Genomic DNA, 144,179 nt, shown 5'->3' on the forward strand with positions numbered 1-144,179 from the left:
GGGACACTTTCTCTCCTAAATAACTGTGATTGGCAGAGGGAGAATTAGAGTTTTAAGGTTGTGGTTACTGCAAACTTTAAAGTCACTGAGGTTTAAAAGCCCTGAATTCACAAGAGCAGTTCGGACAAAGACATCCCTTTTGATCTGTTTGATGATTTTTTTTCGTTTTCAGTTTTCTTCATCACTTCTCTGTCTGAAAGACAAGCAGGCTCTTGCACTCTCAATTTTGACTTGGTAGAACCATGCTTAAATTTTATATTAATACTAATAATAAACCTTGCATTTGATATGGCACCTTTCACATAGGGAGGACGTTTCAAAGCGCTTCACAGAATTTACTGCAAAGTGAAGGGACAGTATTTTGTAATCGGCAGTCGATTTACGCGTCTCACAAATAACCAGGAAATCAATAACTAATTTTATCTGGGCCTTGTTGGCCAGAACACCAGGAGAAAAAACTCCTTTTGATTAGTCCTGTGGGATTCTTAATGTCCAACAACAACAACAATAACATTTGTATAGCGCCATTCGTCAGTTCTGACGATAGGTCATTGACCTGAAACATTAACTCACATTCCTCTCTCCATAGATGCTGCCTGACCTGCAGAATGTTCCCAGCAACTTCTGGTTTTATTTCAGATTTCCAGCATCTGCAGTATTTTGTTTTTTGTTTCAGATTAGTAGCTCGATGTGTGTTACAATACAAAATTATGTTTCAACAGTGAGTTTATCCCACCACTCTATGGTGCATTGTTTCTTAATATATTGGTCCACCTGGAGATTGTGAAGGTGCCACTGTTTTGTGTGAGCCAAGTTTGGGTCAGCTTTGCTATGAACTGACTTTGGATTGTCATCAGCCAGCATTCAGAAAAAAGAACACTGAGCAAATAGCCTTGATCTGTGATAAACTCAGCACAAATATGATTGCAGGATTTGAGATCATGTACTATTATGCTCTGGCTTTCTTTGCGACTGACTGTGCCGCACTATTTGTTATGTACCATTCTCTGGGGTTTTTTTTTGAAGATCAATTTCAAAACCAGTTTGGATTGAAATTGTTACTTGTTTCACTTAGTAGGCAGAGCAACAAGTGGAGGGAAGTCAATTTTGTTGCGTCTGCCTGCATTCAATTCGATTCAAAACTGCTTGGGAGGTGAAAGTACAGCACTGATCTATGCTGTTAATTCCCTGGAGACACACAGACTTCACTTGACACAGATGTGGGACATGTCACATCACTTGACACAGATGTGGGACATGTCACATCACTTGAGCTCAGTTGCTGCTCTTTGGAGCAAGGTTTGGCTTGGGGCTGATGATTCTCGCCAATTCAAGCTGAAGATACAAAGAGTGACCTGATTTCCTCTGCTATTTTTCTTGTGGCCAGCCAGGTGTCCAACTTGCATGGAAACCCATCGCCATGCTCAAGGGTATTCAAACCAAGTTCTACTGAGACTGAGTTCCGCATGTGTATGCTTTCCGTTTGACTGGTATGGATTGCGGGCTCTCTCTGTCCTCAGTGGAACGCACCCTGCTCCCTTCATTCCTTGTCACCTCCCCACCTCTCCGACCTCCTCACTTCCCAATCCACCATACGGTGCCTCTGCTCGACTGGCACCAGCCTCCTGTTCATCCCTCGCACCCTCCACTCCACCATTAGAGGTTGCGCATTCAGCCACCACGTCCCGAAATTCTGGAACACTCCCTCTCAATACCTCCACCTTGCCCCCTCTCTCCCCCTTTTTCAAGTCTTGCCTGAAAACCTTCCTTTTCGACCGTGCTTATGGTCACCTTGCCCCTCCCCGCAGCTCGGAGTCAGACTCTGCCACTCTGAGACGCTGCCCTGCATGGAGGACGCTATATAAGTGTAAGTTGTTGTTGTTACTTACTTACCTAATCCCAGGGAGTTTAGGCACAGGTTAGCAAGAGCCAAGGCTTGAGTGTGCTGTAAGTACATTTCCTGTAAGTTAACTCTAGATCATTGATGAATGTCTTGGAGATTTAACAAAACAAAGTGCTGACCTTATGCCTGAGGAAAGTTGTACATTTATTGAAGAGCTTTTTTTATGGAATTAATGAATAACTAATAAAAGCAGCATATGTCTAGCAGATCTTTCAAAATGCACCACTTGCACAGTGTTGCCCATTTTCCAGATGCTTGCTTAATCCTGAAGCAGACAGGAAACCGAGTTAAGGAGTCTTCCTGACCTTGAATCAAAGTGATTCATAAAGAAGGCGTATCAAAGAGCAGTGGACAAACCAGCTAAGTTTGTCTCGAAGAGCCAAGTACAGTACTTTAATGTGGTTGCTTGGTTCTCTTGTTTTTATTTAAAGTTTCCAAACCAGAAGTATCAGGGCCGAAGTTCCACTGTTCAGTCAAAAGCCACATAAAGGTGAGTAAACAAGATCGGAATTTCAGGAGTTTGTATCATGATCAGCCATGATCTAATAGAATGGCCGAACAGGTTTGAGGGGCTGAATGGTCTACTCGTGTTCCTCGGTTTCTTTGGTGTAGCAAATAATTGCCTAGTGCTTATTCAGGAAATTCTGACTCTGAGACAAGCAGCTTAAAAATAATCATTTGGGGATTTATCACAAAATTACGAGTTGAGATCTTTACATGCTTTTTTAGTAAAGGCTGTCGGGTGTGGGGGTGCGCGAGTGGGACGGGGGGTGGGAATTGTGTACAAAATTCTGCAGATAAGTAAATGCCCTGGAAAATAAGCGATTGATTCAGAGAGTTTAACAATAGGCGAGATGATCAAAACAGCATCACAGCAGTGACTGAAGTGAATAACTCACAGGAGGTTTTTAACGCAACCACATGATGTTGGCAGGTTCTGCTAAATGGTGCTGAACAACTTTATCTTCCCTGACTTTTTCACCAAACAGCGTCACATTTTAATAATAGTCCTTGCATTTGATAGAAGGCCTTTTCATGTCTTCGAGACGTCTCAAAGAGTTTCACAAAATATACTGTAAAATGAATTGACTGTATATTTTGTGGGCACAACATGGAAGCCCAATTGCGCACAGCAGTGTCCCACAAACAGTCGTGAATTGAGTGACCAAATTTTTATTTTATTTTTGAAGCAATTATTACCCATGGAAAAGTGATCCAACAATTGACTAACAATTGGGTTCCTACTGACTACTAGGTAATAGAGGTGTGTGAGAGTAAGAAAACTTATCTAAGGTTTTGCCCTGCCAGGGAATTGAACCCAGGTCCTCTCGCTTGCGCGGGGAGTGCTCTAACCAGTACGCTACAGACTCCCCGAGTCCATTTTGCGCGTCTTTCACAGTGAAAAGGACAAACAAACATCTCTCCTTATCTCACGCATGTAAATCCGGAGAGCTTTACATTCCTTCTATTTTCATCATATAAATACGTTCACGTAAATCAGAAAGCCTGGTTTAAAAAAGATCTCCTTCAAATGTTGTGCCTCTTAAGTTTTATTGCATGAACCCTCCTCTCTCCAGAGGGCATTGCTTTTCTCTCTGAAATATAATCTGATGTGACGGGGCTTAATCGTGTGTGCTACTAGAAAGTTGGATCAGCTTCAGCGTCTGATTTCATGCTTTGAAAATTTTACAGTGTGAAATCCGAGCTGTTTAGCAATACATAAATAAGCACCAGAATTAGGCTGCAATATGTCCGTTGCTTCTAGAGCAAGTTTTACTTCAGACGATCGAACAAAAGGACATAGGCTTAAGAGTAACAAATGGCAAATTCAGGACAGATACCAGGAATTTTTTTATATACAAAGGGTAATTAATTAACCACTGTAAGAGGTCGCCAGGAAGGGTGGTTGAGGCCAGGACACTCAACTCATTTAAAAAGCAGCTTGATGCTGTGATAGAGGTTGGTCGGGTGCCTACCCAGGAGAGATGAGATCGGATGTTCCAAAGGGCCTTCTTCATCTGCACTGATCTTATGATCGTGTGAAGCTGAACCCGTAGACCTTCATATTCAGCGCTTAACAGGCAATGTCAATGTGAATCGCTTCAAGGTGCATCCTACGTGAAGGGCGCTGTTGAAATGCAAGTTGTTGTTGTAATAACTAAAATTAACATGCAAAGAAAAGTGGCGGCTTAAAAGAACCATAGACATTTACAGCACAGGAGAAGGCAATATGACCCATTGTGTCTGTGCTGGCTCTTTTAAGAGCAATCACTTCAGTTCCACTTACCTGCCTTTTCCCCACAGCCCCTATAGTTCACTTCTTTTTATAGAACCATATTTTACCAAATAAAAAAAAGTTTGTAAAAACGCCCAGAGGGATGAATATGAAAATATGATTTGTATAATTACTCCCCCTGCGAGCCAACCTGCCTTCTTCTTGCCCTTCATGAAAAAGTATTCCGAAAACTCCATTCCAAGCCTTTGAGGACATTAATTACACTTTCCTATTAAATGCTAATGGGACCTGTTAACTACAGATTGTAATATTTAAGTGAATTAATTCTAATTTCTAGTTCGTAATGTAGAGTGGCCCATTTGTTACACTGAACATGCCTCATTGCTATTTTATTACTTCCCTTCCAGAACAGGTAGCCTGCACCATTTCCATGCCCATAAACATTCCAAAACCAGAGGCAGGTTGCTGCAAGATAGGAGCTAAATTCTCTGATAAGATACTTGTATGCGTGGATTACACGTTTGCCCTGGGTTCTGTACCTGTCACTTGATAACGTATACAAACCTACCTCATTGACCCAAATGCAGAAAGCAGAAATAATATGGATTCAAATCTATAATTGTGTGATTCTCGGCGCTTAAAGTGAGAACCTGTTTGGCCGAGCTGGCCAGAAAGAGAGGGAGATCCTTTCTTAACAGGATTCCTTAATAAGATATCTGTGGGTGTGCAAGTTGGAGGCTCCTTCTGGTAACCATAATAGTAATAATAATCCTTGCATTTGATATAGCGCCTTATCACGCCATTGAGTTGTCTCAAAGTGCTTCAAAGAATATACTGTAAAGTTAATTGACTGTATATTTAGTGGGCGAAATGCAACAGCCAATTATGCACAGCAGTGTCCCAAAATAGTCGTGCACCAAATTATTATTATTTTTATTTATTGAAGGGATATTATCCCCGGAAAGCGATCTGCCAATCGACCAACAACCAGACAGGTCACCAGGATTTCTAATGAGCTTCCTATTTAGGAATCCTGATGAGGAATGCTGTAAATTATTCCTCCAGGATGGCATCTTAAAACATAGCTGTCAGGCAAATATTTTTATTTCAATTTGCATCAAAATTACTGGCTATGATTAAGACCAGGTTGCATTTGCAGAACGGCGGTTGTGTAAATAATACAACAGGTTGACTTGGATCTGTCAAGGAGGCTGCATTATGTTATTAATTGAAATTAGCCTATTGCGCCTCTTCACTGCGTGGTTTCTGTACGTGAGCATTGTTTAAGCTGCCACTCAGAGGACCTGCAACAAAGCACAAATGGGTAAAGGTCGATGAAGTAAATATTTAATAATATGCACAATTAACATTGAGTGCAATTTTTATGGGGGCAAGGTCTTGGCACTGCTTAATAAAACACTGTTCACTCAATGGGGGTTTGAATAATTCAGAGAATGAACTTTAGATCCTCCGTCTACCGTTTTTGAACTCGCAGAAAATCCATGATTTTAGAAGTGGTTTCTGATTTGAAATAATTCTTCTGCAGATAAATTTTCGGATTGTCCTTTTGACACAAATGATCATGTATCAATGGCTCGGAACCTTTTAAAGCAAGACGTGAGTGCTTTCATTAGCATGATGAAGGTTGAGAGCATTTAAATGGCTGCATTTAGTTCATGATCTTCATTATGTGAATTCGGATTCATAAAATAATAATCTTTGCATCTATCTGATATAACCAGAGTGTGCACTGAGATAACTGCTGGCGTCTAACCGTGAAGTCCTGCAACGCCGTGGTTAGTGTACTCACCTCGCAAGCGAGAGGACCCAGGTTCGATTCCCGGGTGGGACAAAACCCTAGGCAAGTTTCCTTATTTCACACATCTCCAGGGTTAACTAACCCTAACCCTAGCAGTAAGTAGGAAACCTCCCCACCCCAATATTTTGGGGGGGGACTCTGTTTGCGCGATTGGCTGCCTTATACTGTGCCTTCCACATTGGGGGCAAGTCTCAAAGCTACAGTCAAATGGAGATGCGAATCTTTGAAAAATGCAAATAGACTTGCATTAACCCGAGTGGATTTACACCCAGTCCTGCGGCCATAAATTGCAGTCATAAAACAATGGCTTATTTAGCTCCTTAAAGGTCACTAGCTTTATTCTCACATCCAAGTGGTTGAGAATTACAGAACAGTATAACATACTGACCATTATAGTATCGAAAGCAGGATACTCCCTGGATTGTTCACTGCAGAGGTCTAACCAATGTAAACTTCAGTAGGTTCCAGTACTGTAAACTTCAGCTTCTATTTACACAGCGCCCCTCACGCAGGGTAGCGTTCCAGAGCGCTTGACCGTGGTGGAGCACGACGCCGAGCCTGGGAGGTGACTGTAGACACCGTCGAAGAGGAAGGTTTCAGGCGCGATCTAAAGACGAGGAAGGAATATGGTGGTGGGATAGAGGAAGAGTGTTCCAGAGTTTCGGGGCGTAGTGGCTGAAAGCAATGCACAAAGAAATGTGCGTCAATTCTGCTGTGAAAGTTCTATTCACACCCCCAACAAAAACATCCAAGTACACATACATGCTAAAGGCCAAGAAGGAACCAGTTGCTCAAAATTCTATCATTTTTTGGCAACACATGGACATCAATCTGCTGATGTATGTCAGCCTAACGCGATGGAGCCAGAGCCAAGGAACTAGTGTGATATTATCTGCAAAAACCCCAAAATCTTCCCCAAGCTTTCGCCATTAATCATCAACTTCTTTTTGCTAATTTCCAAAGTAATTAACTAATGTACTATTACTTCCTTACGATGTACTTTTTTTGAAAAATGACCTGCTTGTGGAACTTTATCAAATGCCTTCTAAATATTCATGGCCTGTTGGACGTTGGACATCGCTGTGCACAAATTGGCTGCTGACTTTGCTACAAAATACGTACAACACATAACACAAATTTTGGAAAATTATTAAATTTGGTTTTGTTTTCAGATTTCCAGCATCTGCAGCATTTTGTGTTTTCCTTAAAGTTGGAAGCTGGCTTTCGGCAGTCATCACAAAGGACGAGACTTCCAAATGAAGTAATTCTGCTCAATCTTAAACTCTGAAACAAAATGGCATTGAGGCTTTTTTTTTGGTCAGCCCGGTGTCTGTCACATGCGGAAACCCATCACCAACCATTCAAACCAAGCTGAGAATTTGATGCATCCTACCCACACATTGAAATCCCAAAGGCAGACTGTTGGAATAAGACTAAGTTCAGTTTTGAATCTACATTGCTTTAAACGTGGGTAGTAATTCAGGGCAATTCAACTTAATATAACAAGTTTGCATCATGCAGAAGAGAGTGAGAATAACATTTCCATCATTAATGCAAAACAGCATAATGCAATTTTTTGGTGTCAGTTGTTTTGTTTTGGATCCCAGCACCTTTAAATAGTTTAATTTAGCCTGAGTTAAGCACTGTTGCCATGGCTGCATCTCCTGCTACATGTAGCTGAGGTTAAATTTCAGGGTGAGACAGACAGGGTGAACCATTTAAATGATGTTTGTGTGGGACACTCGCAATCAGATAGTGGTTATAACTTACTAATAATAGGCTTTTAGAATTATTGCCTGGGTGTGTTGGGAGGGGAGAGGCTGGAGAAGAGTAGTCTTTGGGGGGTGGGGTGGGGAGAACACAACTAAATACCAAAAATGTCACATTTTTTACACAAACACAAATAAGCACAAATAAATAATGTATCGAGCTAGCAAATAAATAACTCAGCCTGCACATCTGATATGCAGGGAAACCTGATACTCCAGCAGGGTTTATGTAAGACGCCGATGGGGTAAAAAACAGAAGGTAATAGACACAGAATGAATAACTGAATGCCAATAATGTTTTTGTGTATTAGAGCTTTATGCAGGTTAGAGGGAGCGGGAGAGTTCCGAGAGGTTTTGAAGTGATTTAAATGAGATTTTTTGGTGTGATTTAATGCACCTCACAGAGTTTGCTGAAGCAATGCTTTCGAGCTGGTGAATTGACAGAATAAATGCTTGATGAGAAGGAAAGAGAATGCTTCTCCAGTTCCCCCACCACCCCCCCTTCCCCAGAGAGGTATTGGCTTTGCAGCAGTTGTAAGATAGAGGCTGAGTGTTCAACATCTTCAATATAGGGGACTTTGTGATTTTTATTCCTTTCATTCACTCCTTCACACTCTCTCTATTCCCTGAGATGATAATAATAATCCTTGCATTTGATATAGTGCTTTATCACATTGTTGAGAAGCCTCAAAGTGCTTCACAGAGTACATCTTAAAGTGAATGGATTACATATTTTGTGGGCGAAACGCAGCAGACAACTACGCACGGCAATATCTCACAAACAGTCGTGGATTGAATGACTACCAATTTTTTTTGAAGGATTATTAACCCTGGAAAGTGATCCATCAATCGACTAACAATCGGGCTCCTTTTTACTGCCAGGGAAACAGAGGCGTGTGGAGTAAGGAAACATGCCTAAGGTTTTGCCCCTCATTAGCATCAGCACTGTACAACTTCATCGGCGGCAGGGACAGACTGTGAAGTTGTACAAATCAGTGTATCATGTGGAATGCCTTCCGGTGACTCCCCTGTGCAGAGTATTAAATTATTGTGCAACTTTGTGTGGTAATTTCAGTTGTTAAACGCTTATCGGATCCTATTTCATAAGGGTTAGGGTCAATTGCTAGGGATGACCAGCACCCAGTCACTAGTGATGTCTTTTTAATCCAAATAAAGGATTGAATTATTGCGCTGGTGGGGGAAGAGAGAAATAAAATAATTAGTTGCATCACATAATATACCGTATATCAAAAAAATAACATCATATTCTTATTTGTTGTGTGGCAATGCAATGTTTCCTTGTAAGCGCCTTGGGACATCCTCCTGACGTGAAAGGCGCTGTATAAATGTAAATCTATATGGTGTTGTACTGTACTATAAGCCGACAGTGACTCAGTCAAGTGATCTTACGCCCTCTGCTGAGCAGAGACTGATAGTGACTGTCTGGTGTGGAACCTCATTGCACCAATGCACCGTACCTGTGCGTCCAGGGATGTTGTGCACTGCGTGGTGTGTTTTTGTATCCTTTTACTGTTACTCTTTCAACCGTCGAGGTAAAGGGCACCACAGATTGATACGATATGGATGTTAGACAACAACAACAAGATTCCATTTATAGAGCACCTTTCACGTCGGGAGGACGTTCCAAGGTGCTGTACAGACCCGAGCAGGGGGGAAATGGTCAGGGTGAGGGGAGGGAAGGGAGGGAGGGAGCGAGGAGAGGGTAGAGAGTCGAGAGGGGAGCTGAAGGCACGGTCAAAGAGAAAGGTCTTGAGACCGGCCTTGAAGGAGGAAAGGGAGGAAGTGGCGAAGGCACTGGGGGATGGAGTTCCAGAGCCTTGGGGCTGAGAGGCTGAAGGCCCGGCCACCGATGGTAGGGCGGTTGGGGCGGGGGATGTGGAGCAGACCGGAGCCAGAGGAACGGAGGGTACGGGCAGGTAGGTAGGGGGATAGTAGGTCGGAGAGGTAGGAGGGAGCGAGGCCGTGAATGGCCTTGTAGGTGAGGATGAGGATCTTGAATTCGATCCTCTGGGGGATGGGGAGCCAGTGGAGGCGAGCGAGGGCGAGGGTGGGAGTGATGTGGTCGCGAAGCCTGGTGCGGGACAGTACACGAGCTGCAGAGTTCTGAATGACCTGCAGCTTGTGGAGGGAGGTGGCGGGAAGGCCGGCGAGGAGAGAGTTCCCATAGTCCAGCCTTGAGGTGATAAAGGCGTGGACCAGAGTTTCAGCAGCGTGAGGGGTGAGGTAGTGCCGTAGTCTGGCGATGTTCCGGAGGTGATGGAAGGCGGTGCCAGTTGTGGCGCGGATGTGAGGGAGAAAGGACAGCTCAGGGTCGAACAGAACGCCGAGGTTCCTGACTGGCTTTGAGAGGTGGAGAGTGCAGCCTTGGATGCTGATGGTGTCAGCGCCTGAGGTGCGGAGGCGCTGACGTGAGCCAATCAGGAGGGCCTCAGTTTTGCGCACGTTGAGCTGAAGAAAGTTGTCTCTCGTCCAGGACTCGATGTCGGACAGGCAGCTGTCAGGACATCGGGGGTCGTGGAGTTGAGGGTAGAGGAGGAAAGGTAGAGTTGGGTGTCATCCGCATACATGTGGAAGTTAACCCCATGTCTGCGGATGATGTCACCGAGGGGGAGCATATAGAGGGTGAAGAGGAGGGGACCGAGGACAGAGCCCTGAGGGACACCGCACGAGACAGTGCGGGGGCGGAGGAAAAGCCATTCGTGGAAACAAAGTGAAGACGGTGGGAGAGGTACGACCTAAACCACTCAAGGACAGGGCCTTGAAGGTTGAGGTGGGAGGACAAGCGGTGGAGGAGGATAGCGTGGTCGACCGTATCGAATGCTGCCGATAGGTCGAGGAGGACGAGGAGGCAGAGGGAGCCCTGGTCACAGATGGTCAGGATGTCATTGGTGACCTTGACCAGGGCAGTTTCTGTGCTATGGGCAGCACGGAAACCCGACTGAAGGGGTTCAAATAATGAATGGGTGGAGAGGAAAGAGCGCAGCTGGGAGGCGACAACTCGTTCCAGGACCTTGGACAGGAAGGGGAGGTTGGAGATGGGCCGGTAGCTTGATAGCTGCGACGCATCAAGGGAGGGTTTTTTTAAGGTGGGAGTGATGATGGCAGTTTTTAAGGGAATGGGGACAGAGCCAGAGGAGAGGGACAGGTTGACGATGTCTGTGATATGTGGGGCAAGGAGGTGGAGCTGGGAGATAAGGAGTGGGGATGGGGTCAAGGGAGCAGGTGGTGGGTTTCAGGGATAGGATGAGTTTGGTGACAGAGGGTGGGGAAACGGGTACGAAAGTGTGTAGGGGAGGATGGGTAGGAGTCGGAGTGTGGGAGGGAGGGGGTTGGGGGTGGGTGGATGTTGGAGGGGAAGTGACCGCGGAGCGAATTCCCTTGATTTTGGATTCAAGGAAATCCAGCATCTCCTCGCAGTGAAGGTTGGAGGAGATGACCTGCGCGGGGTGGCGGGGGGGACGGAGGAGTCGGGATGTGGTAGAAAACAGTAGCCTGGGGTTGTTCTTCGCCTCCAGGATTATCCTGGAGTAGAAGGACGACTTGGCCGAGGCTAGAGTGGAGCGGTAGATTTTGAGGAGGTCCAGCCAGATTTGTCGGTGGACCGTTAGGCCAGATTTGACGCAGGTGCGTTCAGCGGCCCGCACCTGGCTCTTCAGTGAGCGGAGGTGGGTGGTGAACCAGGGGGAGGAGCGAGAGTAGGAGACAGTACGGGAGGTGATGGGGGCAAGAGTGTCGAGTGTGGAGGAGAGGGTGTTGTGGAGGAGGGTGAGAGGAGAAGAGGGGTCAGTGAGGGTTGAAGGCCAGAGGGAGAGGAGTTCAGAGGACTCCAAGGCAGCGGTTAGGGATTGTGGGGGTAACTTCTTCCAGGGCGGTAGAAGATGGTGGTGGGTCTGGTGGAGGTGGGAGGGGGGTGGAGGTGGTGAAGGAGATGAAGTGGTGGTCGGAGATGGCCTTGTCGGTGATAGTGACATCCGAGACACTGAGGCCCCGGGTGATCACCAAGTCGAGTGGGTGGCCGTGACTGTGAGTGGGGGAGTTGATGTGGAGGGAGAGGTTGAGCGAGGAGAGCAGGGAAGAGAAGTCTGAGGAGATGGAGCAGGAGGGGGTGAAGTGCAGGTTGAAGTCGCCCAGGATGATGAGGCGATCAGAGCAGAGGCAGAGAGATGTAAGAAGTGTTGAAATATCAGAGATGAAGGTGGGAGAGGTTTTAGGGGGCCGGTAGAGGAGGAGGATTTTAAGTGAGAGGAAGGAGGGGTGGGAGAGGGTGAGGTGCTCAAAGAGGGGAAAGAGCCAGAGGAGTAGGGGGATAGGGCAAGTGGTGTCCTTGAGATAAGGGCTACACCACCGCCACGGCGGTTGGGGCGGGGATGTGGTGGGAGGTGTAGCCGGGTGGTGTGGCCTCCGTGAGGGGGAAGGTGTCGCCTGGGGTGAGCCAGGTTTCCGTTAAGGCCATGATGTCAACACTCTCATCAAGGATGAGATCGTTGATGACCAGGGCCTTGTTACAGAGGGAGCGGACGTTTTGTAGTCCGATGTGGAGGGAGCGGTTGACAGAAGGGTGTGTGGGAGGGGAGGGGGGTCCAGGTTGTGAGGCAGGGGTGGGGGAATGGGGATGAGGGAGGAGAGGTTGGCTCCCCGGGTCTGTGTCCGGGGTGGCTGGCGAGTGTGGTGGGGAATGGGGCAGTCGGTGTGGCTGCTGCTGGACAGCCAACGCCGAGTGCCACGGTGAGCCCGGCGGAGGATTCCCAGGCTGGAGCAGAGGGAGGTTGTGGGAGGGTCAAGTGGGGATAGAAGACGAGAGGGACGGAGAGAGAGGAGGAGAGAGCGGGAGAGATGCAGAGGGGGAGGGTTTGGGGGAGAGAGGAGGGGGGGGGGAGGGAGGGGTGAGGGGTGAGGGGGCTCGGGTCAAAGCGGCAGCCATAGTGCGCACGCGGGGACCGGGAGCGAGCGGTCAGGTGGATGGCATTATCCCATAGGCTGGGGCTGGGGCAGCCAACCCAACAGGACCATGGTGGGCTCTGATGTGAGCCCTGGGGGGGTGGGGGGGCGGCGCAGAGGTTTTTTTTTTTTTTTTGCGCGCGCACACTCCTGAAAACTAAACTATGACAGTCACTTCAATCAAAGTAATAACAACAGGAATACTGAACGTAGATAGCTGAGGCCAATTTAATCAATGTTTGTTCTTTGTTGTGCTGATAAACAGTAAAGACAGCATGTGTTCCACCTGGGTATTTTAGGCTGTTAGTCATTTCAAACCTGATCAATCTGCGGGACTCCTGACCATGACAAATACCAGGCTGCGGAATGCACAATCCGATAGCCAAAGGTATCAGCCTGGCTCAGTTGGTAGCGCTCTCACCTCTGAGCTCAGAACCTCTCTTCACTTCTCTAATTGGGCCCTGGGATCTTTAATGTCTACCTGAATCAACATAGATGGGTTTAACTTCTTCACAGCCCAATTAGAAGAGTATGTGCGTCTCTTGAGACTGGGTTCAAGCCCCCACATTGGGGACTTTGAATTTACACAGTCTAAGCTGACACTGCAATGATGTGATTGGGAGGGCGCTGTACTTCGAGTGAGACATTAAACCCATCTTTCCTTGTCCAGGTGGACACTAAAGATCTCAAGGGCCCAATTAGAAAAAACGAGAGTTTCTCGCTCAGATATAATTGGTCATCTGCTCCAATCCTGCTTGTTGGATCGTGCTATTTGCAAATCGGTTGCCAGGTTTGCCTACAAAAATACACACTCATTCCACTTTACAGCAAAATCGTGTGAAACACTTTGAGAAGTCCTCCCAATATGAAAGACACCATACTTAGATGTAAGGATTATTATTTTATCTCATTCTTATCAGAAGAACTGGTTGGGTGCCACATCCGTCGAAAGAGAATTGTAATAATTAGCAGTAAGTAAGAACCCGGTTGTTAGGCATTTGGTGGATAGCTTTTCATGGGATATTAATCCCTTCAAAAAAAAAAAAAATTTGGTCACTCAATCCATGATTGTTTGTGGGACACTGCTGTGTGCAATTGGCTGCCGGGTTTCGCTCACAAATATATACAGTCAATTCACTTTACAGTATATTCTGTGAAGTGCTTTGAGACGTCTCGAAGACATGATAAAGCGCTATATCAAATGCAATTATTATTGTTCAAGGGATAATGTGCGCAACAAAAAAATGCTCTAAGCGGGGTCTTGTTGTTTAGGATTATTTTCAAAGGGAAATGAATAATTTTTCACACAAAGACCCGCAGATGAACCCATTTGCTTTCCTGATGCCGAACAAAGACAGCACAGCCTGGGAGAGGCTGAGAAACCATTAAGGAAGTGCCGTGTCTTTGTCAAAGAGCGCTCAATTTTGTACAGTTGGAGAGATTTTTTTTACGAGAGCTTTAATCAAAATGCTTAGGTGTTTCTTTCCATTAATCCAGTCTTCATCGAGGAGGTTTTGAACCTGCGATTGCACAGTTCCAAACCAATTTGAAACCAGACAAATCACTCTTGAAGTATGTCTGTGGAAATCTATTCGACCCCAGTCCCACTCTTGAAATCTGTCTGTGGAAATCTTTTCGACCCCAGCCGTCAAACCACAAACTGTACTGACAACTCTCTTTTTTACCCCTCTTCTCTTTACCCATTAACATTGCCCGTTCAATTGGGTCCGTGCAAACATTCCACTACCGCTGGGCACTACATCTCCGCTCTCTGGAAACTCCCCCCTCCACCCTCAAATCCTTCCGCCTTTTGCCCTCTCCTCCCTCCGTGCTCAAAACCTTCTTTTAAAAAAAAACCCAACACCTACGTCTTTCGCTTTGCTTGTCATCAGCGTCCTCGTAACCGTGTGGCAGCTTGGCTCAGTGGTGGCACGCTCGCCTCCGAGTCAGGAGGTCATGGGTTCAAATCCCACATCGGTTGCTCGAGGAGCAAATCGGCTGCTGCATTCGCCTGTAAAACACACATTCACTACACTTCACAGTAAATCCAATGGCTTCGAGACATCCTCCTAATGTAACAAGGCACTTTTCAAATGCAATGCATGAAAGTTGCTATAAATTTACAAATTGTTGTTGCTGTTGTTGGCTTTTTTTTAAAAAAGAGAAAAAGCACATTGCTCTTGCTTGGAATATGATCAGGCACCTCAAGCCCTGGGTGTGTCATCGTCCACTTTTCGGCACTTGGCCATTGACTGTGAAGAAGAGAAGTGATTATTTTCTTAAAGTGAGAAACCGTGGTGAGTGCCTGCAGGCAGATTAATCCCATTAGCTTCTCCTTTGGCAGCCAAAGCGACGTGCACAGCAGTGTCATTGACTTGTTTCGCCTCGCATTAGTAAATCTACACCAGTCGGAGTAATTCTTTCCCCACGTCAAAGCATGGGTGCATCCGGCTCTGCCACAACGCTCCCAATCCCACATTCTTCATTGTGCCCCCGTTGAGGGAAGCAGAGCTTTGAGAGAGCTTTGAGTTGCAGACACTGAATCCATAACACTGGTGCCTGAAAACTGATTAAAATCGACTCCAACTCATCAAGTCGGCAGCTGATCATCCAGGAACTTCCGATCAGTGTCCGTCCAGCCTAAATTACTGGCTCTGCCTAGTGGTTATACCCCCTCCTTTCAGTCTCTTGACCCAGTTCCACAGGAGCACGACATAAGCTTTGTGGTTCACGTGTTTAGCTGTTATTCATTGCCATTGCTATTTTCAGTTTCAGCCCAGGGTCCTGGTTGACAATCCCTCGCCTGTTTGTTGGACGCTACTGTGCGCAGAATTGGCTGCTGCGTTCGCCTACAAAATGCACAGTCACTCCACTTTACAGTAAATCCCGTGAAGCGACTTGAGGCATTGTCTTTCTTTCTCTTGTTTTTATACGTCCGCTATTGATTCTCCAGTACAGTGCTGGGGGGGGCGGGGGCTGCATTGTCAGTTGCTGTCCGGGACGCTGCCTGCGTGAACGGCGCTAAATAAATGCAAGTTGTTGTTGTTGCTGTTCTCCGGGTGAGATGTTGAACCGATGTCCCACAGTGGCTGTTCAGGTGGGCATTGGAGATCCCACGACACAATTTAACTGCTGCGTTTGCCTTCAAAATACATAGTCGCCGCACTTGACAGCAGTTGCCTGTGAAATGCTTTGAAACCTTTTGACATTATATCAAATACAGTAATTATGATGCTCTCCATTGTTGTGTTGTTTTTACTTGCTAGGATTTATTGGAAGCAAGCCAAGAGACTGACCATCTGTTGTAACATCGGGGATTCTGAGAGCAGGATTCCGTTCCAAATTCTCATTGGGAGTGCAATGTCCTGTTGATGGTATCAGCGTAGAAAAAGAGTTGGCACTTTGCGGTGAAAATGTTATCTGGAGAATCATTGAAACTGCAACACCAAAGGAGACCATTTGGCCCATTGCTACCTCCCAGCTGCAGCTATTAATCCTCTCTCTCCCCCCCAGCCCCGCTTTGAGATGTCTCCATGACGTGATAAGGTGCTATATCAAATGCAAGAATTATCATCATCATTATTATTATTCCTCTCTGCAGCCGATTTACGCACAGCAAAGTCCCACGAAACAGGGATTTGGGATCCAGGTGTCAGTTCTCATCCTCCCTCCGTCCTTTGCTCTGCCTAACAACCCGTCTGAATCCTGACATGAGAAAAACAGCGTTTGCCTGGCTATTCGAGGATAGAATTCAAGCTCACAACCGCTGCTGTTTGTTCTCTAAAGGTTAATGCGACCTTGCCTTGTTGGTATCCATGAATGGTTGTAGTGGGTGTCGAAGGCAGCGTTTCTGAACTAATCATATTCTGACACTCTTCGATGAAGCGCGGTGATATGCTGTGTGAACCACTAACCCCCCCCCCAAAAAGAAATGTTCTTTGATGCAATATTATTTTATAATCATTTTTGGGGGGATTATCTTTCAAGCCTGATGTGTAGGGGAGGGGGAAGGTGTGGTCGGAGGAGGAGGAGGAGAGAAAGCTTTATATCAGCATAGCGGAGCAGTTTAGAAAATAAAAGGATCAGGATACAATTTGTATTGATACCCAACTCTCTTTTAACAAACTAAAAAGGTTTCTTTTCTGTAAAGTTTTCTTCAATGATCCGGAGCAGCAAACAATGCCTTATTGATGTATTTTTTTTCTTCTTCTTCCAACGCTGGAATGCTGTTAATACACCAGGGTTTGTACAATGGAGTCAAGCTTGACATTGTTGCACACAGCTAGGGGCTCACCCACTTTTTGTACAATAGCTTATTGTTCGAGAGAGAGATGGTTACTTTGCATCAGCACTGAATAAATGATAGGTTCAGCACTCTTCATTGCCCATCGCGCTCTGTGTCACTGAAATTAAAGTGGAATTTTCCTCGGGCTCAATCACAGAAGGTTTACAGCCTGTTAAGGAGGTCACGTAGCTCTATGTGTCTGTGCTGGTGCTTACTTCCCCTACTACAGTTAAACTTTTTTTCAACCCCATTCCTCAAAAATTTCCCTGTTCCCTTTAATATTAATATTTTCAAGAACAAATCAGATAGATTTCTGTTACGAAATAATACCTCGGGATACAATATATAATTTGGGACACGACATTTGTGCATACAACTGCCAGGATGGTGGAAGGCAAACTGGATGGACCTTGGTCTTCTTTTGCCTAGAAATTCTTGTGTTCTTGATCTGTGTTCCTAATCTTCCTGAAGTGTTTGTCCTATGAAATGGGAAATCTCCGGAACATCGCCAGACTACGGCATTACCTCACCCCTCACGCTGCTGAAACCCTGGTTCACGCCTTTGTCACCTCAAGGCTGGACTATGGGAACTCTCTCCTCGCGGCCTTCCCGCCACCTCCCTCCACACTGCAGGTCATTCAGAACTCTGCAGCTCGTGTACTGTCCCGCACCAGGCTTCGCGACCACATCACTCCCACCCTCGCTCGCCTCCACTGGCTCCCCATCCCCCAGAGGATTGATTTCAAGATCCTCATCCTCACCTACAAGGCCATTCACGGCCTTGCTCCCTCCTACCTCTCCAACCTACTATCCCCCTATCTACCTGCCCGTACCCTCCGTTCCTCTGGCTCCGGTCTGCTCCACGTCCCCGCCCCAACCGCCCTACCATCGGTGGTCGGGCCTTCAGCCTCTCAGCCCCCAGGCTCTCGAACTCCATCCCCCAGTGCCTTCGCCGCTTCCTCCCTTTCCTCCTTCAAGGCCCGTCTCAAAACCTTTCTCTTTGACCGTGCCTTCAGCTCCCCTCTCGACTCTCTTCCCCCTCCTCGCTCCCTCCCTTCCCTCCCCTCACCCTGACCATTTCCCCCCTCCTCTCTCCCTCCCTTCCCTCACCCTGACCATTTCCCCCCTGCTCGGGTCATGACCCAACTGTGCAGCGCCTTGGGACGTCCTCCTGACGTGAAAGGCGCTTTATAAATGGAATCTTGTTGTTAAAGTTTCTCAACTGATCGTCCAATTACCTTTTGAATGCAGTTAGGGCCTTTCCTTCAACAGTTATTTGTGGTAAGGCATCCCATGTCTTCACCACTCTCTATCAAACATTTCAATGATGTTATAAGGCGCTATATCAATACAAGCCATTATTTGATATAATAATAATCTTCAAGATGTCCCAAAGCACTTCACAGAATCTATTATAACGTTAATTGACTGTATATTTTGTGGGCGAAACTCAGCAGCCAATTGCATACAGCAGTGTCCCACAAACAGTCATGGATTGAGTGACCAAATATCTTTTTTTCTTTTTTATTGTTATTTATGCCAGAGATTAAATATAAAACTGGCCCCACGTTACAGTGGAGTTTATTACTATGGTCACGCTACATGGTATTTCTTCACTATGAACCGCTTTATTCTAAAATATGTTTTTATCGCTGTCTGCTAAACTAGAAAGTCACCTTGTGCCTCTGTTCCTGCAGAAATTAATTGCAAATAAATAAAAAATAAATAATAATTTGGTCACTTAGTCCAGGCTAAACATTTTTTGAAGGGATTATTACCCCCGGAAAAGTGATCCACCAATTGGCTAACATGCAGATCCCTACTTATTGCTGGTAAACAGAGACGTATGGTGTAAGGAAACTTGCCCAATGTTTCACCCTGACCCTGCCTGGGAATCGAACCCGGGTCCTCTCACTTGTGAGGCGAGTGCTCTAACCACTGAACTACAGGACTCCGTGAGATGTGAGTGTTGCCTCCCAAGAGGCAGAGGGAAAGGGATTGGTGGAAGGTAGCCGTGAAGATAGACAAATAAATGTAAGTTCTGATCCACAAGCTGCAGTATTCCACCACAATACTGTTGTCTAAATATTGCACAGGAAACAATGACAGTTCTATCATCTACAGACTGTTTTGCTGACTGACTGACGCACAAATCCAATTGCTTTTACATGACCTGAATATGATATAAACAAGAAGAGGCTGGCTGCCTTCTCTGCCCACCATCGGTTTACACAGGAGGAACACACATCGTATTTGATTTGATGCAAAGCTAATTGTATGAGTGGGAAAAAGCACAAAAACCATAAATATTGCGAAATTTGATTAACAAATAAAAAATTTATGCAAACGTATGATGAGCATTTTCCATGTAAGAGGTTTTGGATTATGTTGTTAAATTCGACCTAGTCATTAGGACTTGTGTTTTTTGCTCAAATGAGTGATTGACTCCTGCCTATGAGTATCCAAACCAAAGTAGTGAGAGTTCCACATAGGCATGGAAATTTCTGTTTCTGGTAGTCCAGTTCTTGAGTCATTATGACACAGTGGCATACAGTCATGGATCAAGTCATTTTATTACTCCTCTAGGCAACTGAAGCTCCAAGACCTGTTCAACTACTTGGGTTAGTTCAGCCTGGCTCGGTCGGTAGCACTCTCGACTCTTGAGTCAGAAGGTTGTGGTTCAAGCCCCATGTCAGGATTTTGAGGGCTGACCCTCCAATACAATGTGAGGAAAATACCTCATTATCAGAGATGCCATTCTTTGAATTAAACCGGAGACCTGTCTGCCTGTTCGAGTGGGCGTTAACGATCCTTTGGAAAGGAGAAGGGTGTTGAACTTAGTTCCTGGCCAATGATCCTCCAGATAAAATCAGTCTTCAGTCATTCACCTCCTGGTTGTTTGTGGACATTGTGCTGCATTCGCCTGCAAAATATACAGTCAATACACTTTTTTCTAATAAATCCTGCTTTGAAACGCTTGTAAGTGAAGTCTGAATGGAAACTGGGTCAAGTTTGAGTCTGAATGAAGACACTGCTTTGGAGAGACGACATTTTCTGAATGACATTGTCAAAGAAATGATTTCAAAGAAGTAGCTTTTTCACATTCGACTTGCAGCAACATGCAAATCCGTTGTAATTTGAACAAAAACATAATAAGTATCACGTCGCAAATACAAGTGCATTCATTGTTCATCATAGCCTTAAACTGACAGATTGTTCCAAATATGAAACCCAATCCCTCTCCCCAAATGACTCTTTTCTGGCACAGCAGTGATTTTCCTAGTTTGAAGTGTATCACAGATCGCCTCTGTTATTATCCATTGTCAATCATCAATGGCTCTGGGCTTCTGATCGAATTTTAAGACCTTTTAAAGCCAAACTTCAAAACAAATGAAGGCCTGACTCGTTGAAAGTCGCTCCTAATCTGTTTTGGTACACTGGTGCTCCCCCTTCTGCCCATCTTCGGGTCACGCCTGAAGACCTTCCTCTTCGACCGTGCCTACAGTCACCTCCCCCCTCCACCCGCCTCGATGTTGTGCTACGCCACTGGGACCCTACTCTGCGTGAGGGACACTATATACACAGTACATGTGAGAAGTTGTTGTTGCTTAAGTTGAAGCCTTAAGAAACTTGACCAGCCCAGAGAGACTAGAAATTCCCTCTCACTGGTGAGGAGATGAGCACAAGTCATGGGTGGTCTTGCAAGCTGCTGATGTGTCTCAAGGCCATTAATAACTCAGCTTTGAGTCTTTGCCAACCAAAAAGGAAAAGTTGGCCAAACACTTTCTCATGCAGATGATATTCCTTTGCAGCTTTTGGCGAGAAGATGAAGTAAAAAGACTTTGAAACCACAATATCCCCTTTTTAACAAACATCAGCTAAAATGCTTACTTTTAACTTTTAGCACTAATCAAAGGCCTCTGAGCAACTTTTGTGAAGTAGAGAGCGCGTGCGAGAGAAAGAAAGAGGAAACTAATCAGGGAGGGACAGGAGGAGTGAAATAAAGGAATGGAAATAACAATAATCCTTATAATAATCCTTGCATTTGATATAACACCTTATCACATCATTGTTGAGACACTCAAAGCACTTCACAGACTATATTGTAAAGTGAATTGACTGAAATCCTTTCATTTGATAGAGCTCCTTTCACAAAGTGCAGTGACTGAGCATTTAATAGGCAAATGTGGCAGCCAATTTACACATAGAAATGTCACGCAAGCAGCCATGAAGTGAGTGACCAATTTTCATCTGGGGGGATTGTTGCTCAGGAAACTGGGAGAGAAAAATTCCCTTCTCTTTTCAAATAGCGCCACGGCATCTTTAACATCCACCTAAACGTGCAGACGGGAGCTCAATTTAACATTACATCCAAAGGACGGCACTTCTGTTAGCGCAGGGTCCCCCAGCACTGCACTGAGGAATCAGCCTAGATTGCGAGGGCATTTCCCATCGATGGGACGTTTAATAAATCAATTCCTCGGTAACGACAGAAGATGTCCTTATTTAGACTGAATAACAACAAAGGTCACGATGATCAACAAAAAGTGTGACCTATTGGCACAGGTAATGCATACGCCTATACAAATCTTTTTTAATTTCATGTTTGAGTTATGCAGTTCATTTATGTTAAATGTAAATTTCAGTACCGTGATACATAACAATCCTAATAGGTATTGATGTTTGGAAACTCTACCAGTTTGTGTCATTCTGAAATCTTGTTACATTGATTTAGTGTTTTGTTTTTAAAAGAAAAAACCCCAAATGTTTGCAATTGTATTTCAGAAAATTAAATTTCACAACTGGGATTGCGCAAAAGTAAACAAAATGCAAAAAACTGCAGATGCTGGAAATCTGAAACAAAAACTGAAGTCGCTGGGAACACACAGCAGGTCAGGCAGCATCTATGGAGAAAGGAAAGAGTGAGGTGGTTTGTGTGAAATATAAATTTACATGGAATTATGACGCCAAAGCTGTCCGCTATATAACTGCTTCGAAAGTTAGATTTTATACCAAAACTAGTGGGATTTGTTTGATCTCTTATGACAAAAACAACAACAAATTACACTTGTTGTAATAGGAAGAAAAGCCCTCAAGTCAACACTTTATTTTGAGGTGAATGGAAAAATGTATTTTTACTTCTTGCGTGCTGCTGGATTCTGCTTCCCTTGTGACCACGAGGATGGGGAAGTTTGGCGTTGAGTGAGGGGCTGGTTAAAAATAATTCAACAGGAACTGGTTAAGATTGGCCAACAGGATGAATGTGACCCTATTTGGTTATGGCTGGCTGGTGAGCTGGCTGACACAGGCTCCTGGATCTGTTCACACAGGCCATTAAATAATACTAACAATAATAATAATCCTGAGTGACCAATTTCTTTTTGGGTGGGGGAGGACAGATTTTTTCCCCCGGACAACGATCCGCCACTCGACTAACGACTGGGTTCCTACTTGCTGCCAGGTAAACGGAGGCATGTGTGTGAAGTAAAGAAACTTGCCTAAGGTTTCGCCCTGCCCGGGAATTGAACCCGGGTCCTCTCGCTTGCGAGGCGAGCACTCTAACCACTACGCTACGTGACTCCAGGTAATGAATGAATTCGATTGTTCTGAGAAACACGTATCCTTGTCCAGTGGGAGCAGGAGAATGGACTTCCGAATATTGAGCCTTGATATAGGAGGAACATCGCCTTTCATCATCAGGTCACCCCCCACCCAGTGCTCAGAGAAGACATCGATGATTTTCTAGTAATGTGTCCTCGGGTTGAAAACATTTTCTTTAACTTTTCCCTGCTCTAACAGTGGGGGGGTGAAGAGCCGGAAGCTCTTGCTTCAAACAGAGCGACTTTAATGGTTATTGATGTGTCAGAGCAAAGCAAGCAGTCAACAGTTAGTTCTGCAGCTCAGCACTCCCCAGGTTCCTTTGTACTGCACTCACACCTTGCTTTCAGCCTTTAGGCATCCTTTATCAGAAAAACATTGTGGTCCCCAGAGCGTAGTGCAAACTAATCTCATCCCACCCCCATCTCACACACACACACACACACACACACACACACAACATACACAAAACCATCATACAGCTCCCATAAAAATAAATGACAATAATCCTGACATTTGATACAACACCTTTTCACGTCTCAAAAGCGCCTCAAAGAAGTTCCTGCACAGCACAGTGACCATGTATTTTGCAGGCGAACACAACAGCGATGAACTGAGTGACTGATTTATAACTGTGAGGGTTTGCTGGCCGGGGACACTGGGAGAGAATTTCCCTTCTCTTTACAAATAGTGTCTCGGAATCTTTCACTCTGCAATTAAACGGACACAAGCTGGTTCAACGACTCACCCAGAGATCGGCACCTCCAACAATGCAACCCTCACCCACCCCCACATTCCCTCCGCATCGTCACTGGCTGTCAGCCAAGACTGCGTGAGCTCAATGTCCCGACATGAAACTTCTCAAATTTTCCAAAAAAAACTTACCCACTATACACTGTGGTTTTGGGTGGGTGGGAGCAGATGATGCCTTAGAGCAGCCAGTTACTTGATGTGTGTTCTCTTTTATTAGGGGTGGCGTTCACAACACTTGGTGGCTGAGGCAGAGCTGAGATTCATTTAACAAGTGATTTCAGAAGCTTTATCAACACCTGGGGGTCGGTTCCTATCAAGAACCTATCCAATAATGCTGATGTCAGATTGGATAATGCATGCTTTGCTTCCATGCGCTCTGCCGATGTCACAAAATTGTGGTTGCATTTTGTTTGAAGCATCTCCGTGCGAGATGGTGTCTGGGACCTTTCTGCCCAAGTTAATTCTGTCTCGCCGGCTTTTACGTATCTCACTGATGGGTGAAAATTACTTTGAATGCTGCGTCCTGCCTGCTGGCAGGAGTTAGTTCAAGGGCCGGATACACAGCCACAGGGTCCCTGCTCCCGATAGCTCTTCAGTGAGATGTTGCTTCATGTGAAGGGCACCGTATAAAAGCAGGTTCAACCCACAACTGTTTGTAGGAAGCTGCTGTGCGCAATTGGCTGCCGCTTTTCACCCGCAAATCGTACAGGCAATTCACTTTACAATCTGTTCTGTGAAGCGCTTTAAGACGTCTCCAAGACGTAATAAAGGCACTGTATCAAATACAAGGATTATTACTATTTAAGTTGTGTCTGTGAGCAATGGAATCTGTGCGTCAGCCTGGCTCAGTTCACAATGAGCACTCTGGCTTCTCAATTCTCCCCACAAAATGGGGGCTTCCCTGTGTCTTATGGTTTCACAGCTGTGGTTTTTCAGAAATGTTCCCCTTTTCTTTACAGAGCTTTACAGTTTTGGGGGCGGGGAGAAACCTTAGGCAGCATTCCTTACTCCAAAAGGCAAAATGCTGGAAATCTGAAACAAAAACAGAAGTCGCTGGGAACACTCAGCAGGTCAGGCAGCATCTATGGAGAGAGGAAAGTGAGTCAACGTTTCGGGTCCACGACCCTTGTTCAGAACTCGGGCATGTTGGGAGGGAGAGGTTTTTAAGGGCTGACAGAGAGCAGGGAGGTAGGGCAAGGAAGACAACGGAGAAAATGGGCTGGAGGACAGGGGATGATGGGTTATAGAGGTGTTAATAATGCAAAACTAAGAGTTAGGGAAAATTGCAACAAAATAGGAAGACCAGAGAGAGTAAAGGTGTGTCTGTGACTCAGATGATGTGGTAATGCTTCACAGAAGAGGGGGAGGGGGAAGGTGAGCTGTTACTGTCTGAAATTGTTGAAATCAGTATTAAGGCCCGAGGGCTGTAAGATCCCGAGCAAATAAATGAGTTGCTGTTCCTTGAGCTTGCGCTGTGGCTCATTGGAACAGCGTAGGAGACTATGGATAGAGAGGAAGTTCTTCATGGATGAAATTCCTTACTCCACATGCCTCTGTTTGCTTAGTAGTAAGTAGGAACCCGGTTGTTAGTGGATTGGTAGATCTCTTTCGGGGACAATAATCCCTCAAATAAAACAACAACAAAACAATTTGGTCACACTTGGTCACACAAGACATGACTATTTGTTGGACACTGCTGTGTGCAACTGGCTGCCACGTTTCACCCACAAAGTAGACAGTCAATCCACTTTACAGTGTATTCTGTGAAGCGCTTTGGGACGTCCTCCCGACGTGAAAAGCACTATATCAAATGCAAGGATTATTATTATTATCTCGTGAAGCACTTTGAGATGTCTCCAGGACGTGATAAGGGGGTGTATCAAGTGCAAGGATTATTATTATTATTAGGATTATTAATGATGAATCCTGGCATTTGGTCGTATCCTTACAATCCTTATGATTTGTGAGCTTACCCCACGTGCCGAGTGGCTTTCCCTTACAAACTGCAGTGTCAGCAATGTTTCGGACATTAGACAAGACAATAGAATGGGAAATACAAATTACTCTCTCGCCTGTCATTAATCCCATCCATCCAAAATCAGAAGATGCACAAGTTGCTCCAGAGAGATGCTCTAGAGTGTGCGTTGGGTTACTGATTTTTGAGTTGGTTAGACTCCAGCAGTTACCCCAATGCACACTCTGGGTTCCTCCAAGCCTGGGCTCTTGCCAATCTACGCCTAATACTCTCTGGAATTAGATAAGCAGGAAGCGTCCCTCCAGGGAGAGAACGCAATCCATTCCAACAGTCTATCTCTGGGATTTCCATGTGTAGGTGGGATGCATGGAATTCTCAGTTTGGTTTGCTCTTAAGCACGGTGATGAGTTTCCGCATGTGTCAGACACCCGGCTGACCAAAATAAATCAAATGCAAGGATTTATTATTTTTATTATCATTATTATTATTATTATTATTATACCAGCTAACATATCTTGGATGAGTATAGATGATTTATATAAGATGCGATCTTTCAAGGGTTTCAGGATCATTGAGGGCCGATCTGTCAGTAATTATTTTATTGTCACTGAGCAAGCATTTTGGCTTCTGTCTGCTGTATCTGCACTGCAACACTCACGTGTGTTGTGCTACTTTCTCAGTCGCACCAGTTTCTGTCTCTGTTGCTCTATCTCTCTCTGATTGTCTATACCACTTCCTGCTGCTGCCTTTGCTGCAGTTATCACGACCAATAGTTCTGCTCTGCCCTTGCCCTCCCTGGATATTTGAACTTCAGAGACTTAGAACCCGGGACAGAAATTTGCACGATTTGGAAGGGATCTTGCCTTGTCAGGTTGGGTGTGTGTTGCTCAGTTCCATCCGATGCAGCGATACAGTCAATCCACTTTACTTTATATTCTTTGAAGCGCTTTGAGACGTCTCAACAAAGACGTGATAAGGTTTATTATTATTATTATAAACCACTTTGGACTTTGCAATTTCACGATACGCCTGTCTCTGTACGGTCGAGTCAGGACATCTGAAAGCATTCAACTTCATAATAAAAAAAATATAAAAGTTGTTTTTTTGCCCAGAACTAAGTAGTCGGTGCAATTGAACTGATGAAATCTGTGCCTGACGGCCAAGTTGAACACGCACCAGGCAAGCAGATGTTCGAGAGCAAAAGTGAAGTGAAATTCTCCTGTTCCGCAGCCCGAGAGAAAATTTAAGAGTCTAGTCGCTAAAAGCTTGACCACTGATGGTGAGGTGGGAGGGGGAGAGAGGGGGGAACTGGCTAATCGTGAGAGGTTCTGGACCTTCACATTCTTGACCTTCACTAAGCAAAAGCACTATCAATAAATAAGTAATAAAGGTAATCAATAATAACCCTTACATTTGATACAGAGGCTTATCACATCGTCGACACATCTAGAAACATCTTTAGTGATAAAGCTTCCACTTAACATAAGCGCCCAACACATCAAACCATCTCATAACGCTTCACATGTAATTTCTGGCAGGTGTAGTGACTGAGTACAAGTGCTGCAGCTCATTTGTGCACACCAAGATCTCCTCAAGAGCCACAAAGTGAACGAATGATTTATCTGGTGGGGGGTGGAGAGGGTGATTGTCGATTGTCGGCCAGTACATCAAGAGAAATTTTGCTTTCCTTCTTTGTTTCAGACCATGTGTCAAAGGTGCTCCCACTGTCTATTCAATAATAATCCTTGCATTTGCTGTAGTGCCTTATCATGTCTTTGAGACGTCTCAAAGTGCTTCACAGGATGTACTGTAAAATGAATTGACTGTATATTTTGTGGGCGAAACACGGCAGCCAATTGCGCACAGCGGTGTCCCACAAACAGTCGTGGATTCAGTGACCACATTTATAATTTTTTTAAGAAATAAACGCTATCAAGAAGTTTGAGATGTGATCCCAGACTTATAATTGATGACAGACTAGTATTAGCTCAGCTTCCCCTAATTACTCACAAAAAAGTTGGCCCTAACTGATCTGGCCTGGTTGGCTGGTTGAGCAAGATTTTCTGTTAGCTCCACCGGATCCTGAACACATTATGACTGTTTCTTCCCCTTTGTTTAAATGCTTGAATTTCCCCAAAATGACATCGGACCTTGTTTTTTTGGTGTTATGCAATTTTAATTGATGGTCATGAAATCCCATAGCTTTACCATTGAGAGCCCCGCGTGGCAAACATCCGCTGTTTTTTGCCCAGCTAGGTGCGCTCCACCTGCTCAGGGTTTGTCTTGCGGGGTTAACGTGGGCCGATTGGGTAGAAACCCTGCACCTCCTCCCTTCCCACCTAGTCTACTCCCTCCAAGCCCTGCCAATGAACCTGCTCTCTCCACAGCAATGCGGAGAGAGCAGGTTCCCCATCTCCTTCTCCATCTTCTGGTCGGGCCTGAACACATTCCCTGTCTCCTCCATCTTCTGGTCGGGCCTGAAGACCTTCCTCCTCGACCTGCCCCCAATCTTCCCCAAGCTCAGCATCATGCTCCACCACTGGCAAGCGCTCTGGGACTCTACATTACACTGGTGGTGCTATCTAAATGCAAGTTGGAGCTGTTGTTGTTGTTGTTGTTGCTCAGCACTGGAGCCATTGTGTTCCACAAGGTCAAGACTGATCTGTGCGAATTTCAATTGCATTCCCGACCAGCTCTGTGTTGTTCCGACCCTGCTAACCCAACTATCCTCTTGTGAACAACGGACTGACTTGTGTTACATGAGAATCCTGATCATGGGATCCAGCAGCTTTGCACACAAGAGAAGTCTCACTTTACATGGGTTCCTCTACAGTATGTGGTTTGACAACTCCGCCCACCCGCAACCCTCGCTGGAGCTCAGAAGCAATGTGAGTTTCTTTTTTATCAAACGCCTGCACCTGCACTCCCCCGATCAAGCTGAAAACATTTGAGACAGACCAGCGAGACGGGCCTTTTTCTCTCTCTCTCTCTCTCTCTTTCTTCTTACTCCGAACTGCGACAAAATATGAATCGCAGGGCAAGCAGCTGAACAACAGACCGGGCAAAAGATCACTGAAGATGAGCGTGCAAGGTAAGAAGACTGCAATTCGTAGCTTGAGTATCAGCCACTGATGTGGATAGCGTTGAAGTTGAACTAACACAAACAATTGTGGATTTCTTCTGAAACACAACAACTTTCCAATTTTCTTCACTTCTGCAAACGTCCCCATAAAAAAACCGTGTACGCTGTAGATTGCTGGAGGTGCTGAGCTGCTGCTTGAAGCGGAATTGATGGCTTCACTTCAGAGGCAGATGAGAAAGCCAGATAAGCTTTACACATCTCAAGAGGAACGGTAATGCTAAAGGCACAGGCTGGGCTTTATCGGACATTTTTTTGGTGTTATGAACTATTAATTGATGGTCATGAAATCCCACAGTTTTACCATTGAGAGCCCCTGCGCAAGGTTTATTTCGGTGGGCCCATGTTTTCTATGTAAGAGAATCAGGGAAAGAATTAGTAACCGATCTCGTGAGATTGAAAGTTTCTGAACAAACAAGTTTGTTCTAATGTGTCAGGGGGTGGGGGGAGGGGGTCTCAAAACTTTAATATTACTGTATTTTATTATTGTGTAAATAGCAGGTTTTGCAAAGCATCTGAGCTTCATATTCGTAAAATTTTCAAGAGTGCCAAAATACTTGCTTTTAGCAACGCTAGAACTTTTAATCATAATTTGTTTTGTGTGTCTGTGTGTGTGTCTGTGTATGTGTGTGTGTGTGTGCGTGAGAACTGGGAAATCCAGTAATTGGTGGGAGAGAAGCTTACCATTAGAAATGCTTGGCAACGTTGCAAAGTGCTTCACGGGATTTCACTGTAAAGTGTATTTTGTGGGCGAAATGTGGCAGCCAGTTTGTGCGCAGCAGCATCTCACAAACAGCCGTGAAGCGAGTGACCAATTTTATCTGGGGGATTGTCGGCCAGGACACCGGGAGGGAGAGAGAAACTCCTGTCTCTTTTCTAATAGCACCACTGGATCTTTAACGCCTGGACAGACGCAGATGTGACCTCGGTTGAATGTCTCATCCGAAAGACAATGCAGGGCTCCCCCCCAGTGCTTCACTGGAATGTCAGTTGGCCCTCGGCTGTGAACTCAAATTCTCCTTGTGGGGCTTGAACCCCCCAACTTTCTAGCTCACAAGCAAAAGTGCAACCAACTGAATGAGGGCTGGTGCCTGACATAGAGCATTTTCTGGCATCTGTTCCCAAGTCAGTTTTCGCTGTGGGATTGGTGCAATAAATATACATCTGTGGGATTCGTTAAAGCCAATTAATCATCGTAAAGTGATTTTAAGCTCTGGAGACCAGCATTAAAATTTCAACTGAAATAAGAGCAAACTCTTCTCTTGTCTACGTTGCAGTAATCGTTGTCTAACTAGGTCGTCTTATTTTAATATTTATTTGTTGGCGGTTAGGGTTAGCATTAGGGTTAGGGTAATAAGTCATCCGGCAATCCGTTTATCGATGGATCCATTTGCAAGAGTAACAGTTTGGGTTCAATTGTTTCAGTGCAGATTAAGCGCTGCGAAGATACTGACTGATTGACTGACTGGATTTATTTACAATGAGACGGTTTCGCTTTCCGGATCAATTGCAAAGCGTTTGGTCTCAGTCGATGCACAGTTTTGCTGCTGCTCCATTGACCACCTCCCAACGGCAGCAAGTGGACTGACTCCAGGAGTCTCCTTGACTGCGGCTCACTGTCCCCCAGCTCATCGCCTTCAAGGACCTTGTCCCCATCTTCAAATGCCTCCACCTTTCCGACCACCTTCATAACCCTCCTAAAAATCTGATTGTGTCAACAGTTAACGTACGTGCCTTCCCCCCGCGCTCTTCCCACTCTTGCTCAGTGATCCACCAACTTCACTGTAAAGCGCTTCGAGATGTTATCCTATATGAAAGGTGCCATGTCAGTACAAATCGCTGTTGACGCTATTGCACTGTTTGAGCAAATGGAAAACTAATAGGGCCGTGGGTTGTGGTGAAGGCTGTTCAATGGCATTCATTCCTTTGATAAGACTTGCATTGGGGGTTGAAAAATATGGCGTGCAATGTGGTTTTTATCACAACATACTGCCCGATATTCACCCAGTTGGACATATTTAGGGGGGGAAAAATGGATTTAGAGCAAGCTGAGTGTTTGAAGGTGCAATATAGCTACTTATGTTTTATCCATGATTAATTTTTCGCGTGAGTAAATCTGCTTGTGCATTAAAAGATACTTCTTCAACAGTGAATTTGGTCAACTCACTTCAACATCTCCCACCCCCACCCACCCACTCCATTTCCCACCCTTCTCGGATTACCACTCCATCTGTGTAAAATGCTTCAAGTTGTTACCCCATGTGAAGGGTGCTATCTAAGTGTAAATTGTAGTTGCAAATGTTGAGTATTATTTTAAAGAAATGTACACTTGCTTGGAGTTGCAGTTAAAGTGCACCTTTATTTGGGTTTTTATACCTCTGGTCCACTTTATCTCGCAACGGTTTACGACCGTAACTTTGCACACTGTTGCCCTGAATGAGAGATTAAGGCTAACAGTAAACTGAAATCGCCCCTGAACATCAAAACATTGAACAGTAATTCCTGTTAAGTGTAACGACTGTATGTTTGTGGACAAACACGGCAACCAGTTTGCACACAGCCCAGTCCCATAAACCAGCCAGGAGGTGAATGGTTTATTTAGTTTGGAGGATTGTTGGCCAGGACACCAGGAGAAACTTATTTTCAAATAGGCTGGTGAGGTTTCTTCCACATTGCGGGCGAGTCTGGTTTAATGCCTTGTTCTGAAGGCCAATGGACCATTTTCCCCAACACTGCGCTGGAAAGTCAACTTCGACTGTGAGCTCAGTGGCCCAGTCATGTTGACCACTTTCAATCACTTGGTGGTAAAAGTATGACCAACTGACTGGCAACTAAATTTCTCCCCCAAATTCAGTTTGCCCCAAAAATACACAATCACTGCACTTCTCAGTAAATCCTATGAAGCGCTTTGAGATGTCTCGATGACATGATAACTTGTACGTTTCTGAATTTTGGATGACATCTGTTGTGAAGCAGGATTGGGAGGTTGGTGAGCGCGGAAGCGAGAAACGTTTATTAATTTATTATGTTCTTAAGAAGAAACGGAACAAAATAAGTTTATGTTGTGCATTTGCTTTGAGCGCAGAGATACTCTCAAAGATTAAGCAGCTTCCTGTGTGTCAGGTGTAACCCATCAGGGAATCCACTACTGGATAAATGTCTTTTTGTAATTCCGTTGATAAACAAGCACAGATGGAACGAGTTCACTTGTACAAAGCAGGCTCAGGAAGAAGGAGGTTCGAACTCTTGTCTTTATTTGCGTGAATATTAGATCTTATTATATTCCCTTGACTGAAATGTTGACCCAGAACTAAGGAGTGCGCTAATGTTTCTGCAGCAAAATAACTAAACAATACATAATTTATCTTGTTACTCAGTAAACAGATTGAGATGGTTTGCAAACATGTTTTCAATCAATATTGGGTGAAGAACAAATAAATCGTTTGTCTTTTTTTGGAAAATATATAGTATTTATAATTTATAAATTATAATTTATAATAATAATAATCCTTACATTTGAGACAGAGTCTCTCATGTCAGGAAGACGTCCCAAAGCGCTTCACAGGATACGCTGTAAAGTGGAATGGCTCCGGCCTGCTTCACGTCCCCCGCGTTGCTCGCCCCACTTGCTCGCCCCACCATTGACGGGTGGGCCTTCAGCCTCTCTGCCCACACCCTCTGGAACTCCATCCCACAGTCTTTCCGTCTCGTTCCCTCCCTTGCTTCCTTCAAGATCTGTCTCAAGACCCTCCTCTTCGACCGTGCCTTCAGACACCCTCTTACCCCTACCCTCCCCACCCTCCTACCCCTACCCTCCCCACCCACCACCCCTTCCTGATCCCACCCACCAGCTCAGGTGTGGATCCCTGACTGTCCAGCACCTTGGGATGTCCTCCTGTCATGAAAGGCGCTTTACAAATGTAATGTGTTGCTTTTGTTTTGTGGGTGAGCGCAAACACAACAGCCATTTTGCACACAGCAATGTCCCACTAATAGTCACCAATTTTATTTGGGGGTTGTTGACAATGCAACCCTCCCCTCCTCACAGCACTGCAGGACAGTGTCAGCCCGTGTAAATATAGCCTCTGAGTTCATAGTCCCAAAGTGGAGCTTGAATCTACAACCTTCTGACTCAGATGTGAGAGTGTTACCAGCAAAAGCCAGACACCCAATGCAATTCGAAGCCACGAGTGAAGTGAATGTGCTCTCTCTCGGGAGTAGCTTTGGTGAGTTGGCCTTCTGCCATTTCCTCTTCTTCCTCAGGATTAATTTCTTCTCTGCTTATTAAGCAGTGGAAACCTGGCGAGGTTGTTCTTCAGGAGAGGATGCAGTGGTGCCCCATGTCCGTGGGTGAGGGGCATGGTGCAATTATCATCCAACACATTGTGTGATGTTTCCTGATGTGACCTTATCAAGTTTGATTGTAGCAGAAGATATTACAAGTTTACTGTAAGTAATGTAAAGAAAGACATGTAGGCGTAGACACCATTTGCCCTGTGAGAAGAGGTAATGGAGGGTTGATGCCAGTCCTCGTGGCTGTTCCAATTACAGTCCCACTCCAACTAGGAAGTGCTGGGTAGGACACGGCCAAATCCAGTGGGAATTGAGACGTGTCTGTGTTTGCTATCGTTAGATGACGTAAAGTGTTGAGCATAAAGTCAGTGTTTTATTCACCAAAACACCTATATCCGTCACCAAACATAATACTTTGTTTAAACACATAGGAAAAACAATAAGTTTGTCTTTAACTGCACAAATGAATATTTCTCCTTCATCCTCTTTATTGTTCCCTCCCTCCCTCCCTCCCTCCCTGCTTCCTTCCTTTTCTCTTTCCTTTTCTTTCCTTAAGACTATTTGGACCAAGTAATAATAATAATCCTTGCATTTGATATAATGCCTTATCACGCCGTTTGAGACGGAAAATGCTTCATAGAGTTCACTGTAAAGTGAACTGGCTGTATATTTTGCGTTAAACATGGGAAATCACATCTGAAATAGTAACCTCACATTTGCTTTCAAATCCTGAGTTTACCTACTGCACGTTCCTGGGACAATCAGATCTTATTTCAGGTTTCCAGGGGCCTCTGTTTTTTTCCCCCCCATCTTATCTCAGATAAAAGTATCAGCTGGTTCTCCGCAATCAGCAACACAATGTGAAACTCCTGCTAAGATTATCCTTTCAAAGCATCGTTTGGAAAACAATTTTTGTTTTAACGTTCACAGGATCCACAGAAAGCCTAGTCTGGCACCCAGCAACCTATTAATTTTGCAGAATGCCTCTATAGTTTGCATTGGGCTATAGTTAGGGATTCAGTCTGGTTCTCTTCACTGAGGTTGATGTCCATCTCACTCCGAAGATGGGGCTAAATCATGACATTCTTGACAGCCTCAAAGAGTGACTCCTGCTGGCAATCAGAAGTGGGTCCCACCAACCAGTGGGGCCTCAGGTTGCGATGGAGAGGAATTAAAAGACACAGTCTGTATCCACTGTATCCATCTCAACGTCTCAATGACATGATAAGACGCTATATCAAATGCAAGGATTATTATTATTAATAATTCCCGCTAGTCTTGGAAGGATTTCCTATTTGTGACTAAGATGTGCAATTGCTGTATGTTTCGCCCACAAAACGCACAGTCAATTCACTTGACAGTATATTCTGTGAAGCGCTTTGAGACATCTCGATGACGTGATAAGGCGCTACATCAAATGCAAGGATTATTATTAATAATAATTCTTGCAAAACACCTTATGACTTTTGTTGAGACTTGCTTCAAAAGGTTTACTGTAAGGGGTAGCAACTGTGTATTTATCGGCAAATATGGAGTCAATTTGCACAAATAGCCGTGAATGTAGCTCATCTGGATTCTTGACATTCTGCTTTGCACCAGATTTTAGCCCAGGAAATTCTTAATCACAGTAAGGCTGTCTCACCAGAATAGGGCTGGGTGAGCTCGACATTGCTATAACACCTGTGTCCCTGTTCAGGTGGACAGCGTTGCAAAAAGAGGGAGTTTCTCCTGGTGTCGTGGCTAACCATCTACCCGATAAAATCAGGGCAAAACGTTGGGCAAGTTTCCTTACTCCACACGCCTTTGTTTACCTAGCAGTAAGTAGAACCCGGTTGTTAGTCGATTGGCGAATCACTTTTCTGGGGGTAATAATTCCTTCAAAATAAATAAAAGTAATTTGGTCACTCAATCCACTACTGTTTGTGGGGACACTGCTGTGCGTGACTGGCTGCCGCGTTTCGCCCACAAAATATCCAGTCAATTCTGTGAAGCGCTTTGAGACGTCTCAAAGACGTGATGAGGCGCTATATCAAATGCAAGGATTTAAGGATTATAACACGGTCACTTACATCATGGCTGTTTGTGGGATTTTGTTGTATGGAAATTGTCCGCCAGGCTCTGCACTTGACAGCAATTACCTGCGCAACATTTTCAACGGTTCAGATGTTATATCGAATACCAGCATTATCCTTGCATAGTTAAGATTAATCAGAACCGCTGTGATACTGTAATACGCCTTCAGTCCTGTGAATCAGCGAGAGAAAAACCTTTCCTATTTCTGTGACCGAAAGATTAAAACTTTTTATATTGCTGGGAAATGAGACATTGCAGTCAGTGATCACTCATGCACTCGGCACAGCACAAATCAGGTGCAGCTGCTTCTCAGTTGCATCTCAACCACATTCTCAGAGGCATGCTTCCCACTGCCCCTGTCACACTCTCGCCTGGCTTTTCTCTCTATCTCTCTCTCTCTTCCTGTGTGCGTTGAATGGTACTTGCTCTCAGACCTTGGGTTGCACCACAGACTGGAGGCTCTTAATAATAATAATCCTTGCATTTTGATATAGCGCCTTATCACGTCTTGAAGACGTCTTGATGTGTTTCACTGAATATACTGTGAAGTGAATTGACTGTATATTTTGTGGGCGAAACATGCGCACAGCAGTGTCCCCCACAAACAGTGGACAAATAACAACAACAACAACAACCAAACTGAAATTATAGACAACCGAAAAATGAAGTGAAGCCATTGAGCTGCAGTGAGTTGATGTTAGATTGGGGCCCGAGTTGAGATTTGCACTCACCCTCTGACAAATACTGGTAATAATCACATCATTCCCCAAAGCAGCTGCACACAACAACAACAACAACAACAACAAAATTACATTTGTTTAGTGTCCTTAGGCGCTGGACAATCAGTGTTTCGGACCCGAGCTGGGGGGCTGGTGAGTCGGGATCGATGGAGGGTGGAGGGCAGGGCAGGGGGGCTGGAAAAGAGGGTGACACAAGCATTCAATGGTCTAACAAAAAGTTGTTTCAATTTACAGTTGGCTGCGACCACCTTTCTTTCCTGAAAACCTGTTCAAGTCATTAATTGGCAAAAATATAAATATTTCTTGGGGGTCCCTGCGAGCGTTCACCTCTCTTCGTGCATTTGTGTCTGTTTTACTGGAAATCCCCCAAATAAACAAACAAAAAACACAAATAAGAGATTCTTACACCTCAAAGCTGTTATCGGCACATCTGGCCGAGGTGCAAGTGAGCAGAACCGTTCAGAACAATAAGTGTCCCTCCCTCCTCCTCCTCCCCCTCCGAATTTCAGCGACGTTCATGCCATTTCATGACTATCAACGATTTACAGCGCCTTTCGCGCCCAGAGGACGTCTCAGAGCGCTTCACATAACTGGCTGAGCTATGGAAGTTGAGGGCTGTTTGGCTGCTTGTCTGTGGGCAGTTCCAGTGTCCTGGTCTCTACCACCTTTTTCCGGACCGAATGCAAGGGTTGTGAAGAAGGGTTTCAGAAGTCACTCGAAGTTATTACCTCCCCAGTTATATATAACCCAGCTGAAAAAGAGAAGTGAAGAGACCTCCTCCTCGACCCCCTCTAATCTGGTTTCCGCCTGCCCACAGCACAGAAACGGTGCTTGTAAAGGTCACAAACGATGTCCTCTCTCTCTCTCTCTCTCCCTCTCTCTGCCTCCTCGCCCTCCTGGATCTCTTCGCCGTGTTCAACACAGTCGACCATGCCATCCTCATCCCCTGCCTCTTGTCCCTCATCCACCTTAGTGGGACCGCACTAGCCTGGTTCGAGTCTTACCTCCCTCTCCGACCTATTTACCTTCCAACCCCACAACCCGCTGCCTCCGCTCGACTGGCTCCAGCCTCCTGCATGTCCCTCGTGCCCTCTGTTCCACTATTGGCGGCTGGACTTTCAGTCACTACGCCTCAAAACCCTGGAACACTCTTCCTCAATCCCCATCCTTCCCCATCTTTGGGTCGTGCCTGACGACCTTCTTCTTCGACCGTGCCTACGGTCACCTCCACCCTTTCCCAGGCTCGGCTTCGTGCTCCGCCACTGACAAGCGCGCTGGGATGCTACCCTGCACGAGGGGCGCTGTATAAGTACAAATCGTTGTTGTTGTAACAGTGTGACTGAGGGACATGAGTGGGCTCATTCCCTTGAGTTGTGGCTCCACCAAAGTAAAGCTACAGAGAGCAGAGATTCTTATCAGCCCGATAACCCGCTCAGGCCTAGACAAGTTGACTATTTTTGGTGTGTAGTGTAGAGTGACATGTGAATTACCTTCCAAATAGCGTAGGCTTCTGCTGAAAGATAGAGCACAGGCCAATGCAGCCATTCTCCCCCACCCCTCCTCTCCTCCCTCACCCAACTTGGCGCAGTTGAGTTGCAAGAGGCTCGTCACTCGAACTCTTAACTCAGCGCTGACAAGAGAATGGCAACGGAGGGGAGAGAAAGGGGAGAGGAGAAGGAAGGAAGTTTGGCTGCCGTGGCAAAGGCCCCCGACGGTCGGGCAGGTGAAAGTGACCCGTCCTTTCATGGTTGCCAGTCTCAGACGAGGGGAAAGGTGGGTGGAGAGGCGACAAAACAAAGCAACAGAAAAGGTTAAAATGTCAGATGGCTCAGCCCGTCTCTGAAGAAAAAGAGAAAATCTCTTGTGATCTTACATGCTGTAAGCTGTGTGGTGGTTTTTGTGGTTTTGCTATTAACAGAATATACAGCCAGAGCATGTGGCAGGCAGCTTCCGTTCTGACACAGAGAGATAAGAGCTAGCCATAATCCATGCAAACCAGGTGTGAGTACAGACTGCTCTGACTAGTTTGGTTTCGGCTTCTCCACCCTCCTTATCCAGCCACGTACACTTGTTCCATCCTGGGCACTTGGCTTGCTTTGTTTTTCTACAGAAACACACAGTCACCACACTTCATAGAATCCTAGAATTATACAGCCCATCATGTCTGTGCCGACTCTTTGAAAAGAGCTATCCAATTCAATCCCGCTCTCCCCACAGCCCTGCAAACTTGTCCTCCCCAAATAATTATCTACTTCTCTCTTAAAAGTTGTTATCGAATCGGCTTCTACCAGCCTTTCAGGCAATGCATTCCAGATCCCAACAACTTGGCAGTAAATCCTGTGAAGCACTTTGAGACATATCCCCAATGTGAGAGGCCCAGCATCAAATGCAAGTCATATTATTATTATAAGGCAAAAATGATCATAAATCACATCGATATAATAATAATCCTTGCATTTGATCAAGCCAATTGGGCACAGCAGTGTCCCACGAGCAGTCGTGGATTACCAGGAGTATTGCATTTTCCTTGATTAAAATTAAATTATCTGCAATAAAACCTGACTTGCTTTGTCACAAGTCATTTATCACGTTGTCATATGCCCCCACATTATCGCTGCAGCTCTGAACAGTTAAAGTCCCTTGATCTGCTGTTACAATTCTGTGCCACTATATAAACAACGCACTAAAAAACACCTTCCAATTCATACAGCAACTTTCACGTCTGGAAGACATCTCAAACTGCTTCACAGGATTTGTGTATTTAATTGTGTAATTTAAAGGTGAATGTAGTAGCTAATTTGCACACAGCAACGTCCTGACAAACAGCCATGAAGTGAATGGGCCGGTTTTATCTGGGAGATTTGGGGATCTTAACAATTTTTCTTAACCCTCCCCCCCAGAGGGTAATTAACGAATCAAATAGGGTTGCCAGGAAGGGTGATCGAGGCCAGGACACTGTGACTCTTTAAGAAACAGCTTGACATTGTGATTTAAAGTCGGTAGGGTGTGTGTGCTGGGAAATTGAGATCAAATGCGCTAAAGGGCCAAACCAGTTCTTGTGATTTTCTAATTGCTAGCCCAGACACAAAAATGAGGGAAGTGGGATTAAAAGTGTTTTTTTTTGGTCAGCCGGGTGTCTGACACATGCAGACACCCATCACCGTGCTTAAGAGTATCCAAACCAAACTGAGAGTTAGATGCATCCCACCTGCATGGAAATCTCAGTTTGGTTTGGATACTCTTAAGCAACGGTGATCCAGAGATGGATTGTTGGCAATGGAATGTGCACTCTCTCTCTCCCTGGAGGGACACATCCTGCTTACTTAATTCTAGAAAGTATTAGGCGCAGGTTGGCAAGAGCCAAGGCTTGGGGATTAAAAGATATTGATAGAATGGGCTCCATGTTGGGCCAGTCCAGTTGCTGTTTGCGGAGACTGAATTGATGGAGTTCAAGGCCATTAGATTCCTTGGAGGGTTATAATAATAATAATAATGATAATAATAATAATCCTTGCATTTTGATATAGCACCTTATCACGTCTTAGAGACATCTTAAAGCGCTTCACAGAATATATTGTAAAGTGAATTGACTGTATATTTTGTGGGCGAAATGCGGCAGCCAATTGCACACAGCAGCGTCCCACAAACAGTTGTGTATTGAAGTGACCAATTTATTATTTTTTTTGAAGGAATTATTATCCCCCAAAAGTGATCTGCCAATCGACTAACAACCGGGTTCCTACTTACTGCTAACAGAGGTTTGTGGAGTATGAAACTTGCCCAACCAGCTGGGAATCAAACCCAGGACTCTCGCTTGCGAGGCGAGTGCTCTAACCCCTGAGCTACAGGATTCCAGGAGTTGGGTGAATGAGTTGCTTGGAATTGCATAAACGTGGCATTTGGCAGCATCTCCCTTGTCCTCACCCTTGTCTTCAAATCCTCCACGCCTCTGCACCCCCTCGACCTCTCTGACCTCTCTCCTCACAACAGTGCCCGTTGCCTTCGTTCCACCGGGTCTGGCTTCCTCCTTGTCCCCCGAGTCCTCCGCTCCACCATCGGCGGCTGTGCCTTCAGCCACTACGCCCCGTGGCTCTGGAACTCCCTTCCTCCCTCCATCCCTCCCTTCGCCTTGCCCCCTCTCTTCCCACTTTCAGGTCTCGGCTGAAGACCTTTCTTTTCAACCCTGTGTTTGGTCACCTTCCTGCCCCCCCCTCACCCCCCCTCCGCGGCTCAACCACAGGATCCATTACCGTGAAGCGCTCCGAGACGCTGCCCAGCGTGGAGGGCGTTATGTAAATCCAAGTTGCTGTTGTTGTTATCTCAGGCCACGGCTGGCATGTAATGACTGGAATGTCTGCGGCTGAATCCAAGCAACTCCTTAAATCCGAGTTCTCGTCTGGAGATCCGTCAGCATTGTGCACTTGCACAATGTAAAAGGTTTCAATTATTGCTGACCTTTCACTCCAGACAGTTTTGTCTCTGGTTGATAGTTCAGATTTGCTTGTTGTACAGTATTTAGGTGGATTAACTTGGTCACCAATCCTGACTAGCACGGATACCAGGGATTCCAATCAATGCCAGCAGTAAAAAGAGAGTAGTGGCTGCTGAATGCTATAATCTGTGACTTGCCATGTTGCATTACTGTAAGTGCCAGGTCTGCTCGGTTGGTAGCGCTCTCTCCTCCATGTCAGAAGCAATGTTGCCAGCTTTGTTTCACTGCACCCGGAAAAAAAAACAGCTTTGAGCGGGTGCAGAATTTTTGTAATTTGAATTTAAACCTGCAAAACAATTCCCCCCCTCCCTCTCCACCTCCTTGATGACCTTCCCGGCACCTCCCTCCACAAGCTGCAGGTCATTCAGAACTCTGCAGCTCGTGTACTGTCCCGCACCAGACACCGCGCCCACATCACTCCCACCCTCGCTCGCCTCCACTGGCTCCCCATCCCCCAGAGGATCGAATTCAAGATCCTCATCCTCACCTACAAGGCCATTCACGGCCTTGCTCCCTCCTACCTCTCCGACCTACTATCCCCCTACCTACCTGCCCGTACCCTCCGTTCCTCTGGCTCCGGTCTGCTCCACATCCCCGCCCCAACCGCCCTACCATCGGTGGCCGGGCCTTCAGCCTCTCAGCCCCGAGGCTCTGGAACTCCATCCCCCAGTGCCTTCGCCGCTTCCTCCCTTTCCTCCTTCAAGGCCGGTCTCAAGACCTTTCTCTTTGACCGTGCCTTCAGCTCCCCTCTCGACTCTCTACCCCCTCCTCGCTCCCTCCCTTCCCTCCCCTCACCCTGACCATTTCCCCCTCCTCGCTCCCTCCCTTCCCTCCCCTCACCCTGACCATTTCCCCCCTGCTCGGGTCCTGACCCAACTGTACATACAGCGCCTTGGGACGTCCTCCCGACGTGAAAGGCGCTCTATAAATGGAATCTTGTTGTCGTTGTTGTTGTTTTCGTACATGGTTTGAAAAGCACAGATCCTAACCGGTACCGTTCTGCATCCCATACAGTAGGTAACGCATGATATCGGGCTACTTTGGGATAGTATTTGGTTGACTTAGGGCTAGGAACATATGTTCATTTCTGACCACCCTGGTCAGAAGGCTTTGGGTTTCAGGTTTACACTCGCTCCAGTGCAGTGCTGGGGGAGTGCTGCACTGTCAGGCATGCCGTCCTTTGGATGAGACTTTAAACCAAGGTAGCATCTTCCTGTTCAACAACAGCAGCAGCAACAACTTGCATTTATATAGTGCCCTTCACGCAGGGTAGCATCCCGGATCACTTGATGTTTATGGGGTGATTCAAACCAAGAAGGGAGAGTCTCCTTATGTGCGGGTCGGGTTCCGAGTTTGGGAGAAGGTTTAGGGGAAGAGGGGAGAGTGGAAGGGGGAGTGGGTGGGGGGATGTGGGGGAGAGCGCCAAGGTTAAAATGTTTGCTGGAGTCTGACGTCGATGTTTCAATTATTAATTGCTGTTTTAACACTGCCTGGGCTTCGGAGAGACGCAGAAAGAAGCTCACACTCTGCTGACTGCTGAGGCAAAGAGATGTCTAGCAGCTCGAGTGAAAGTTGTATCTCATTATTTTGTTCCAGACGCGCTGTGCGAGGCTAAGTGTTGCAGCATTTCTAATTAACGAACCGTAAAGTGTTGAAGACAGGGGGTTTCTGCATAAATTATCACCTGTCGCCTAAAGCTGACTGTCTGAATTAAACACAGTCAACAGAAGTTTCCTTGCTCACTGCTAGCTTTGTGGTAGGACAGCAGTTCAGATTTCCCTTTCATTTGTGAGTCACGGTGGTCAGTGAACTTCGAAATACACGCAGGCGACAAGATAAGTCTGTCGATATCTCTGTCCGTGTCTTTGAAGCAAAATGCTAAGGGAATCAACAAGCCTGTCATCTGTGGCTGATCTGCCTCTGCTTAAAACCAGACCGAGCTCAGGTCTCAACGGAAGCAATGAGATGGATTGTAGCTTGAGAGAACCATATCGTGGGACGTTGGCATATGTGTTCCTACGATGTAACATTTATCAGGCTTTCTTTATATATATCTATATATAGCATCAATAGACATCTCAGTTGGTTTTCAGCTTTGCAACACAGTCCTATGTTTTTCTTTGCCCACAAAATACAGTCAATCCACTTCACAGTATATCCTGTGAAGCGCTTTGTGACGTTTCGACGACGTGATAAGGCGCTGTATCAAATGCAAGTATTATTATTATTAAAATTACAAATCTCTTCACTCCCCAGGACCTTCCTAAATCTCCAACCTGCTTGTAACCCCACTTCCAAGCAATACCCATCCCCCACCCAAAACCAGCTTAAAAATTAACTAAACGTGACTAAATTTGCCAACTCCTGGATGCTCAAAAATGCTGCATTAAATAGAGCGAATCTTGAGCCGGGTGGAACTTCTCCCCAGAGGCTATGTGGAGGAGAGCATTGAGGCAGACAGAGGGGTTCAGTGCTGGCCTTTGGCCACCCTCCCTGCCCTCCCTGATACCTCCCTGCCCTCCCCACTCCCAACGTGAAAGGCTGTATACAAATTTAGATCGTATTTTGTATTGTATTGTATCCTTGTCCAAAAAACCTGGTTGCATTGGTTTCTGCGATAGAAGTTAGAATACAACACGCACGGAATGACAAAGGTACCTGATGCTCTTGTTGATTAAGAAGACTGTGAGTCACTTACACCCCTGAGCAATTGCGCATTTCTGGGTGAAAGGTTGAAATCTATCATTGTAAAATGGTTTAATTGTTCTCTTTCACCTCTCGACTAAGTGAGCTTCTTTGTTACAATGAGCTGTGCAAATAACAGTGCTCATTTCAGACTGTGAAAGTCTGCTCTGTGCTGCATTATCAGCCTTCATATAAAGCCTTGGCGAGACAACATGCACTTACAATACAATACAAAATTACAGGGCCTTTCACGTCGGGAGGACATCCCATGCGACACGCTCTAACATGAACTTACACTCTCTCACACGCAAACAGGTCTGTTAGGTTGTCCACATATCAAGCTTTCTGTAAGAACAGAATGACAATATGGAGATTGTTAATAATACTTTATTAATATAATAAATTTTTACTACATTTGCTATAGTGCATTTCACGTCAGGAGAACATCTCGAAGGGCTTCATGGGACACTGTAAAATGTACAGAACTCTATTTTGTGGTTGAAGGCAGCACGCAATTTGCCCATAGCAATGTCCCACAGACATCCATGAAGTAAATGGCCAATTTTATTTGAAGGTTCACTGTCCAGGACTCCAGACGAAAGTCCCCTCTATTTTTAAATGGTTACAATGGGATCTTTAACAGGCACAGATGGGTTTAATATCTCACCTGAAAGATGACACCTTCGACAAAGGTAGTGCTCACCCCCAGTACTGCACTGGAGTGTCAGCCTAGACTTGGGCTCAAAGTCCATCAACATGGCGGGGTTGTTTGAACATGCACCCTTTCTGGCTCAGAGGCAAGAGTGCTACAGATTGAGCCAGACTGACACCGAACTGTGGTATAATAACCTTAAATCCCATTTCCTAAACATATATACACTCAGTACTTTTCTTTGAAGGAACGATTTAAGACAACAATAGCCTTTTTTTAAAACTGGGAACACATTCCACATTTCCATTCTTATATCCTCGCTCTCTCGCTCTCTCTCTCTCTCTCTCTCTCTGTCTCTATCTCCCCCTCTCTCTCTCGGGGCTCGTTCATTTGAAATCTGTGTGCTCTCATTCCCAAGCTCGCAGTCTCTGAAGCTAAGCAGCCAGTTCACATCTACATCACATATGCCTCTTAGCATTAATATATATATATATATATATGCGTATGTATAAAACTTGGATCGTGCCCTGGTGTGGTTGTCAAAGAGTCTGTTTGTCTGAAAGATGCAGAACAATATCATGCAGAACACGTCCTCAGTAAATGACTCCCCTGCATCTGCCTAGTAGATGCCATATTGCAGGGTGTTTGACAGGAGTAGTGATTTATGCCAGATAGCTCACTGAGTGGAGCTGATTCTTTGCCATCACGGTGACAGGATTTGCTGCCGGGAATCGCCCCTGTCCGTGTTGCTCCTGTGCGATTGTGCTGGTATTGATTTTTCGGGAAGAGATCCCTCCCAAGCTTCACAAGCGGATTTAAAAAGCTCAGGAGGTCGGGCGGGTGAAATAGTGATGGGCCTTGATGTGTGGTGCTGGAGCGCTGGGCGTTTATTAAGCCTCATTTGCTGTCAGAAGGAGTCCTTATCATTTGGAAGCTAAAGAATTGGTTCCCGAGGGTGTTGGCTGGTCTGAGTTGTCATCCGGACTCGTAGCAAACTTCCCCGAAGGTTCTGGTAACTTAAAGTGCTGCTGTTGCTATGGTACAAATGCCCTGATAAGACGCCTTTGCGCACTTAAACAATAATAATAATGATAATCCTTGCATTTGATATAGTGCCTTATCTGTTTTTATCAGACTTATCACAGTCTGCTTTTCTCATACTCTGCAATATTGTCTGACTCCGCCATTATCTCACCCTCGATAAATCCCAAACCTTCACCACTGCCTCTGCCACCTCCAGACTCAACATTTCCAAAGTTCCTGTCTCTGACTGCATCTCTCTCCTCCCATCTCATCAGAGTCCTGTAGCTCAGTGGTGAGAGCACTCACTCGCCTTGCAAGCGAGACACCCGGGTTCAATTCCCGGTAGGGCGAAACCTTGGGCAAGTTTCCTTACTCCACACGCCTAATAATAATCTCTTCAAAACAAAACAATAATAAATTGGTCATTTTCAATCTTCGACTGTTTGTGGGACATTGCTGTGCGCAATTGGCTGCCGCGTTCGCCCACAAATATACAGTCAATTCACTTTACAGTCTATTCTGTGAAGTGGTTTGAGACGTCTAGAAGACGTGGAAAGCGCTATATCAAATGCAAGGATTATTATTATTATTATCATGTCGTTCAGACATCTCAAAGCGCTTCGCAGGATAATCTGTAAAGTGTAGTGACTGTGTATTTTGTGGGCGAAACATGCCAGCCAGTTTGTGCACAATAATGTCCCACAAACAGCCATGGGATAAATGGCCAATTTTTTTTATTTGGGGGGGCGATTGTTGGCCAGGGCACAGGGAGAGAGAAACTGCCTTTTCTTTTCAAATAGCGCCATGGGATTTACATCCACCTGAACAGGCAGACGAGACCTCGTCTCATCTGAAGGGCGGCAACTCCGACAACGCAAGACACCCCCCCACCCCTCCCCGCCCCCAGGGTCAGCTTAGACTGTGTGATTCCAAGTCCCGACGTGTGAAGAGAGCCCTCAATTTCTTCCTATTCTCAGGCTTGAGACAATTGTCTGCCCCACAGAGCAAGAGCTGAGCAGGTCTGAGAACACAGTTACTATAACACGGTCTTCCTCTGAGCTCTTGAGCGGCTCCCACCCCCCACCCCCATTCACCTCCCCAGTACGACACTGAAATGTCAGCCTAGACCAGCTGTGCGTTCAAAGTCCCAATACAGGGTATGAACCCACAGCCTTGTGACCCGGAAGTGAGGCCGGCTGAGCTGAACTGACATATATCTTTTCACTTTTCACCTTGTAGTATTTTTCTCTCTCTCTCTCTCTCTCTCTGACGGTGAGGATGGACTGCGCTGCCTTTGTGTCCTCACTGCCAGCAGATCTGCGGTCTCGGTATTGTTTCATGAGTTCAAAGAATCCAGCTGTGAAGTCGATGTTTAATTTCCTGTTGAGTCACTGTTCCTGCCTCCTTCATGCTTGTCAGAAATGCAAAGTGTTTTGCTCGTGTCTAATTTATTCCACGTTAAAGATCAGTTAGCACTTCCCATCAGCGTTTCTGACAGAAGTCGTCACAGCTCTCGCTCTCTTGTGGATTATCAGAGTGTGAATGAAGCGATCAGCTGGATTTGCGGGAGCCACTTTTAGGTGTACGTTTGACAAGGAGCAGGTGTGTGGGGTGTGGTGATCGGGAAGCAGCTGTGTGTGTGTGTGTGTGTGTGTGTGGAAGACGACAATGTGACATCCTCTCCTTCAAATGATATCCTTTAAGGTTTTTCCTTGTGCCTTTGATACTGTGTAGGTGCCCTGCTTGACAACTCAGCCTCCGTTCCACCATCGGCGGCCGTGCTTTCAGCCACTACGTCCCAAAACTCTCGAACGGTCTCCCCCCCAATCCTTCAGCCTTGCCCCCATCCTTCCCCGCCTTCAGGTCGCACCTGAAGACCTCTTTGACCGTGAGAAGGTGCCACCTCCTGGCTTGGCGACGCCACTATCAAGCGCTCTGGGACACTCTCCTGTGTGAGGTGCACTATATAAATGCAAGTTGTTGAAGGAGTTTGCGACGGTGGTGCAATGGGTTTGGATTCAGAGGCCCCGAAATTCCATCTAGCCTTAGCTTGCGAGGCCCATCTGCAGAAATGTGGAAAATGCGACAATTCAAATTATTCTTTTCCACAGTCCTCAAACACACCGCCCCTCAGTTAACTTTCCTCAGTTAAATTTTAAGGCTAAATGGTCGCACGCACAGCTAAGAGGACCTCAGTTGGTACAGTGCAGTACAGTGTTTGACAGTTAAGCATCCTGTGTTTGAGCCCTAGGTGCTCTGCAAAAAAAAATGCACTGTTTCCTAGTAAAACCTCTTTTTCCTGTCAACTGACCCCAAACACAACTCAAGGCTTGCACCATGTTGTTAACTCTTAACTCTTCCTCCAGATCATCATAGAGCTCCACAGTCTTGCAAGGAGACATTTTAGAGGGGACCTTACAGAGGTGATTTAAACAACAGCAACAAATTACATTTGTACAGCGCCTTTCACATCGGGAGCACAAAAGGGGTTTGGACCGGAAGTGGGGTTGGGATCAGGTGGGGTGGGGAGCAGGAAGGTGAACGAAGGCGTGGTTGAAGAGAGGGACTTTGAAGGAGACAAGGAAGCAAGCGAGGCAAAGGGACTGTGGGATGGAGTTCCAGATGGGATTAATTGAAAGGTTTTAAATGGGGTTGAAGAAGGTAAACTCCAGAACCATTCTCTCGGAGTCACCAACACAGGTTCACTGCTGCAAAGGGACAATTTCAGGGCAGACATCAGGAATCATTTCTTTACCCAGATGGCAATTAACGACGGGAGCAGAGTTGAGCAGAAAGGGTGGATGAGGCCACAGTGCTGGGGCTCATTGTAGAGTCCCGTGGTTAGATCACTTGCCTCGCAAGTGAGAGGACCTGGGTGTGATTCCCAGCAGGGCAAAACCTTAGGCAACTTTCCTTACTCCACACTCCTCGGTTTACCTAGCAGTAAGTAGGAACCCAGTCGTTAGTCGATTGGCGGATAGCTTTGCGGGAGTAATAATCCCTCAAAAAAAAGTTTGGACATTCAATCCATGACTGTTTGTGGGACACTGCTGTGTGTAATTGGCTGCCGTGTTTTGGATTTAAAATTCATTTTACAATATAGCCTGTGAATCGCTTTGAAACGTCTCAACTATGTGGTAAGGCGCTGTATTGATGGGAGGGATTGCAAGGTGAGTGTTGTGGAAGGATGAGATCAAATGGGCCAAAGGGCCTTCTTCATCCGAATCGACCTTGCGATCTTGTCGTAGGAAAGATCTGCAGCGGCTACAAAGCAAGTTATCGGCAGCTCGTAAACTGCAAGTCGAAACCTTCCTGCCTGCAAAATAGACCATCGCTGTACTTTACAGTGAAGCCTTGAGACTCCTCCCAACGTGATACATTGAATATAAGGATCATTATTATTATTATTATTATTATTACTGTTTGTTATATAGGAATAGTACTGGACATTGATTAGGCTTAACATCACCTCCCCCCTCCCTCTCGCCCTGGTTCGTTATCAAACTCCGCCACTGTGAAGCGCTCCGGGACACCAGCCTGTGTGGAGGGAGTGAAAGTTGTTGTTGTTGTGAGGCTGCAATTGGTATATTGGGTTTTGTTTTGGGCTCAGCACCACAACAACAACTTGCATTTATATAACTTCCTCAGGGCTCTGTCCTTGGTGCCCTCCTCTTCAATATCTACATGCTCCCTCTTGGTGACATCATCCGCAGATATGGGGTCAACTTCCATATGTATGTGGATGACACCAACTCTATCTCTCTGCCTCCACCCTTGACTCCAGAACCACTGTTGTCCTGACAGAATGTCTGTCAGACATCAAGTCCTGGGTGAGAGCCAACTTTCCACAGTTGAACGTCAACAAGACCGAGGCTCTCCTGATTGGCTTCTGTCAGTGCCTCCTCACCTCAGGTGCTGACAGCATCACCATCCATGGTTGCACACTCCACCTTGCTAAGCCAGTCCAGAACCTGGGGTCTTGTTTGACCCTCAACTATCCTTTCTACCCCACATCTGCGCCATGACCCACTCTGCCTTCCCCCACCTCTGCAATGTCTCCCGACTCTGACACTGTCTCTCACTGCAGGCCACCGAAACCCTCATACACGCTTTCATTACATGAAGGCTCAACTACTCAAACTCACTGCTTGTTGGCTTCCCCAACTCCTCCAGCCATAGGCTACAGATCATTCAGAGCTCGGCAGCCCGTGTCCTCTCCCGCGCTAGGCTCTGTGACACCTCCATCCTTGTCCAACTCCACTGCCTTTCCATCACACAGAGGATACAGTTCAAGATCCTGGTCCTCACATTCAAAGCCATCCACAGTCTTGCTCCCACACCTACCTCTGCTACCTCCTAAACCCCTACCATCCAATTCGCTTCCTCCACTCAGCGGGCTCCGGCCTGCTTCATATCCCCTGCCTTGCTCGCCCCACTATTGGCAGGCAGGCCTTCCGCCACTCTGCACCCACCCTCTGGGACTCCATCCCACAATCCCTCCATCTTGCCCCCTCCCTCACCACCTTCAAGACCCATCTCAAGATCCTCTTCTTCAACTGTGCTTTCTATCTCCCTGCTTCCCCCCCTGCCCTCCACCCTCCCCCACCCCGACCTCCAGCTCAGGTCCATAACTATGTCTGTCCAGCGCCTTGGGACGTCCTCACAATGTGAAAGGCGCTATACAAGTGTCATTTTGTTGTTGCTGTTATAGAATGGCTTTCTGGCAGGATAGGGTCTCGAAGCGTTGATACGAAAGTATGGGTTGGAGCTGGAGTGAATGCAGGGGACACATTCACTGAGACAATGTGCAGGGCGACTCTGTTGTAATGGACCCTGTTATAATTTTATAACATGGAAGTCCGTGACCAGGGGCAAAAGCCTCCTCCATCGCTGGGTCCTCGGTTATCCCTCTGGGTGGAGAGTGAGTGTCTCAGTGATGTGAGATGAGGTAGCGCTGTGACTTTGGGGCAGGAGGAAGGGATGGAGAGAAAGAGGATTGAAGAGCAAGACACCAGATTTAATGATTTTCCAAACAACAACGTTTTAATAAATCACGTGAGCAAAGGCCGAGTGCAGAGATGTTGGCTTGTTCAGCAGATTAGCTCAGTGACCTTTCACCATTAGGAAATGACTTCATGTCTGGCACAGACTGATGGGATGAATGCCGTCTCGCTCTCTCTGCCTCTGACTATAGTATAAGGGGCTCAGTGTGTTATAAACTCCAATAGTCTTGACCCAGTTGCTACAAGCACATCGAGAACATTGCTTGAGCTCAGTGAAGCCCAGTATCATCATGGAATCCTTGAGCTGGGAGGTCCTCAACACTGACAGTGGGTGTTGGAGACGAAGGCAAAAGACCGTCACTGATGCAGGGAAACAACAACAACAACAGATTACATTTGTATAGCGCCAAATGTAATTCCCCAAGCCGTGGCTCTCACCAACCTGGCCAAATACTCTTCGGATATAGTTAACCAGGGTGCATCTCTCCAGGGAGGAGAGAGAGGCCATTCCAATCCAGACATGGAAATGTTGAAATAAAAACAGAAGTGGCTGGGAACACTCAGCAGGTCAGGCAGCATCTATGGAGAGAGGAAAGTGAGTCAACGTTTCAGGTCAATGACCTTTCGTCAGATCTCACGAAAGAACTCTTGAGTTCTGACGAAAGGTCATCGACCTGAAACGTGAACTCACTTTCCTCTCTCCATAGATGCTGCCTGACCTGCTGAGTGTTCCCAGTCACTTCGGTTTTTATTTCCGATTTCCAGCGTCTGCAGTATTTTGCCTTTTGTTTATGGAAATGTTGATGGGAGACGGCATACATATGCAGAACTCCAGACAGTGGGAGATTTCCTTCTGTTAGGTTGAATCCACATGTGAAACTCACTGTCTGGTTTTGCGGGGTGATGGAGTTTCACATTTGTCAGACACCCGGCTGACCAAACCAAAAGTGTAATGGGAAGTCTGGATGCTCTTAATAATAATAATCCTTGCACTCGATATAGTGCCTTTCCACGTCGTTGAGACTTCTCAAAGTGTTTCACAGAAATGCGGCAGCCAATTGCGCACGGCAGTATCAAAAACAGTCATGGATTAAATAACCAAATCGTTATATATTTTTTAAGGGATTATTACCGCCGGAAAGCAATCTGCCAATCGACTAACAACAACAACAACAAGATTCCATTTATTGAGTGCCTTTCACGTCGGTAGGACGTCACAAGGCGCTGTACAGTTGGGTCAGGACCCGAGCAGGGGGGAAATGGTCAGGGTGAGGGGAGGGAAGGGAGGGAGCGAGGAGGGGGTAGAGAGTCGAGAGGGGAGCTGAAGGCACGGTCAAAGAGAAAGGTCTTGAGACCGGCCTTGAAGGAGGAAAGGGAGGAGGCAAGGTGAAGGCACTGGGGGATAGAGTTCCAGAGCCAGGTTCCTACTTACTGCTAGTTAAACAGAGGTGTTGGAGTAAGGAAACTTGCCTATGGTTTTGCCCTGCCTGGGAATCGAACCCGGGTCCTCTCGCTTGTGAGGCAGCGTGCTAACACTATACGACAGCATTCCACAAAGTCTTCTGGATGGATTGAGGGCTGGAAGTGTTTCCTTCGATCAAGCCTCTCTCGTGAGCCTGCGGTCCTGGGAAAGACTGAGTTGGAGTATGAGATGGTGGTGCTTGTAATGCACGCAGGGGGAAATGTGTATGAAGCATAATTTGGGATGAGAGAGGTTCTGTCTGCCTGAGTGTTTGGGCTGGCCAGGTGGGTGTGGGTGACATGTGTCTGTAAAAAGACATTTCTATGGAAATGATTTCTTTGGTATTTGCAGTTCCAGTAATCATTTTTTTATTTTATTGTGAGTCATTGTTTATGTTCCAACTGGTCTGGCTCTCCCTGACATCGAGCCAGTCTAGCGTCTAATCCGATTCAGGGCATCAGCATCGAACTCTGTTGAGTCTGACTGCCTGACACCCGAAGGGTTCACAGGGCTGGGATTTCCTAACCTGATTTTCTGGGATGTTACAACCCGTAGAGTATTGGTTAGAGCGCTTGCCTCGCAAGCGAGAGGACCCACGTTCTGCCTGCTTGATCGGGTGGATCCCATGGCAGTACTTAAAAAGAGAAGCGAGTTTCTCTCTCCCCGTGTCCTGGCCAACAATCTCCCAAATAAAATTGGTCACTCACTTCATGGCTGGGATGTTGCTTTGCACAACTGGCTGCCACGTTCAGCCACAAAATACACAGTCACTACACTTTACAGTAAACTTTGTGAAGCGCATTGAGGTTTCCTCCCAACTGTATCAAATGCAAGGATTATTATTATTCTAATCATTCATAATGGCAATTAGTGACTCACTGTGGCAAAATGATCTCTCTCCTAGCCGAGCAATGCTTCAGTTACATAGAATTGTGCAGCACAGAAACAGACCATTCAGACCCATGTTTGTGTGTGTTGCCGTTATTTAGATGGAAAGGCTGTTTGCTTTCAGTGTTTCTGCGAGTAGAATTGTTAGTACAATACACCCCGAGCACTGACATGCTTTTCCTGCTGTCTGTGTGAATCAGGTAGAGGTTTGGAACTTAACGTGTACGCCTGCTGATGTATGGCTTGATTGCTCCCAGCGTCTCTCTTCTCCTCTGGCTTCTGTCTATGGTGAGTGTCTGGCGCTGACTGAATGAATGGCCTTCCCGTAACATACATGCACACTGACACGTGCATGCACACTGTTAATGCTGCACTAAAAGGGGTCCCGACTCGTTGGAGCAGCCATGGCCCTATCTGCGAGATTTCTGAACAGATTTCTTAATTTTATTTTTATCCCCACCATCGGTGGTCGGGCCTTCAGCTTCTCTGCCCCCACCCTTTGGAACTCCATTCCACAATCACTTCGCCTCGCACCCCCACCCCCCCCTCCCCCACCCTCTTCGACCGGACCTTCCCACCCCTACCCAATTGGCAAAACAAGGCAGCCAGTTGCACGAAGCAGTGTCCCGCAAATAGCCATGGAGTGAACGCCCAATTATTTTTTAGTTGGGGGCCAGGACGCTGGGAGTGAGAAATTCCCTTCTATTTTCAAATAGCGCCATGGGATCTTCAACATCCACCTGAACAGGCTTCCTTCAGATGAAGGAAGCCACGTTATCGTTGAGCAGCAGCTTTGCTGGTTAGTGGCTCTCTCCGCCTTTCCCTGTGTCCTGTACCTGGTGAGGAGACACTGCACCTGCAACACTTTGCCTGTTTTTCCTGTAGCAAGATTGGGTCGTTTGTTAAAGCCCACAACTCATTATGCAATAAAATCTGCAAACGTCAGCAACTATGGGGGCAGAATGAGAACACTGAGATTTATCTCTCGCTTTGACTATGTAAATTTCTGCTGTGTGCTCTGTATTGTAGCACTGGCGATTCAATACACAATTACAGAGACTGTTTTATCTTGAGTTAGTGCGAGGTGTAATTCAATTTCCAATCTCAGTCTTAGCCTGAAAACCTGCAGTTAAGATGGTATTGGTAGAGAAAAGGACTCCAGAGAAAGTGAAATTTCCATTAGCATGTGGGACTCTCAGTAGCTCAGTTTGGGTACTCCGAATCACGGTGATGTATGTACCAGACACTCGGCTGACGAAACGAAAAATCGTGTAGCCTTTGGGAAAATTCTTTAATTTGCTCTAAAATGTTGAGGCGGCGTCTCATTGTGAGGGACTAGGAAACTACGGACATCTCCCCTCCCTCCTCTCCCTCCCTCCTGCTTCTTCACCCCTCTAACTTGCTCGGTGTCCAACCCAATCCCATTGAGGCGCTCCAAGACTCCCTATGTGAAGGGCGCTGTATAAATGCAAGGTGGTGGTGTTGTTATTGAACCAATTCTAGTGATCTTCAGGCTCCTGACCTACCTTTTTTAGTTTGCCAACAAAATAATCATAGCATTAGCAAAATAGCATAGATGTATGCCATCAACCAAGAAACATTCAATCAAGATGCATTTGTTTTGTTGGCCAACCAAAGAGGGGATACAGAGCTTTGAACACCCGGCCTCCTGCTTTGGTTTCCAGGTCACGAGATGGACAATGGCCATTTGGAGTCCGACAATCTGTCGGTGGTGAAGGACGAGGAGGAGGTGGTGTGGGAGAACGTGGAGTGCAACCGTCATGTGCTGAGCAGATACATCAACCCCGCCAAGCTGACTCCATACCTCCGGCAGTGCAAAGTCATCGATGAGCAGGATGAGGATGAAGTACTCAATTCCCACATGCTGCTGTCCAAAATCAACCGAGCAAGTAAGTGGGCACCATCACCCAAGGCACCATCTCTCCCTTGCTCTCGCTGTAAATCCTGTGAAGCGCTTTGAAAAAGGAGTACTTTTTTTCCTTTTCTTTTGTAAAATGTTATATAAAGGGTTTTCTTTCCCCTTTCGGCAGGTCGGTTGCTGGACATTCTGCACACTAAGGGCCAGAGAGGCTATGTGGTGTTTCTGGAAAGCCTGGAGTTCTACTATCCGCAACTGTACAAGCTGATCACGGGCAAGGAACCCACCAGGAGGTTCTCCACCATCGTAGGTAAAGGAACCGACATTCGTTTTACCCCTTCGGACGTTCGGCATCTCTGCTCCCCACACCATGGAACTCTATCCCTCAATCCCTCTGCCTCAGCCCCTCTTTTGCCTCCTTCAAGTCCCATCTAAAGGCTTTCTTCTTCGACCGTGCCTTCCGTACCCTCCTACCACCAACTCCACCTGCCCTCCACCTCTCCTGATCCCAACTCCCAGCTCGGATCCAAAAAACCCTGATAATCGAGGTTCTTTCCAACGTGAAGGGTGTTATATAAGTGTGATTCACTACGCCCAGTAAGCGCGGGAATACTGGAGGAGAAGGGAGCGGTGTTCCGAGTTAGGAGACACTTGGCTTATAAAATATGACCAGCCCAAAGAAAATCTAAGTGGTTTTGATAGGAACCCAAATGAGACTCGGGTGCAGGGACGACTTAGGTGGTTGTACGATTTATAAAGCTGAGGCTTGTGAGAGTTTTACTGTCTCTGTATATATAAAATCATCCTTTTTCTGATGAATTGTGTTGGCGACACTAAGTTGCTGAGCTGGACAGTGCTGGTGAGAAGCCCTGGCTTTGGTTTTGTTCACACACTGAACCACTCACTGGAGCCACATCGCACCGTCAGCCTCGACCACAGCTCCAAGCAACAAACAAAAAAAAGCTGAGACACCAGATCGATGGAAACAGAAGAGACAAATGATGATCATTAATTTCCGCTGTTTGATTCCAAAACGTCCCTCTCTCATAGCCATTTGATGGGACTCGACGATGGGGGAAAGTGCTGAGTTCAGCAGCTATGCTCCTGCTTATCCCTGCGTTGTTCCGCTTATGTCAGCAACACAGACACAGGAGCTCTCCATGAGACTCTGAGCGGCAGTAAGTGAGTCTCGGAAGGAGTGATTAATCCAGGTTTGCTCCAGATGTAGCCAAGTCAGTCAGGGGCCTAATGGAACTGTCTCATTTTTTAACTACATTTTTTTTCATTAATAATATAATAATAATCCTCGCATTTGATATAATGCCTCAACAAGTCTTCGAGAATTCTTTGAGACGTCTCGAAACGATTCACAGAATCTACCGTAAAGTGAATTGACCGTGTATTTTCTAGGCGAAATGCGGCAGCCAATTGCGCACGGCAGTGTCCCATAGGCAGTCGTGGATCGAGTGACCACACATTTTTTCTTCTTTTTGGAGGGATTAATGCAAAAAAAAGAGAGACCGAGATTGTAAGGAATTATTGACTAATTCGAAGCAGTCGGAAGTTCAGCTCACAATCAGACAGGGAAGGATTTTAGTCGACCTGAGCACATTTCAAAGAGCTTCATGAGTAATTCACTGTCAGGTTTGGTAACAAGTGGGCAAGCATGGCAAGCATTTATACCAAAAGTGTTCGAGCATGCCTTCGGTCACCTGCCTACCCCTGCCCTCCCTAATCTCCCTGCCCTCCATGCACTCCCTACCTCCTTTCCTTGCTCCCTCCTCCCTTCCTTGCTTCCTGTTGTCCATCCGTCCGTCCCTCCCTTCTTCCCTCCCCATCCTCCCCCCTCTCTGGTATTCCTGTGGGAAGCTGGTTGAGTTGTGTGTGGGGTGGTTTGGACTGCCCTGTGTGTATATGTGAGTGTGTAGGAGCAGGCTAGATGGGCTGGATGATCCGTCTCCTGCCCATGCCTGCCCTGAACACGACCGGCCTCTCCTGCGTTGCAGTGGAGGAAGGGCACGAGGGGCTGACGCAGTTCCTGATGAACGAGGTGATCAAGCTGCAGCAGCAAGCCAAGGCCAAGGAAGCCCAGCGCTGCGACATGCACATCCGCAACAAGCAGCTGGAGGATGAGAAGAAGCAGCTGAAGCTGAAGAACATGGAGATGCACACCTTCCAGGAGCGCTACAACAAGATGAAGGAGGAGAGGAACAACTACAACGACGAGCTCATGAAGGTCAAGGACGAGAACTATAACTTGGCCATGAGGTACGCCCAGTTGAGCGAGGAGAAGAACATGGCCGTCATGAGGAGCCGCGACCTACAGCTTCAGGTGAGAAAGCGCCCGACTTTGGGGGGGATTGCGAAGAAATTGATAGTAATAATTATAATAATTCTTGCATTTGATACAGCTCCTTATCACGTCTTCGAAACATCTCAAAGCGCTTCGCGGGATATACCGTAACGTGAGCTGGCTGTGTATTTTGTGGGCGAAGCACGGCAGCCAATTGAGTGACCAAGTTATTATTATTATTTTTTGAAGAGATTATCACTGAGTATACTGTAAAGTATGTATTTTGTGGGCAAAACACATTACTACGACTTATGTTTTCATGCGCCTAGTGTAAGAATTATTATAAAAGAATTAAGAATCATTATAATAGGAACATAGAAACATAGGAACAGGAGGAGGCCATTCAGCCCCTCGAGCCGGTTCCACCATTCTATTAGATCATGACTGATCTGTACTTCAATTCCATTTCCCCATCTTAGCCCCATATCCTTGATAGCCTTACCTTTTAGGCAATTTTGCTTTAGCTGATTACCCAGAGCTTTGCGAAAAGACATTCCAAATTTGTAGCTTTCGAAAGGCAGATTGGTGGCTAATTTGCGGTATTCCTCAATAAGAAATAACCGAGATACGTGCAAATGGGGAAGTTCCTTTCAGTAGTTGGATGTTCATCACGTCCGTTTTAACACAATCAAATTACACCATTGCTACCCTTCACAGTTAAGCGCTTTGAGATGGCCTCCCGAGTTGAAAGGTGCTGTGTGTGTGTGTGTGTGTGTGTGAATGTGAACAAGACTAAGGCCCTCTGATTGGCTCACGACAGCGCCTCAGGTTCTGGCAACATCAACCTCCATGGTCGCACGCTACAACTCACCAGCCAGTCAGGAACCTCGGTGTCTTGTTCGACCCTCAACTGTCTTTTCTTCCCCACATCCAAGCCATGACCCGCTCTGCCTTCCCTAACCTCCGTAACATCGCCCGACTCTGCCACTACCTCACCCCTCAGGCTCTTGTTCATGCCTTCATCACCTCCAGGCTCGACTATGCAAACGCCCCTCTTGTCGGCCTTCCCAACTCCTCCCACCACAGGCTACAGATAATCCAGAACTCTGCAGCCCATGTCCTCTCCCGCACCAAACTCCATGACCCCATCTACCCCACTCTCGCCCGACTCCATTGGCTTCCTATCCTTCAGAGGATCCAGTTCAAGATCCTGGTCCTCACATACAAAGCCCTCCATGGCCTCGCCCTACCCTCCCTCTGCAACCTCTTAACCTCCTACCAACCCGCCCGCTCCCTCCGCTCAGCAGGCTCTGGCCTGCTCCACGCCCCTCGACCCACCCGCCCCACCATTGGCAGGAGAGCCTTCAGCCACTCTGCCCCCAACCTCTGGAACTCCATCCCCCAGTCACTCCGCCTCGGCCCCTCCTTAACCTCTTTCAAGTCCCACCTCTTCGATCATGCCATCGGTCACCCTCCTTCCCCTCCCCTCCCTTAACCCCCCAACCCCAGCTCAGGTCTGAAATGCTGTACACTGTCCAGCGCCTTGGGACATCCTCCCGAGGTGAAAGACGTTGTACAAATGTAATCTTGTTGTTGGTGGTGGTGTGTGCTGTGCGCAATTGGCTGCCGCGTTCGCCCACAAATATACAGTCAATTCACTTTACAGTGTGTTCTGTGAAGCGCTTTGGGACATCCTCCCGACGTGAAAAGCGCTATATCAAATGCAAGGATTATTATTATTATTATTGTCTCTCTCTCTCTATACAGAGATTCCTTAGCTATAGATGTTTAATGGAATGTTTGATATTCATTATCACTATGAGTTTGCCCACTCCCCTGCCCGGCGTGACCAGAAGTGAGCATAGTGCAGTGATTTGCTAATGATTCACCTTTGCTCTCTGTAGGTTGACCAGCTGAGGCACAAACTGAACAAGGTAGAGGAGGAGTGCAAACTGGAGCGAAACCAGTCGCTCAAGCTGAAGAATGACATGGAGCAGAGGCCGAGGAAGGAGCAGGTGCTGGAGTTAGAGCGAGAGAACGAGACGCTGAAGACCAAGGTCCAAGAGCTCCAGTCAGTTATTCAGGTAATCACAGCACATCCAGCACAGCACTGTCAAACACAACAAGTTGCATTTTATACAGCGTCATCTGCTTGAACGTGACATCTCGGCAAACTGGACAGAGACAGCGCCGGTCGCTGAGGTAGGGCAGGGCAGAGGCAATAACAGGCTCGGTCAAAGGGGTATGTTTTCGGGAAGATTTTAAAGAAGAACGAAAAAAACCAAGTGGAGGGTGAATTTTATTGGCATCCAATTTGCACGTGGCAATGTCCCACAAACAGCCAGGAAGTGAGATAACCGATTTTATCAGAGGGAATTGTTGGCCGGGACAGGACACCGGGAGAAACTCCCTTCTCTTTCCGAGTAGTGCCACAGGTCCTTAAAGTCCGAGCAGAGATGGAGCACGGCACCTCCCCACACTCCCCCACTCCCCCCAGCATTGTTTTGGCACGTCAGCCCAGACTGTGAGTTCAGAATCTCCGTCGTGGAGCTTCAACCCGCAACCTTCTGACTAAAGTGAGAGTGTCGGTCAGCCAACCGAGCCGGCCTGGTACAATCACGCTGAGTCAGCCTGGGCATAGTTATCCTCCCTTTAATCAGCTGTGTGACTGCTTGGCTGGAGCGGCGTGCAGAGGCAGATGCAGATTATTACTGCATTAAACGCCTGTTACCGAATGCTGCAGAAAAACCTGAAGTCCTGCCAGGAAATCTGAAACGGCAATCTCTAACAGGATGTTTTATGGGTATTTAACTGCTCACCATAGATTGAAATTAATTCATGTCAGATTCTCAGCCCGTGTCTGATCATGTTCAGAGGCGACGATGCTTTAATTGCACGTCGAGGCAGGAATCAGAGAACAGTTGGGGGAAAACGATTGATTTTTTCATTAAAGTCAGTGCAGCAAATTCACTATTTGGTCTTAAAATGCCTGTTGTGTTACTGCTGATGCACATTAGTTATGAGGTAACTGGGAATGATCCCCAACATAACAATGGATGTTCTGGGAGTGAGTTACTCAAGGAATAATGTTTACCCAGGAGTTTAGTTATAGAGTAGCAAAAACAACAACAAATTGTATTTATATAGTGCTTTTCACGGTGGCAGTGATCTTGGAGCGCTTCAAAACTGGGAGTAAGAGGTCAACCCACGACTCTGCTGTGTGGGACGCCGCTGTGCGCAATTACAGTATGTTCTGTGAAGCGCATTGAGACGTCTTGAAGATTATTATTATTATTGTTATTAAGAGAGACCTGGGAGTGAGTTACAGAGAGTTATTATAAACAGAATTAAATCATAAATCACAAGAGCAAAGCTTGAGAAATTTGCAAATGTTACTGACACGAGGTTACAACCTTGAAATCATCTCCAGAGGATGGCTTTTTGCCTTACGCACTGAGCGAAGCCCAGCGTAGAAAAGCAAATAGAAAGAAAACAGCGGTTATTTCAAGCTATTGCGCTAGATTGTTCCTGAAGGCCCCATTAACGTGTCATGTTATGCTTGGCCAATTATGATCACCTCACAGACAGTAATGAGCACAGTAACTGAGCAAAGGGCCATTAATACACATTATTGCCTTTGTGCAACAATTATTAATTTCACCCGTGTCGTGTCATCACAGCTGCTGCCAACTATCTGCCATCAGCCAGACAATGGCAACATCGCGGTGATGGAGAGGAGTTGTTATTAATGGGATTGCTCGGTATATTTACGGTTCTATTACGGGGAAAGGTCAAAGCGAAATCAAAGCGGGCAAAAGATTTTCTCTTTATAAAATGGACTCGGAACGATTTGTTATTAATGTGTCAGCTGAGAGCGGCAGAGATATTATCTCTTTGGGTGTGAGCGTGCGAATGTTCTCACAGGCGGAATGGTGTTATGGGCTTTGCTTTGTGTCATCCAATTTTCGGACACGGGGGAAATCGTCACGTTTTAGTGGTGTACACACGTGGAACTCTCTGGTTTGGATCATCTCGGGCGCACGGTGGATTTCTGTGTTTGTTCTCTGGCAATCATGTATTGTGTAGTAATACTACTACTAATAATAATCCTTGCATTTGATAGAGCGCATATTAATATGCATATTAATATATAGTAATATTAATATATATCATTATATTATATTATTATATATTATATTTTAAATGTATTATATATTAATCATATAATATAATATTATTATATAATATATACCATATATGTGATATATATTTATACATATATTAATATAATATATATTTTATATAATATACATATAATATATATTAATCCTTGCATTTGATATAGTGCCTGATCACGTTGTTGAGACGTCTAAAAACCTTTCACAGAATATATTTTAAAGTGGATTGATTATATTTTGTGGGCGAACGACGAGAGTCAATTGCGCACAGCAGCGTCCCACAAACAATCAAACTGGGTTCTCTCGCTTGCGAGGCGAGTGCTCTGACCACTACGCTGCAGAACTTTTCTGCTCGCGAGTTAGACTCGTTCCCCATTTGGTCGTCCCCGCTCCGAATTTGGAACGAGAACTGCTTTTAAAAACTCCGTCTCCTCTTCCACGCAGGCCGGGAAGCGCAGTCTGCCCGACTCGGAGAAGGCCATCCTGGACATCCTGGAGCACGACCGTCAAGAAGCCCTGGAAGACAGGCAAGAGCTCGTCAGCAAGATCTTCAACCTGCAGGAGGAGAACCGTCAGGCAGAGGAGCTTCGAGATAAGGTGAGAGGGTCCAACAAGGGGGTCTGCGTTTCATTTACCCGCAGTCTGCTCTTGGTCTGCCTTTGATTTACCCGGGTTTTTTTGTTCACCTGGACCGAGTTTGATTCGCACAAGGTCGGCACGTGAATCTGAGTTTGGCTTCCACACGGTTTGCGAGTCGTTTACGCTAAATTGATATAATGGGCCGCGCTTTCGTGGGTTGACTCAACAACGATAACAACAAGAACAAGAACAACAACAACAACAGATTACATTTACACAGTTCCTTTCATGTCAGAAGGACGTCCCAAGGCGCTGGACAGTCAGGGGTTTTGACCCGAGTGGGAGCAGGGGAGTGGATCCAGGAGGGTGGAGGGAGGGTAGGGGTAGAAGGTTGATCGAAGATGCGGTCGAAGAGGAGGGTCTTGAGACGGGCCTTGAAGGTGTGGTCGAAGAGGAGGGTCATTGAATAAAAGCGATGTATTCATTGTTTCTGCAGCGATGAACGCTATATTTATATGTGCCGGAGGACGGGAGAGGACGGGGTGAGGGGGAGGTGGGGGGAGAGTGAAGGATTAATGTTGAATGGCCATTGGTGCGGTGGGAGCCGGGCTGTGATGTGTGTGGACTGTTGTTGCAGTACCTGGAGGAGAAGGAAGATCTGGAGCTGAAATACTCGACGCTGGTGAAAGACTGCGAAATGTACAAGCACCGGATGAGCACCATCATGTTTCAGCTGGAAGAAGTGGAGAAAGAACGTGATCAGGTCAGAGTCAATGCCACTGTTTGTAGCGTTAAAACGACGTGCGATGAAACGTTCCTCATTAACCGATGCTGCTCGATCCTCTCCTCTGTCAAAAAGTTTATGGAGTGAGCCCTGGTAGCTCCCCATGTGAATACAATAGTATAGTATCAATACTATTCACAACCTACGACAACTTGCACTTATATAGTGCCCTTCAGGTGGGGTAGCGTCCCGGAGAGCTTCATGGTGGCAGAGTCTGACAACGAGCCGGGGGGAGAGGGAAGGGGGGAGGTGACCTTAAGCGCGATCTTCAGGCGGTGTTTGAAAGTGGGATGTGAGGGGGCAAGGCGGAGGGATTAAGGGAGAGAGTTCCAGAGTTTCGGGGTTTACGCTAAATTCAGCGGCTAAAATATACGCAAATGTATATTGTTTTGTACATTTTTATACAGTGGCTTTCGCCTCAAGAGGACTTCTCAAAAACGTTTTGCACAGCTGGCTGGGCATTTGAGTCGAGGGTGGGGGTGTGAGGGCAAGGGGGAGAGTTGACCAAAAACGAGATCAAGGAGACAGGTCTTCAGGTGGACTTTAAAATAGAGGAGGGACGGGGAAAGCCAGAGGGACTCTGGGATGGAGGTCCAGAAAGGGGAGCAGAAAGCCTGAAAGCTCGCCCGCCCGCTAATGGTGGGGCAGATCAAGCCGGGAAAATTAAGCTGTAGAGTTGAGGCATGAAACAGAGTAAGGATAGTATGGCTCGGAAGAACCAGGCAATTAACTGTGGATCTAAGGTTCCCAAAGCTTTCCACCTCTGTTGTAGACTAATCCATACAGAACTAATTCCTATCAACATCTCCATTAGTGTAGCATTCAACTACCAGGATGGTACAATACAATACAAAATTACATTTGTATAGCGGCTTTCACGTCAGGAGGTAGAAGGCGAACTGGATGGAATTTGGTCTTTTTTCGTCCAGCGTTTTCTATGTTGCTGGAGAGCGGAGGGAGAGGGCCTGTCAATAGGGCTACAGGCTGGGAGCCAGGTTTTGGAGGGATTTGATTGTAAGAACGAGGATCTTGAATTTGATCCACATGGGGAGCATTTGCATTTGATAAAATGCCTTTGACGTCCCAAAGCGCTTCAGAAGATTTTACTGCTAAAGTGTAGTGACTGTGTGGTTTGTAGGATCGCACTTTCAAAGAGTTGGCTCAGTAACGATGGGCCGAATGGCCTCCTTCTGTGTTGTAGGTTTAAACAGTTCCATAGAAAGGGAGAGGGGTATCTATCTATCTATCTATCTATCTATCTATCTATCTATCTATCTATCTATCTATCTATCTATCTATCTATCTATCTATCTATCTATCTATCTATCTATCTATCTATCTATCTATCTATCTATCCATCTATCTATCTATCCATCTATCCATCTATCCATCTATCCATCTATCCATCTATCCATCCATCCATCCATCCATCCATCCATCCATCCATCCATCCATCCATCCATCCATCCATCCATCCATCCATCCATCCATCCATCCATCCATCCATCCATCCAGGCCTCCCGTAGCTGATGTCTGATTACTGATGGATCAGATTTACTGTTGGAGGATCACAGCATTTCTCATTATCACTGTATCTGAGAGTGGTTTAGGAGTCCTGTAGCTCAGTGGTTAAAGCACTCGCCTCGCAAGCGAGAGAACCTGGGTTCGATTCCCAGGCAGGGCGAAACGTTGGGTAAGTTTGCTTAATCCGCACGCCTCTGTTTACGTAGCAGTAAATAGGAACCCGGTTGTTAGTCGATTGGCGGATCGCTTTTCCGTGGGTAATAATTGCTTCAAAATAAATTTAAAAAAAAAATAATTTGGTCACTCAATCCACGACTGTTTGTGGGGACGCTGCTTTGCATAATTGGCTGCTGCGTTTTGCCCACAAAATATACAGTCAATGCCCGCTGAACGTGGCACCTTGGCACGTCCCCGGCTCAGTTGGCACATCCCCTGCCTTCTCTTGCACTTCCAGGCGTTCCGGTCTCGTGATGAAGCCCAGACGCAGTATTCCCAGTGCCTGATTGACAAAGACAAGTACCGCAAACAGATCCGGGAACTGGAGGAGAAGAACGACGAGCTGCAGATCCAGATCGTCAGGAAGGAGGGGAAGATCGTGGCTTTAGAATCCAAACTCCGTCGCCTTTCAAAGGACACCATCTCAGCCGACCAGGTCAGAGGATACTTTAATCTCTTCCCTTCCCCTTTATTTGCATTAAACTGCTCCCAGGGTCAATATTTCTGAACCACAGGTGTCTGATATCTGGTCTGGTCTGATCCCAGGATCAAGTTGTGTCTGTGTGCATGTGTAGGGGAGAGGGGGGTGGAGAGCAGTGATGTGATTAGACTCAATGTCTCTCTGTGCGAGAGGAGAGGAAAGGAAACCTCCTAGCATCTCAGTAGCCTCACTGGAAAGTGTGTGAGGGTGGGGGACACCAAGTGTGTATAATTTTGTGTGTGTTCTGCACCATGCCACCACTGAACTCTCTGCTTCTTAACAAGCTTTTTCCAGCACAGTGCCCGTTGTTAAATATTGCCCGAGGTGCACTTGTTTGACATCCGCTTTGATCCCAGACAGGATGCCAAGGAGTTGAGTTGATATTCACTGAACTCAGAATGGCTGACTTAATCTTGCCTAGCTATTTTGGAATAACACCATCAACCTCCCCCTCCCCACTCTTCAACCCCAACCCCCCCCCCCGCTACCACTCCCCCAACCCCCAACTCCAAGATCATCGTTCAAATACGACAGCAATATTCTATGTTTGCAACAATTGGGCAGAAAACCAATTCAGTTTGTAAAACCCAAATTCACCTTCTGCATATGTGATGGAGAATGGAGCAATATCCTGTTACTATGGGACTATGGCCCTGTTTGTAGCAAAACCAATGAGTCGAGTTGTCCATTATTTAGCTGCTGAGAGTGCAGTAAAGTGTGACTGATAGATTGGGAAGACATTTAATCACAGTGTGTGAACGCACTGATTTCTCAAGCAGACTTTTCCTCGATCACCCAGAGCTAGTGTTGTATTAAAGTTTTGTTTCAGGGTTGAGAAATTCACAATGACTCAACTTCATGTGTGGCTGCCATCAAACAACGAGGCAGAAAATTCCCATTTCTGTCTCAGATTCCAAACTCTGGGCTTGTTGAGGCTTCCCCCTGTCCTGCTAGCTTGTTCCTTGGGAGAGACTAAACCAAGATTAAGTCAGCCCCTTCTGATGAGTTCTACTGAAGGTTAATGAATCCCCATTCCTCCATCACCATCAACAGTTGCTCTCTTCCCCCCGGTACCTTCCCATGCCAGCGCAGGAGATGCAATACCTGCCCTTTCACCTCCCTCCATACCACTGTCCAGGGAGGGCTCCAAACAGTTTTCCAGTGAGACAGTGATTTATGTGTATTACCACCAATGTAGTTTACTGCGTTCACTGCTCACATTGTGGTATCCTGTACATTGGGGAGACCAAACGCAGATTGGGTGACTGATTTGCTGAACACCTCCGTGCTGTCCGCAAGCACAACCCTGAGCTTCCGGTTTCTTGCCATTTCAACTCTCCCTCCCACTCTGACCTCTCCATCCACGGTCTCCTACGCTGTTCCAATGCCTCTCAGGGAACTCTTCACATTTCCTGGCCAATATTCACACAACTGCATCAAACACAAATCACAGACAAATTGGCCATTGATCTCACTGTGGGCATCACTGATGCAGATTAGATTATGGTTTGTCTCTGTAGGAGTGATTGGACAAGATAGTAATTCCCTGAGTAAACGAACTAGAGACATGATAAGGCATTGTATCAGACGGAATTATGTATTTATTAATTAATTAAAGATAGATTCCGCACATTGCATTCTTGCATAAACGTCTTCTGTTTTCTGCTGAATTGTTGTCCCTTCTCTCCCTCTCTCTCCCCACTCCTCTCACCACCCCACCGCCCTCCTCTCTCCCTCACCTCCACTTACTTATGCGCATCTCATAAATGGCTTCAATTAGAATTGCTCTTCAGTGGTTACTTACTACAGTAAGCCCTCCGATTACTTGGGCAGCTGCAACTTAAAAATAATACAGTATGTCGTTAATTCAATTGAGGATTTTTTATAATTAAAAATAATAGTCCCTGAAAACACAATGTGAAACTAAAAGTGGTAGATTGTCTATTTCACGGTGACGTTTTCTAGGAAATTGTTGGAACAGAAAGGTTCCTGTGTTGTACTTTCACTTCTGGGACCTGTTTTGGTCAGCTAGGTGTCTGACACACGTGGAAACCCATCGCCGTGCTTTAGAGCTTCAAAATGAAACTGACAGTTTCACATGTACATTCAAGTCACATGCGGAAATCTCTCTGTTTCTGGAATGGAACGTGTCTGCACTCTCTCTGTCTGTCTCCCTGCAGGGACGCAGAATACTCATCTTATTCTAGAGATTAGTAAGCGCAGGGTTGGCGGGTGCCAAGGCTTGGGGTCCTTAGAGTGTGAGTCGGGGTAACTGCTGGAGTTCAACCAGCTCAAACTGATTCACCCAAGCCCCTAATTCGGCCCAAGCTCGCATAGATGAACAACAAGGAAAAGTTTGGGTTGGGGTGGGGTGGGGGGGCGAAGCTGTCCTGATGCTTAGGTTAGATGCAGAGGAAAACTCCCCCTATATTGCCCCACCAACACATTGGGGGTAATGGGGTAGTGACAGGGAAACTGTATAACAACAATTTGCATTCACATAGAGCCTTTCAAACAGGATAATGTCTCAAATGCTTTACAGGAGTGGTGTCCGAAACTGAGTTGGGGGGGGCGGTGGGCAGGGGGAGTGGGGTGGACTGCAGGCACGATTGAAGAGCTGAGTTTTCAGGAAGCTTTAAAGACTGGGGGTGGGTGAGCCGAAGGATTGAGAGGAGTTCAAGAAGGGACGAGCAAAGTAGCTGAAGGCTTGGCCGCTGATGATGGAATGGGGGTTGAGGGACACGCTGTAGGCCTGAGTTTGCTGAGTGGAGGTGCAGTAGGGTGGGGAGGGGCGGGTGGTGCCTGGTGAGGGGGAAGACGCGAGCTGCAGAACGAGACTTGAGGAGGTCATAGAGACAGGGAGCAGAGCGAGTGCGTGGAGGGATTTATTGGTGTAGAGCTGTCTGATCTGGGAACAATTGATACTGACACTGACACCAGGTCAGCTCAAAGATCAGGAAAACAGTGACATCCTTCAACTGGATGAACACCAAGAAAATATCCCAGGAGGAGTGGGGGAATAAGGATTTCCTGGTAAAGAAGTATTTAAAATTCATGAAAGCACATCAATTCCACTCCTCCCCGCATAGATTCTGAACATTCATGGATTGTGTCTCCCAAAAATACATGAAAGTGACTTTGTTTCCTTAGCTATGTTATTCATGGGATTTTATGGGCAGCGTGCAAAATCTGCAAGTTGGGTTATCCACGGGCAAACATACCTATGGGTATACACGAAATTATACATGCCCTTGATTATGTGTTTATCGACCGATGGAGGGCATCACGTGTGTTGCTGATGTGATTCTGTGTAATAAGCACTAATGTGTGCGTTTGCACATGGTTAACCCAACGCGCAAATTTGAAGCACGGGCTGTTATTCCAACCCAATCCCCCCACCACCCCCGAGTATATATGAGGTACAGTGTTTTGTCTAAGCAATTCTTATTTTTAGCAAATAATATCTCTGGATACAGTATATAGTTTGGGACATGACATGTGCATGTGATTGCCAGCATGGCGGAAGGCAAACTAGATGGACTTTGGCCTTCCCTCTTTCGTCTAGCAATTCTGATGGATCTTATGATCTTTTATCTGTAATGTAACTATTATCCGTCTCGTCCTCTTTTGCAGAGTCTGCCGCGCAATATTCCTGCCACCGTGATCTCTCAGGCTTTCTGCCACTCCTGTCACAAGTCTAACGGTCAAGAAGTGGAAAGCTCATCCACCTCTGAGGAATCTCCTGAGGACAACGAATTTTTCGTGCAGGACCATCGGCTGAAGAGGAGGCCGAACCTTAAGGTTTATGGAATTGTACGTCATTCTTCATCTGTCGAATAACAAGGGAATATTTTTTCAGGCGAGGTGGATGGTGGGTGGGGAGAAAGTTGGCCCAATGTTGTGGTGTCAGCCTGGCTCAATCGGTAGCATTCTTGCCTCTGAGTCAGAGATTTGTGGGTACTTTGAACACATCCGGTCCAGGCTGATACTCCAGTACAGTGTGGGAGGGGGAGTACTACATTATCAGAGGTGTCGTCCCTCAAGTGAGATGTTAAATCAAGATCCCGTCGATCATATCTAAGTGATGAGCAACGATTACACAAGCTAGGACTCTTCAGTCTTAAGAGAGGACATCTCAAAGGGGAGCTTTTAGAGGTGTATACAATTTTAAATTGGTTTGGAAAAGCAACCTCAGAACAATACTTCTGGGTACAAGACAGTAGAATAAGAGGACACAGGTCTGGAGTTGCAAAGGGGCAATTTTAGGATAGAAACCAGGAAGTATTTCGTTACCCAAAGAGTAATTAACGGCAGGAACAGGGTTGGCAGGAAGAGCAATTGAAGACAGCACACTGGGACTCATTGCTGTTGTTGCGTTAACACCAATGCTGCAGTGTTTGACACTTTTTTTCCTTTTGTGCATCAATTCAGGGAAGACCCAAATCTCCATGCACTCTCCTCAGACAGCAAGAGGGTCAAGGTAAGAGAAACGAGAAAATAAATTGGCAATTTACAAAGTCCCTTTCTAGCCATCGGGCGAAAGGTCAGTTGTTTTGAACCTATTAGTGGAGACTTTAAGCCTGTAGATGAGATGGCGCCACTAATTGTGTGTATGGCTGCATCAACAGGCATTGAGGAAAGCTTGCCCTCTCTGTCACAGAGCATTGTTGAGTAGAGTTAAATGCTTTTTGTGCCAGATTAAAAACAAATGAAACACTATAGGCTCACCCTCCCCCCCCTCTCCTCCCTGTCTGCCGTCCAAAAGTCTGAATTTTCTTTTCTTTCCTCTGACACATCATTAAAAATCAGTTTGTATATAAAAAAAACTATTTTTAGATAACCATTACCAGATACATTGCATTGCAATGTGGGATTAAATACCATTCTCTCTTAAATCATATTAATTTGCAAAGCCACTCATTGGGACTTGGATCTAAACTAGTCTAAGATGACACTGCAGTGCAGTACGGGGGTGGGGAGGGCTGCATTGTTGGAGGTGCGGTCCTTCGGATGAAATGTTAACACTACTTTGCGGAATTGGCTGCCACGTTTCGCCCACAAATTACACGGTCAATGAACTTTGCACTATATTCTGTGAAGCGCTCTGAGACGTCTGAACAACATGATAAGGCGCTATATCAAATGCAAGGATAATTATTACTATTATTAAACCCAGGCCCCATCTGTCTGTGTCAGATGAATGTTTAAGATTGATTCATAAACCCAAAGGTCAATTCCAATATTTCCATCAAACATTTTCTAACCGGACCATTCATTCTTTTATCCGCTTTATAAATTATGAGTTTTTTTAAAAAGAATCCAAACTGGGTAAACTGACAGGCCTTTGAGAATGACATCTCAAATCTCACTTATCCAGACTGTTAGTTTTAATAATGTAAGCGCCCTTAAATTATTTCAAAGGTTCTCAAAAAACACTGTGAAATAATGGGCTGCGCCAGAAATAAATGTCCCATCATTGTTCTCCATTATATTCCTGCTTGTTCAACCTCCGGTGATTCATTCTGTGTTTGAGAGCCTGTCCAATGAAATGTGGGTGTAATTACTTTCTCCTAGTGAACTATTTACTTTAGAATTATAATTTCCAGAGGTTGAGATGTCCATGTTTTTTGACGCGCTATTGCTGGGTGACTGAATGACTCTGACCTGAAGGTCTCGCTGGAGAAGCGAATGAAAGCAGACACCACACTTGCCTTCCTTCACCTATTCATCTGTTTGTTGTAAAGGGCGAGGAGGGTTTGCTTTGCTTTTTCTAATGAAAATTGCCGCTGTTATGTTTTCCGTTTCACGTCTCTATTTGTCGCTGAGAGACGAGCACGATTTGGTAGGCAGTGAATTGCCCCCTTGTGTTCCCTGCTCCTGATCTGCTCTCTGACACAGTGGCATACAAGAAGGTCTCCTTGTTCTGCTCTGGTTAATATTTGTACACAAGCCATTGGTCACTCAATTCATGGCTCCCTGTGGGATTTCGCTGAGCCCAATTGACTGCTACGTTCACCCACAAAACACAACCGCTGCATTTTACGGTAAATCCCGCGATGCGCTTTGAGACGTCCTCCCGACGTGAAAGGCACTACACCAAATGCAAGGATTGTAACAATAAAATAATAAACCTCGTATTTGATATAACGCCTTATCGTGTCGTTGAGATGTCTCAAAGTGCGTCACAGGATATACTGTAAAGTGAATTGACTGTATAATATTATTATTAATCATAATAATTTTCCCACACACCCTTTCCCATTACACTCAATCTCTTCAGATGAAGACTTGTCAGATGTCAGTAGCACCAAGATAGAAACTCCCAATTCTATCCCTGGGTGTGATCCACTGGTTAAAATGGTGAGTAACTTTGACAGCTATTTATAGAGAGTGATAAGAAATCCTTGTGGCCCTGTTTCTGGGAGCTAGTTGGGTGCAAGGAAGTGGCAGGGAATGGGATTAAATGGAGAATTGTTTCAGTGAGCCACTGCAGACACAATAGGTCATACAAACACCCACCATACTGTAAAACACCCTGTTCTATTGCTTCTTCCCGAGTAGGATTTCTAGTGAGATCCCTTGACATACGAATCAAGGGAAAGATAGAAAATCAGGAGCGCCAGTTTATTCGATGTCGGCAGATCTACCATTCCCAAAGCCCCCTCCTGCTGCCGTAACACCTTAATACCCTTCTCACCCAAATCTATGTCCATCTTTTTTGCCACCTCCCTTGGCTCCTTCAAGACCCATCTCAAGGCCCTCCTCTTCCCCTCTCGACTCTCTACCCCCTCCTCGCTCCCTCCCTTCCCTCTCCTCACCCTGACCATTTCCCCCCTGCTCGGGTCCTGACCCAACTGTACAGCGCCTTGGGATGTCCTCCCGACGTGAAAGGCGCTCTATAAATGGAATCTTGTTGTTGTTATTGTTGTGCTTTCGGTCACCCTCCTGCGCCTACCTTCCCCACCCTCCATCCCTCCTGATCCCAACCACCAGCTCGGGTGTAGATCCCTGACTGTCCAGAGCCTTGGGACGTCCTCCTGACGTGAAAGGTGCTGTACAAATGTCATTTGTTGTTGTTATTGGTTTGAACACGGATAGACATTCACCATTAAGAAATACGGCAAATTAGACCCACCCTCGTGTGTGCTGTACAGAGGGAGGGAAATGGTTAATAATAGTGAGACGGAAGGAAGCAGTCTGCACATCAAAAGGGACTTTGCAACCTTACAAAAATAAATCCTTTTTCTCTGCAGGGATCGCATGAAATGCAAGCTTTGTGCCTTGTGGTGCTCAAGGGTTAATGGAAAGCTATCAGCCTCGCAGTCTAATGCCTGGCTTGGTTGATGAAAGCCTGCACAGACTAATGTACCATGTAGGCAGTTCAGGGTCTTTCATTGTTTACCTATTAGTTTTCTGTCCTCATTAATGTAAAACATAGCCTGAACATTCAAGATAAAAGGGAAAGCTAACACTTCCTTTGCCGTATTGTTCCTCGCTTACATTCACACAATCCCACTTCCCCTTTTCTTACTACCTCAAAGATCTTCTTTCACATTCCCCTTTCAGGCCAGGAGGTTGGAGAGATCAACATCTCCGACACGTTGCCGGGCTCTCTGATGTAGTGGTCGCAGCCCGGCTCAGTCGATAACACTCACTACTCTGAGTCACATTATAGAAGGGATGTAGAGGCACTGGAGAGGGGGCAAAGGAGATTCACAAGGATGATCCCAGAACTGAGAGGCTTTACCTATCAGGAAAGGCTGAACATGCTTGGACTCTTCTCTTGAAAAGAGGAGGGTAAGGGGTGACCTGATAGAGGTCTTTAAAATGATGAAAGGTGTGATAGGGTAGACATAGGGAAGATGTTTTCAGTGGTGGGGGAGACCAAAACCAGGGGCCATCAATATAAAATAGTCACGAATAGATCAAATAGGGAACTTAGAAGAAATGTCTTCACACAGATAGTGGGAATGTGGAACATGCTTCCACAAGGTGTTGTTGAGGTAAATAGCATAGATGTATTTAAGGGGAAGCTGGATAGGTACATGCGGGGTAAAGGAATAGAAGGTTATGCTTGAAGGCTTAGTTGAGGAGGAGGCTCAGGTGGAGCATAAACACCATCATAGGCCAGCTGGGCCGAATGGCCTGTTTCTGTGCTGTATATTGTAATGTATTAGAGAGCGAGAGCACGTAGACTAGGTCCGTCCAGTCACCAACGCAGATCTCAACTCTGTCCTTTGACCCATCACAGACCCTGAGGAATCGCTTCCCCAGCGTGCTATCCACTACCCCAGAGCCACCGTGCAACGATTCAATACTCCGACGGAACAGAGAGGAGGATCGGGAAATACCAACCAGAAGGTAACCTTTGGATAGGCAGCGAGTTCACTGCAGCCCTGCTCTAGCAGGAACAGTAAACTCCTGTTAACTCAACACTCCGGGGGAAAGGGCTCAGTGGCAAATGAGGCATATGTATCAACACATAAATAAATGCAGCCGGGTTATTGTCGATGTGATGACTTAAGTGTTGGTGACAGGTTAAGCCCAGCTCGAGTTATCAGGAGTTCATTGCATATGTATATCAGCTATAACAGGCTCTGATAATCTGCAACCACAAAACACACAGTCACTACACTTTCCAGAATATCCTGTGAAGCGCTTTGAGACGTCCTCCCGATATGGAAGGCACGGTACCCAATGTAAGAATTATTATTATTGTTAATATTTCATTTAATATTTTAATCGTTCCAAAAGAAAAACACTGGCTACAGTTGTGAGAAAAAGCAGCAGATTTTGATGACGTTAAAAAGAAAGTTTCCATGTTTTTTTGTTCCTTATTCAATCTGATCAGCTGCAAACATTGATCTCCCTGTGAGTATGAAGAAGTGGATTATACACTGTGCCGACCAGTTTGTCCAAGCTAAATTTCACTGCCGTTTATGGAAGTATTTCCCTTTGATAATTACTGTTGAAATCCAATGCTGTCTGCTCGCTGTTTCCTGATCTGTTTCTTTTTCTTGACGTTCCCACGAGTAAAATACTGCCTGAAAGCAGGCTGGTGGAAACAGATTCAACAACGGCTTAAAAAAAGGGAATTAGATAGGTACTTGAAAAGGGAAAAAATGGCAAGGATATGGGGAACGAGTGGGGAGTGGGACTGATTGAGTAGCTTTTCCAAAGAGCCGGCACAGGCACAATGGGCCGAATGGCCTCCTTCTGTGCTGTAATATTCTATGATTCTAAACCTTTCCAGAGTTGTACAATATTTCACTGATTTGCCTGCGCACAGTCGGATCCCGGTTCACCAACACTCCATGTAGAACAACAACAACTTGCACCCTTCACTTTGGGTGGGTCCTCTTTACAATGACCTCGGGGGGGAGATCCGTGAATCAGCGCTGTACGTGTCTGTATGCTTCTGCTGACTGACTGGCTGGTTTCCCACACATAGATCTCGCAGCACCAGCCATCCTAGCTACTGCTGACCAGCATGTGGACACTTGTATGTGTGTCTGCATGGGTGCGTGGGTGTGTGTGTGTGTGCGTGTGAGTCTGTGTGCGTATGTGCGTACTCTGCTTCTCCTGCTCTGTCTGTAATCCACGGAGCTGATCCATAGCTGCTGATTGAGTTTCAGGGGGGAATGTCTTCACTTCTTAACATCCAATTCCAACCTTCCCAGACGGTCAATTAAGCCAGCGCAGTAATTGGATGGGAAAGAAACCAGCCATCGTGCGACTCTTTTCACTGTTATGACTCCGACACAGACATTTGGCGAAGCACTTTGAGCAACCAGCTAAATGAGCAAATGGCTCGCAGCTTGAACGGTTGGGAGTTAGTTCTACAGGACTCGCTTTACTTTGAAATGGGGAACCTCAGCGAGTTAGGAATCATAGAATCATTGAATTTAACAGCGCAGAAACAACAACAGCAACAACAAAATTACCTATATGGAGCGCCTTTCACGTCGGGAGGACGTCCCAAAGCGCTGAACAGTCAGGTATCGGGGCAGGAGCATGGGGGAGGGGTGGTGTAGGGATGAGGAAAGACAGAGAGGTGGGAGGGAGGCCAAAGGCATGATCGAATAGAAGGGTCTCGAGATCGACCTTGAAGGAGGCAAGGGAGGAAGCCCATCCAGTCTGCATGGGCTCTCAGAGCAACGCAATGTACCTCCAGCGCTGCGTTAGAGTATCATCATATGCTATGCGAGTTCAAGTCTCGATGTGAGGCTTGAACCCACGACCTTCTGACTTAGAAGCAAGAGAGAGCGCTACCGCTGAACCAGGCTGACACATGACAGCCGAAACAGGGAGTTTCTCCCATTTGTCCTGGCGGTCGTCTCTGCCTCACCCAATGCCGCAATTTTAAAAGTGTTATTTCCTCAGCAGTTAGCAACCTGAAGCGCAATTGTGCATCTGCTGCTGAGAGTGAGTTTATTACCGGGCGACGGCAACCGTGCAGGTTGATATGTATATCTATGACTGTAATAAGCCGGGGGATATTGACCGTGCTGTTGATGTCTTCCACAGGGAAGTCATAGTGACGCAGAATGGGGTGCTTGCGTTTGAAACGGTGCCCAATTGTTATACGTTTCGCCTGCAAAATATACAGTTAACTCCCTTTGCAGTATAGTCCTGTGAAGCACTTTGAGACGTCTCGAAGACGTGGTAAGGCGCTTTATCAAATGCAAGGATTACTATTACTGCTATTATTATTATAGCCCTTGCATTTTAATATAGCGCCTTATCGCTTCATCAGGATGGATCAACGCACTCCGTATCCATTTCCCCTATCGCCTGACGGTGGGGCTTTTGAGCGGTCTGTCGGCTGTCGTTTGCAGCGCTGCGGCAACTGAGTGGGATTGAGACGCACTGCGAAGGCGCTGCAGGCAGCCAGTTGGATGATAACACTGATAATGATGACGTAGTAATGCGGATGATAGCGCCTAAGGTGTTGTGTAATTGTCTGGGCACTTCGCTCCTGTCCTTCCCTGCTCATTTCTCTTCATTCTGCTCCCTGACAGTATCACAGAGGAGGATGACGATAGCTTCTGCGGCTACAGTTTGGACCTCATGCAAATGGAGATGGATGGTGAGCTTTGTTTTACACTCGTTTTCTCGTTGGGGAAGCTGAGGCTTCAATAACCTAAATCACTGATAGATTCTTGTCATTCAGCCGTATAAGGGAGTGTGCAAAAACATGGTTTACACGTTCAGGGACAGCGGATCTGAGCTCTAATCTTTCGTACTCCTTGACATAGAAAAATAGAAATCATAACAACTTGCTCTTCACTACAGGATAGTGTCTCAGAGCCCTGTAGGGTGGGGTTGGACTCTGGGCAAGGGTAAAGTGGGTGATGACCCCAGGTGCGGTTAAAGAGGTCAGAGAGATAGGGAGCTGCCGGAGGTGAAGGGATTTGTAGGTAAGGGTGAGGATCTTGAAGTTGATCCTCACGGAGATGGGGAGCCTGGCGAGAATTGGGATGTTTGGTGAGATTGCAGTACAGAGGGAGGCCATTCGGCCCATCGTGCCTATGCTGGCACCAGCCCCTCCACTCCACTGCTCTTATCGGTGGAGTCCTGTAGCTCAGTGATTAGAGCACTTGCCTCGCAAGCGAGGGACCCGGGTTCTATTCCCGGGCAGGGCGAAATGTTGGGCACGTTTCCTTACTCCACACGCCTTTGAAGGTGGGGAGGGAGGGGGCAAGGTGGAGGGATTGAGGGAGAGAATTCCAGAGTTTCGGGGTGTAGTGGCTGAAGGCACGGACACCGATGGCGAAGCGGAGGGCACAAGGGACAAACAGGAGGCCAGAGCCACTGCCATACATGGACTGTTCTTGCAAGTAAAGGAAGCAATGCACATCAACTCTCAGAGTTTGAACAGTTTGTTGCTTTAAAATGCACAAATGTCTGCCTCCTGTGTGTGTCTACCGCGCGCGCGTGTGTGCGTGAGAGGTATGAGTGCACATGACCGAATGTGTGTAAATGTAAGAGTACATTGTGAATGTGTGTCGAGCATGTAATAGTGTAGGAGGTATATATGAATGTGTGAGATTGAGTGAATGTGTGCGTGAGAATATGCATGTGCGTGAGAGCGCGAGCGTGTGTGTTTGTGTGAGTGAGTGCGTATGAGTGCATGTGCGCAAAGATGCCGAGTAAACCTGTGTGCGAGAGTGTTGAACACTCAGCCCATTGGTGAAGATGTCTAGCGTGTTTCTTTTTCTGGTCTCTGGGTTGGACTTGCAATCAAAGGCCAATGTTATGAGAACGACAATTTAATGACCTTTCTCCTCTGAACCGCTAATTGTTTCTGATCTAGATGACTATCAAGACAGGAACTCTCATGGCCCTCCATCCATTCACTCCTCCTCGTCATCTCACCAGTCGGAGGCCTTAGATTCGTGTGAATTGGACCATTTTAACTCCATGTTCAGGAAATACTCACTGGAAAGGTAGGGCTCTGGAACTCTACCCAGTGTGTAGGGCGCTATATAAATCCAAGTTGTTGTTGTTGGTGAATGACTGAGCAGATAACGAGGTTCGATCAATATTCTAAACATCGATATAGGATGACTTCCATTATCACACTTCCTGCACATAGTTTGCCATGATAATAATAATAATAATCATCCTTGCATTTGATATAGCGCCTTATCACACCGCTGAGATGTCTGAAAGTGCTTCGCAGGATACACTGTGAAGTGGGTTCCCTACGTATTTTGTGGGCAAAATGTAGGAAGTGACCTCAGCAGCAATCTGATGACCTGAAGTCCGCCATTTTGTAGCGTGGGAAGCGAGTCAGACAGTGCGGAAGCTGGGGACATGCTTCCTGTTCGTGCAGGTCCACAGGACACAACACTACGTGGAGCAAGTGCCGCTGACGTGCAGGAAGTGACATTAGCAGTGACCTGACAACCTGGAAGTCAGACGTTTTTTGGCACTTTGCCTATAAAGTGGGCGCTGAGATATTGGAACCAAATCGCTGTGCTTTAGCGGGGGTTGCCCTGCACTAAATCCTAAGGTGCCGAGCGGGGGTACTTGAACCAATATATTTCCAGTCCCATTTTTATTGCGTTTACTTTGTTCCACATTTTTTTTCAATAACCTCCTCTCTTCTCATGTCTTCCCGCCACTGTGTAGAGGATTGTAAGGAGATTCACTGTGTATCTGTGTGTGTGTGTGGGGGGGGTCTTTGTGTGGGTATGTGTGTGTGTCTGTATGTGTCTGTATCTGTGTGGGGGTGGGTGGGGTGGTGGGCAGGGGGGGATTTGGAATGTCAGACTACAATATGGAGTCACTTGTCCACTTGTTTGATACACCTGTAAATAAGAGCCAGGAGTGAATCTTAACCTTTCCTTTCCTAACGTGTAACTCGCAGGCCATTCCGACCCTCGGTGACGTCGGTCAGTCAGGTCAGGAACCCCCTGAGACACATGTTGTACACAACCCTGGACAGTGACAAGCTGAGGTCAGAAATCTCCGTGGTTGGGGGGAACGAGAGAGGCCTTTTCATCCAGTCAGTCCAGCAAGGCTCCGAGGCAGAGAAGGAAGGGTTGAAGGAGGGACATCAGCTGTTTCTGGTAAGAATCGCGCACAAGGTTACCTTTGGTGCTCGGAAAATTCTGTAACAAACGGGAAGAGCGCTTTGTCTCAGCACTGTCAATGGCAGAGATAATAATAATAACAATAATAATCCTTGTATTTGATATAGCGCCTTATTATGTCTTTGAGACATCTCAAAGCACTTCACAGGATACACTGTAAAGTGAATTGACTGTATATTTTGTTAAGGGGAGGGGAGGGTGGAAGAAACTTTCGTAATTGAGTCTTTAAAATCTCTAGCATCTGTTAGTGACTTGCCAAACCTGTTCTGTTCACAATCGAAGAAAAAACAACTGACTCAATGTACTGCAATAGCCTCTTCTGATCCCACGCTCCTAAATTGAAACTTAAGGCAGATAACACGAACACTAGGTGTGGGTTGGAGCCCAGGGACTGGGGGGAAAGGGACCGTGGGCCAATGGTGCCTGGTTTCAGTGCTGAAAGCCAACTTGTGTCTTTACTTTCCTTGAAGCTGGAAGGTTGCGTCAGAGGAGAAAGTCAAAACGTGCCCTTGGAGATGTCAACCAAAGAGGAGGCCCATTGGACATTCCAGCGTTGTAACGGACCGGTCACCCTTCACCATAAGGCAAATCTCGATGGTAAGTCAGGGTCCTGTGGTCTCACATGGCTGCTGGGGTTCAAAGGGACAAATTGCCCGGCTCGAGAATGAAGTGAGGAAGGGGTGAGAGGTGGTGGTGAGAGTGGGGGGAAGAGAGAGAGAGAGAGAGAGATTGGGGGAAGGGAGAGGAGGGAATACTGCATCATATTGACGAAGGGGTGAGGCGGAATTTTAATAACTGGCAAACGTTACTAGGAATGCGTTATGAAATACTGCAAGTTTTACCCCAGTGAGTCAGATCTTTTAAGTGTGTTGGGTCAGGCTCTCGATTGACAGAAAAAAAAAGCCCTGAAGTTACCCGATCCCGGGTTACTTCCACAATCCTTCCCATAACAGCAAATGAGATTTACACGGCGCGTTTCACGTCAGGAGGACGTCCCAAGGCGCTGGACGGTCAGGGATTTGGACCCGAGCTGGGGGTTGGGATCAGGAGAGGGTGGAGGACAGCGAGGATAGGGGAAGAAAGATGGAAAATGGCAACCAGTTTGGCTGAGGTTTGAAGTCGTCCGTTGTCAAACGCTACTCTCCTGTTGCCAGTCCTTCATTATTTAACACTTTAAGCCTGGAGGAAACCCACTTTGATTCAAGGAACCTGTCGGAAATGATACGTAAAGGTTTGGCTGCAGACCGGGGCAGAGGAAGGAATTTTTTCTTTTCTTTGCATCTATTAGCTTGAAAAGCCCAAACACATGAATGAAGCTTCAGGTGCAGGTTGAGGTGTGACAGTCCCTATTAAAGGCACTATTGAATTTATATTACACTCTGAAGCATGACAGTGCCCTTCAAGGGTGCATTGTGATCGGGCTTTGTGTGGCTGGAGGAGGACTCCTGAATGTGTACAAACAGTGTGGCTGGTGATCTGTGGCTGCAATGGAGTATGAGGCACTGCAGCAGTGTTATCAGCAATTAAACCCGATAAGCCTGAACAATGAGAGAGACTTTCAACTAGTTTATATTCTCTTTTATACGATATAAACGCCGTCCTCATTGCATCCGATGCTTGGGGCTAATTTGATGGCAATCTTTTCATTTGTAAGCCCGTGCCAGTGCCTGAGCGAACACGTGTACGCACGCATGATTGCACGCATGTGTGTTATAATAATATTAATCCTTGCATTTGATACAGCGACTCATCACTCCTTCGAGACGTGTCGAAGCGCTTCACAGAATACACTGTAAAGTGAATTGACTGCATATTTGTGGGCGAAACGCGGCAGCCAATTGCGCACAGCAGCGTCCCACAAACAGTCGTGGTTTGAGTGACCAAATTGTAATTTTTTTTGGAAGCATAGTTTCCTTGTGTGACAGACACCCAGCTGATCACAAGAAAAATCGACATGGGGGCAAACACCATTTCCTTACGTGTTGGAGTGATTGTGTCTGTGTGCGCGTGCTCGAGCCTTGTAAATTCGTGCTCTCGCGCATGTCTGGTGCGTAAGTGTCTGCGTGTCAGTGAAAGACTCTGTGTGTGTGTGTGTGGTACGTGAGTGCATGCAAGCAAGTGAAATGAATTGGCCTTTTTGTCGGTCCAAATGAAAGAAAACACTTTGTGCGCATTAAAAGATCCCGCGAGCGATTCGAGAAGAGAAGGGAGTTTCTGTCTCTCTCTTCCTCTCTCTCCTCTCTCTCTCTCTCTAATGTCTTGGCTGACAGTGGCCCAAAATAACATTAAAAAAATTATTCATTCACTTCCTGGCTGTTTCGCAGGACAGGATGGAAATTGCTGGGCACAAATCGAGTGCCTAAAAAATAAACTGCGAAGCGTTTGGAAACACGGCAATCACGTGAAAATAAGGTGCTCTATCAAATGCAAGGATTATTACAATTATTATTATTTTTAAGGTTACAAAAAACTACAGAAGGATATGGACGAGGGCTGCATCACATCAGGTGATTCTTTCTACGTCCGCGTCAACCTGAATATTTCGGGACAGAACGACAGCTGTTCGATGTGTGTGAAGTGCGATGAAGTCATCCACATTTTGGACACCATGTATCAGGGCAAATGCGAGTGGCTTTGTGCCCAGGTCGACCCCACCACGGACAAAGATTTGGAGAAAGGCACCATCCCCAGCTTCTGCAGGTAAACCAAACCGAGGGGGGAGTTTTGCTTCCAGGTATTTCCCTGAGCCTGGCCGCACCCTGTGTATTGGGATTGGTGAGCAGTGCCCAAAATGCCCATTTTGATACTGATTTTGGATTGGCGCGAAGTTCAGATAATCACAGACTGATTTCATATTAACACTGACTTCAGATTGGCACTAATCTCAGATGGTGACGGAGGGGCAGTGAGAGGGGGGGGTTAGTGACGTATAATTTTTTTTGTGTATATTAAAAGTATACTATAGCATTAAAAGTGCAATTGGCGCCACCTAGAGGGAGGAACCAGGCCCTCAAGCTAATGCCGGGGAAAGGAAATTTGTTCTGAACTGTTTCCTCAGTGTCTCCGTCAAATCTCCAGGATCTCTTTTGAGTCACACAGCGATGGTATCACAGAGGCTCAAACAAGAGCCTTTCCCTCTCGCAGAGAAATCAGGGACACGACTGTTTATTCAGGACGTACAGGCTCTTTGTGAACCGATAAGGAATGAACTGAGTTCTATTGGAATATTGGGGCGATTCCAAGCCCAGGCTGAGTTCCCGGAACAGCTTGCTGCAGCGAAAAAAAGGAAACATTCATCTCACAAATCGTTCTCTGCAGGGCTGTAGTATCTTTCTGTGGACCTACAGTTGCTCGATGCAGTGTTCAGCTTCTTTCATGTCCCGCTCCCCAGTCTTTTTAGTAAAACTGTGACGAGAATCAGCTTGAAGAGGATTGTTTCACACAACATCACAAGATCGGTGTGGATCAAGGAGGCTCCTTCCCTTGGCCCCATCCGGTCTCATCCCTCCAGATCATCCCTCCACCCAAACATTCTCCATCACAGCATTGAGATGCTTTGTCCTGACCTTAACCAACCACTCTCCCTGCCAACATTGTTCCAGTCGTTGATTAACTAGTTACAGTATATCCTCTGAAGCCCTTTGAGACGTCTCAAAGCATGATCAGGCGCTATATCAAATGCAAAGTTTATTATTATTATTAGTCCTGTAGTCCTGTGCAAAAAACAGTCCAAAAGGAATGAGGAGACATGGGTGAGCGAGAGGAACCTGCAGACTGGCTTGTCAGTCAGTGCTGTCGAGTCCACCATCCCATAACCCAATCCCTTCCCCTTCATTGAAACTCTTGTGCAGAATCTGTAAAATTTGCTCAATTTCGAACTGAGTTGGTTCCTGGTTTTCTTGTCAGCTGCAGACATTCCAGTCATTACTTGCCAGCCATGGCCTGAGATGCTGCCAAATGCCACGTTTACGCAATTCCAAGAAACTGATTCACGCAACTCCTGGAATCCTGTAGCTCAGTGGTTAGAGCACTCGCCTCACAAGCGAGAAGATCTGGGTTTGATTCCTGGGCAGATTTCCTTACTCCACCCGCCTCTGTTTACCTAGCAGTAAGTAGGAACCCGGTTGTTTGTCGATTGTCGGATCGCTTTTCCGGGGCTAATAATCCCTTCAATAAAATTAATTAAAAATAATAATTTAGTCACTTAATTACGACTGGTTGTGGGACGCTGTTGTGCGCAATTGACTGCTGCGTTTCGCCCACAAAAACATAGTCAATTCACTTTACAGTATATTCTGTGAAGCGTTTTGAGACGTCTTGAAGAGTGTTTTGACGAAGCAGGCTTTTACAGGGTTGGGAGGAGTAGGCTTGATGTAGGTTTCACGACTCAAGTCCTTTCTGACCAGATGACTGTGTGTTCTTGTTTCTCTAAGGATGTTGCCGGGCCATCTGCTATCTCACTGTGATCACAAGTTACTGTCACCCTTTCGCGAGTTTGATCCTCGCCTCTCCCTCCCCCCCTTCCCCTCCGCCTCCCCAACCCCCAACTACAACAACAATTTGCATTTACACAGCGCCTCTCTTGCGGGGCAGCGTCCCAGAGTGCTTGACAGTGGCGGAACCGGGGTGGGGGAGGCACGGTCGAACAGGAAGGCTTTCAGGTGCGCCCGACGATGGGGAAGGAAGGGGTCCCCAAGCAATGGCCGATTGTGGAGGTCAATAGTTCCAGTGAGAGGAAACCTGGAACTGATTACATGACTCCTGTAGGAACACAGCTCCTGATCCATCTGTGAGGGGAACCCGAGAGTTACTTCCCTTTACGCTGCCGAGAGGGACCTTTTGAAAACACTGCAGTCTTGGCTGCGAGTCTCAACCTCCCAGAGCTGTGCTGGGACGGCTTAAACACAATGCCACTTCTTGACCCCAAAAATGCGAGGTCTCTGTTTCCGTGCACCTTCTGACCTTCTATTCTCCCGGAGATGAAGCAATGGGTTTGTGCCAACAAAAGCCGAGCTTGAAAGTAATGCTCCTTTGTTGTCATTGGCAACACACAAACTCATTTGAGTTCAGGTACACATCAGCCATGATCTAATAGAGTGGCAGAACAGCTTAGGGGTGGGGGGCTGAGTGGACTACTCTTGTTTCTATGGCAAGCGCATTTGACTCATTTCTGAGTCAACTCTTTTGACTCATTGCATGGAGAAATGGGTCTTGATCCTGTGGCTTTCTGGATCTGAGTCCCAGCGGTAAACTGGACAGGGTTCCCTGACACTGAGCTAAATCACGACAGTATTACTATCAAAGGCAAACACACTGCGATTTCTCATGCTCAGTATGTATCCTATCTGGGTAATCCTCAAGCCTTATCATTCCCTTGCAGGGCCCAACAACTCCTCATGGTAAAGATCCAGAGATTGATGTGCCGTAGCTGCAAGGATGAGACAGATAATCAATACAGCACACTCCGAGGAATTTGGGTCTGTCTTTCTTTCACTCTGAATAATTTATACTGGTTTGCGCAATCAATTTCCCTTAAGTGAACAGCCTATTTTGCTTCAAAATATCTGGCATTTCTCTGAAATCTTGACACGACGGAAATATATATGGAGAGAGAGAAAGAAAGAGAGGGAGAGATAGAGAAAGTGGGGAGCTATAGACCTTTAGCCAAACAATTAGCAAATATTTAAATCCGTCCTTCCAATTTGAATATCCTTTATTTTTAATATTAATGTAATGCAGAATTGTGATGTAAATCGACTCTGGTAAACGCACGGTTAAAGTGCAGAGAAGCTCGGGGCCGCCTTCAGACTCACAGGGCCTCAGTGCTTGAAACAATTAAAGTTCAGTCACATTTGCAGTAACAGTTACACCGTGCGCGAGTGTGTGTTTCTTAGCAATAAAACATTGCCGACGTGCAGTAACCCTGTCAGTGAAATGGCAAATGTTCCATAATGAATGAGCGTGGCCTTTTCGAGAGGGTGCAGGTGTCTGTTGGGCGGAGGATATATATAGGAGAGGGGAGAGAGAGAGAGAGAATAAAAGGCCTTGGTCAAACAGGAGGCAGCACCAAGTCACTGCCCCGTGCAAAGGGCGCTATGTAAATGCAGGTTGTTATTGTTGTCGTTGTTGCTGTTGTTGAGGAAAGCAAGTAGAGAACGGGTGGCCAGTGTTCGCCTCCCCCCCACCCACCAATGGCATTGGTTTATTTTGGGGAATTAAGAAAACCCAAGAAATCTGTGATTCCGACTCAATACAAAAACAACATCACATTTGTGTAGCGCCTTTCACGTTGGGAGGATGTCCCAAGGCGCTGGACAGACGGACCCGAGCTGGGGGTCGGGATCGAGGAGGGTGGAGGGTAGGGTGGGGGGGAAGCAAGGAGATCGAAAGCACGGTCTAAGAGGAGGGTCTTGAGATGGGTCTTGAAGGAGGCGAGGGAGGGGGCGAGGATGGAGTTCCAGAGGGTGGAGGCAGAGTGGCAGAAGGCCCGCCCGCCAATAGTGGGGCGAGCAAGGCGGGGGACGTGAAGCAGGCCCAATGGTGGGTGAGTGGGGGAAATAACATCCTGAGTTATCAACAGGAGCCCTCCCATTCCTGCTCACCAACCCCACTCCCTATTTCTTATTCAAGAAAGCCATTAGGAAGTATCGCAAACCTGACCCCTCTGTTTCGAGCGATGAATCAATTGCCTGCGCAGACAGAGGACGGTTTGGGATATTTATTCCAATATCTATTTTCCTTTTAACACAATCTACTATTTGCCAGGAATTCATTCGGTTAAGGACTGACTGCATTATTTCTCACTTCGCGTTTATTTTATATTTTCATCTCGAACCTTCGAGAGAGATCTATCAAATTATTTATTTGTTTTTCTTTTGCTCTGAAAATGAAGCCAAATAGTGGGGCACAGAACATATATATATATATATGTATGTATATATATAAAAAACGAGGGCAGGGGGAGGAATTCTATCATGTAAATGAGTTTTTTGTTGTGAGCCTTGGCCGTGTAATGATGCTTGTAGAGTAATGGATGCATGAGGTGCGGGGAGGAGGAGGTTGGGGGGGGAGGAGTGGAAGTTACAAGGCAGTTAAGATACAGCGAGGGTTCAGATAATGCTATAAACCATGGGAGCGGAATCAGTTTAACTGGCCCGCTGAAGCAAGCAGACAAACCTAATTTATTGAAACAACTGTTGAGCTCCATCAAAGGCCTGGCTGGAAGCCATACGTTGCAAATGCAGCCGTTCAGCTAATTACTCCAGCTAATGGATATTTCTGATTTCCTCTCTCTTTTCTTCCAGAGTGTGCTCCAGCCTGAGGAACAGCCCCCCATCGATCCCAAAGCCCCCCGGCTCTCGCGAGCTAGCATCTTTTTCGGGCAAATATTACAGGTGATAATAACAATAATGACAATAATCCTTGCGTTTGATATTCCGCCTTATCACGTCTTCGAGACATCTCAAAGCGCCTCACAGAATATACTGTAAAGTGAATTGACTGTATCTGCTGTGGGCGAAATGCGGCACACACCAGCGTCCCACAAACAGTCAATTTAAATAATTTAAATAAAATCCCAATTAAGGCCCGAAATCGCACCCTATCTTAGACCCCGAGACCCTCTTTGTCTCAGAGATGAAGCTGAATGGTGAAAAAAATAGTCTTAAATCCAGTTATAATTTGCATCAGGGATGGACAGATGTCAGTCTGGCTCAGGCTCTCTCACCTCAGAGTCAGAAAGGCTAGGGTTCAAGTGCTGCTGGGGGTGGGGAGGAGAGAGAACCCATCGGAGGTGCCATCTTTCAGTCCCCGTCTGTGCCTGTTCAGGTGGACGCTGAGGATCCTATGGTACTATCCTTAAAGTGATGGGAGTTTCTCCTGGTGTCCCAGCCAACAATCCACACGCAACCTGTTTGGTGTCTACGCCTGCCCCCTGGGTTTCATCCTCGGCTGGTTTTGCCAGTTTTTNCCTCTGACTTTTTACCTTCTTTCTTGGTTAAGTTTGTCAGCAGGAGTGACAACAAGTACAAGAGGATGAACAGCAGCGAGAGAGTGCGTATTGTCACCGGGTCACCATCTGGGCCAGCGAGATCCACCTTCGAGACCCTCAAGAGCTCATCCGACAAGCAAGACGGTACTTTCCATTACCTACACTTTGTTTCACTCCAGCGTACGGCCATCCCATACAGTACAGTTACCTGCACTGGTTGGAACCGGCTGCCTTGTGGATAAGGAAACTGTGTGGATAATTGGATCATCTCCCAAACCTAAAATTGGATATCGTGCTCTTCAGTCAAAGAGTTATAAGGCAACTTTTATACCAGCCCTTGTTTCTCTCTCCTTTCTTTCTTTCTTTCTTTCTTTCTTTCTTTCTTTCTTTCTTTCTTTCTTTCTTTCTTTCTTTCTTTCTTTCTTTCTTTCTTTCTTTCTTTCTTTCTTTCTTTCTTTCTTTCTTTCTTTCTTTCTTTCTTTCTTTCTTTCTTTCTTTCTCTCTCCCTCTCTCTCGCGCTCTCTCCTCTCTATCTCCTCTCTCTCTTTCTTTCTCTCTCTCTGACGTTCTCTCTGAGAGAAGAAAGATGGAGTATTTTCCCCCTGATAACCTGGTACATTTCATTTCCAAAACCGGATTTACCCTCGAAATTCAGTTGAAACGCCTGCTTCACTTTATTGTACTCCATACAAGGCTCCACCCCTCTCCTCCTACTCCAACGCAAAGCACTTTGAGACTTCTTTTTTTACACATGTGAAAGGAACGATGTAAATGCAAGTTGTTGTTATTGTCCACACTTAAAGCCGTGCAGAACCGTGACCTGGCTGGTGACCCCAGTGTATTGTGTTTGTACCGTATATAGAAAAAGAAAAAGATCTGGATGCAGAGAGCGACATCAAGAAGAGTTTTAGCCTGATCCCCTACAGCCTGGTCTATCCCTGTCACACTCAGCGAAAGCGTCCTGTGCTCTTCTCTCCCACACCGCTGGCCAAAATGCTTGTGCAAAAGCTGCTGAACTCTGGCGAGGCCATGGAGTTTGATATCTGCAAACCAGGTCAGGCCCTGCCACTTAACGTTCGATCACTCAGTCCACGACTGTTTGCGGGACGCTGCTGGGCGCAGTTGGTTGTCGCGTTGCGCCCGCAAAATATACAGTCAATTCACTTTACAGTGTATTCCGTGATGCGCTTTGAGACGTCTCGAAGACGTGATGAGACACTGTATCAAAAGCAAGGATTATTATTATTAATAGAGCCGTATTGAATAGGAGGAACAGCACTCGTGACTTGCTGTGCACTGCGCTTTTGGGCAAACAGGCTAAATAAATAAGCAAAATGTTATCACTGCTAATCCTCACATGGATTTTCAGATAGATTTTTTGCTAGGTAAAGAGTATCAAGGGATAGGGGGCAAAGTGGGGTAATTGGAGTCGAGGTATGGATCGGCCATGATCAAATAGAACAGGCCTGGGGGGGGCTGAATGGCCTACTCCTCTTCCTGTGCTCCTGTTCAATACAACTCCCTGCAACATCGAAACGTCAGGCTGGCACTTTCGGCTCTGGGTCAGACCCCTGTGGGTTCACACCACACTTCAGGACTTTGAGCTCACAGTCCAGGATGACGTACCAGTACAGTGCTGAAGGAGCCGTGTATTGTCGGAGGCGAGGTCCTTCGGATGAGGTATCCAGTGACCTCTGTTGGAAAAGGGAAGCGAGATTTTCCCTGTGTTCTGGCCAAGAATCCTCCAAGTAGGATTTGTATGCAAATGTAATTTATTGTTGCTGTCATTCACTTCGTGGGACATTGCTGTGCGCAAATTGGCTGTCGTGTTCGCCCGCAACTGCGCAATCCATTACATTTTTTATTAAAACCCTGAAGAATGTTGAGAAGTTTCGATGCAATATCAAATGCAGGAATTATTGTTATTATTATTATTATTATTATTTCTTGAAGTGCTTCTCAACTGCTGTGTTGGCAAGTGAATGCATTGTAATTGGGTTTTATAGTTCACCATCTGATTGCAAATCCAGCTTTACATGATAAATAGAGCATAACAATCCTTGCATTTGCTGCAGCGCCTCATCTCATCGAGAGGACATCTCAAAGCGCTTCATAGGATAGACTGTAACGTGCAGTGACTGTGTGTCTTGTACGCGAGTTTAACAAGTTCATTAGCTGTATTCTTGCACGTTGAATGCAGATGCGGAAATAAAACGGGCCAAAGCTCGGGATGAATTTGTTCTTTCTGAAGTCTGAAGGGGTCTTTATTTATACTGGATTGTTAAATCGTTTCTTTCCCTTAGATGTTTTAAACAAAGAGGAATATTTACAGAAGCAGAAATCTGAGACGATTGTTTTCTCCAGAGAGACGCACTTAAATGCCTTTGAATGTGTCACACCCACCAACATCAAAGCCGTGGCTGCCAAGGTAAAGTGGCCTCCCCCTCCCTCCCGCCCCCCTCCTCCCCTCCCTCCCGCGCCCCTCCTCCCCTCCCTCCCGCCCCCCTCCTCTCTCCCCCCAAACCCTCCCCCCTCTGCATCTCTCCCGCTCTGTCCTCCTCTCTCTCCGTCCCTCTCGTCTTCTATCCCCACTTGACCCTCCCACAACCTCCCTCTGCTCCAGCCTGGGAATCCTCCGCCGGGCTCACCGTGGCACTCGGCGTTGGCTGTCCAGCAGCAGCCACACCGACTGCCCCATTCCCCACCACACTCGCCACCCACCCCGGACACAGACCCGGGGAGTCAACCTCTCCTCCCTCATCCCCATCCCCCCACCCCTGCCTCACAACCTGGACCCCCCTCCCCTCCCACACACCCTTCTGTCAACCGCTCCCTCCACATCGGACTGCAAAATGTCCGCTCCCTCTGCAACAAGGCCCTGGTCATCAACGATCTCATCCTTGATGAGAACGTTGATATCATGGCCTTAACAGAAACCTGGCTCACCCCAGGCGACACCTTCCCCCTCACGGAGGCCACCCCACCCGGCTACACCTCCCACCACATCCCCCGCCCCAACCGCCGTGGCGGTGGTGTTGCCCTTATCTCAAGGACACCACTTGCCCTATCCCCCTACTCCTCTGGCTCTTTCCCCTCCTTTGAGCACCTCACCCTCTCCCACCCCTCATTCCTCTCCCTTAAAATCCTCCTCCTCTACCGGCCCCCTAAAACCTCTCCCACCTTCATCTCTGACATTTCAACACTCCTCACATCTCTTTGCCTCTGCTCTGATCGCCTCATCATCCTGGGCGACTTTAACCTACACTTCACCCCCTCCTGCTCCATCTCCACAGACTTCTCTTCCCTGCTCTCCTCACTCAACCTCTCCTTACACATAAACTCCCCCACTCACAGTCACGGCCACCCACTCGATTTGGTGATCACCCGGGGCCTCAGTGTCTCGGATGTCACTATTACCGACAAGGCCATCTCTGACCACTACTTCATCTCCTTCACCACCTCCACCCCCCTCCCCACCTCCACCAGACCCACCACCATCTTCTACCGCCCTTGGAAGAAGTTACCCCCACAATCCCTAACCGATGCCTTGGAGTCCTCTGAACTCCTCTCCCTCTGGCCTTCAACCCTCACCGACCCCTCTTCTCCTCTCTCCCTCCTCCACAATACCCTCTCCTCCACACTCGATACTCTTGCCCCCATCACTTCCCGCACTGTCTCCTACTCCCGCTCCTCCCCCTGGTACACCACCCACCTCCGCTCACTGAAAAGCCAGGTGCGGGCTGCTGAACGCACCTGTGTCAAATCTGGCCTAACGGTCCACCGACAAATCTGGCTGGACCTCCTCAAAATTTACCGCTCCACTCTAGCCTCGGCCAAGTCGTCCTTCTACTCCAGGATAATCCTGGAGGCGAAGAACAACCCCAGGCTACTGTTTTCCACCACAACCCGACTCCTCCGTCCCCCCGCCACCCCGCGCAGGTCATCTCCTCCAACCTTCACTGCGAGGAGATGCTGGATTTCCTTGAATCCAAGATCAAGGGAATCCGCTCCGCGGTCACTTCCCCTCCAACTTCCACCAACCCCCCACCCCTCCCTCCCACACTCCGACTCCTACCCATCCTCCCCTACACACCTTCGTACCCGTTTCCCCACCCTCTGTCACTGAACTCATCCTATCCCTAAAACCAACCACCTGCTCCCTTGACCCCATCCCCACTCCACTCCTTATCTCCCAGCTCCACTTTCTTGCCCCACATATCACTGACATCATCAACCTGTCCCTCTCCTCTGGCTCTGTCCCCATTCCCTTAAAAACTGCCATCATCACGCCCACCCTGAAAAAACCCTCCCTTGATGCGTCGCAGCTATCAAGCTACCGGCCCATCTCCAACCTCCCCTTTCTCTCCAAGGTCCTGGAAAGAGTTGTCGCCTCCCAACTGCGCTCTTTCCTTTCCACCCATTCTCTTTTCGAACCCCTTCAGTCAGGTTTCCGTGCTGCCCATAGCACAGAAACTGCCCTGGTCAAGGTCACCAATGATATCCTGACCATCTGTGACCAGGGCTCCCTCTGTCTCCTCGTCCTCCTCGACCTATCGGCAGCATTCGATACGGTCGACCACGCTATCCTACTCCACCGCTTGTCCTCCCACCTCAACCTTCAAGGCACTGTCCTTGAATGGTTTAGGTCGTACCTTTCTCACCGTCTTCACTTTGTCTCACGAATGGCTTCTCCTCCACCCCCCGCACTGTCTCATGTGGTGTCCCTCAGGGCTCTGTCCTCGGTCCCCTCCTCTTCACCCTCTATATGCTCCCCCTTGGTGACATCATCCGCAGACATGGAGTTAACTTCCACATGTATGCGGATGACACCCAACTCTACCTTTCCTCCTCTACTCTCAACTCCACGACCACCGATGTCCTGACAGCTGCCTGTCCGACATCGAGTCCTGGACGAGAGACAACTTTCTTCAGCTCAACGTGCGAAAAACCGAGGCCCTCCTGATTGGCTCACGTCAGCGCCTCCGCACCTCAGGCGCTGACACCATCAGCATCCAAGGCTGCACTCTCCACCTCTCAAAGCCAGTCAGGAACCTCGGCGTTTTGTTCGACCCTGAGCTGTCCTTTCTCCCTCACATCCGCACCACAACTGGCACCGCCTTCCATCACCTCCGGAACATCGCCAGACTACGGCACTACCTCACCCCTCACGCTGCTGAAACCCTGGTCCACGCCTTTGTCACCTCAAGGCTGGACTATGGGAACTCTCTCCTCGCCGGCCTTCCCGCCACCTCCCTCCACAAGCTGCAGGTCATTCAGAACTCTGCAGCTCGTGTACTGTCCCGCACCAGGCTCCGCTCCCACATCACTCCCACCCTCGCTCGCCTCCACTGGCTCCCCATCCCCCAGAGGATTGATTTCAAGATCCTCATCCTCACCTACAAGGCCATTCACGGCCTTGCTCCCTCCTACCTCTCCAACCTACTATCCCCCTACCTACCTGCCCGTACCCTCCGTTCCTCTGGCTCCGGTCTGCTCCACGTCCCCCGCCCCAACCGCCCTACCATCGGTGGTCGGGCCTTCAGCCTCTCAGCCCCGAGGCTCTGGAACTCTATCCCCCAGTGCCTTCGCCGCTTCCTCCCTTTCCTCCTTCAAGGCCGGTCTCAAAACCTTTCTCTTTGACCGTGCCTTCAGCTCCCCTCTCGACTCTCTACCCCCTCCTCGCCCCCTCCCTTCCCTCCCCTCACCCTGACCATTTCCCCCCTGCTCGGGTCCTGACCCAACTGTGCAGCGCCTTGGGACGTCCTCCTGACGTGAAAGGCGCTTTATAAATGGAATCTTGTTGTTGTTGTTGTTGTCATGGATTTCTGTAGAAGGTTTGTCCTCAGAAATGACATGTAGTTATCAGAGGACAAAACTGGAGTAACATAATTCCAGTACGGGCAGTTTTACAATCCCTGTTAGTGGCAAAGTAAGAGATGTATTATTATTCATAATTTTAGCAATAATACTATATTTATATTTCTACTCAATAGACATACTATGAGTAGATTGAGTTTGACCATGCAGAAATTATAGGAACAAGATGATTATATTAACTGCGTCCTTTGGTAAGAAAGGTTTCTGTCTCTTGCTGTCATTACGAGTTGCAGCTTTACATTTTGTTTTTAAATTCCTGCTAGTGTCAGCTTATATATTGACCACAGAAAGTCCTGCTCTATGGCTGACAGTATTATCAACAACATGAGTAGCTGTGGCTTCAGGTGTTTTTTCTGTTTATCTACCAGTAAATAGGAACACAGTTGTTAGTCGAATGGTGAATTAATAATCCCTTCCAAAAAAAAAATAATAATTTGGTCACTCACTCCACGACTGTTTGTGGGACACTGATGTGCGCAATTGGTTGCCGCGTTTTGCCCACAAAATACACAGTTACTACACTTTACAGTATATTCTGCGAAGCGCTTTGAGACGTTCCAAAGACGTGATAAGGGGCTATATCAAATGCATGGATTATTATTACTATTATTATAATAATTCTTGCATTTGATATAGAGCCTGATCACGTTGTCGAGACATCTCAAAGTGTTTTGCGGGATCCACCGTGAAGTGGTGTGACTGTGTATTTTGTGGGAGAACATAGCACCTCATCACATTTTTCTGCCAAGTGTAGTGACTGTGCATTTTGTAGGTGAACGCAGCATCCGATTTGCACACAGCCATAATGTCTCACAAACAGTGATGACAGTTTTTTTTTACCTGAGGAGGGATTGGTGGGAGGGAGGGGATTGTTGAGCTTATTGCCCACATCTCATCCTCCACCCATTGCTCCAACAATGAATATCTCCCCGTGAGTTATAAATCAGATGCTTCCCTTCCTGATCGCAAGTGACAGTGTAATTTTACACATGGTTATCAGACGTCAGGGGCTGTAATCATTGAAATTAGTCGTGGAAAGAGTCCAATTCATTATTTGGCCATGAAATATAGAAATATTTTGCTGATTTCTGACCCGTGACAAGAATGTGATTTTAAGGCTGAATTTGTCTGTGGTTCAAGTGGTGGGAGTCAGGGGCCCTTGACAACAAGATTAGCCCCTGATCCTTGAAATAACACAGTGCTCCCTCCCTCCCTCCCTCCCTCTCCGAGCTCACACTCAAAGCAGACACTCCAGAACAGTGTTGGGTAATGTTACACCAAGGGAGGTGCCATCCTTTGGAAGTCCCATCTACGAAGGTAGGCAGTTAAAGATCTCGTGAACACTATTTGAAAAGAAAAGAGAGTTTCTCTCTACTGGTAACCCTGGCCAACCATCCCCCCCAATAAAATTGGTCACTCACTCCATGGCTATCTGTGGGATGTTGCTGTGCACAAATTGGCTCGTCTGTTCGCCCACTAAAGACCCAGTTACTACACTTGACAGCAATTAGGTTCAAGACGTTTTGACCCTTTATACACTTTATCAAATGCATGCATGATTATTAATATTATAATAATAATAATAATCCTTGCATTTGATATAGCGCCTTACCTGGTCATCGATACGTCTCAAAGCGCCACACAGAATACACTGTAAAAAGTGTAGTGACTGTGCGTTTTGTGCGCGAAATTATGCAAACTCCGAAAAAATTATGTTATTACTCCTCCAACGATTGCCGCCCGGGTGAGAGCGTGGAAACTGGCACCAATCTTTAATTTTTTTTTTGCTTGTCGAAAAATCGAATTGATGAGATTTGCTCGTCTCCGCGATAAAATGAAGAGGGCACACGACACGTAGATCCCACGGGCTTTCACTCATTCCTCAAGTGCCAGGTTCAATCAATTAGCACTAATGCCTCCAACCCATAATTTTCTCCCGTGTCAAGCCTAAATTCTACACCGATTGTTGATAAGCTGCTGCAGGAAGGAAGGCTCCAATAAGAAGATTGTATTCAATTATTTTTTTGCTGAAATTCAGTTTGTTAGGGAGGGGGGGTGAGGGAGAAATCTCAATCTCACGGGAGTGAAAAATCAATTTAGCCGTGAATCTGATGTTAAAATTAAATTTTTAAAAGCGAGCATAAAACAGGGCAGTTTAAGGGTCAAATAGGCTTGCTTGCATGTTAGAATTAACTAGGAAGAAAATTATTATCCTCTGGGGAGAGGAGGGATGGAATAGGCAAGTAATAAGCAGGTCTCCTTTCAGCTCGGCTGAGCTGGCTCCGTGATGAGGTGCCTGGCCACGGAATGTCGGAATCGAGTCAACCCTACGTGGTGGTCTCGGTAGCCCGGTTCCTGAGCCAGGTGGGTCCGTGGTATTCCGGGGCAACTGCTGATGACAGACCAGCCCAGCCTGGCTCATTGGTAGGACTTGGAGGGGCAGACCAGTCACTGGGAGCAGGGATTCTTCCTGCTCCGCCGCTGACAATCTTACCATCTAAAGGTAGTGTGGTCTGAGCTGGACAGGCAGTGGGAAGCTCACTGGACATCGCCCTCAGTTGGTAAGCTAAACAGTTTTAGTGGTTAATCTCCAGTTACCCCCCCACACACTCTGGAGTCCCCAAACCTTGGCTCTTTTCAACCTCTTGACGACTTGATAAGGCACCACTTCAAATGCAAGGATTGTCAAAACTTATAGATAGACGCCAATACTTTGTGAGCACCTAGATATAAGATCTGGTTGCTGGGTTATTTCACCCTCTTCCTTCACATTCTTCCTTCACAGAATAAACATTGTTTACTTGAAGCTGGACTGAACTGCACGAGAGATTTACTTAAGAAGGACATCTACCCAATTATAATCTTCGTCAAAGTCTCTGAGAAGAACATCAAGCGTTTAAGGTATTATCAGATCTGTCACATGAATAGAGGAGTTGAATGTTACTGCCTAAAGGTTTCCTCGTGTTTAGCGAGGTGTTGAGGAAGCTGGCCTGCTGCGAAGGAAACAATTGTCTCTCCTATGCCTTGGGGTTAAAAGTTATTTAAAGGTGTTACCTTTGTGTCTCCACACGAGCATTGTGCTCAGTTGAGGCGAGGGTCATTTTCCTTCTGAGAAACAAGAACATTTTGAAATGGAATTAGACAAACCCATTGCAGAGAGAGGGTACTAGATAAGATGCCTATTTGTGGGAATGTTGCCATGCGCATGTTGGCTGTCATGTTCACTTATAAGATACACAGTCACTGCACATTGCAGTAAGACCTGTGACGCGATTTGAGATATATATATATCAAATGCAAGGCTTAAAAAACGGTGAGACAGGCTTGATAGACTGAACGGCCACCTCTGTCCCTATTTTCCCCTGGTCAGCAAGCCAGGATTTGCTCAGGCAGGAAGAGGAGCTACTTGGGTGAGGGATGGAGGTGGGCAATTCAAGAGAGGTGGAGGAGAGAGAAGAAATTGGGAATATTTGTTGTTAACGCTGCAGATATCATGCAGGAATCCTAAACGGGGGTTGAATGAATTTCCCTAATTGCAGGAGGACGCCAACTAAACCTGAGAGCAGCGACGAGGAGCTTCTGAGAATGTGTCGCTCCAATGAGAGTGAGCTGGAGTCACTGCCCTGCCTTTACACCTCAGTGGACATCGATGCCTGGAGTAACATCAAGGACCTTATCAAAATCATCAAAGAGAAGATCCTTGAAGAACAAAGGAAAACTATCTGGATCGATCAGGATCAGCTGTAGAGCTTCACCGAGAGACTGAGGCCAGCATCAAGCCAATCAATCCACTGTAGCAATACTATATACTATGTCAAGCCAATCTACGTCGGTTAAAATTGGTCACTCACGTTGTGGCTGTTTATTGCTGTGCGCAAATTGCCTGCCCCGTTCTCCTGAAAAATGCACAGTCACTACACGTCACGGTGAGGTCCCGTGAAGCGCTTTGAGATGTTTCGACAACGTGATAAGGAGCTGTAGCAAAAGCAAGGATCGTTATTTATACAAGGCTCGCAAACTTTAGAGTAGTCGATCACCGGTGCTTCCTGAGCAGTGATGGGCTGGCTTGTGGTTAGCTGGTCCGTAACAGTCGGTGCAATGACTGCTTACAACCTAACTTTGCTGTGTGCTGACTCAACAGAACGACAGGAGTGAGATCTCACACTCACTCTCTGAAATACAGGTCCGTTGCGAACATTGCTTGGTTGATTCCCAGTCCCAGCCCAGCTGAACAGTCGGATTGGATTCCCTTCTGACTCCAATTCTACCACCTCTCTGACTCGTGAATGTAGCCAAACAGCTGAGCCCAGTGTGTGTGAAACAACATTCTAGAGATACTCAAACCGGATTAAGCACTCTGAGACGCCACTCTGCGTGGAGGGCACTAAATAAGTGCAGGTTGTTGTTGTTGTTGTTGTTCCTCATCTCCCAGTAAACCAAAATAATGTGAGGTTTAAAGGCCTGGTGGTGGGGAGGAGGAGAGTGGGGAAGGGAATTGAGGGTATGGGGAAAGGAAAAGGGGGTCGATCAAGGATAAAATCTTTAGCCTGTCATTAAATCATCCTTAACTCCTCTCTTCGCCTTTTGAAGTCTGGTATAATTTATGTTTTAAGTTTATTTGGAAAACACTGAACCAGGAAGTCCCACTTAAATGCCTTACATTTCTGTAATCCTAGATTATTACTGTGTCGAACGTTTAAACATTGACGATGGGTAGAATTTGAAAGCTCCTAAAAAAAAAAGATTGTACTTGTGTTCTTGTATTTATGATTATTGCGAACTGAAGGAATTCCTCAAATCTTTGCCAAGGACTGATCAGCTTGTGCCTTTTGGAATGCTAAGACTGATACCAAGATGTATTAAAGTTACAGTATTAAGTGGTGGAATCCTAATGCGGGTCAAACAGTGAGGTCCTCAGCAGTAGAGGCCCACATTAGGATTCCACCACCAGTGCTTTTGAAGTGCTCTGGGACGCTACCCTGTGTGAGGGGACGCTAGATTGAATTCCGTTGTTGTCGTCTCATCAGCTGAGGTTTGCCTTCCATTTGCTTCATTCTGGTGCACGGTTGCAAAGGGACTTTGAGAGCTCTTGAGTCCTGGCTGAATAATACACAAAATAAGTAGGTTGGAGTGTGCTTTGAAGCTGTACAATGTGAAAAATTATCTGTAACCAAAGGAGAGTTACTCGCTGGCAAATGCTCAAAGAATCTTTTGGTAAGACAGCGTGAAAATGAATGTAATGGTGCTAAGTGAATGCAGTGCCGGTCACTGTAGGCTAAGGTACAAATCCATCCCAGCCGATCAAAGCTCTTTCTTCACGATGGTAAGAACATAGGAACAGGAGTAGGCCATTCAGCCCCATTGAGCCTGTTCTGCCATTCATGGCTGATCTACACCTCAAACTGCAATTACCCGCCTTTGCCTCATATCCATTGATGCTCTGACTGACCTAACAAAAATCTATCCACCTCAGTCCTGAAAATTTGAATGGAGTTTGTCTATAATTTGAATGGGGCCTTACGCTTCCAAATGAACGGTACTTAGGCCACTTGGACCTTGTTCCAAGGTGCCATATTATACAACAATGTCTAGATTTGGCTTTTACCAGCCAGTTAAATAACTGGTAGTTTATGATCAACGGGATTCTGTTGTTGACTTGTCATTACAGCCCAACCAACTCACTGCACTTTCCGTTAAAAGGTGCAGTATAGCGTGATGAGAATTTTGTTTTGTATTAAACCCGTGTAATATGCATTAAACATGGTTAATTGTATAACGTTGTAATCATTTTGTGCTTTTTGCAGTCACGGAGGTCACAAATACTAACGACAGAGAGGAGCTGGTTGGATGAAAGCCAGGTGGCTAGAGACTTATTGGGTACTTAGTTCAATTGTCAGTATGTATTGAGCTCAGCAGTAGACGATCTCACTGTCTGGCAAGCTTTCCTGCTGCTTGTCCAGCTAGGACCACTCTACCCATTAGGGCTTTGGCTTGCAGGGTTAACAGGAGCTGAGCGGGAAGAATCCCTTTGTGACTGGACTGTCCAACCAATTCCTACCAATGAGCCAGGCTGGCTGGACTGTTATCAGCAGTGCTCTTGAGTACAGATCAAACTGCAAATGCTCCATCCTACTCTAAGTGCCAAAAAGATATTAGAGTTTAAAAGGAATCTGCTATCATTTTCTATTTTTTTTGGTAATATTTAGATTTGCTGATTTACAGAAAATCTGTTGGTTTTTTTTGAGACATGTTATGTGGTGGGAAAACTTTCAATTCGAAAGGTAACCAAGGAAATTCAGTTCTCAAAAGAATTACGTGTGCCAGAGGCCAAACCTTGGCAGGTAAATGCTGTGTGTATTGTGTCCCGAACCTATTACAGTTGAGTAACGGTGGTGCATGTTGTATTGATGTCCTGTATGTGATGTTAATAAAGCTGAGAGGGAAAAAAACACAAAGTCCTGACCGCAATTTATTGCAGCTGCTCAAGCCTCCAATTCCGTCGACCAATGTCAGGTTGGGCACAAAAGCCAATGAGCCTGTGTGGATTCCGAGCCAATGATCAGCCATTGCTTTTCATCATTGTGCAGGTGAAGGAGGGAACGGATGTGTTAACCAGAGCCCCGGCAATGACTTGCAACATTAAGGGCGAGAACCCATGAGCTGTAATGAGACATTTCAACGTGACGAGGCGCTATCAAAATACAAGTGTGTTGTTTTTAGAACAGAGGAATTTGGGTCAGTCACTGTGTGGCCTCCTGTGGAGAGGTTGGTAACCCGTGCTCAGGATTCCCATCAACCCACCCAACGCAACTAATCTGCAGCCGATGCATAGATACTAATAGTTGCTGTGGTGTATTTCGCTTCATTTGTTTTATTCATCGTTTCCTCCACAGTTTTCCTTCATTTTCTTTTGCTGTGTTTTTGTGGCCACGGATAGAAATTGCACCAAATAATGACATTAAATTCAAGGCATTTTATTAAAGCGGTGCATCAGTTTGTTTCTCTCTCTCTCGCAGGCGATACATGTTAATTGCAGTGTGATATGATAATTATCGCACTTGCAATTTGTACCCCCATTTCCCCTCTCCCCCCTCCAAAACGAAAGCAGCCCAGTTAGTCTTAGGAAGAGGCAATCGATCCTTACCTGACCTGTCTCATGTGAAGCTAACTGGATCTTAAACTTAAGTTACATGAGTGAGTGCATGGCTGATGACGTTTCCACTTGGATCAAAGTTTCTGATTAACTGATTGATTCAGTTAATTCAGTCATTCAGAACTCTGCAGCTCGTGTACTGTCCCGCACCAGGCTTCGGGACCACATCACTCCCACCCTCGCTCGCCTCCACTGGCTCCCCATCCCCCAGAGGATTGATTTCAAGATCCTCATCCTCACCTACAAGGCCATTCACGGCCTTGCTCCCTCCTACCTCTCCAACCTACTATCCCCCTACCTACCTGCCCATACCCTCCGTTCCTCTGGCTCCGGTCTGCTCCACGTCCCCCGCCCAACCGCCTACTATCGGTGGCCGGGCCTTCAGCCTCTCAGCCCCGAGGCTCTGGAACTCCATCCCCCAGTGCCTTCGCCGCCTCCTCCCTTTCCTCCTTCAAGGCCGGTCTCAAAACCTTTCTCTTTGACCGTGCCTTCAGCTCCCCTCTCGACTCTCTTCTTCCTCCTCCTCGCTCCCTCCCTTCCCTCCCCTCACCCTGACCATTTCCCCCCTCCTCTCTCCCTCCCTTCCCTCCCTCACCCTGACCATTTCCCCCTGCTCGGGTCATGAACCAACTGTGCAGCGCCTTGGGACGTCCTCCTGACGTGAAAGGCGCTCTATAAATGGAATCTTGTTGTTGTTGTTGTTGTTGATTGACAGATTGACTAATTGATTGACTGACCGATCAACTGGTTGATTGAATTGGCCTGAGGAACAAGTTAGGTGTTTTCGAATCTGCAGTTCATAAATAAATCTTGATCTAAGAGCAACTTTTTTTTTCAACGCATGCACACCAACCATTTACGAGCTTCAATTCCACAGCCGGAGGCAAACTGAGATCAATATGTTATTTATCAGCAATAGAGAGCAGCAGCAGCCAATACCGTTAATTATTTTATGACAGTGAGTGATATTTTCACTGCTCAGTGGAATGTTAATTCAAACGAACGGATGGGAAGTCAGAGAGATGTACCCAACTGTACAGTATACATTCCGCACCTTGTTCACAGAGACGCACGTTATATCTTTGTGATTCGGAACCTCTTGCCTCTGGGTCAGAAGGATGTGAGTTTAAGCCCGACATTGGAACCTTTTCAGCTCAGTCTAGGCTAATAAGTACTCTGGGACCCCACCCTGCTTGAGGGGCGCTATATAAATGCTTGTCGTCGTTGTTGTTGTTGTTCTGCTCCAGTGCAGTTCTGGAGGGAAAGCTCAATTGTCGAAGTTGCTATCCTTCAGACGCGACACTCAATCAAGGTCCTGTCTGTGCCTTGAGGTGGACGTTCAAGATCCCTCGACATTATTTCAAAGCAGGAGGGAGCTCCTCCGAATGCCCTGGATAATGTTTCCCTGGATGAATTCGTTGCTCGCTTCGCAGCTGTTTGTGGATCTTTGCTGTGTGCGTAAACGGCCACTGCATTTGCGAACAAATACAGTCACCACACGTGACAGCAGTTCCCTACGAAACGCTTTGAGACGTGTTGACGTCCTGGGCGCTGTATCAAGTGCAATGGTTCTTGTTCTCCCGCGCTGGTTTGATTCAGGCGCTTGCCTCTTCGCTCTTGCCAGGGGACCGTCATAACCCAGTTGCCACCTGCCGTTTTTATGAGTAATGGGTATTTTCCACGAGCGGACAGGCAGCGGGGACTATCTGTCACTGCCACAACAGCCTGTGTTTAACGCACTTTATTTGGAACTGGTTTGTGACCCACAAATCAATCATGAAATATGGGAATTTTAGTCAGCGATGAGCTGACTGACCTCTCTCTCTCTCTCTCTCTCTCTCCGCACTCTTGGCTCCTCAGTGGAACCCAATGAGGTTAGTGGTTTAAGAGGCTTTACAGTGGGTAGTGTACCCACCCCCTCTGCTGACCAGACTGATGTATTACTGCACGTTGAACCCACACTGGAAACATTAATAAGCCTGAATTTTCGCTTGGACAGAATAATAATAATAATTATCATCATCGTAATAATAATAACCTTTGCATCTGATATATAGCGCCTTATCTATCACGTCTTCGAGACACCTCAAAGCGCTTCACAGGACACACTGTAAAGTGAAACAAAAGCAGAAGTGGCTGGGAACACTCAGCAAGGTCAGGCAGCCTCCGTGGAGAGCGGAAAGTGAGTCAACGTTTCGGGTCCACGAACCCTTCGTCAGAATCCCGAAACGGACCCGACGCGTTGACTAACTTTCCTCTCTCCATAGATGCTGCCTGACCTGCTGAGTGTTCCCAGCCACTTCTGTTTTTTGTTTCAGATTTCCAGCATCTGCAGTATTTTGTATTTTGTATAATGTAAAGTGAATTGACTGTGTATTTTGTATATATCGTGCATTTTGCGGGCGAAACGGGGCAGCCAATTGCACACAGATCATTTTATCCCCAAATTCTTAAAAATTTAATTTAAGAACTTAAGGAAGGTCTTGAATTCAATTTTGATTTAGAACCTGGTTTCCACAGTTATCCTCTTAAAAACAGAACGCTTCCAAAGAAAAGGATTGTCCTGGCTTAACAAAACAGTGGGAAGCTTGCCAGAGAGTGCTCTCAATGGCAAGATGTGGGTACATTCTTCGTTTCCCAAACCACGGCCCTCGGCCAATCTGCACCTAATACTTTCTGGAATTAGGTAACAGGGTGTGTCTCTCTAAATAAGAAAGTGTACGCTCCCAAGACCAGACACAGAGGTATTCCCATGGTGTTGGTTGGCATGCATTCTGAGAACTCTTAATCTCCTTTTAAGTGCGATGATGGGTTTCCGTATGTGCCAAAACCCGGACGACCAACAAAAAATGAGCACAGGAGGCTGTTCTGCCTAGGCCAGCTCTCTGAAAACGTTAACCATTTCGATAACACTCTTTTGCCCTATTTTTGGATCTGTATTTGTCTATCTTCGAATCGTTGTCTATTATCCCGTTTTGAAGAGTTAGAACTGATTCCGCCTTCTAAAAAGAAAGTAAGAAAAAAGAAATCTCTTTTACGGGAGTGGGCAATTTTCGTTTGAAATATATTATTTATTATTATTATTATTTATTTATTGTTTTTCTACAAAGCCAGCACTCTCGGCAACCCCTTCACCGATAGCTAATCAATCACATCACACAACGCGATTAATCACATCAAATTAAGTGATTGCGCCAAATCATAACATCATAGAATCTTACAGCATAGAAGGAGGCCATTCGGCCCATCATGCCTGCGCCAGCTCTTTGAAAGAGTTACCAACTAGTTCCCCCTCCCGCTCCCACCCTGCTCTTACCCCGTAGCCCTGCAAATCTGCTATGAAACGTCACAAATCTCACCCCGTGTGGGTCTGCTGTTTGTTGAGAATGGGCTGTGTTGTCAGTCCCGCTGAGCGGAGCAGACTCGGAGCTGATTGTCTTTACCGCGCAGTTAGAGCAGAAACCGGAGAGCTCATTGGCCATGTGACTGGCAGCTTACATGCCGGTCAGAGCAGACCAGGAACCTGTCAGGCCCGCAAATTATACCTCAACTTGGAGCGGAGACTTCCAGCTTGTCAGGCATGGGCTTTCTTGTCAGTCACTGCACAGACTTATCAGGCAGAAAAGTAGTGGGCTTGTGTGTCAGCATGGAGCCTTTCTTTATTGATTGATTGATTGATTGAAATCTTTTATTTTGCAATAATAGCTGCCACAAAACATGAATTATGATATGTAATGTCAGCCATGATTGCACACAACTGCCTGAGTCGCCTATTAGGGAGCCTCTTTATTTATTTTCTCGGTCAGCCGGTGATCCGACACATACAAAACCCATTACTGCATTCGGAAGTCTCCAAACTACTCTGAGAGTTCACTGAGAGAATTCAGGCACAGTTTGACAAGAGGACCCCAGATGTGTGTGCTGTGTTGTTACTGCTGGACGTTAGTTTGACATTCCAAACACTGCAAGCTTCCCGCTGCTTGTCCGGCTAGGACCACTCTACCCATTAGGACATTGGCTTTCAGGGTTGACAGGAGCTGACTGGGAAGGGAGATGGGTTGAGAGTAGGTGAACAAACGCTACAGTTAAAGAGATGGGTCTTAAGACTTGTTTTCAAAGAAGATGTGGGGCCTGAGGCAATGGGATTTCAGAAGAGAGTCACGGATTGGACTAACAACCTCACGGAGGCTGGTGTGGGAGAGAGAACTAACAGCTGACAGTCACCGTACTCAGAAAACTAAAATGATCCTGGACAATAATAATACTGATAATCCTTGAATTTGATACAACGTCTTATCACGTCTTCGAGATGTTCTCAAAGCGCTTCGCAGAATATACTTACCAATTGCACACAGCAGCGCCCCACAAACAGTTGTGGATTGAAGTTACCAAATTATTATTATTTTTTTTAAGGAATTATGTGGAGTAAGGAAACTTGCCCAACATTTTGTCCTGCCCAGGAATCAAACCCAGGTCTCTCACTTGCGAGGCGAGTGCTCTAACCACTGAGCTACAGGACTCCACAAGCCTATTACAGCCACGTGTAAAGACATGCGTTCAGAGAGAATTACAGGAGCCCCTTAATTAATGCGATTTACCAATTCAAACAATCGGATCTTAATTAGACAATTAAATTCTTTTCATTGGTTAATTACATTATACAAGCATCTGTAATTTCCTCTGTGCACAGTTTACACATGATTTACACACATAAGATGTACGTGTTAGTACAGGGTTTATACTTGTCATTATGATAGACTCCATTCTTATTTTTGTTTGTTTCCTGAAATAAATTGGCTCAGTTTTTAACCTCCAGTGAGCCCTTTAAACTGCTAGTTCATAGATTTCCATGTCAGTTGACTAATCCAACTGCACTCTTCATTCCCTTTTTATTATTAAGCTCAGAAAAATGTACAAATTACCCAGAGCATTCCGTTTAATAACATATTGGTGCCAATATAAATTATTGGTGTCCTCTGCCGTGTAAATCTCCTTTCCTTGCTTGTTCCTCAAATCATTCTCTACATCCTTTCTCTAGTGATTGCAAAAGAGTTCTCGGAATAGTCATTGGAAATTGAGGTTAACCGACCGTATTAGGACATGCTTTTCAATTAGGTATGCGCTGTGTCAAATGGTGTAAAGGAACTACAGAATAGACCCATTCATATTAAAGGATCTTTTACCAGAAAAGATGTGCAATGTGGTTGTGTGTGATCCTTATCTATCTTTAAAACTCACCTGAAGATCCACCTGTTTGACCATGCCTACGGTCACCTTTCCCCATTTTCCTTGCCCCCCCACCCCCCCACCCACCCTCCGACTCCTCACCACTGTGCAGTGGTTCGTGACACTGTTCTGTGTGAAGGGCAATATACAAATGCAAGTTATAATTCTCTTGCATCATGGCTTCCTTCTCATCCCATCGTCCACGCCTTCGGCACTTCCCGATTGGACTATTCCAACGGCCTCCTCGCTGGTCTCCCCAGCTCCAACATACACAGAAGTTAACTGATTCGAAACTCCGCCGCCTGGATACTCAATTTCAAGATCCTCTCACTTGTTTTTGAATCCCTTCATGCCCTCGCTCCTCCCTACCTCTCCGATCCGCTTACCCCCCCACTCCACCACCCTCTGCCTCGACTAGCTCCAGCCTCCTGTTTGTTCCTTGTGCCCTCCGCTCCACCATTAGTGGCCGTGCCTTCAGCCACTGCGCCCCAAAACTCTGTAACTCTCTCCCTCAATCCCTCCGCCTTGCCCTCTCCCTCCCCACTTTCAAATGCCACCTAAAGACCTTCCTTTTTGACCGTGTTTCTGGTCACCTCCCCCTCCCTCTTCCCCTAGACTCTCCACTAGGTGTCAGACTCCGCCACTGTCAAGCGCTCCGGGATGCTACCCCACATGAAGGGCGCTATATAAATGCAAGTTGGTGGTGGTGGTGGATGAACCATTAGCAATGGGAGTGAATGGTGGTTGAAGTTCAGAGTTAGACAATTGAAGGATTCTTAGCAACGTTACAAGAACCGCAGCTTTACCAAAGTCATTGCAGTTTGTTGCTATTGCCCAGATTTTACTCACGTGACGAGAAATTGCAGAGCTCATCGGGCATAGAATCGGCAGATTCAAGTATCAGTCAACAGACATATAACTGACAGATGTCAAATAGCAATGGATTGACAACTGACAGAGACCAGCATCTCAGCTGTATGCAGTGATTGTTTTCACTGATCGACCCCTCAGCAAGTTGATGCCTTTATTCCCTGACACCGTTATTTGCGCTTGTAAAATTTAATAGATTGCCCTTTGCCTCAAGTGTCAGCTATAAATCAGTGTTTAATTTTTAAAGAAGCTTTCGTGTTCTAAACCATACCATAAACAATGTACTGGTATTTAATTACACCATAATAAAGTTACAAACAACGGAGACCCAATTGATTTGAGAAATAATCTGTAATAATCGATGGGCGGCAGTTCATTGAAGCTGGAATCTAGTGAAAAGACAGTCATGACTAGTCAACATTTGTTTGAAGATTTAGAGGTCTAATATGTGGTATTGCTTAACGGGATTCCTTAATAAGGAATCAAAGTCACATGACTGGAGCCTTTTTCCAGGAACTGGAGTCCTGTAGTTTAGTGGATTGATCACTCATCTCACAAGCGAGAGGACCGATAATAATTTGGTCACTCAATTCACGACTGTTTGTGGGACACTGCTGTGTCCAATTGGCCGCCACGTTTTGCATCCCCAAATATACAGTCAATTCACTTTACAGTATATTTTCTGAAGCGCTTTGAGATGTCTCGAAGACGCGATAAGACGCTATATCAAATGAAAGGATCATTATTAATATTATTTTTCAGGCATGAAAACAAGCCCCCAACTCTCAGCCTATCAACTTAGTCCTCAGCTCCACAACTGCCCTGGTCACTGCACTTGCCCCAAAACCATCTCTGACTCTGCACACTACATTTCAAGGTAAGGAGATGAAAAATTGCTCACTGTGTTTCAAATATTGTATGGTCTTACTGATGAATGATTCAAATAAGTTGCTCTGACTTATAATCAAGTACATTTGGGATACTTGCCAAGACTCGAATTGTGATGTTAAACCACATTGATCAAATACTTTCTGAGAATGAATGTCCGTATCATTTTCATTTCTAGCTTGCTCAATAATCACTTACATGTTCCTGTGTCTCATCCAACGCTTAGATATTTTTCGCTTCACATTGAATGACATCTGCCGTTTCACCGCCCATGAGAATTCCCGTTTATTCCAGCGTGAGAACATCGCTCCGGAAAACGACCAGATTGGAGCAAATTTCCTATGGGTCGTAATGACGAACTTCCAATATTAATCCTTGCATTTGACGTCTCAAAGATGTTCACAGAATATACTGTAAAGTTAATCGACTGTATATTTTGTGGGTGAAACGTGGCAACCAACTACACACAGCAAATCCCATAAACAATCGTGGATTGAGTGACCACTTTATTTTTATTTTGAAGGAATTATTACCCCTGGAAAAGCAATCTGACAATCGACTAACAACCGGGTTCCTACTTACTGCTAGGTAAACAGAGGCGTGGGAAGTAAGGAAACTTTCCCAATGTTTTGCCCTGCCTGGGAATCAAACCCAGGTCTCGCTTGTGAGGCAAGTGCTCTAACCACTGTGCTGCAGGACTCCACTGTAGAATCCTTTAGCTAAACTGTAAAAGGAGACTACTGAGCTTCTTCATACTACTGAAATGGATGGACAAGTTGGACGATAGCAATTAATTTAAAGGGAAGAGGTATCCATAATTAATAATAATAATCCTTGCATTTGATACAACACCTTACCACATTGTTGAGACGTCTCAAAGCGCTTCACAGAATATATTGTGAAGTAGAATGACTGTATTTTGTGGGCATAACACGGCATCCAATAGTGCACAGCAGTGTCCCACAAACAGTTGTAGAGTAAGTGACCAAATGTTATTTTCTTTGCGTGATTATTATCCCCGGAAGGCGATCCACCAATCGACAAACAACCAGGTTCCTACTTACTGTGAGGTAGACAGAGGCACGTGGAGTAAGGAAACTTGTCTAAGGTTTCGTCCCACCCCAGAATCGAACCCACTCCTCTCAGTTGCAAAGGTGAGCGTGCTAACCACTATGCTACAGAATTCCGCGGAAAAAAAACAGGCTTGCAAAGATCCGCCATTGAGGAACTCCTCTCCGCACCAGCTCTGGTGACATTGGTTCCGGGTGTTAACCTCATGATGTCAGAGAAATAATATCCATGTTAATAGCCACAAAGAAATCTAGGAGTCTGTTCTCCGAGTGTGTTACAAAGAGTAAATGCGTAACTACACGTAAAGTAATAGATACCTGAAAGTCTGTTGTCTGTAGGAAGGCTGATACTCGAGTTTGTTGCAAGACAGAAACACATCAAAGGGTTCATATTGCACTGAGAATCTATAGAGCAAAGCTCTAGAGAGTTATGAATGTCATCTGAATTCCCCAGTGGTTGATATTGTTTCAAAACACGCTCACATTTTCATTCTTTAAACGACGTACCTTAAGCTGAAGAGTATTTTTTAAGAAAATGATCTACTGGATGAAAATTGGAGAATATAATGGGGCTGCGCAAAAAAGAGTGGATGGAAATGAAGCGTGGATATGCAGCAGTACTGTTGTGGGATTCATATTGTAGTGATATGGTCTCACTGGAATGATACATATGGTTCTGTCGATGATACTGTACTAAGAAATGCAATGTTACAAAATCCTGCAAATTTCGAAGGCTAGAGGGATCAGGACTGTAAAAAAGGAATGATATGTTATTAAAAAAAACTCTCACAAGCTCTCAAAATAAAGAGGAAATCGTAGCTAAGTCTGACATAGAAATCTAAGTTTTGCCTTGAAAGGAATGAAGGCAAGCATTAGGTTTGCTTCTTTACTTGTGTGAAGTCTGAAAGTGAAACTATTTAGAATAACAATTGTAATATTCATTTAAAGATTTGCACTGAATACAGAGCCTCTTACGTCAGGCGAATGTCACAAAGCGATTCAGAGCATAAAATGAAAAGTGGAGTGATTGTACATTTTGTTTGCCAACACAGCAGCCAACTTGCACACAAGCACAAATAGTCACAAAGTGAATGTCTGACTGCTTTTCTTGGTGGGGGGGTGGGGAGAGGATTGTCAGCCAGGGCACTTTTATAGATATAAAGGGTGGTGTTATTTATTGACCAACCAATCTATAATAATCCTTGCGTTTGATACAAGCCATTATCATATCATCAAGACGTCTCGATCAGGTGAGTGTAGGATCCAGCCGTTCACGACTGCTGTCGTTTGTGGTTGAATTCTCTGCCTGTACTTCCTCTCCAGGTTCACACATGAAGAAAGGCCACTGGGATGGATGAGGAATCTGAGAGCTGTTGAGGCCTGCGGAGACATAGTCAGCAAGAATCAACACCTTGACATGAGGGAGTGGACGGGATGAGGGTGGCGAGGGAAGGAGAGAGAAGTGCTAAATAAATTACTAGGAGATTGCTAAAATCATCATCGTGATTATCATTTCACTAATACCTTTGTTCTCAATTTATATCTTCCAGTAAGCCGAAAGGCTGCGATTTGAATACATGCTCGGCCTTCGGGATCCCGAGAGACGGCTTTTTTTTGATGAGCGTTGTTTGTCCTCTGTGATAACATGCAGCTGGAGAGACTGACACATTCCTGACCCAGGACATAAATCACTGGAAGCCTTTGCCAGTTGTGTGCTTCTTACAGCAGCAACTGGAATAAATGCACACGATGGTCCACATTTTTTTCAACGGGCCTTCATGGGGAAACACGCAATGCATGTCTGCATGCTGCTGTGTATGCGCAAAAGTGCACCTAATAATGCAAATGCATCCATGCACAATTAATATAAACGCATACATCCATTGAAACACGTCATGCACATCCACTCAAATGGAAAACTACAAACACACACAAAACCTGTACATACACAAACTCGTACATTTTCTATTTTGCTTCAGTATTACACCCCTTTCGTATTTTATTACTTTTGGAGGTGCTTGCAGGTGGAACAATAGATTTCCAGTAATGCATCAATATAGAGCGAAAGTGAGTTAATGATTAACTTGTTTGTGTATCGCATTGGACCTCAGGGCATTGTTTTGATTGAAACTCCTGTTCATTCTTCATTTCTGAATATTTTTGGTCAGCCGGGTGTCTGACACATGCGGAAACCCATCACCAAACTCCAGTGTATCCAAACTAGACTGAGAGTTTCACATATGCATGCCGTCTATACATAGAAATTTCCCTGTGTCTGGGATGGTGTGCGCACTCTCTCCCTGGGGGGGTCGCACCCTGCTCACCTAATTCATTAGGCACAGGTTAGCGAAATCCAAGGCTTGAGGGCCCCAGAGTGTGCGTTGGGATACTGATGAGGAGTTTAATCAGCTTAAACCATATCACTTGCCATTGAGAGTACTGTCTGGCAAGTTCCCTACTGCTTGTCTGGCTAGGACCACTTACCTATTAGTGCTTTGGCTTTCATTCTGCTTGAGCAATGTATTTCATGAGTCTAGTTCCTCTCCGAGAGAACAACAAATTTCTGCTGTGCCAACACACGGATAGTGCATTCCAATAATGTAATTATTGAGCAGCTTAAAACAAAAGCCATGCTGCTGAATGAATAAGAGAAAATATTGCCTGGAGGGGCTAAGTACATGGTGTACAGCATAAGCAGTTCTAACATACTATTATTGAACTTGTGTTCATTCCCTAATGTTTGATTGGCTACAATATCCATACATTTGTGTATGTTTACAGTATTTACATTAACAACTTGGTTCATCAGGAAAAAAATCAACAAATCAATTGTTATACTAATAATAATCTTTGCTTTTGATATAGCAGTTTATTGCATCTTCGAGAGGTCTCAAAATGCTTCACATAATACACTGAAAGTGAATTGACTGTATATTTTGTGGGCGAAATGCGGCAGCCAATTGCACACAGCAGCGTCCCACAAACAGTTGTCAATTGAGTGACCAATTAGGGTGGTGTTGACAAAGGCCTAGGCACTGCTCTCTTGATTTACTACTCAATTACGGTGTGCTGCATGGTCTTGGGTAGAGGGTAAAGAAGTGAAGGTTTTCCAAAAAGAAGGAACTACGGGCCAGTCAGCCTGACGTCAGTCGTGGAGAAACTTCTAGAGACGTTAATCCAGGACAAAATAAATTTTCACTTAGAAAAATATGGGTTAATAAAGGATAGCCAACACAGATTTGTTAAAGGCAAATCATGTCTAACACACCTGATAGTTTTTTTGATGAAGTAACGGAGAGGGTGGATGAAGGTAGTGCAGTTGATGTAGTTTATATGGATTTTCGAAAAGGCTTTTGATAAAGTGCCACATCATAGACTTGTCAGAAAAATTGAAGCCCACGGTATTAAATGGGGGACAGAAAGCAGAGAGTGGTGGTGAACAGTTGTTTTTCTGACTGGGGGGGAAGTGTGCAGTGGTGTCCCCCAGGGGTCAGTATTGGGACCACTGCTGTTTTTGATCTATATAAATGACCTGGACTTGGGTATAGGGAGTACAATTTCCAAGTTTGGAGATGATACTAAGCTGGAAAAGTAGTAAACAATGAGGACGATAGTAGCAGACTGCAAGGGGACATAGACAGACTGGTGCAATGGGCAGACACGTGGCAGATGAAGTTTAATGTGGAGAAATGCAAAGTGATACATTTTGGCAGGAAGGATGAAGAGAGGCAATATAAGCTGATGGTACCATCTTAAAGGGGGTGAAGGAACAGAGAGACCTGTGGGTCCACATAAGCAAATCTTTGAAGGTGGCAGGACAGGTAGATAAAGCTGTTAAAAAAAGTATATGGGATACTTGGCTTTATAAATAGGGGCATAGAATACAAAAGTCAGGAAGTTATGATGAACCTTTATAAAACACTGGTTAGGCCTCAGCTGGAGTTCTGTGTTCAGTTGGAAACTACACTTTAGAAAGGATGTCAAGAAGATTGACACTGAAGCCAAGAGATGGGGAAGGGTATAAGACATGGTTTAATTGACAGGCAAACAATAAAAAGGGACCATCAGTCAATCAGAGATGACTGATGTCCAAAGGAGGCAAACATCACTCAATTTCGAGGTGAACAACCACCTTCCATGCGACGTAAAGGAAGAATTGAGTAAAAGAGTGAGTAAAAGCTGCAAAAGATGACCACTTTCGACTTCAAGATCCTCGCACTTGTGTTCAAAACCCTTCGCTCCCTGGCACCTCCTTCCCTCTCCGACCTCCTCACCCCCCCCCTCCCCCCGCTCGACCGGCACCGGCCTCCTGCTCGTCCCTCGCGCCCTCCTCCCCACCATCGGCGGTCGCGCTTTCAGCCCCGAAACTCTGGAACGCTGTCCCTCACTACCCCCGCCTTGCCCCCCTCCGTCAGGTCTCGCCCGAACACCTTCCTCTTCGGCCGCGCTTATGGCCACCTCCCCCCCTCCCCACCCCCGGCTCGGAGCCGTTCCCCTGCGTGGAGGGAGGGCGCTATGTGAGTACAAGGTAATGTTGTTGTTGTTGTTTGTGGTGCAAAGAGGCGGTGTGCGTGTTTGGGGGCGGGGTCTGTAACAAGGCGGAGCGGGATGGATTGACAGCGCCTTCGTCGAATCAGAGCGCTCCTCCGCCTTGTTTGACGCGCAGGGCAGACCAATCACTCGCCTCCCCCTCGCCCTTAATCCCGCCTTCTCCTCGCTCCTCCTCCACACGCGCGCCCTGGTGTGTTTTTTTTGGGCGGGACCCAACCTGACAAAAGTGGGCGGGAGCGGCAGTGATTGACTCGCCCTCCATTGACCAATCAGAAGTATCCTTGAAGCTCGCTGACCGCCTCTGCCCGCCCTCTCCCCGCCCCCCCCGCCTCCGCGTGATGGACAGCCAGGTCGTCCAATGGAGAAGGCGAACCGCGCGGATGGACAAGGGCGCCGACCAATAGGAGCGTCACCCCACCACCGCCCGCCTCCCACCTCCCGCTCCCGCCCCCCCCGCCGGATGGTTCATCCGCTCGAGCGAAAGCGCAGTCGAGTCAGTCAGTCAGTCAGTCGGAGGGCAAAGCAATGAATGGAGTGGGCGGCGGTGGCGTCGTCGATGAAGCGTTGAGATTCGGGCGTCGGAGGGGAGGGGAGTGGGGGCCGAGAGAACCTGACAGGATTTTTAATTAACATATAAAAACAACGCGTCCGCCCTCTCCGCCGCTCCGGTTGTGTGTGTGTGTTAAGGTTTATTGTTCGAGGGGGGAAAAAAAAATAGCCGTTAAGTTTGAAACGAAGGCCTCCGTTGTGTGAGGTGGGACAGAGACGACGGAGAGAGAGCGAGAGCGCGCGCGCGAGAGAGAGAGAGGGAGAGAGAGAGAGAGATGGCCGAGTTTGTCCAGCGGCTGAGCGCCTGCTTCCCGGCCTGTCAGTCCAGTCAGAGCGACCGGGCTCAACGCCGGAGGAGCCGGGAGATCGACGCCTCGCTGGCCCGGGAGAGGCGCTACGTCCGCCGGCTGGTCAAGATCCTGCTGCTCGGGGCGGGCGAGAGCGGCAAGAGCACTTTCCTCAAGCAGATGAGGATCATCCACGGCCGCGACTTCGACAGCAAAGCGCTGGAGGAGTTCAGGGACACCATCTTCGAGAATGTTATCAAGGTAACCCGTTTTACACCGCTCGGTTCTCGGTACAAGGCTCCCGGGGAGGGAGGGAGGGAGAGAGGGAGGAGAGGAGAGGAAAGAAGAGGAAGGAGAAAGGGTGGTGGTGAGGGGGTTGGGGTTGGGAGGGGGGAGAGAGGAGAGGCTTTACATTGTCTTGATTCTTGGTTCCACCCCCAACAGCCATTAAAAACACACTCTTTTCTATCCGTTAAATTAAGTGCTGAGGTGGTGAGGGGCGAACCCCGCGCCCACATCGTGTGTGTGTGTGTGTGTGGGTGTGATTTCTTTTATTTTTTTTTGCTGCTGCTTCTGCCCAAATCCTTTTTTTTTCGGGGTTTCTTCTTGCTTTTTTTTTGCCCCTCCCCCCTTTCCTTCTCTCTTTCCTTCTTCCCCACCCCCCTCCCCGTTTCCTTCTTCCCCCCCTCCTTCTTCCCTCCCCCTTTCCTTCTCCCCCCTCCCCCCTCCTTCTTCCCCCCTCCCTCCCCCTTTCGTTCTTCCCCCCCCTCCTTCTTCCCCCTTTCCTTCTTCCCCCTTTCCTCTTTCCTTCCTCCCCCCCTCCCTCTCCGTTTCCTTCTTCCCCCCTCCCTCCCCCTTTCGTTCTTCCCCCCTCCTTCTTCCCCCCTTTCCTTCTTTCCTCTTTCCTTCTTCCACCCCCCTTTCCTCTTTCCTTCCCTCTCCCCCCTTTCCTTCTCTCTTTCCTTCTCCGTCCCCCCTTCCTTCCTTCTCTACTCCTTTCCCCCCTTCCTCCCCCCTCCCCTTTCCTTCTCCCCATTTCCTTCTCTCTCCCCCCCACCCCCTCTCCTCCCCCTCTCTCCCCCCACCCCCTCTCCTTCTCCTCTCTCCCCCCTCTCCTCCTCTCTCCCACCCGCCCCTCCTCCTCTATCCCCCTCCTCCTCTATCCCCCTCCTCCTCTCTCCCCTCCGCCCCCTCCTCTCTCCCCTCGCCTCCTCTCCCCCCCCCCCGCCCCTCGCCTCCTCTCTCTCCCCCTCGCCTCCTCCTCTCTCCTCCTCTCTCCCCCCGCCCCCTCTCTCCTCCTCTCTCCCCCCGCCCCCTCTCTCCTCCTCTCTCCCCTCGCCTCCTCCTCTCTCCCCCTCGCCTCCTCCTCTCTCCCCCTCGCCTCCTCCTCTCTCCCCCTCGCCTCCTCCTCTCTCCCCCTCGCCTCCTCCTCTCTCCCCCTCGCCTCCTCCTCTCTCCCCCTCGCCTCCTCCTCTCTCCCCCTCGCCTCCTCCTCTCTCCCCTCGCCTCCTCCTCTCTCCCCCTCGCCTCCTCCTCCTCCCCTCGCCTCCTCCTCCTCCCCCTCGCCTCCTCCTCCCCCTCGCCTCCTCCTCTCTCCCCTCGCCTCCTCCTCTCTCCCCCCCCCCTCGCCTCCTCCTCTCTCCCCCCGCCCCCTCGCCTCCTCTCTCCCCCCCGCCCTCGCCTCCTCTCTCCCCCCCCGCCCCCTCGCCTCCTCTCTCCCCCCCGCCCCCTCGCCTCCTCTCTCCCCCCCTCGCCTCGTCTCTCCCCCGCCCCCCCTCGTCCCCCCCCGCCCCTTCGCCTCGTCTCTCCCCCCCCGCCCCTTCGCCTCCTCCTCTCTCCCCCCCCGCCCCTTCGCCTCCTCCTCTCTCCCCCCGCCCTTCGCCTCCTCCTCTCTCCCCCCCGCCCCTTCGCCTCCTCCTCTCTCCCCCCCGCCCCTTCGCCTCCTCCTCTCTCAATCCCGCCCCTTCGCCTCCTCCTCTCTCCGCCCCCTCCTCCTCTTTCCGCCCCCTCCTCCTCTCTCCCCCCGCCCCTTCGCCTCCTCCTCTCTCAATCCCGCCCCCTCGCCTCCTCCTCTCTCCCCCCGGCCCCTCTCCTCCTCCAACCCCCTCCCTTCTCCTTCTCCCTCCACCCTCTCCCCCACCCTCCTCATATGTGGCAACATTTGTGGAGTCCTGTAGCTCAGTGGTTAGACCACTCACTTTGCAAGTGAGAGACCTGAGTTCAATTCCAGGCAGAGGGCGAAACCTTGGGCAAGTTTCCTTACTCCACACAGAGCCTAATAATAATCCCTCCAAAACCAAAAACAATAATAAATTGGTCATTTTCAATCTACGACTGTTTGTGGGACATTGCTGTGCGCAATTGGCTGCCGCGTTCGCCCACAAATATACAGTCAATTCACTTTACAGTGTGTTCCGTGAAGCGCTTTGGGACGTCCTCCCGACGTGAAAAGCGCTATATCAAATGCAAGGATTATTATTAACATGCAAGAGAGAAGATTTTGACAGAAGAAGCAGCAAAAAAAAGGTTTTCAATACTTGGTTGTTTCTGAAAAAGTTGTCCCTAGATTTCAAGTGTTAAATGATTTGATTGTGTATAACGATACAGGGAGCAGGAGGAGGGTAGTCTGTGTGCGTGTGGTGTAGTAAACTTATTACGATTGCAATGGGTGGGGGAAGAAAACTGCTTGGAACAAACAAATTGTATTTTTTTAAGACAGTGTGTGGCTGTCTCCTCCTTCCCAAGAAATGTCAGAATCCAGTAAATCATGTTGAGATTTTATCATTTCCTCCCCCTCCCCCCACCAAGTGCATCTCTGCTCTTCCCCTTTTTTAAATAATAATACCATAATATTAATCCTCGCATTTGATATAGTTTCCCTTACTAAAATGTTGTACCTGTGCATTGCTCTTATTGATCTGTGATTCAGTAAAACAGATCAAGTTTTTTTTGGTGGGGGAGGGAGTGTTCTTTTCAACTAAAATAAATAATATCCGCTTGGCAGCCTCATCCTCCTGCCTCTTGTCACCCACCACCACACCCTCTCCGTACCACTCATCCTCCCCATCATCACGACCCGCATCCTACATTCCTTCCTCCCCATCTCTCCTTCCTCCCTCAAACCTTAGCCACTGCCGCCCTATTTCAAACTTGCCCTTCCTTGCCAAAGTCTTAGAACGCATTGCTGCCAATCGTCTCTGCCCTCACCTCTCCTTCCATTTCCTCTTTGAATCCCTCCTGTCCGGTTTCCGCCCTGCCCACAATACAGAGACTGCGCTTGTGAAAGTCTCAAACGACATCCTTTCTATCTGTGACCAGGGTTCCCTCTGCCTCCTTGTCTTCCTGGACCTCTCTGCCACTTTCGACACAGTCAATCATGCCATCCTCCTCCACCACTTTTCCTCCGTCATCCACCTCAGTGGGACTGCACTTGCCTGGTTCGAGTCCTACCTCACAAACCACCAGCAATACATCTCCACAAACAGCTTTTCCTCCCGCTCTCACCCGGTTACCTGCGGGGTACCCCAAGGATCCATCCTTGGCCCCCTCCTCTTCCTAATCTATATGTTCCCTCTACGGGATGTCATCCGCAGACATGGGGTACACTTCCACACGTATGCAGATGACACCCAACTCTATTTTTCCACCTCACTTTGCAAACCCCCAGTCCCCTGATGTTCTGTCAGCCTGCCTGTCTTCAGGAGCTGGATGAGCGCAAATTTCCTTCAGCTAAATGTTGACAAGTCGGAAGCCATACTCTTTGGCTCTCGTCAACGTCTTCAATTGCACAATTCTCACCTCCTCCACCTACCCGATCTGACCCTAAAACTCCGAACCCGTACGCAGCTTAGGCATCAGGTTCGACCACCAATTATCCTTCTTCCCCCACATCCGTTCTCTCACCAGCACCATTTTCTTTCACCTCCGATACATTGCCCGTCTCATCCCAAAAGCCACCAAAATCCTGGTCCATGCCTTTGCCCCTCTCGGCTGACCTATTCAAATGCCCTCCTCGCCAGTCTTCCCTCCACTACCATTCATAAAATCCAGGCCATCCAGAATTCTGCCGCCCGCATTCTTAACCGTACCAAATTCCGCTCCCCGATTACCCCCAGTCCTTGCCAGACTGCACTGGCTGCCTGTCCCAGAGAGGGTTGATTTCAAGATCCTCACTCTTGTTTTCAAATCCCTCCACTCCTCTGCACCACCCTACCTTTCTAACCTCCTCTCTCCTCACAACAGTGCCCGTTGCCTTCGCTCCACTGGGTCTGGTCTCCTCTTTGTCCCTTGAATCCTCCGCTCCACTATCGGCGGCCGTGCCTTCAGCCACTATGCCCCGAGGTTCTGGAACTCCCTTACTCACTTCCTTCGCCTCGCCCCCCTCTCTTCCTACTTTCAGGTCTCGGCTAAAGACCTTTCTTTTCGATCACGCCTTTAGCCACCTTCTACCTCTGGCTCGGCCCCGGGATCCATTATTGTGAAGCGCTCTGAGATGCCATCTGGCTTGGAGGGCAATGTATAAATCCAAGTTGTTGTTGTTATTGGGTTTACATTGGAAGATTAATTTTGGAATGAAATACACAACTGGATCAACTGCACAGCTGGCCTGAGGTGAATCTGTGACATACTTTGGGAGGAGAGAAGAGCACCCTGTTTAAAAACTGGCAGTGAATATTCTCAGACAAGCCACACAAGATTGTATGGAGCAGATTGCTGGGGAGCAAAAATATCATGAAATGTTTTCTGAAACCATTTTTTTAAAAAAGTCTCAAGGAAGTTGTAAGAGTAACATTTATTTTTCAAGGTAGCCTTTCTCTCGACACATTTTAGAGAAAGTGGTGGAGAAAATACAGTTTTGTGAACGTAGAAGGAAACAACCTGTCAATATTCTATACTGACGAGTTGAGTTTTTGTTTGCGCAGCAGCTATTTGAGCACAATAAGAGACAACAAACAGCTCAGAAGTGAATGAAGTTTTATCTGTAGGATTATGACAGACAAGAGAATTTTCTTCTCTTCAAATATTATCATGGGATCTACCTGAATGACAAGCAAGTAGGATCTCGGTTAATGCGTCACTGAATGGTGCTACTTCCAACAATTTTCTCCAGTATTGGAGTGTCATGATTGACTCCCAAAATGGGGTTTGACCCAACAACCTTCAGTCCCAAAGGCAAAGTGCTACCAATGGAACCAAGATGACACCAACTCCTTTCTCTTTTACTCCCAAGTTCACTTCATTCCACAGTACACGTGGTTAGTTAAAATGATCTACATCTTCTGAAATGTAGTTTTTTACATAGTCATTTGTGTAATTTGCGTAAGTTTTATTTGAACCATTGGACAGTGCTTTGAAAGAAAATCATGAGGTTTAATGGCAGTCTACCGAACGCTTGCTGATTTTGTGACCTTTGTTGTAATATTTTTTCACACTGTGGCCTGCAGTGCTGGAACGTACCTCCACTTCAGGGGCAAAAAAAAGTCTCTGTTTGATACTTTACATATAAGCCAAATTTGTGTTTTACATTTCTTTTCATTGGGTCCCTTGATCTAAACTGGGTAATCAAAACCCTTTCAGCCAAGATGTTTTTCAAAAAACATTTCAGGCAAGAATGGTAATGTTTTCTGCTGTAAAATGTGGTTGACTGAAATGAACATTCCTCTACTTTCCGTTTCTACCCTTGACTTTGACCATTGAAACTAGAAACTCCTGTCCTCGCCTGCCACAGTTTTTTTTGAAAAAAGATATAATGGTGCACGTCTGTTTTACAGTAAATACTGAAATGCCTCAGGGCTTGTACACATAAGCTGAGTCAACTAAAGGTGTCTCCATCTTTTAAGAAAAAGGCTGTAATTATGCAGAGAGCTGTCCATGTTAAGTGGTGAAGTCACTGAAATAGCAGTCACTCCTGCTCTTTGAAGTAAATTGCAGCAGACCTCTAGAACATATGGTGGTGAGTGGAATCCCTGTTTGACCTAAATGTGTAATTTTGTGTGGCAACAGTATTCTATGCTTCAGGAGAGCATCCTTAATTTCAGCATGTGTTGCCATCGCAACTCTAATTGTAGGTCTGTCTTTAACGATGTTAGTTTTACTTGGCATCAGGGCATTTAAATCTCAGGAAATGTGAGTATTGATTTACATTTTTTAAGGCTATAACTGTAAAATTAAATTTTGAATCAGTAATTGGTGATTCCTGTGAGTTGTGATCGATGGGACTTAACCAGTGTGTCTTGTCGGAGTATAGTGCATTTGGTGGGAGATGCGCTTTGATAATTGTAGTAAGGATTGTGTTTCAAATGCAGAATTTGATATTGCAGAATTGAAATATGAGATTATAGAAGTCTGGGAGTGTTGGCTATGGTGGTATATATGGCCCACAGGTTACAGCGATGACCAGAAGCCTTATTTAATTATAGCTCCAAAACTGTAAGCAGTGCTTTTTGAGCTAAAGTGGTTTGATGTTTCTTTTTTTTACATGTATAATTGTTTAATTCGTTTTCAGTCAGGCTTTTAGCCTGTGCTGGATGACAGCCATGGGCATTGAATTGGGTTTTCAAAGTAACAGTGGGCCAGCCACAGTGGTAATGTGATTGTTGATATACTCGCTTATACTGCAGATATACTCCCTACAATCCGCAAGAAACACTCTACAGTCATTTTTAGAAATCGATTACAACAATTAGCTGTGTGGTGTGTAGCCCGGCCGCAGTCCTGAAGAAAGATTCTAGTGTTGTATGTCGTCTGGAATTTGTTGCTAATCTCAAAACTCTACAGTTTAATCTTGCATTGATCCTTCAGTAGAGCTGTTAAAAAGTGCACATCGACAGGGTAAACCTTTAACATTTTCCTGGATGCAATACTGTACATTGCTTATATGCTCTTGTTACGTCAGGCAAGTTTCACTTGGATTCAGCTGATGTACAGAAGGTCAGGCAGAAGTCTATTGTAGATTATTGTATCCAGATGAATTGCTAAAAGTCCTTTCTGCCAAACTGTTTTTGTTTCTCCCCTCAACTTCTTCCCCCATTGAATGGGGCTGTCAGGGGAAAATTCTTGACAAAAGTACATTGTGTGCCATTGTTAGAACATTTTAGGGAGTGGTAGGTGGTGGAATAACTACTCTGGTAGCATCCTGAAATGGGCTTTTCAAGTTGCAATTTCTCTTGGGATTTGCTTCATTCACTATCTAAATTGTAAACAATGTATGTAGATCTAACCATGGGAGATTTCCAGTCTTGTTGAATCTCATGTGGTTTCCATGCTGCGCTCTTCGGAGTTAGTATTTCAAATTAGTTCTGCCCAATAAGAAGCATTTAGCTGCAATGAGAAGAGTTCACTGATTCCAGTCTTAGAAAAATCAGGACCAGGTTAATGCAGATTTTTAATATTCCCCAACAATCCAGCAATGTTTGCAAATTAGAAGCTTTAGACATCAGATTGGTAATGTGGATCTTATCGTGATCATGTGACCAGTTGGTTTGAGAATTCTCATTGTCACAGGAGATTAATTTTTAGTTTTTAAAAAAAAATGAACTTAAATACCATTCATCAAATCACCTTTGTCTTCTTTCTTCTTGTAACCTGCACTAGAAGAATTTGAGCCAGTATTCATTTGGTCATTAAGTTATATCCTTGGAAAACAGGAGGATAATTGGAGTGGTATTTCTTAAATGAATGGAATTATATTACAGGACATTTTGTGTGCAACCAAAAAAACAGAATTTTTGATAGAGGAACACATTATAAAGTTACCCTATGGATAGTATTGCTAATAACATGAGTTGCCTCTTGGGTACTCTCAATGTGAGAAAGTGTTTGGGTAAATTTTAAAATGTCATAGTCCCAAATGTTGAGTAACTCTCAGTTCCACAGTGATTTCTGCCTCAATTTCCAGCAGCGTTGTGCTAATCTAAGGATCTATGGTCAAATCTTTTTCTCTGCCCTTCCCCACTTAGATGCTTGCTTACTATAGGTTGGAAGGCATTTTGCTCAACTGCAGACATAAGTTCACACAAACTTACATTGAAGTTGTTTGGTTGTTCTGTAATCACAATTTTTGCAGAACTCTTAATTACAGTATTTCCCTAGTTGATCAGCATGGATGCCTGAAGTAAAGTACAATAGTCTAGAACTGAAAGAAATGAACAGTTTTTTAACTGGGATTGGCCAATTATTGCCCTACATACTTAAATGTTCTTAAGAACTTTAATGAACTGTGAACACTGAGGAGCATTGTTTGCACAGCTTGTGAGAGGAACTCTTGTGGTGAATCTGTGAATTCAATGCATAAACAAAGGAAAATAAATCAGTTTTCCAGAAAGAGGAGTCTTAACGTAGTGTTTAGCTTACAGGCAGCATTGTTGTGAAATAAATAAGACGGGCTACCTGTTGGCGACGAGTTTACCACTAAGTCCTGCAGTTTGTTCAGGTTTTGCATTGCATGAGTGACGATTGTTTGCATACATGGATGATGCATGCATACCTTGTGCATATGCACAACAGAATTTCCGCTCTCCATGAGGCTGGAAATTAGAAGTGATACTCTTAATAAGCCAGTACCTCATACTGAGTTAACTACAAACAATTTGGATAAATTCAATTATGATCTAGATTAGGAACCGACTATGCTTAAGTCAGTAAATATAATATTATCCAAGTCTTTCCAGCATTGTTGTGAATGCCTTTCTGCAGGAGTCAGTAATAAAGCCCAAGGTCTATTCTTCAGACCTGCATGGCTAAGGTTTCAGGGGAATCCTCAAAATGAAACCCAAGAGCTGCTTTTTAGGGAAATGTCTATTTGACCAAATGGTGAACACTTTGGAAAGTTTCAAAAGGTCCTGACAAACTGAAAAATTTTCTGGGCATAGATCCAAAGACTGAAACTTGCAGCTCAAAGCATAGGCTGCTTTGCTGTGATTTGAAGCAAGCATCCATTTTTGTTCCATGCCAGAAGACTCTTAATAGCAGTATTTAATAGATTCAGGCAGAGAGAGCAGTGGGAATGCTAATGTTTGACGAAGATAGGATTTCTTTTTTTCTCTCCCTCTACACAGCATATTCAAATCTTGTTGAGACTCACGTATGAATAATGACCACTTGGGCCAAGATAGCAGTTCCCCGCTAGGAGGGGGAAAAAGTAGTCCATTTGTTCGGGGGAGGAGAGGTCAGATCAGTCTGGTTTGGCACTGAGGTAGATGAGTCTAGTTTGGCCCTGAAGTAGGGCAGAGCAATGCAACAATTTGAGTTTGTGTTTTGGAGAATTATGTAGCTGACATTTTATCTGCTGTTGTTTTTTTTCCGATAAAAGTTTGGTTTTCCTAAAGAGAGCCTGTGGCTAGAATTGATTTCTATTGACTTGATGTCAGTTATAATTCTCATTAACAAGTTCTCCCATTGCAGATGACAATTCTAAAAAATCTCAACATATGATAGCATTGCTGTAGCAAAGGGTGTGCTGTCATGTCAGTATCTTTGCCACAAGATTAATTTCACATTATGATTCTATGTCCATACAAAAACTTGCCTTTCTGCAGTATCTTTTCCCAATATTTGTGGTCCAATTTGAGTTCTGTTTAATTGATTTTAAGTCCATTGAATCAATGAACTCTTTGTTATCCAGCTGACTTACAAATGAGTCCTGTACTTCAGTAAGTAGATTACTGCAATTACATTTACTGCAACCACGTACAGAAATTTAGACCAAGACAATGTTCTATTTATTTCATTCAAAATTTTCATGCGTATTTAAAATGTCAATGTGGAAATGGGGAGAGGAGAACAGATTTCAGGTTTCAATTTAATTTGGGAGGTTATATTTTAGGAAATCTAAGAATTATTTGGGACATCTTATCCACTTGGCACTATTTTACTTATTTATACTCAAGGGAATGTCAGTAATGTTAACGATGCTGTAACATTATGAACTTGCTGAGGATAAACTGTCTGAAATAGTTATGAAATAATTCAAATCACGAGGTCATTAAACTTACAAACTTTTGTTTAGATTTTAAAATTGGCCACAATTGTCTCTTTGGACAATGGCACTTTTGATACCACAGATTTAACAATTAAAGTGCTTGACAAATTTAAAGGCTGTGCCCAATTGACAAATTTTAGCTGATGTACATGGAAAGATGGCATGTCTCCTATTGAGATCACAAAGGATGTCTGACAATAATCATTAGTATCAAATCTGGCATCCATGCTTTTTGTTGAAGCAACTGATGTGAAACAAAGATTTAAAAAATTGTGTTTAACGTAGTTCTGTCGATGTTGGCCACTTTTGCCTTTTCGGCAAACCACCATTTTACATTATGTTCCCTACCTTATCTGCCAGACCCTTGGTGACAAGCTTTCAACAATTCTTCCCCAATTCTGGAACTCTATTCTGGAGTCTTTCCGCTATGCCCTCTCTGCCTTCGAAATGCCTATCTTTTTCACCCGTTTTGTGATTTTGGCCACCTTCTGTTCACTCCTTGGATTTCTCCCCACAATTCAGGCACCCATTCAGATTTGAAGCACTTTTGAAATGTCCTTCCAATGTGAAAGGCATTGTATAATTCTTTTTCAACATGGAGTACATGCTGGAAATCTTCTATAAAACACTTGTAAACACCCAACACTGTGATTTAATACACGCAGGAATGATTTGTATGCAGCTTTTTATTTAAAATGACACTGCTCACGCATGTATGTTTGCCAAGCTTTGACTAAATGAGGCATTTCCTCGTCTACTTAGTCATTTTGCGCTAGTGCAGGCTTCATTAAATATCTGATAGAAACACTGTTGTAAGCATGTTGGTGGATGGTGGAATAGTGAGCTTGAAAGCACCTTCTATCAGATCTTAAAATAAGCCAAAACAGCTAATTGCTTCCAGCTTATAAGCAGTGGGTTCCATAATCCTCTTTCCCTTTTAGGAAAGCTTAGATTAGTTCCCAGTAAGGTTGAAAATTAAAAATGCTGCAATGAGTTGCCCTGATTCTGTGGTGGGTTAAAGGAATCACCCAGTTCACATCACCTAAACTGAATCATGCCACCTAAGCATGGAAATTTCACTTGTGTCTGGAATGGAGTGCGTATTCACTTCTAGGATGGATGCACCCTGCTTAGCTACTGCTGCTGACCAAATTTTATATTAGATGTCAGTTGGTACATGCTAAGTTTTAGGGACTGCCAAAGTGTGTGCATGTTTGACTTGACATGTGATTGGTGGAGTCAGGTTTTAGATTTATGACAATAGAATAAAAAAAATCCTGGTACACTGCTGTAGACTTGATTTCTTAAGCAGTTTATGGTACTAATTCTAAGAAGGCAATTGAAAGTTATCTCAAGATAAGGGTGAGACTTCAATTGGGATTGTTTGTGTTTTCATGTCTACAGGACCTAATGCTTTTTACACAGAGCTGTGCAGAACTGCTTTGCATTGTGGCAGATTGCAGCATATCTTGACACTGAGCTTGTGTTGTGTAAGAAGATGCCCAAATTTGCCAAGCTGACAGCAGGATTGAAGTATAGAATGGCTAAGAAGCAGATATTAGAATAGTCAGTTGGTAAGACTCCAGATCTTACCTGTTGTCTTGAGGTTCTAACCTCTGCTTCCATCAAAATTGCCTAAACTTAAGGCTTGTAGTTTCTACGAACTCCTGTCTACTGGAGAATAACTATTACCTTCGCAATAAATAATAATATATATAAAAATAAAACTCGCCTTACCCGTTGCAGCTTTGCTTGCAACCAAAGGATCCAATAGGGAATGTAGATTGACACACAGACAGACACATAGACAAACATTTTGTTTATATCTATACTCAGCTGGGAGGACTCCGTGGGAGGAATCCTTTAATATATTTCCTCTCATAGTCTCTCTCTGTCTCTCTCACTATCTCAGTCTCTCTCTCTGTCTGTCTGTCCCACATGGGAGGACTCTAGCTCCCATGACAACCAGAAAACAGTGCTATACATTGGTTGCAGAATACAGATGCATCTCTCTGAAAGGCGTATGCTCTCCTATGTTGCCTCGTAGTTGCAGATTACGATGCATACCTCATATTTTAGGGATTATTAAAAGCATTTTTTAATAAAGTTCATCAACGATAGGAGATCTCTCCCCCCCCCCCCCCCCCAAAAAAAAATGCCCATGACACTGCCAGATGCAAAATCTTTCCGATGAGGTATAAATCATGTCCCTTCATCAATTGGTTATTGCGTGATTGTCAGATACACTGACACACAGATAGACACTTCATCTTTATTATAGGTATACGTAATCCTTGAATTTGATATAGTGCCTTCTCACGTTTTCGAGGCGTCTCAAAGCGCTCCACAGAATATACTGTAAAATGAATTGACATGTGGTTGAAACGCAGCAGCCAATTGCACACAGCAAAGCATCATACATTTGCAGGAATTAACCTTTGAAGTATGGTGATACTTCAAACCCTCCAAAAAAAACTTTTTCAAGACACACACACACACACACAATACACACTTCATTTTGTTGCAGGGTAGTAACTGCAGCATATTTTGAAATCTATGAAGTTTGAATAAAAGGCTTCTAAAATTTAGTCTGGTACTTTGATATATTGTAAACCACAAAAAAAATGAGAGTGCACGCCCTATTTTGCTGAGTAAACCACAGGCAAGGATTCTGTTAAGGCTGCAAATGTGGCACTTTAAAGGTTAACTGGATCCTGCTGTACAATAAAGCATGATCAGGCGCAGTGCTGGTTACTGTATTTCAAAAATTGCGGTGTGTGGTGCGTCTTATGTGTTCTGAATAGTATGTGTGCTGTGGTTACGTCTTGAAATTGGGTGGGGCACATGGAAAGTTACTCAAAGGACAAGGGCTGGAAGGCAAAATGTCTTACAAGGAGTTAGAGAAAGCGGAGGCCTAATCTTCTTAGTTGGATCGCTAGTATATATTAAAGCCAGAATTTTCCCTTTAGTTGTTTCCAATAGAATTTGGTTGTTGATTTGGTATAGCCTTATTTTGTTTGAATCTTTGTGATCAAATCTTTTCCTTAAAAGTGGAAAAATTTACTGTGAATGCAATACAGTTTGCTGGGAACTTTTACCCACAAACCACTTGGTAGGTTTTCAGATCGACTCTTTGACTGTATAACGAATTAATAATCCTATCGTGTTTTAGCTACTTCGACCCAGGATATTTTGAATATTGGGATTGTGTTTATATGTGTGCAAACATATTGGACAAAGCTGGATCCCTGTTTTTGATGAACATTTTAAACTCAGTGTATAATTGATCAGCTTGGAATTCCTGAATGTCACATTTTAATAATAATCCTTGCATTTGATATAGCGCTTTATCGTGTCTTCGAGATGTCTCAAAGCGCTTCACAGAATATACTGTAAAGTGAATTGACTGTATATTTTGTGGGTGAAACACAGCAGCCAATTGCGCACAGCAGTATCCCACAAACAGTCGTAGATTGAAGTGACCAATTTATTGTTATTTTTTGAAGGAATTATTACCTCCAGAAAAGCAATCCACCAACTATGGAAATATTAGAATTGACATCAATCCAGATAGTCATCACCTTATGAGTGATCCAAGCTCAGCTCTGTATATGCTGCAGCTCTTACACAATTGTGCTCAATCACTTTTGCTTCCAAGCAAGTTCCTTTTTCATCAGCATTCATCACACAATTCAGCAAAGTAAACAAAGTGTTACATTGAGTTGACTTTCCCTCCCCCATTTTGGTTTCCTGCTTCCTTCCCATGAGACTCCAACACAGATTTTTAAAGAGTCTGCTGGCATCCTTTCCCATCCTTGGCACGGTGCCTTGGCATTGGCATTCTGTTCGCTGTGCTGCAGTCTAGCAAATGTACCTAATCTCCTCTCCCTTTATATGAAAGAGGCCCAACTAAAGTTAAATACTGGCTGCTTGAAGATGCGTCTAGTTGTGATCCAGATCTCCTACCTATTTGCAGGAACTTTGTAAAATCGATGAATACCTCTTGTGTACAAAATGGAAGAGGAGAAAGGATGAGTGGAGAAAGGATTGTTGTTGAAAATGATGTAGCAGCTGTCTTGGGTGGCACAAATGCACAGGAATATTAACTTGTGTCAGAACAATGGCATAGGAATAAGTATGATTTTTTTTCCAATATGACCATTGAGCCACTTTGCTCAACAGTGGTGAGTCAAGTATTAAGAAGAATTCACATCAAAACAGGACAGGTGAAGCTTTGGAGTCAGTTAACTATGTCTCTCACAGGTGTTACCTAGCTTAGAGAGAAGTTGAAAAGAGACTTCCTTTTACAAAAAGCCATAATCCGGTTTGAGCTAACTTTTTAAAAAGTTTTTTTTAACTATTTTTTGCTCCATCCTTATGTTTTATTTATTAATCTGTTGACCAATTTGTTCACCCCCTAAGAGTGTTGTGACACAGGAGCATATTGTCTGCATTTGCTTGGAATGGACTAACTACAGTGCTTCTGATCATTAAATGGAATTGAATGCTGCCAACCCGAGAGTTGATATGCGATGGTATGGTCGTGCCAAACAGGAAACTGAACTTCCTTTCAAGTAAAATAAAGCATTTGTGATTTTTTTTAGGAATCTCATTATAGATAAAAACTATGCTGATGATGACTGGACTGGCATCTTTCTTTCCTTTTGTTTTTGCTGCTTTGTCTTTTTTCACCGAGGCTTGAATATATCTCGTGTCTCTTTTTCCAAGATAAATTAATGAAGTGAGCTTAAGTGTTCTAAGGTTATGGGGCAAACCATACATTGTGACTTGAAACTCAAGTCCTGACACAATGCAGTGATGGGGGAATGCTGCATGAATGCTGTTGATAGTGGACAGGAATCTACTGTACAAACTATGATCATAAACTTTGTCAATTGGGACTGCTGATGGTATGAAATGGAAATATCATATTTGCAGTAAAGTTTGAATAGTTTCTGAGGCTGAGGTTAAAGTGCTGGACTAAGTAGAAGCAAATATACAATTGACCAAAAGTACAGTAGTTGGTGCTAAAATTATAATAGAAACATTCAAATTGTACAGTGTCAATTGCTTGTTGGTTTAAAACTTAAGACATTGTGTTTGTAGAGAGAAGCAAGATAAATACAATGCTATTGAGGCATTCTGTAGTTGGTGTGAAACTGTTTTCACATCATTTATCAATTACATGTACTTGATGTTTCAGTGTAGATGTACAGTGCTTCACCACTGCCTTTATGGCAGGTACTGTTTTTTTAAAAAAAATTCTAACTCTTCATCTGTTTCTTTATCAGACATATTCTGCAGTCGTTGTCGCATAAATATAATGCATTAAAACTTGGTGAATAGATATATAAAAATGCCTTTTGTGACTTTGTTCTGTAATATCACCTGATTTTTTTTTTAAATGACCCAAAAACTAACCAGCCTGAACACTTCAGAGACCATTGTGTCATTCTCAGTAAATCTCCCTTAATGCCAACTGAGCTGCTAACCTCGTTTTACAATGTTAAATTACTGCTTTTTCTTGCGTCTGAGTCAGTGCCACGCAGAAAGAATTTCCCATAAACACCTGAGTCTCTGACGGAAAGTAAACTGTCCTGTAGTTCAGGTTCTGGTTTAGTACATGCTTTCATATGACTCACTGTCATTAAATTGCTTGAGCTTTGCTCTTGGAGTTTTAGTTCATTAGTTCATTTAGTTCATGAAATTCTTCAATGTATTACAGTACTACTATGCAACCTACGCTATCCTAAGCATGAAATAGTCAGCCAGTCGGTACATAATGAAGTAAGGTTCTGTTATAGGAATTGAATTGACTCATTCATTTTCAGTTGTGTGTTCATCTGTTGGTGGCAATGCATGTAAGAAGTAACCGAACCTGGAACAGTGTACCCTTCACTGTTTCACAAGGGAGAAAGAAGGGAGGGTCACTACTGCATTCAGCCACTGTGGTAGTAACCATTGACCTCCTACTATTGTCATTTTGTACATTTGGAATCTGTGTTCCTTACCCAGTTAGTTGTGGAACTTAGTACTGGGGTGAAAATTCCTGGGCAAGAAGTGCTAGTTTTTTGCGTTCCAAGTTCTGCATCATTCTAATTTCTTATTTATTGCTCTTTTCTACTGACAACTATCCTCCTGGGAAGGGGCGGATACACAATAGAAATCATCTGCACGTAGTAAACTAAATATTACATAAGGGGAACTCTTTTATACTATACCTTTGCTTGATATAGCTCTGCCTGTCTTATAGTACAAGTCTCCCTTTGAACCCGCACTAAGTAGGAGCGCAGTGTACCTGGCTTGTAGCGTTGACTAGTCGGTTTCCCGTGCTTACAGATTAGTCAACTTTCACACCATCAGGTTGTCATTGATGTCATTTACTGCATTCTATGCTCAGGAGATGCCACTGATGTCACTTTTTGCGCATGAACCCTATGCCCAGGAAATGCACCTGACATCACTTTTGTCAGCAGAAGTTCTTGCTCGTTGCGTGCAGGCAAAGCGTGCGTTCAGCAGTGACCTGGAAGTCTGCCATTTTTTGTGCCTCACTTGTTCAATCCAGAGACATTGGACTGAGGTGACCCCTTTATGAAAGAAAAAAAATTAAACCGAGCTGGAATGTCTTAGTTGCTGATTTGTTAAAAAAAAGTCTAATTCTGCTGGCAGTTCTGTATTAATTAGTGGAACAAAGTACATATAGTTGGGATGTTAGCTTGTTTACTAAATATTGAAATGCTATTTTAATGGATCAGAGGTTACATTGACTTTGATGTTTATTTTGTGATTTCTGTTAGAGGAGGAAACTTGACTGATTCCAGTTTTGTAAGGTGACCAGGTGGGGGTGGCTACAGATGTCTCCATCCCACCTCAATAGTGAAGGATTGTGTGCATGTGGGGAATAATTCAGTCAATAACATTACAGGAATGTTTTCCCTTTCTTCCCCTTCAGGGTATGAAGGTTCTGGTGGACGCTCGGAACAAACTGGGCATTCCCTGGGAAAATACAGAAAATGAGAAGCATGGCATGTTTGTAATGGCATTTGAAAACAAGTGTGGAATGCCCGTTGAGCCTGCAACCTTTCAGTTGTACGTGCCAGCGCTGAGAACCCTGTGGCAAGATTCGGGAATCAAGGAAGCGTACAAAAGAAGAAGAGAATTTCAGCTGGTAAGTGAAAAAAGAACGAATATGATACATACGTTGTGGTCTCGGGGACTGAGAAAGAGTGTATCCAGAAAATAAAGCTTTGAGATGTTTCAACATTATAGGTGCAATATCAAATCCAAGGTTTTATGAAGGTTATTTTTATTAAATAGTCAATCCATTTATATATAATGTGACCCCTAATGCTATCCTTGGCCTTTGGGTACTTCTTAAATTTTGTTAGCTCAGCTGAATTTGTTTTGGATCTTTCAATTATTTTCAATCAGACTGTACTTTGAATTAAAATCAGTTCCTAGACTATTCCATGTGTTATCTGTAAAGGAACAAGCTTTTTGATATGCTTAATTATCATCCTTAGTCCTAGACTTGGTGTCAAAATTATATGTACAAATATTAGTGTAATACTTTGGCATCTTGAAAAACATTAATACAGCCAGTTGCAGAAACTGTAACCACTAGTGGGTCTGGATCAGCAATGGTTTGTTTGTGTATATCAGGAGCAGTCAGCAGACTTGAGTTTGTAGGTAACTGTGAGCAGAAAGCAGCCCCAGTGCTTTTTTTCAAAATGTGTTCTGGAAATTTCACTGTATCCTGTCTTTTTTTCACATCTACGGTGATTGATAATAATAATAATAATCCTTGCATTTGATATAGCGCTTTTCACGTCGGGAGGACGTCCCAAAGCGCTTCACAGAACACACTGTAAAGTGAATTGACTGTATATTTGTGGGCAAACGCGGCAGCCAATTGCGCACAGCAATGTCCCACAAACAGTCGTAGATTGAAAATGACCAATTTATTATTGTTTTGTTTTGGAGGGATTATTATTAGGCTCTGTGTGGAGTAAGGAAACTTGCCCAAGGTTTCGCCCTGCCTGGAATTGAACTCAGTTCTCTCGCTTGCAAAGCGAGTGCTCTAACCACTGAGCTACAAGAAAGGGAAAACATTCCTGTAATGTTATTGACTGAATTATTCCCCACATGCACACAATCCTTCACTATTGATATGGAGACATCTGTAGCCACCCCCACTGAACACCCGGTCACCTTACAAAACTGGAATCAGTCAAGTTTCCTCCTCTAACAGAAATCACAAAATAAATATCAAAGTCAATGTAACCTCTGATCCATTCAAATAGCATTTCAAAACTTGCTGCATTATTTATTCTGGGTTATAGATAATTTATTGTATCATCTATTTGCATTCCTTGCAGGACACTGGAAGTAGGGATCCGTTACTGTAAAGCGCTCTGGGACGCCATCCAGCGTGGAGGGCGCTATATAAATCCAAGTTGTTGTTATTGTAGTCCTATAGAATTTTACCTAAAGACTTCTTGTCAGAAAAGAGGATTTGAAGCCAATGTATTATTTTCTCTCTGAGCCCCACTCAAAACTTTGCTTTTGATAAAACTTGTGAATAGCAAACAATGGTAGTTGGCTTACCACAAGTTATTTGGTTTCCCAACGTAGCATTGTTGAAGTAATTTTGCCTCTTCGTATTAGTCAAGAAGTCATTGTTCTTTCTATTTGTCTATGTAGTTCACTTTGGCATGGCCATTTCACAATGTTAGTGCGTTAGTTTATTATGTTGACAGAACAAAATCGTCACTGAAGTCCAGACATTATTTGTTAGATATGAGTGCAGGGACTTGCGTAATGTGTAGAAGATTCCGTAAATTCTGTTTCCAAATAGAAACTAGCCAGATGGTTAGTTGAAAGTATACTTTATTACAACGCGCTTTCAGCCAAATCCCTTCTTGGATTAGTTTGGACCTTCCACACATGTAATGTAATGTAACTGCTGACTACTGGGCAGTTCTTAAAAAGATTTGTATAGGCGAGGTTTAGCAAGTTGCAATCTGGAGTACTCATCACACATTTGAGGAACATTATAGTCTGGGTCTCTTAGCAACAAGTGCTGGCGAGTTCAGTAGGTGTCTTACCTAACTGTAGGACTTACTCATTGAAAATATCACACACCAGGCTCCTTCTTTTTCTCTCTATCTTATCCCGAGACCATGTAGGCAATGCACAGAATTTACCTATTATTTGTGTCCAAATTAACTAGGGAGAGCTAGGAAGTTGTATCTTGTGTACACAGCATGGGTGGGTCGTCACATGAGTCATCTTATTGTGGTGAAGTAATTTTTTAAGGATATTGTACCTTTACAAATTCCCAATAATAATAATGATAATCCTTGCACTTGATATAGCACTTTCATGTCTTCTAGACGTCTCAAAGCACTTAATGGGCCTCATACTATTTGTAATGTCCCCATGTGTTAATGAAGATTTGTGCTCAGTAACTCTCAGACGAATATAAGAAGCTTGTGCTTTTTACTTTTTAAATAGTTTACAAGAACAACTTGCACTTGTATAGCCCCCTCCACGCAGGGGAGCATCTCAGAGCACTTAACAGTGGCAGAGCCTGACTCCGAGGAGGTGGGAGGTGGCCGTTAGCACGGTCGAAGAGGAACGTCCTTAGGTGGGACTTGAAAGAGGGGGCAAGATGGAGGGATCAAGAGTTCCAGAGTTTTGGGGCTTAGTGGCTGAAAGCACGACCTCCGATGGTGGTGTGGAGAGTGCAAGGGACGAGCAAGAGGCTGGTGCCAGTCGAGCGGAGGTGCCGGGAGGTGGATTGGGTAGTGAGGAGGTCGGAGAGTTAGGGAGGTGTCAGGAAGTGAATCGATTTGAACACGAGTGTGAGGATCCTGAAGTCAATCCATTCAGTGATGGGGAGCCTGGCCAGAACCGATGAGATGTGGGATCATCTCAAACGGAGTTTGGTCCGGGTCAGTATGAGGGCGGCTGAGTTTTGAATGAGCTGAATCTTGTGAATCGTGGAGCTCGGGAGACCGGTGAGGAGTGCGTTGGAGATATCCAAGCGTGAGATGACAAACGTACACACAAGGGTTTCGGTTGCATTTGGAGTAAGGTACGGATGGAGGCGGGCTATGTGGCGTATGTGGAAGAAGGCGGTCCTGGTCAGGGACTGGATGTGGGGGAGGAAGGACAGCAGGGGGCCGAACTGGATGCCTAGGATCCGTACTGGTTCGGTGAGTCTGAGGGGGAGCCCAGGGAGGTTGAGGAGTTTAGATATGCAGGGGTGAAGACGTTGACGGGAGCCAAGGAGTATGGCTTCCATCTTGTTCATATTCAGCTCCAGGAAGTTTACACTCATTCAGGCCTTGATGTTTGCCAGACCAACTGAAAGAACATTGGCGGACCTGGAGTTGGCAGTAGAGGAGGCAAAGTAGATTTGTGTGTCATCCGCAAACGTGGAAGTTTACCCCGTGTCTGCAGTCTAAACATATAACATATTATAAAAATCTAAATATTATTTCTACCATTGTCTCAGCGAAACTTTTCTCTGTTTCATGAAAAACACTACCAATGTCTTCAGCAGTGGAAAAAGAAACTATGTGCTTGAATAGAATGGGTTAATTAATTTTTAAACTGAGTGAAAGCTAGTGCAGAATTCTGAAGATCTTTTTTTCTCTCGTAACCAGCTTATTAATACTGTGATTAAAAACAATGCGCTGTTTAGTTTTCAAATGCTATTGCTTTTAGTTTTGATTTATATTTAAGTACTTTGTTGAAAAACTATTGTTTGTTTATAGTTTTGTGCATTGTGCCCCTTGTCAAGAATGAACAAACTACCATTTGAATAATTCCAAAATATGAACTGGGTCTCGGTCTTACAGCATGCTGGAATCCTAGATTTTACTGCTTTTTTTTGCACTCCACATTCACAATCAGTACATGCAGAGAGAGGAAAGGCAACTGTCTAAACTGAGTCTGCCCACAAAGAATGGAGGTTTGTGTCTTGTTCCCAGTTGAGATGGCGATAGCGTTTGGATATTTCTACCAAATGCAATATTGTAAGCTTTGCATTGGAAGAAAAACTCAAAAGAAAATCCTAAATCTTGCTCATGCCAAAACCCCTTTCTTCATGTACAAGATCAATAGAAAATACTGTGAGTGCTGGGCATCGCATTCAGTGTCAATTCTCCTGTTCAAGAACATGTCTGTAGTTAAGTCACGTAACACTCAAAGTCTGAGATTAATGCATTTCTTGACTCATCACAGTGACGCCATGTGACTTGTTGCATCCACTCAGATTAAAGATCATATCAGACGAGCAAGAGTATGATGCGCTATTTATAAGAGCGGGTCATTCTTAATTGACGTTTTTAAAGTTCAGATGTGGGGGGGGAGGGGCTCCTGGCACCATAATAAGGCAGCTGTGTACTGTGATTGGGGCCTCCAATCTGGCAGCAAATGAAAGAACCGTGGGCAGCATAAGAAGGCCAAGCAACCCAGGGGAAAGTGAAAGAGGGCAAAGAGGAGAAATGTGAACCAGGAGCAGGCAAGGAGAACGGTGAATCCAAGCAAGGGCATTGGGAGACCAAAAACATCAGAATAATCCGTGTTTGTTTTAGTGTTTGATTTAATTTTTATCGAGAATTTAATGTAATGGTAGGAGTGACTCTTGGTCATGTGACAATCCTTGTGACTGTTGGAAATGGCCTTATCAAAAAATGGTGTTACACTGGCCACATGTATTGCATCCAAAAGACGTTCTTGGATGCAGTTCAGTTGCTTATGCAGTTTTATGAACTAATTGAAAAAAAGAAACCTTAAAGGAAATGCCCACTGCATAATTGATCCACGAGGAGTCCTGTAGCTCAGTGGTTAGAGCACTCGCTTTGCAAGTGAGAGACCTGAGTTCAATTCCAGGCAGAGGGCGAAACCTTGGGCAAGTTTCCTTACTCCACACAGAGCCTAATAATAATCCCTCCAAAACCAAAAACAATAATAAATTGGTCATTTTCAATCTACGACTGTTTGTGGGACATTGCTGTGCGCAATTGGCTGCCGCGTTCGCCCACAAATATACAGTCAATTCACTTTACAGTGTGTTCTGTGAAGCGCTTTGGGACGTCCTCCCGACGTGAAAAGCGCTATATCAAATGCAAGTAGCTGTTTTGCCCATTATTATTATTAGTATAGTAATTTTAAGAGCTTGTCATTTGTCAAACTCTCATTGCAGGTAACTGAACAACTGTAGTTTTCAATCTTGTCAGCTGTTTGGTTGTTCTTGTGACTGGGGCATGGTTATGTGCCAGTTTACAATTATTTTATTGGTGAACAGGATTTTCTTTTGGAGCAGATGCTGTAAAATACCATTCTGCATTGCATGTAAATGTGTCCAGTGTGATCAATCTGGAAGATTTTTTGAGAACAGCCAACATTTTTTAATGAATATATCCTATTCTGTAGTGCATTAAATGAGGGAAGATGATCTTTCTAAGGATAGAATAAATAAAATTTGTGCATGAAGTAATGTTCCTTTTAAAATCACAGTACTGTGCTCTTTAATATTTTTCCAATTTGTACAGTTGAAAATTTTATTTAATGCTTCTCCGCACATGTTAGTAGTGGGCAAAACAGCTACTTTCAGACCTCCTAATGCTGCTGAAACTGACCAACAGAAAGCATTTGAGTGATATGGGGATAGAGCTGAAAAATGAGATTATTAATAAAAGGCCACTGAGAAAAATAGCATGTAGCACAAACACAATGGGCCCTCTTTTGTCCTGAAAATTTCTGGCACTGAGTGATGTTACACCCTTACTGTTTTATACAGGGTGACCAAAACGTCGTCATGCCATTACAATGTCTTATACGTTTTAAAGAAATTATGATATATAATATATAGTACCAGATTATATATATTTTATATATAATATGTAATTTTTTTAGATAATAAGGTAGTTATCACAACTTTTTGGTTCCCCCTTTATAACATAGATTGAGGGTGAAATCAAGGAAAGGATACTTTTCAAATCCTAATAAATGTAAGTATTGGAAGATATTGTAAAGAGTTAAACTCCTTTTTCATAAAGCTACTTGTGTGATGTATGATGGCATACCCCGGTTGTAGTGCTTCAGAGGGTGACCTCGATGGCTTTCATCGGGTGCTTGGGTCAGTCTTTTCCAATCAGTATTCAGCTTGTCCGTCTGCTGTAAGCCTAGACTCTGTGAAGCTCTGCTTGTTCCTGTTCCTATTCAGCCCTCTTTGAGTGGGCGACAGCCACAATAGCGGCATTATTTTGTTTTACTGGTGTAACTCGTCCAAGTTGGCTTCCAATGGAGACTATGGTCTCGGGAAAATCTTCACTTACAACAGAGTTGCAGCCCTTGACACAAAACACTGTTTCAAAACAGGGATACCATTGAGCTGAAATTCCCCTCTTTTCCCCCCTAATTTGTCTTGCTTGATGGTTTAAATGATAGCTTTTTAATTTTAAATCAAGTACACTATTGTTATCTAAGGTATTCATGGACTTTCTTACAATCTGGGTGAAAAGTTGAAGTATTTGTCCTATTACAGTACTTTCAGGACTCTGATTGTATTTCAGGTAATGTCTCTATTTGGATGAACATGAAGCAGGGAAATAAATTGGATTTAACTATGCAGCTCCAGTGGATAAGTATTGTAACTTTTTCAAATATAGGAAATTTAATTTTGCAGAGTGAATTTGTGTGGTCCTCGGGATGTTAGCACAGAGAATGAAACGCTTTCACTTTGAGTAGCCATTCTAAGCTTCAATACTCTGAGGCTGCGTAAAGCACAGACCAGATGCAGAGTCTTTTGTTCTGGGTCTGCAGCTCCAACCTCAAAGAGAGTTTCCCATTACCCCAGTGTGAGAGATGGAAATAGTCCTCACAATTGAGGCAGCAGGGCTACTTTTGAATTTAGGAATAAGGTACAGTGTTTAGAGGAAGCTGGACTCCATTGTCTGTGCAACACCTAACCTGGCAGCTGTTAATTCTGACAGGTGCAAAAGTGCTGACAACCTTAACTTTTAATGAGCACAAAAATGCATTGAAAGTATAGCTCTTCATGGCCACGTCCCCCGGGGATCTGCTTGAGGATGGCGGGCAACAATTGACATCTGGTCTATACTTTACTGTGTTGTTCCCATGTGGTATGAGGTCCAGAAGTGTGCCCCTCCCAAAAGAAAATTGGGATCATGGCCAACTTGCCTCCAGGGAAGTCTCCCTTGGAACAGCAGCAGATGACTTGACAGATTTGCCTGAGGAAAGCCAGGGTGGGGTTGTTGGCAACAGCAGGACTTGAAGCTGCATCACTGTGACACAAGATACTAATGAAGGTCGCCACACCACTCTTCAAAAGCTATATAACTGCTGGTAAATTTACAGTGACTGCACAGCCTGAAATGACCTTTTCCCAAAAGTAATCGGTAGCTTGATGCTAAAACGGAGATTGTACACCAACTCGAATTAGAAATGTTTTTTTAATTAAAATATGCGAGTTTCCATAGAAGTGAGGATTGCTTTTAAAAAAATGTACTCTCTTGAGTCTCTGCACAAGTAACCTTTTTAATAATCAAATCAGTGGGTTTTAGTTTAATTTGGACTCTAATTGGAATAAGTGCTAATAGCGTGAGGAACCCAGTCTTCAGTTGCTCACAATATTACGGCAGAAATTAAAATGATCCAAATCACCAATGTGCTGAATTACTATGAATTGATCTTAAACTTCTTTCCATTATCCAACCGTTCCTCCAAGCCTCTTAACCCCTCTCCTTTAATTAAAATATCAATCATAGTAGATAATGGGCAAAGAGGGAACAAAATGTAATTTAAGAACTTTTCTGAAGGGCACAAAGAAATTTGTTTTAAACATTTGTTTGTCCCTGGGGTCTGATAGGGGTGACGTTTAAAAAGGACTGTATATTTTAAATTCCACAAAGATGTTGACAGGTGGCTTTGTCTCTTCCTCTCTCTGCCCCCTCCACCCCCCCACCACACACACACATGCACACGCACACACACAATCTGTTCAATTCTGGGTTGAGACATTATGGAAAATGGCCCTGTTCAAGAGCATTGGGCTTTCTCATTTAGGTGAATTAGAAAATATTATCTTGAATTAGAAGATATTCTCTTAGCTAACTGGCACCCTGACAACTATCCAGTATAGCTTGTGCATCACCTGACTGGAGTAGGCACTCACCAACCCTCCAAAGTATGGCAGCTTTTGCAGCCAAAATGTAAATGGATGCTGTTGCAGTAGCAGCTAACCAACCAAGTCAGCAAGGCTTGCCCTCGACTGCAAGATAATGTGCACATTGTTCAATATATGCTATATGCCATTAGAACAATGTCTGAATGTTTGACAGCACTATGTAACTGAAGAGTAATCACAGAGTTATTTAATAAAGAAATCCCAGCTCTACAAAATGGATGAGGACCTACGTTGAAAGTTGGCAGGAAGGTCGTCTCCTGGCTTGTAAAGGACTTTTGAATCCAGTTCAAACCATTGTGGCCAATTTCCTACTGGACATGAATTCCCTGCACAAAACTACCCATGCAGTTAGCATTAATGGACAATTAGAAGGTGATTAAAAATCTGGGACAAAGTTTTACATCTACAGTGTTTTTGTGTTTGTGTGTGTGTGATTGATGTGATTGATTTCTCTCTTCCTCCTTCTTCCTCTTTCTCTCCCCCCTCCCCCAAAATTGACCAGTCCTGTGTACCCACATAAGTTCCTGTCTACTTTGTTCATTACGGTGGCGTTGTGCTTTGAAGTTGTATAACAAGAATTCTGTCTGCAAATAAGGACTGCACATGAGCTGTAAGTCTGAGGGAGCCAAATATCAAAGGGCAGCACTGGGAAAGTATGTTTTCCCTGGAGAATCCTATCAAGCCATTTTATTTGGGAACCAACCCAAATGAAAGCAATAGTGGTTTGGCCCAAGGAGAGTGTTATTAAATATTGCTGAATTGTCTTATTTTAATAAATGCATCCAAAGAAAACTTGACCCCAAGTATCAAGCCTAATTTCTTTGTATTTAGATGTGGGAGAAGGGAGAGGTTACCTTTAACTTTATCTTGAGATGTACTGGATTTTAAACAGACAAACATCAAAGAGGGGAATTTCCTAGTTGGTGCCGTCTGTGGTGTTTTTTTAGCAATAATATTTGGAGAAAGAAGAGCCATAATGAGAGCAACAGGAAGGTCAACTCAAACTGAGATACTGAACACACCACATCCCACACAAGATCTATCGATCATTATATCTCTGCATTCTGCACTGTAGCTCAGTGGTTAATCACTCACCTCGCAAGCGAAATGTTGGGCAAGTTTCTTTACTCTGCACACCTATGTTTACCTAGAAGTAAGTAGGAATCCAATTGTTAGTCGATTGGCAGATCACTTTTCCAGGGGGTAATAATTCCTTCAAAAAATAATGATAAATTGGTCACTTCAATACACAACTGTTTGTGGGACGCTGCTGTGTGCAATTGGCTGCTGCATTTCGCCCACAAAATATATAGTCAATTCACTGTACATTATATTCTGTGAAGTGCTTTGAGACGTCTCGAAGATGTGATAAAGCACAATATCAAATGCAAAGATTATTATTATACTCCTTAAAACCATAATGTATTCCCCCCCCCACCCCCGGAAGTTGTATAGTTTTCTAATTTTATGCACATTGATTTTTTCAAGAAATAAGTACTGCATGATGAACGCTTCAAGGACAGAAGGGTGACTTGAGGCCATTGCATTTCATTTTGTGTTAAATCTCCATTGAATATGTCAGAAATGTCAACCATTGCTGTAGTGTTCAACAACAGTGTTCAGGGTAGCCTGATAGTGATCTAGGACAGCTTTGGGGTAGGTTTGGCATCATTCGTTGAAGCTGGTGGAAAGTTTTGTTTCCACATACGACAAAGGAAGAAATGGAGATTGCTAGGAGTGGCAAATGTTGTCAAACAACCAAAAGGATGGAGCAGTATACAGTACTTTAAAATCTTAAATGGAAATTGGAGATGACTGCAATTTTCCTTAATGGTTGCATTTGTCGCATTGTTGTAAATAGAACTCCCTTTCATGAGATCTTCCCCCACATAACACAGAACATGCTTAAAGCTATAGCGCTTCTCAGCTTCCAGGTGGTGTGACAGCTCCATTACCTACAAATGAACGTTAATGATCCTTCATCAGGTTTAATCATCTGAGCAGTCCCAGTTTGTGGGGTTTAGTCATTTGGCAGCCCTCTTCCTAGTTTTACATACATCTCTCAAAGGGTGAAGTTCTATCTCCATAGGCAGTAGCATTGCCATTAAGAGCAGCATCTGTTTAACATACCATTCTGTTCTCCGATGACTAGTTTCATGAATTGCCTGAAACATAACTTGCAATATTAATTATATTTGTCTGTCTTGTCTTTGTTTTATGGTTGGAATGGTCAGGATTAAAGTGGATGATTTCTATTACTAAATGTAATTTACAGAGAGAGCAGCCTTTGTCACCAAATGTTGCATGGCTTTCAAGTGCTGAATAAAATAATTGGAATTAGAACTTGAAACACTTTTATAATTAAATATGTTCTACGAAGTTAATATGTTCATGGCTATCCTGCATTCTAGTATATTTTAATACCTCTCTGTATAATTGCTTGTAATGTCAGCCTGCAGTATAACAGAGCAAAATGTTTGAATCTCCTGTTCAGAATGAACCAGGTCTTGCTGCACAAAACTCTCCCTTATCGTTTGCTTTCCTACTTAAAATAAATCTAATTTAGATTAGCAATCTGTGTTTTTGATGGCTGTCTCAAGGCTTGCGGTGTTAATGGTTTTCTAAAGATAATCTTTTGCCATTGATGCATTTTGTCCTTGTGAACTGTTTTTCTGTTTATAAGCCATCCAGTTTTGAGTTGTATAACAGCTGGTTATGGTAATTAATATTGCAAGTTATGTTTATATTATTACAGTGATTTTGTGTGCTTGGCATGCTTTATAGGTTTTCATTGGAGCCTTCTGTACCCGATGAGTGTGAAAGATAGGGACCTAAAATGCAAAAGACACCAGTCATTTCTGTCCTGAGTGGGCAGTTACAACTTCAGCTAAAGGAAAGCATTTGTGCCACTGATGTTTCTGAGTGATGTGTCGGCTGTCTCCCAATGGATCTTGGCTTTATAGAATTCCTAAACTAATGGGTCTTGGGAAATATTCTTGAAGGTCACACGAATCGGCTGTTTTTTGACGAGATTCTTCCTTAACTGGAAGAGTTGTGGTGGTGCTTAGTTCTGCCAATGAAACAATCTAAATTGTTCTTAAACTATACCATATGCAGCTGTTTGCACCCCTTATCACTTTTTAAGTCTACATCTATCTGCAGCTACATTGAACCATGGAGAAAAACGTCATTTGATGGCTCTATTTATTGGCGCTGTTTAATATTGCTCAAGGGGCTAAATGCCCAACAGACTATGCCTTTAGAACCAGTTAACTAGTATTACAGAGATAAACGTAAATTTCCAAAGTTTCAACGTCTTTGAAGAGCTAATGTTTGGATTGAAAGTTGTGGTATTTGTATTTGAGAATGATGAGCTGGGCCAATAGAAAAGTGCAGAAATATTTGCCAAACGTTGTGGGGAGATTTGAAGATTTTGTGGGAAATTGCGGGGTTTGATTGGTGCTATTGAGGTACATTTTACTGCCAACTTACATTTTTGCACTTTTTTAATAAAAATTAAACATGAAGAAAAACACACCGCACAGAGACAGGGAGAGAGACATGCGCGCAGGCACCCACGCGCACACACACACACACACTCACTCAGAAATGCACATACACTCACGGACACAGAGAGACACGCATTCATGGAGAGAGAGAGAGCCATACACATTCACACACACTCATAAACACACACACTCACAAACATGTATACAGAGTAGACACACCCAAAAACAGGGAGAGACACTCACACAGACATTCACAAACACAGAGAGACACACTCACATAGAGACACTCACAAAAACAGAGATGCACAGAGAGTGAGAGAGAGACACACGTAGAGACACTCAAACAGAGAGAGAGACAGATACACACAGACACTGACAAACACAAAGAGAGACACACAGACACTCAGAGAGAGAGAGAGAGACACACACAGACACTCAGAGAGAGAGAGAGACAGACACTCAGAGAGAGAGACACAAACAGACACTCAGAGAGAGAGAGAGAGACAGAGACACACACAGACACTCTCAAACACACAGAGACGAACCAACAATCACAATAGCAGGGCTTCCGAATGAAGCCCATTTGCCGCTTTTTCCTCACCGCGCACGCGTGCCCGGAGCAGCCCACCACCGCCGTGTTGTCAGGTACACAGCATTGAGGCCAGGGGACCAGAAACTATTTTCATAACTGGTTTGTAGCGGAGGAGGGCCTTTGTAATGGATTCCGCAGAAAACGTACGGCCAAGTTTTTCTATTGACCCAGATGATGAGCAGCCATTCTTCCTGAAATCATATTGAAATCCTTGTGATCCCAAAGCAGACATTGGGGAGGTAATGTTTAATAAATTGAAACCACCTAAAGGGTTGACGGAAGGATGACAGATGTGCAGGAAGCCTACAGCACCTAGAGTGTTGGAATCTTGTTTAAAACCCACATTCAACAACAACAACAACAACTTGGATTTATATAGCGCCCTCCACGCCGGACGGCGTCTCAGAGCGCTTCAATTCTATGATAAAGCTTTTGTCAGTTTAGTTGGACGACCAAGTAGGAGTTTCTTTAAATAGGATATGCCACGTAATCGTTTACAAAACGCAGAATAACCTCAGCAATAGCCCAGGCATTGTGATTCTAAATGGAACTGAGTTATGATAAACAGGAAACCTCTTGTAATACCACTATATGTGGACCATGATTCGTTCTTCAGTAAAGGGCATTTGTGAATTGTTTTTTTCCAGCATTGTATTATCACATTATTTACTTTTAGAGTAAACCTTCTGAATCTGTTCAGTTTATTGATCGTAGGATGCTGATGAGATGGCAGTGGTTGGGATAGAGAATAGCAGAAAGATGGCTTTGTGGATTTATTGACATTTTCCTCATTCTAATTATTTTAAGTTTGGGGAATTCTTAGATTTTCATCAGTTTTGTCACCAGACTTCTGTAAGGTACAGCAAAAGATCTCTGTTAGTTTTTTTCATTCAGTATGAAATTTTCACACAGCCTGGAGGCTACCTGAACATCTATCATGTGATAGATTATCCATTTTCAGTTCCAAGTCCTCCCTTCAGCAGCAATATATGAAACAAAACTAGTTTGGGATTCTGGCAAACCTGTGAATAAGGAATAGACGTCATCAACTGAATCAGTTTTTGGCTGAATCTTCCTGTGTTAGTGATAGCTCTTACATCTCCTTATACTGTAGTTGGTCTGTAAGCAATAGGTCCGGCCACTCGTAATCATACTTCCTGTTGCCTCCCTTGTGGTTTTGTTGAATAGCTTTGTTTAAAGGCTCTGGGAGATTGCATCAGGTTTGTGACCTTGGTGTTTTGTTTTCCACAAAGTACTTCAGTGAATCATTCAAAACTGGAACGTGGAGGAGGAAGCAAGCTTAGAGGAGGAGGCCAAGCTTGTTTAAAAAGGTGTTGGTGATTCATCTGTTTTGAAGTTAATATGAAGCATTTTTAGTTTTGTTTCATATATTGCTGCTGAAGGGAGGACTTGGAACTGAAAATGGATAATTCTTGGAATTGATATAGCATTTATCATTTTGAAATGTTGTAATTTAGGCAAATGGGGCACCTGATAGATGATACCACTGATGAAGTGCTCCCCAGTTCTAGCCTAGACTGTGATCTCAGAATCCCATTGTGGAGTTTGAATCCACTACCTTCTTATTCAGAGGTGTAAGTAACAATAATAATCCTTGCATTTGATATACCGCATTATCATGTCTTAGAGATGTCTCAAAGCGCTTCACAAAATAAACTGTAAAATGAATTGACTGCATATTTTGTGGGCGAAACTGCATATAACTGAGGCAATTTGAGATCTTAGTACTCCATCCGACTTTCCCTTTAGCAAATCTGTGTGTGTGTATCTGTACACTATATTGTATAATATTATATATAATGTGGGATCCTGATAGACACTCGTAGAGCAGGGATTCATACACACGAGTATAATAATAAATAATAATCCTTGCATTTGATACAGCGCTTTTCACGTCGGGAGGACGTCCCAAAGCGCTTCACAGAACACACTGTAAAGTGAATTGACTGTATATTTGTGGGCGAACGCGGCAGCCAATTGCGCACAGCAATGTCCCACAAACAGTCGTAGATTGAAAATGACCAATTTATTATTGTTTTTGGTTTTGGAGGGATTATTATTAGGCTCTGTGTGGAGTAAGGAAACTTGCCCAACGTTTCGCCCTCTGCCTGGAATTGAACTCAGGTCTCTCACTTGCAAAGCGAATGCTCTAACCACTGAGTTACAGGACTCCACGAGTATAGGTGGAAGTGGGAAAGATGGAGCTTAAATTGTTATTTGAGCAGTCACTTGTAACCATCTGAAACTTCCAGCACCCCTACTCTGTAATTTCAAAATGAGGAGAGCCCTGATCATGTTCCAAAATATTCAGCATTTTGGTTTTGCTACATATTTGAGAATATTATGTGCTGGAAACTTGGATTACTGGCATTTAAATGCATGACCCAAACTGCTATTTCTAGTTTCATTCAACTTATGATTAGTGTCTAGAGCACTTTTCATAAGTGTTCCCTCGTTTTTAAGTGAACTTCATAGGCAACACGACATGTAGGTGGTACAGTTTGCTCTGTCTTACTCAGTTTGCCTCTCAAACCAAGTGATAAACTATTGCTCAACAGTCGTTCTACCAGTTGGAAGGACTGTCAAGCTAGTTTCCATTCTAAGGATCAGCAAGACTAAACTGAATTATTAGGCTAGTGTTTTACGTTAAACCGAGCTATATCACTCCACAGCCATTTAAACAAATTGGTACTTGAGTCGGTCATAAAAGCATGTTGCGGAGTTTTATGTGGTTTCTGTATGAGTGAGAAAACCATAAAATGTTACTGTTGATCGGAAAGGTCATAGTACATCAGAAATCTGATCTAAAGGGCTACTGTGTAACTATGTGAAGTGTACACTGGGGTAAGTCAAAGCTCATATTTCCCATTGGTTTCACAAACCTGTGTTTTTTCTTTGCAGGGTATGTAGAGATAGATCACCAGAAAGCTATGAATTGTAGATCAACCTGCTTTTCTGAAGTGAGGTTCCAGGGCGAGGCCTAATGAACTTCCTGATTCATTTTCTCTCTCTCTCTGGCTCTTCACTTGCCAAATCATTTAATTAGTCTCTTGAATGAACAAAATATCTTTTGATGGATTATTGCTTAATTTTACTCAATCAACCATCTATT

General features: G+C 45.3%; 2 protein-coding genes across 2 annotated transcripts in view; both read left to right on the plus strand.

Annotated features, from left to right (window-relative positions):
- The first annotated feature begins 28,210 nt into the window (after positions 1–28,210).
- card11 (caspase recruitment domain family, member 11) lies at positions 28,211–95,030 on the plus strand. Its single transcript, XM_042341117.1, has 24 exons — positions 28,211–28,388; positions 53,433–53,657; positions 53,799–53,936; positions 55,633–55,958; positions 57,824–58,003; positions 60,542–60,694; positions 61,314–61,439; positions 63,439–63,636; positions 67,315–67,494; positions 68,113–68,161; positions 69,962–70,041; positions 71,933–72,042; positions 74,703–74,770; positions 75,998–76,130; positions 77,057–77,258; positions 77,753–77,879; positions 79,742–79,982; positions 82,663–82,759; positions 84,587–84,676; positions 85,284–85,416; positions 86,135–86,326; positions 87,576–87,700; positions 93,935–94,050; positions 94,689–95,030. The coding sequence occupies exons 1-24, from the start codon at positions 28,376–28,378 to the stop codon at positions 94,894–94,896; spliced, it is 3,510 nt and encodes a 1,169-aa protein (XP_042197051.1). The 5' UTR covers positions 28,211–28,375; the 3' UTR covers positions 94,897–95,030.
- A 16,394-nt stretch (positions 95,031–111,424) lies between these two features.
- gna12a (guanine nucleotide binding protein (G protein) alpha 12a) overlaps positions 111,425–144,179 on the plus strand; it is a 46,449-nt gene continuing 13,694 nt past the window's right edge. Inside the window, exons 1-2 of the mRNA XM_007903488.2 lie at positions 111,425–112,004; positions 128,675–128,890. Coding sequence (XP_007901679.1) covers positions 111,732–112,004; positions 128,675–128,890 — 489 coding nt within the window. The 5' untranslated portion in view covers positions 111,425–111,731. The remainder of the gene's footprint in view (positions 112,005–128,674; positions 128,891–144,179) is intronic.

The sequence above is a fragment of the Callorhinchus milii genome, unplaced genomic scaffold, assembly GCF_018977255.1.
Source record: "Callorhinchus milii isolate IMCB2004 unplaced genomic scaffold, IMCB_Cmil_1.0 Scaffold16, whole genome shotgun sequence".
NCBI lineage: Eukaryota > Metazoa > Chordata > Chondrichthyes > Chimaeriformes > Callorhinchidae > Callorhinchus > Callorhinchus milii.

What these genes read in the sequence shown, in the direction of transcription:
- card11 (XM_042341117.1), top strand. An exon ending in ACCATCCCCAGCTTCTGCAG is followed by an intron (nt 79,983 to 82,662) that starts GTAAACCAAACC and finishes ATTCCCTTGCAG; the next exon opens with GGCCCAACAACTCCTCATGG. An exon ending in GCACACTCCGAGGAATTTGG is followed by an intron (nt 82,760 to 84,586) that starts GTCTGTCTTTCT and finishes CTTTTCTTCCAG; the next exon opens with AGTGTGCTCCAGCCTGAGGA.